The sequence below is a fragment of the Schistocerca americana genome, chromosome X (genome assembly GCF_021461395.2).
Source record: "Schistocerca americana isolate TAMUIC-IGC-003095 chromosome X, iqSchAmer2.1, whole genome shotgun sequence".
Lineage (NCBI taxonomy): Eukaryota > Metazoa > Arthropoda > Insecta > Orthoptera > Acrididae > Schistocerca > Schistocerca americana.
The window spans coordinates 439,691,140-439,835,318 of NC_060130.1; the positions used below are offsets into that span (position 1 = coordinate 439,691,140).

A 144,179-nucleotide genomic window follows, 5' to 3' on the forward strand; every position below is an offset into this window, starting at 1 on the left:
ACAGCTAATGGCTTGCAGATATAAATCACTTTGTGTAGGTTTGAGATACAAACTGTAGCAAACAACCCATCTGCTTTCGTTTTAACAAGTACATTTAGAAATGACAGCTGGCCATCCAGTTCCACAATGAACTTAATATTTGGGCGGCACTAGTTCAGTTGTTCGAGAAACTCACTGAGCCTATCCCTACCATGAGGCCAGATCACAAAGGTATCCTCCTAATAGATGAGGAACCATGTAGGTTTGTATGTAGCTGTTTCTAATGCCTCCTCTTCAAATCTCTCTATGAACATTTTGGCAACCACTGGAGAGAGAGGGCTACCCATGGCTACATCTTCTGTCTGTCCATAGTTTTGGCCTTCACACAATCTAGCAAAAAGCCAAAATGAGGCAAGACTGTTGCATACCTGCCCAATGGAGGCTCTGTTTCTGCCGAAATCAGCAGGATTCTCAGGAAGCACAACATCAAGTGTGTGTTATGTCCACTTACGAAAATAAGAGGACTGCTGGGAAATGTGAAATGCGGCCTGGTACTACGAAAACCAGAAATTTATTATATACATTGCCAATATTGTATGTTGTACATTGGCTGAACAACTAGGACAGTGGACATTAGATGCAGAGAACAAAAGAAGGACTGAAGGTGTGGACATGTGAAACGACCCCCAGATAGAACATCAGGTGCACGAGACCGAAGATAGGAAGTCACAGGGGCGTCTAATGGGAGTAGATCGCAAAGGGAACACTTGGCACTGCACTGAACTGAAAACCAAAAGCCAGCGCACAGGCAGGTGCATGGGACCGAAGACGAAATATCAACATTCGTCCTGGGGCACCAGATTGAAGAGGGAAAGCCTAAGACTACAGATAGAGCATTTGAAAATGCTGCAGACCGTAAACGGAATGGCAGGCAACAGACATGTGCTCTGGACCGAAGAGGGATTGCCTACAGACGCTGCTAGCAGAAGTGGACCACAGATGGAACACCTGGAACCAGTGATGGAGGGGGAACAGCGTAGGTATAAACACTGGACCTGTTCCACTCAACGAGCAGTCTCAGATAGCACCTGACGAAGATAACAAATCACGTTGTCGAAATATCATGCAAGAATGGCGCTGATGTCTGGCAGAATACCCAACACCTCAAGATGTCATTGACTAGATTATTGAAAAAGGGGGTTATGTTTCAGTGGGCACCTGAATGACAAGTAGCGTTTCAAAATTTGAAAGAGACGCTGACGTCAGTTCCTGTGTTAAGTTTTCCTGATTTCACGAAAAAAAAATATATTACCTTGTGATGCAAGCAGTACAGCTTTGCTTATCATTTTAAGTCAAACTGTAGATGGACAATAACATTCTGTAGCTTATGCATCTCGCAAGCTGAGTAAGGCTGAGCGCAGTTATTCTAATACAGAAAAGGGGATGTTAGCTTTGATACACAGTATTTCGTATTTATGTTGCTAGCTATATGACCACAAATTTAAAGTCTACTGAAGGGGTTATTAGGACTAAAAGACCCCTGAAGTCGATTAACAAGGTGGGCATTGAAATTGAGTAAGTTTCAGTATGAAGTAGTTCACGAGCCTGGTGACAAGAAACTGAATGCAGATGTACTGTGTAGGAAAACTGCAGTGTTGCAAGTATTGAGACTTAATCTACACTCCTGGAAATGGAAAAAAGAACACATTGACACCGGTGTGTCAGACCCACCATACTTGCTCCGGACACTGCGAGAGGGCTGTACAAGCAATGATCACACGCACGGCACAGCGGATACACCAGGAACCGCGGTGTTGGCCGTCGAATGGCGCTAGCTGCGCAGCATTTGTGCACCGCCGCCGTCAGTGTCAGCCAGTTTGCCGTGGCATACGGAGCTCCATCGCAGTCTTTAACACTGGTAGCATGCCGCGACAGTGTGGACGTGAACCGTATGTGCAGTTGACGGACTTTGAGCGAGGGCGTATAGTGGGCATGCGGGAGGCCGGGTGGACGTACCGCCGAATTGCTCAACACGTGGGGCGTGAGGTCTCCACAGTACATCGATGTTGTCGCCAGTGGTCCGCGGAAGGTGCACGTGCCCGTCGACCTGGGACCGGACCGCAGCGACGCACGGATGCACGCCAAGACCGTAGGATCCTACGCAGTGCCGTAGGGGACCGCACCGCCACTTCCCAGCAAATTAGGGACACTGTTGCTCCTGGGGTATCGGCGAGGACCATTCGCAACCGTCTCCATGAAGCTGGGCTACGGTCCCGCACACCGTTAGGCCGTCTTCCGCTCACGCCCCAACATCGTGCAGCCCGCCTCCAGTGGTGTCGCGACAGGCGTGAATGGAGGGACGAATGGAGACGTGTCGTCTTCAGCGATGAGAGTCGCTTCTGCCTTGGTGCCAATGATGGTCGTATGCGTGTTTGGCGCCATGCAGGTGAGCGCCACAATCAGGACTGCATACGACCGAGGCACACAGGGCCAACACCCGGCATCATGGTGTGGGGAGCGATCTCCTACACTGGCCGTACACCACTGGTGATCGTCGAGGGGACACTGAATAGTGCACGGTACATCCAAACCGTCATCGAACCCATCGTTCTACCATTCCTAGACCGGCAAGGGAACTTGCTGTTCCAACAGGACAATGCACATCCGCATGTATTCCGTGCCACCCAACGTGCTCTAGAAGGTGTAAGTCAACTACCCTGGCCAGCAAGATCTCCGGATCTGTCCCCCATTGAGCATGTTTGGGACTGGATGAAGCGTCGTCTCACGCGGTCTGCACGTCCAGCACGAACTCTGGTCCAACTGAGGCGCCAGGTGGAAATGGCATGGCAAGCCGTTCCACAGGACTACATCCAGCATCTCTACGATCGTCTCCATGGGAGAATAGCAGCCTGCATTGCTGCGAAAGGTGGATATACACTGTACTAGTGCCGACATTGTGCATGCTCTGTTGCCTGTGTCTATGTGCCTGTGGTTCTGTCAGTGTGATCATGTGATGTATCTGACCCCAGGAATGTGTCAATAAAGTTTCCCCTTCCTGGGACAATGAATTCACGGTGTTCTTATTTCAATTTCCAGGAGTGTATTAGATTTGAAAAAGGCACAAGCAGTGGATACAGAATGCTAAGTGTACAGTAAACAACCAGTTTCTTAAGCAAGATGGTGTAAATCAACTAAATTCGAACAATGCATTGTCATTCCTTCAGCACCACAAACTGAAGTGTTATTTAGAGGACCATGATCATGCACTACCAGGACGTGGAGGTAGGAGAGATACTGGCAGACGAGATGCAGAAAGATTGCTTTCCATTGCTCAACAAACAGATTTGAGTAACCAGAGTATACAACTTCATAAATTACCAGAATCGAAAAATCCTTTTCAAATGACAGGAAGTGATGTACCTTTTAAAATCAAACTAACAAAAACAAAACAAAAAAACTGGTAGTGCATGATCATGGTCCTGTAGTAACACTCCAGTTTGTAGTGCTGAAGGAATGAAAATGCATCGTTCGAATTTAGTTGATTTACCTTTTAATAGAAGTTTAAGGAGTGATAAATACATGCTGATGATAAGCGACCATTTTTAAAGAAAACTTGTAATGACAGCAATACAAGATTCAAAAGCAAACGCTGTACGTCAAGCTATGGCTAAGAATTGGTTACTTACGTTTGATGCACCAAAAACTATATTCACAGATCAAGGAACTAATTTTACGTCTGGTCTGATGAAACAGTTATGTTGTCTACTGAAAGTAAATAAATTGCATACTAGTCCATTCCATGTACAAGGTAATGGCCATATGACATGAGTCCACTGTATCGCAATGAAGAAGTTAAGTCACTATATGAACAGTTAACATTTAGACTGGGATACCTGTTTAGGCTATGTGGTGGGTGTACACAACTCAAAAATCCACGCAGGGTTAGGTCTTTCACTGTATGAAGTAGTGTATTGGCGAAAGATGGCATTACCTTTTGATTTACCCCACCAAAGATGGGAATGCAGGGCCAACATGTGAAGCAAATCTGTGTACCATGAAGGGTAAAACCAAGAAACTTTTAACAAAGTTTCAAGGACCATAGCAGGTAGTGAAGATGATTTCACTGGTCAGAGTCAAGTTGCAATTACCAACGAAAATATTGGTTGTACATATTAGTAGAGTTAAATCTTTTAAGGGTACTGCAAATATCTGCATGTTACCACAGAAAAAGAAATTACAGCATCGAATGAGAGTAGCACAGAGCATACTTTACGACCTTAGATCTAGGAATAAGTGATAAAACAGCAGTGTATTGTGTTTAACTTTGTGTTGGATTAACTAGATTAATATTTTTTTAGTTTGCTATAGTAGTTTTCTGTGAGATACACTTTTTACAGAGGAGGGAGGGGATTTATGGTAATCCTCTCTCTTAGTTGATGTCGAAGACAATGTAGAAATGTATTACCGATGAGTGAGCAAAAGTGTCAATTAATAAAGTGTTATTTGGGTCAAAACAAACAGAGACACACGTTGTTATGTCAATAGGAGACCACAGCAATTGTGTCAAGGAGTTGGTCACCATTTTTTGAGCGCAGAACGTTCGAACTAACGAGCAGTTATGAGAAATTGTTGTTACTAGGAAATATGGAAGCAAAAGAAAGTAAAATAGTAGTATCAGTGCCACAACCACATTTTCAGTGGATTATCAGCCACTGGTTATATTTTATGTTTTCGTCAGAGATAGTAATAGTGAACTGCTACAATAATAGTACTTTTATAGGTATGACAAAGTTAGAGTTAAAACAAAGTGGATTATTAGTAAATAGAACCACGTATGATATAATGGAAACAAAGTTTCACCTTCTTGCTTTAAGTAGAGGAGCTCGGATCAATGTTATATTTGCTTGGATCAATGTTATATTTGCTGGAAAAACCTTTAAGTATATTACCCACGCAAAGCAGCACCTTCCTGAATAATACTTTAGATCCCACTTTATTACAGGCAATAGATGGGTTAATCATTGCAAAGAAGGACTAATTTCAGGAGATCAAATGTTACAGCATGTGTGAAAATATCAAAAGAAGCGTTAACAAAACATTGTAACAATCAAACAATCAACCACTAGTGGTATGATGATATTAGCTTTTATTTGTACAGTCTACTTTTGCCTCAGAAAGAGAATAAATTGTGCAAAGGGAACAATCATCCGTGGTATTCCTTTGGAATGGATTGGCACTAATATGTAAGATGTTTTAGAGGAAAGTGTAAAACAAAAGGAAGCTAGAAAAATAATTCGAGCCAGGATAAGATTTTCTTTGTACTTAAATGAAGAAAAGGCTCAAAGTAGATGTAAGTATGCAAGACAGTTAACCAAACAGACAGAAAAGGGTAAAATTAAGGACACATTATGTTAAAGTGGAGGGTTATGTTATGTGACAAATTAGTAAGGAAATAGGGGAGTAAATTTTCTAAGGTCGAATGGCTGTCGTTACTCCATCATGAGGAAGTATCAAAAGTCATTAGCCAGGAAACATAAACATTTCATCATCGTTACACAGTCAGGAAGACAACAACATTGGCACTCTTGAGCAAGACTGCGAGCGAGCTCAGCAGAAAATCGTTAGAAGAATGGTCTGAACTGCCTTTGTAATGTTGTGTAAGAGACAGTGGGTAGGACGCAACATCGTATAGCAACGGTTTGACTAAGTAGCAACTACAAGGGAACAAATTCGTTAAGCATGTGTACTGGAACTGAAGACCGCTGACAACTCAAGAAGAGCAGAACTGATTCAGTCATTACAGTGATATTGTAGAGTGAATCCTGTCCTTGATGGCATAAACACCCCATCCCTACTAGCCTAGAACACTCGATCAGTAGGACCGATGGTGTCCATACCATTTACACTCGATTCTCCAGTTATGGTATAGCAACATCTTGTGTTTGAGATTGTTCTCATGTTGGTCTTACAACTGCTACCTTACGAGAAATTTGCAAGCTGTAGCCATGGATACTGAAGTCCAGCATCAAGTACTGAAGTCGGCACAGCAGCCAGCACTGATGGGTAATCCAGAGGTCTACCAATATGGCTCCAGTCCAGGGCAGAACCATTGTAACACTCCAGTGTCACATGAGTCTGATGGCGTACCATATTGGTGGGCCAGGTCTGGCATTCAGCATGACACTGCAGCATCTGACATCGTGGTCCATCAGATGGGACAATATGGGAAGTGATCTTAGAGCGAATGTGTACTATGGCCGAGCGGTTCTAGGCGCTTCAGTCTGGAACCGCGCGACCGCTACAGTCGCAGGTTCGAATCCTGCCTCAGGCATGGATGTGTGTGATGTCATTAGGTTAGTTAGCTTTAAGTAGTTCTAAGTTCTAGGGGACTGATGACCTCAGATGTTAAGTCCCATAGTGCTCAGAGCCATTTGAACCATTTTTGATGGCTTGAACCAAGTTTCACAGATACAAGCTACTGATACGTCGTTGCTGCCAAGTTCCCTACAAAGTTTTTCTCCATTCAAGATAGATAATTTTGCATTACACTGCAGGACTTTAAAAGCCATTGTCAGACTTGTAGAAGTCTTCAACAGCATTCCATATACGAGCAGGGAGTAGAAGATCTGCAGTAGTAAAGCACAAAAGCTGTTAATAGCAGCTACTCGATCTGGCTGAGATATGCCCAGAGGAGTGGGAGGATATGGATTGTCTCATATGGAACTTTGTGGACCCTGAAATTCATGTAACATGTCAGGATAGCCATGCTGGTACGACTGTGAGTGAATGTTTTAGTTTTGTAAGTCCAGGCAGAAAAAACCGATATAACTGCGTGCTTAGCCCCCTCATGTAGCCTGTTTTCTACCATTTACAAACCCTCTGGTTTCCTGCATGCTTTAGCCTAGTCACTATTGAAGAGCACTCAAGTTGTAGGAACACCGGCAGTAATCTGTGCAAATGATGGACGCTAGGGTGGAGCATCAAAAGAGTAAGAAGTGCTGTAAGCTGCACTGTGCTTGGTTTCTGTGTGCTGCTGATAAAATGGGCAACAGCAGTTTGTGGCGGCGTGGTTCCCATTACAGTGCAATCACCCGAGCACTCCACTATGTGAGCTCTTCAAAGTCACTCTGTATTTGAATGGAAATATCTAAGGAAATCATGGCATTGCAAAACTGATTGAACATACAGTGCAACTGGGCAGCACATACTGCACAAATATACATATTAAGGAAATTGTGATATTTAAACGCTACAACCTACTTAGGTGTGGGAGGATTTTCACATCTACACTTTATTTGGGATTTTTCTCACTTCTGTGACTAAAAATTCAGTCTTTATTTCGGCAAGGATGTTATCTTTAGGTAAAGCATGATCAGCATCTTGAATAATGCCCCATCTCTTTGTGAGAAAATTACAGATGTAAGCGTCCATATTTTTCTGCTGAAAGACATCAGACAATGGTAACTTATTTGCTGACTACCCAGATCTGGTTTAAGTTTTGTATCTGTGTCTGCCAATAGCAGAGATATTAAGAATTTCATGTCTTAAATTGTTAGTAGTTTCTTTAAACAAAGCTCTTCCCAGGTCATCGAATATAATTTTCCCATATTACCATTTCACATTCTACAAACACAACATATGAATCCATGCCTGTTAGCTGATATGTACTCCCCCTGTTGCTATGGTTGCTACGGTGTGTGTTGTGTCCTGCAGGAGAGTTTTTTTTTTTTCTTTATTGTACTTCAGTTCCCTGTCGGGGTGGGCTGGCAGCAGCATATGCGCTGCTCTTCAGCCGAAAGACATAGAACAAACAAATAGAAGACATTTAAAAACAACAAAGGAGAGAATATGGTGAACATAGATATAAAAAAGGGGGAACATCATGGAAGGCAATAGACTAAAAAAGGGGTGACTGCAAAATGGAGATAAAAAACTGTTTAAAAGTAACACACACAAAAAGCCACACACAGCGACAATTAAAAGAACACAAGGCACAGTATGACTGGAGCATAAAAAGTATTGACGGATGGCGTAGCACGTAACAAACACTGACGGCGAACCTCAAGGCAGTAAACCATTAAATTCACACCTCTTGACGCACAGTAGAAACAGCACTAAACACAACACTGACGTGGCACACTGACGATGATCAAAATGGAGGATCTGCCGGGTGCAAGGAGATGAGGGAGACTGGAAGAAGGGAGGGAGGGAGGGAGGGAGGGAAAGAGAGGGGGGAGGTGGGAGGGGGGGCGCGCTGGAGAGGGCCAGGTAGGGAGGGATGTGCGAAGGAAAGAGGCAAGTATGGGGTGCAGGGTCTCAGGGGGGAGGGGGGGGGTAAGGAGGAAAATCCGCTCTGGGAGAAGGAGGGGAGAGGAAAAAGGGGGCCCTGGGGAGGGGGTAGGAACAAGGCCAGGTTATAGTTGGAAGGAAGGGGGAGATGTCACGGGGAAGTTTGTCATCTGGGAGGGGGAGGCGCTGGAAATTGCCCTGATGAAGGAGATGGAAGGTGTGGAGGTGGAGAGAGGGAGGGATACAGCGATAGAGGCGCGGCAATGGGCGGGGGGTGGAGAGGAAGGAGGAAACCAGATGGTAGGGGGGATGCAGGAGAGATCCCTGTGGGCACTGAAATAGCCACGTCCATACTACACGATTGGTGGGAAGTATACTGCCCTCTGCAATGGCAGTTTACTGAACTAGCACACAAGTTACAGTTTATGGCTATGGCTTTCACAGTGTAGGCAACATCTACGGTGTCAACTACATCAATTCCACCACAACATTACTACTATGCAGGCCACTTGGGTTTGCATCAGGAGCTGGTACTTGTTGTGATGATGGTGATTGGCGTCTTGGTTTTTGTCGCTGGGTGCTGTGTGTCAACTGTCGGAGACTGCGACGAGACAGCTGTATACGAGGAATGACGTTCCACTTCCATCCGATGATTCTGAGGACAGCGATGTTGAAGGCAGATTTCAGCAGTAACCGAGTGACGCTGGTCTGTAAATTGCACTGTTGACAGAGACTGTGTCATGACTGGCTCGATGGTATGACCTGCATGCAGTGCCACAGACGACCCTGGCCGGTAACGCGTCATTTGTTTCTGTTTTAACTGTAGTCATTGACAGCAATCTTTCAGTGACTTAAGTAAACACTTCTTCTAAACTATTTGTCGCCCCTCCCCCCCCCCCCCCCCTTCGTTTTCCTCTCCTTCCCCGCCCCACCCCCATTTTCATTTTTTATTTTCCCATCATCAGTCCATTTTCCCCCCACCTGCTCTCGGCTGTGGTTGTCACATTTGCCACCCTTTTAGTGCAGTGTTCCAGTGAATGTTCAGTGTTTTTCGTCTTTCTAGTGTTGCGAACAGAAACCATGCTGTCGCTGGGTGTGAATTTTATGTCTTTTGCGAACAGAAACCAGACTGTCGCCGTGTTTTTTAATTGTCTGTCTATTATTTTACCTGTCTGCTTCGTATGTATTTTATTTGCATCATCATCCCTTTGTTGTATGTTTTATATTCTACGATTTTTTTCGCCATGTTACTATTTAAGTCTCCGAATTTATCGCCTGTTTTTATTATTTATTCTCTTCATCTTTTTAAAACAAAGTTTGTAGGTTGAAGAGCGGCATACTAAGCCGCTGCCAGTCCGCCGCCTTGGCGGGGGAATCGAAATTCAATAAAAAAACTATTTGTTAGCTGCCAGGACGAACGCGTGAACCTAAACACACTACTGCTACACCAGAAAAAGTGTACTGCCGCGCACTAATCTCAATGCGCTCTTGAGTATTCCACTTGTGTCAGCAACGAATGGTTAGCTTTCTAACTTCCTTGCATTCATCAGCCGTCCGGTAACTGGTTTATCTTTGAGCACAGACAATAGTAGTGTAATGCCGTTGTGATGGGGGAAGTGTCAGTTCTTAGAATATTTATGATGTCTGTTTAAAAATACAAATTTAATGTAACTTGAACTCCCACGATTTTACATAATCATGGACATTGATATCGTTTTCATCTCTGCAACAATTAAAGCCGAACATCGTAACTTATCGTTAACCCCACCAACATAACACTTGCTTCTATAGCATTGTTTTTCTCCCGTGGCTTGAAAGTGCGCACAGAGTGAATCGCAGTAAGTAACTTCGTAAAGACATGTTGCGCTTGTGTTGTACTATTGTCTCTAATCAACTGTTTATAAACTCATTGCCACTCCAAGTTATTATAGAATTTTGTTCCTGTTATTGTATACGGAAGCTCGCCTAGAGATAAGATTAGGGCGTTACTGTCAGTGCTACGTGTGGCAGCTATTATGGGGATTTAACTCCTGTGCTACATTAATAAAAATGTGGTTATATTTTTAAGTGCGATTGTTGCCCTATTTTTCTGTGTGTGGACAATGTATTGCGTTTTCTTTACGCCGTTATGGATTAAGTTATCCGTGTGGAAATGTTTTCACATTCCCTGAAACGAAAGAAAAAGAAAGATCTTGCTGTTCTGATTTCCATTTTAAGTTCCTTTGGGTGAAATGTCTCCTCACAGTTAATGCTTTGAATGTAACCATGCTTGTTTCTACGTGACATTATTTACTTATAGATTGTATCAAATGATTCCAAATATGCAAAGTCTATGTTGTGTTGTACAACATACGGGAAAGTTATGTTAATGATGTAATACTTCCCACCGAACATTTACCCTCCATCTGAATGAGTTTTCTTCTCTGGGAATTGGTCGTTTCAGTGTCTCCTATTGGTTTTATTAAAAATGGCCAGAATGCAGCAGAGTAAACAACTGCTACTCTTGACAACAAAGATTGACAGTAGCAACACTTAACATACCTATCCTGAAGTCTTCTGTGGACTTTTATTGATTGAGAAATAGGGATCCGAGTGGTGAAGAAAATTGAAAAAGACTGTGCAGTGTTCTATTTGTTATGATAGTCTATTTGTTCTTCATAGCAAGCTCATTTTTGGAAAAAATTTTAAATGTTTTACCGAAATTACACATTAAAATTTTAAATTTCTGTGTACGGTTTAATGATAAATCTCCTTTCAATGTAAAGAAATTTGTTCCTTGAATCCAACTGATAAAGTTCTTAGATATGTTGCAAGAATGGGAGACAATTTATGTTAGTCTTGTAGAACCCAATGTGTAATTTTTCTTCACACTTCATGATAGTGGCCATTTCTGGGACAACTGTTTACAATGGTACAGCTAGTGTGTGGTTGGGGCCTGTCTGAGATCTTGATTGTGGTGACAAAACTTGTGTGGTCTGTAGTGTTCTATTTCAATTGCAAGAGAAATCAGAAAAAAAACTATTTGGTAATAAATTTACAAGTTTTTTGTGCATATAAAATAATATACACATATCATAGATAAACTACAAAAAATGCAAGGGGAGACTGCATTACTCGTAGAGGGAAGTCTTTTCTATTTATTATGCTGATTACCTACATTGTAGCTCTCTCAACCACTCACATGCACTTGGGTCAAGACTCCAGTACATTTCCTTTTTGTAGCTTAATTTTTTGGGCTCACATTTTTTTAATTGATGTAGTAAGTTCTGAATGTTTTGAACATGTGATAGTGATCGCAAATGTGAAAAAGGCAAAGTTGCACTGTGGTTAGGAGTCAGTATTAAACTATAGGTCTCCGATAACTCATTGAGTAAGGCATTTCATAGGTTTGAGAAGTGTAGTTGCCTGCCACCTCTAGTAGAACCATGCCTAGTATTGCAGTGTGGTGTTGAAACCAAACTTTATGTTGAAGACAGCATTGGCCCTTACCATTCAACAACTATGTAAGATAAATCTTTTCGAAAACAGAGCCTATGCATGTCAAAATTATCATTTAATTGCCTGTGTGGTTAACTAATTTCTGTGTATTCATTTTTCAAGACACAAGGTAACTTTATACTTTTTCCACGGCTATCTCATATAAGTTAGTAGTCAAATCCTTTTCCTTTCCTTTTATTACATGCATTGAGTAGTAAACATTTACTGGTTCTCCATAGCCTAATCCTCCACGGAATACAAAAAAGGACAACCTGTGTCAGCATGTTAGATTTTGAAGACTTAAAAAAATAGTCATTGTACTGTCTTTCATTAGTCAGCTTAAGTGATACGTCATTGAGGCATTTGGCAAAAAGTATGTGCTGTGGTGTCATTTAATGTTATCGAAGTACGTTAATAACTTATTGTGCTGCATGCACAGTACTTACAATGAAGTACATCAGATAAAATTTCCTGCCAGGGAGGTCATGGTCAATGTATAAAACTGTCTGGGGTCGACAGAAGCGTCCGATCCAACGCGTCGGCTTTGACCCGTGACGTAAGGGTGTTGTCGTGTGTGACGTCATGACGGCGCGGAGTTTGGTTTGAGTGTGGCTGTCTCCAGTTCTGTTTTATCTTATTTTATTTACTTTTCTGATCTGTTCGTTCTATCTCGTGAGATTTTTTAAAATTTAAAAACACTTATTACTTATTTTAATTATCTGTTTCCTCGAATTTCTGTTTTAGTTTATTATATTTATCTTTCTGATCTGTTCGTTCTATCCCGTGAGGTTTTTTTTTTTTTTTAAAAGACAAAAAACACTAATCAGCTACTGAAGCATCTTTATCTTCTATGGGTTGCAGGGGTTACGACCCCTGGGGAGGTGGGTGGGTATTCATGCATGGCTGTCTTCACTTACACGTTGTAGCTACGCAAGGCGTCTAAATTTGTTTATATTTAGTTTGCCCCCCACCCAAAACACCCCATTTCACGCGCTTTTCCCGTTAGTGTCGTTAGGCTTCTTGTGGAAAGTGCGTGTGTTTGTTTTTGTTTCCGCCATATTTGTGACGTCACGGGTCAAAGTAGACGGGTGGGATCGGACGCTTCCGTATTTCCAACTGTGTGTGAAAGATATCGTCTGAGATAAGTCAGCATTTTTGTATTTGGAAAATTTTCATGAAATGTGTCAATGCCTTATTATGCTACCAGACAGAAACAAAGGGTTGTCGATTTTTTGAGGTTTTAATTTAGCCTAAATATATTAAAGGGAGATGATCAAATGTTGAGAAATAGTATTAGCTACTTGTATTTTAACATTTCGTAAATTTCATGACTAGAGTGTGATATTGGACCCCTGTGTTGGTAGTGGTGGCATATCCTGACGTGTAGGTTAGGTTGAAAGGTGCTAATTTGGCTGTGAGTTGGTGAAGCCAGCTAATGTGAATGCCAGATAAAGGTTCTGGAAACACATTGACCTGTAGTGTAGCCTAATGATCATGTTCTTACCTTATTTAACCATGATTTTCTATATTTAGTGCATTAGAAAGTTTCCCTATTTGAGAAGGAAAGGTACTGTGTGTTCAGGAAGTATCACAATCTTGTGGCAAAAGGGCTGTCATAGAAATTGTTGAAAGTGGCCTTGGCTCATTGTTCAGCTTTCCTACAAATTGGGAATAGTTTAAGAGTGAGCTTTGTAAGTAGTGTCATTGAGGTATCTGCACAAGAAAATTTAGATGGGAATATATTAGGAGACCTTAGGAGTCACAACCACCTCAAAAACTCTTGTCTATGAAAACTTTGATCCAAAGACATCGTGGAGATATGCTGTACCAAGCGGAATATTTTCTTGCTGAAATCATGTGTAGTCTAGCTGGTCTTCTGCTGTAGGATTGACAAATTGTTGCACCATCTATATGTAGTCCTCACTGTTCACCATACCGTGAAAGAATGTGGAGAAGATTTACCTATGAAATTGCACAGCAACACAGAGAGAACTTGGTGCAGCTGACTTGATTTTCCATATCCCAAATGTGTGATTTCTATGCATTTACATTTCCATCAAGGTGAAACTATACCTTCTCAGACTGTTTGTATCAAATTATTCCCCGTCATGTGAACCACTGTCAGAAAGCTACACTTTACCACTCTCTTCAGGTAAGAGGTCATGACAGTACCAATGGAGAGATCACACAAGCTATATGACATTGGAGACTTTATGGGACTCGAATATTATGAAACTTGGCTGTCAGAGTTCCTTGCTTTAAAACTTACTGTCAACTGCTTTTCGCTGCATCTGTCTGGAGCTAAAAAGAGATTTGTTGCATAAGGTTGCTTCACTTTTTGAGAACTCTGTAATTATAGCATCCTCATATGTTTTTTTCCTACATATGCCCGCCCTGTGTTAAATACACAGTTAGTCATTCCTCAAAAATTTTTATGTGAAAACTCTTTTAAGACAAAACAAACTTTATTAACATGGTAAAGCTTTATTCTTCATGTCCCTCATTTATATATCAATATAGTTGCCCTGATGGCAAACGTGTTTGTGCCATATGGAGACTGGTTCGTTGTTACAGTCACTGTAGAATGTTTGACTCTGTTGAGTGAGGCACAACCTCACCTCTGCTTGCATCACTGGCAAAGTGAAGTTCTCAAAGGTGTTCTTTAAGTTTTGGAAACAGATAAAATTTGGAGGGGCCAAGTCGCGACTGTATGGAGGATGACCAATGACACTGAAACCAAGACATCAGATTGTCGCAAATGTCACAGCACTCGTGTGTAGTCTGGCATTGTCATGCTGAATGTGTGGCTGAACTTGTTGAATTCGTGCTTTCAGTGTCCTGGGGACTTCTCATGCATGTTACACGCTGCCACATGACACACTACAACTTGGAGGCCCCTCGTGGCAAAGGGTTGCACCTTGTGTGAGTGAAGCGTGCAGAATAAAAAAATTGTAGGCATTACTTTTCAGCTTTCCCTTGGACTTCTTAGTAGGTTTGTATCCATATTAGTGTGTGGCTAATTGGGTGTGTGTCAGGCTGCAAATCTAAATGTCAGTTCTTCAAGCCTCGGTTGGTCCAAGGAATTTTTTTTTTTTGTCAGTCACATTTTTATTTTTTATTTATTTATCCATTCATAGACAATACATATTGTATGTTGTCCCAATGTACATGAAAATTTTACTTAAATTCATTATAAGGAAATGGAACACACACAAGCACATGTTTCTGTCTTTGTTCTTCATAGTTTGCTGGTCTTAAGCATGTGCTCCATATTTCCTAAGCAACAAATGATTTTTGTGTATACCAGCAATTCTGTGACATTTTTTCTGTTTGGTAAAATATAAACAAACATAATAAATATTATACACTAGTTTAGTCATCTAGAGTCAAAACGCTGCTCAGGTAGATTTCTTAAGTTTATTTTTTCTTCTAATTGTCTGATCTTAACTGGCATTGTGTTGTAATAAAGTATGGCTTACATACCTTTGTGTACAAGTTATTTTGCTAGCTGTATATGGAGGGTTGTGCTGTATTTGATGTTGTAGACATGATAGCATTTTTCAGATAATCCTCAAGGTTAGCTATGATAATTAAAACACGTCTTTGTGTAGTGAGAGTACAGTTAGTGTTTTTAGTTTTCAGAGTAAGGGCTTATAGTGTGTCTGCAGAGGACTGTGCATTGTTTTTCAGACAGACTTCTTCTGTAATAATGAAAAATAAGATTGTTTCAAAATGTTAAGTGAGTGTACCCTAAATTGTGAAATTGATATGCTGCAAGAGACTTGAAATAGCCAAAATATTCCATCCTTGGCAATACTGTGCTGCAAGCATTTGAAATAATCCTTTGAGCCTCACAGGTTGAGTCTGCAAATTTCATTACACAGTGTTGTAGAATCTACTTTTGAGACTTTATTATCCAATATCAGAATTAGATTATTACCTGACAACGATATTGTTGCATTTGGCCACCCGTGGTCCTTATCGGAAACACACAGTTATGCTACAGTAAACAGTACATGCACAACTGTCTTGAAATCATTCACAATCTGCTACATTTTCCTTAGTGACCACTGTACTTGTTTACTGTAACGTAACTGCATGTTTCCGATAAGGACCACAGGTGACCAAGTGCAATAATATTGTGGTCAGGTAATAATCTAATTCTGATATTGGATAATAAAGTCTCAAAAGTAGATTCTACTACACTGTGTAATGAAATTTGCAGACTCAACTGGTTATTCTGTGATTCACAGACTAGGCTAAAATCAATCTTCCGCAATATGTTAGTCGACCACAATATTATTGCACCTGGGAGTGAAGGTGCTTCGGTCAGGTTATTGTGAGTTTTTCTCATGATATCTAACTAGGACACACTGTTACGAAATCAGGCTGTGCTGCTAGAATGATATGATGTCTTGTCCTCACTCAGGTCATGTTGCCGAGTTTGTGATTCTGACCTCTCACTCGTGTGAGGTGAGGCAATATCTTCCAGGTTTGTTCTGCTTTCTGCAGTGTCATTTTTCTGCCTGTTTGTTGCTTTGTTTGCAATGTGGGGTGTTGGCCTGGCTTGGCTTGGTGCTGCCTGGAGAGGTCTTGAAGAATATTTTACATTTTCCCATAATACATTTGTGCTTTGTAACAGCACAGTACCAACTGAGTATCTCACTCTTGCAAAAATTCATAGAGTTAAAAAGTGTTGTTGCTTGTGTAGGTCGTACATGACGATGTATTCAGTTTGAGATGGTGACCAATAATGTAGCAATTGAAATTTTATATGGGGATTCAGAACAAAGTAGAAAATTCTTACAGAACATGTATGCACTACTGCGATGAATGGACCAGTGTTGATTTAGTTAAAAGTCATTCTAAAAGATGCAATTTTTCTTTGTTTCATAATGAAACTTTGTTCTTGACTTATTTCAGTGTAAACCTTTTTGTTTCTTGCATACACTGATGCAAACTTTTTTCATTTAGATGGTAGTACACTTCTCAAATCAGAAAGATGTGCAGGTTTCTTAAGGTACTGACAATTATTGCTTGGAAATGGCAGCTGCTATTTTCCAAGAATATTCAGGCATGTTTGCACTATTTTCTTTTTTCAGTTAGGAGATTGTCACAGAAACATGTTAAAAGCATCATAGGTATTTTGCAATGAAACTGCACATAATTAATCTTTTTGCTAACTTCCTGGCAGATTAAAACTGTGTGCCCAACCAAGACTCGAACTCGGGACCTTTGCCTTTCGCGGGCAAGTGCTCTACCAACTGAGCTACCGAAGCACGACTCACGCCCGGTACTCACAGCTTTACTTCTGCCAGTACCTCGTCTTCTACCTTCCAAACTTTACAGAAGCTCTCCTGCGAACCTTGCAGAACTAGCACTCCTTTCTTTCAGGAGTGCTAGTTCTGCAAGGTTCGCAGGAGAGCTTCTGTAAAGTTTGGAAGGTAGAAGACGAGGTACTGGCAGAAGTAAAGCTGGGAGTACCGGGCGTGAGTCGTGCTTCGGTGGCTCAGTTGGTAGAGCACTTGCCCGCGAAAGGCAAAGGTCCCGAGTTCGAGTCTCGGTCGGGCACACAGTTTTAATCTGCCAGGAAGTTTCATATCAGCGCACACTCCGCTGCAGAGTGAAAATCTCATTCTGAATCTTTTTGCTATTATTCTGTGCAAGTGTGTCCTGGAACTACTGAAACGTGTAATTATTGCTCAATTAACCATTTTTATATAAATACTATAGTGACGGTAGATTTTGTAGGGCACTCTGAACGTTGTATTTCAATGACAATTCTACACAAATATCAGCCAGTCTGACTGCTTATGTGTTTGAAGGTACAGAAAAAAAAATATGTACACAAGAACAATAACACAACAATATCAATATAAAATATTATTCAGTTTCACTTTGGATTTCAAAAGGATCTCTTCACAGGACATGACTTTTTCGATTCAGGAATCAGATTATGCAAAATGTAAATAACAAAATATTGGCAACTGGTGTTTTCTATGATTTGTCAAAAGCATTTAATTGTACAATTCACAGTATTCTCTTAGGAAAACAAATAGTATTGTAGTGGAAATAATTCTGGAACTGGTTTTCAGGATATCTAATTAATAGAATGCAGAGTATCCGATTAAGAAACACTATGTTTTTACTCAATGAAACATTTTGAGACTAGGGAATAATCACTATAGATGTAAATGTCGATTAGAGTGATGTCAGCCACAATTCCAACAACAATATAATTCTGATTTATTTATCTCAATAAAAATAAACCCAAGTGGTCGGTCAGTCAGTCTCGTGGCGTCAGGAGGAGGTCACTCCAATGTTACATAATGCGACTCTGCCAAAGGGAACCAAATGTCATCCTCCTGTTCTGCCACCTTTCTGTCTCTTATAGGCTGCACAGCAGTGGATACATTTTGCTGTAATTATCCTAGTACGTATATAATTTATGTGAACTGGACAGAAATTCGTGAATGGAATCAGAGAATGGAAGGATGTGTCTAGTAGTCCACAGGCACTAAAAAAGATTGAAATCATTGCTAAGTTTTAAGATGATGATGTAATGGTTGCCCAGCCAATTGTAGTCTACTTTCAAAAGTTATTGTTAAACATTTTATAGTTAATTGTGACCTATGTACCGAGGTAGGAATGTTGCCTCAGAAGAGGTTATAAGTTTATCTGAAATTCTGACAAAGAATGTGCTCTGTACATACTAGGTGTGTGTAGCCAATCAGTACTGCTAACTGGGAAGCCACCTAGGATTCTTGGCCCAAGTTGCTAACACTCTCTTGTACAGGCACTCAGGTAGGTAGGATGTGTTTTCTTCCTTGTTCCTACATGCAGCATGATCACATATGGTATGTTCAAAGGCACCCTGCTAATATACCATCCTCTGGACCCACCAAGACTGGTTGGCTGCCTGTCTCACTGACTGCTTGGACAAACTGTATCCTAACTTGGGTGGGAATAAACTGGAATTCTGAGAAGGAAACAAATTGGTCAATCTCTCAGAACATAATTCCATTGAAATTTTTCTTCCATAATGCCTTGAAGAAAAGTGTGGTTTGATGTTGTTGCAGTTGATTAGGGAAGTCTATCTTCAGATTTTTGTGAGAAGTGAGTTGGACGTCTCAATATCAGTGCTAATAATAAGAATGCGGAAGTGATGTAAAATCATTCTTTTGCTTCACAATCAGTGGTATTCTCATGTAATCTTGACTAAGTCTCTCTCTCTCTCTCTCTCTCTCTCTCTCTCTCTCTCTCTCTCTCTCTGTGTGTGTGTGTGTGTGTGTGTGTGTGTGTGTGTGTGTGTGTGTGTGTGTGTCACAATTTCTGCGTTGTTACTGAAAGTTCTATATAAATTGCATAATCTGACTCGTGGCCAGATGTCTGTCACTGACACACATCAGCCATGCTTAGATACTTTTTCTTCAGTCTTCATAGCTAACTTTGAAATTTACTTTCCATTACAGTCAGCTTGAACTGTGTCATTTGGAGCCATTGACTCCAGTGTTTGATCCCTGAAGCATTAAAAAAATCATGTAGGGTTTTAGAAAACTTTGTTCTCAAATAAAATCCTACACATAACCATCATTTACAAAATACAAGCTGAGTACCCAGCTTTGCCTGGGTATGTATTCGTTCCAGTCTTCTATTACTCCATCTCCTCCTCTGCCCTCCTCTCTGACCGTCTCCTCCTCCCCTTTCTTTGTTTGTCTCCTCCTCCCCTTTCTTTGTTTGTCTCCTCCTCCCCCTCTCTCTTTCCATTTCCTCCTCCTCCTCCTCCTCCTCCTCCTCCCTCTCTCTCTCTGCCTATCTCTTTCTCCCCTCAGTGTGTCTGTCTGTCTCCTCTTTTCTTTCTCTGCCCATTCCCCTCCCCCTCTTTCTGTTCATCTCCTCCGACCCCCTCTCTTTCTGTCAGTCTTCCTCCCCCCCCCCCTTTCTCTCTCCATATTATCACTCACATACCAGTAGGAGGCTGGTGGTTCTTACCTCCACAGTATTTCTGTCCATATTGTAAGTAATATGTGTACCAAATGTGGTGGAAATGATTCCAGGGTTTAGGATGAGCTTTTTACCCATGACTTTGCCCACAAATGCCTGTCAAGTATATTTCACACGTACTTGTACACACAATTCACCTGTATCTGTGTTGTATTTTGTCCTGCAGTTTCATTTTCATGCAACTATTTGAAAACTACCCATACATTTATTAGTAGTTGCTTATTGGCCAGATCTCAACTACAGTTTAGTGGCTTCTCTTCACTTAGTTGATTCACATATTCTGTAGATCCTGTTTTTTCTTTCTTTTTTAAAATTGGAAAAACTTTCAGTCAGTCTGATACGAGACCATTTATCACTTCTTGTAATCATTTTTCAACTCGCAGAAAAAAGTTTTGTAAGGAGGGCATTTCAGGCAAAATAAATGTCGTCAAAAGTACGTCCAAATTTCAAACTGGCTGATCACGAATAATTATGTTCCATTATAGTGATCATTATAATTCTTGTTCTCCTCCCCCCACTCCTCCCCCCACTCATGGTAGGTTTACAGGAGAAAATAATTTCCATTCACTTTGGAAGTGTTTTCTATTGTTCACAGAATTGTGTTACAAAGGAGACATGATCAATTAGTTTTTATGGCATAGATTGCACCTTCCTTTTTTTTTTTTTTTTTTTTTTTAAAAAAAAAAAAAGAAAAATCTTGGTCCACTGAAGGCTGTGGAAACAGTATCTCTTCTGACTTCGTTCTATCTATTACTTTAACATTTCTTTAATCATAAGATAAAGTGTTAATGGCAAATTAATGTCTCATACAGCTTTCAGATTCCGTACAAGGTGTGCATATGTTGGCTTACATAATGTTGTGTAGTGAATACTTTAAGTGCAACTTGTTTCCTTTTGTTTAGCTCTGGCAGGCATTTGTATTGGAGTAGTTGCTAACACTAATAACATGTTGGAGTCCAATGTAGTTTTTGAAGTTCTCATCCTGTTTTACATAATTTGAACTTCGCACGAAACAGAAAAACACTACCTTGTGTGTGTGTGTGTGTGTGTGTGTGTGTGTGTGTGTGTGTGTGTGTGTGTCTATATATATATATATACAGGGTGATTCAAAAAGAATACCACAACTTTAAAAATGTGTATTTAATGAAAGAAACATAATATAACCTTCTGTTATACATCATTACAAAGAGTGTTTAAAAAGGTTTTTTTCACTCAAAAACAAGTTCAGAGATGTTCAATATGGCCCCCTCCAGACACACAAGCAATATCAACCCGATACTCCAACTCGTTCCACACTCTCTGTAGCATATCAGGCGTAACAGTTTGGATAGCTGCTGTTATTTCTCGTTTCAAATCATCAATGGTGGCTGGGAGAGGTGGCCGAAACACCATGTCCTTAACATACCCCCATAAGAAAAAATCGCAGGGGGTAAGATTAGGGCTTCTTGGAGGCCAGTGATGTCACGGGCTGCCTGGCGGCCGATCCATCGCCTCGGGTAGTTGACGTTCAGGTAGTTGCGGAAAGATAAGTGCCAATGTGGTGGCGCTCCATCCTTTTTCGTAGGACTCTCCATACAGTTGATTGTGGAATTTGCAGCTCTCTGCTAGCTCTGCGAGTCGATTTTCCTGGGCTGCGAACAAATGCTTGCTGGATGTGTGCTATGTTTTCATCACTTGTTCTCGGCCGTCCAGAACTTTTCCCTTTGCACAAACACCCATTCTCTGTAAACTGTTTATACCAACGTTTAATACACCACCTATCAGGAGGTTTAACACCATACTTCGTTCGAAATGCACGCTGAACAACTGTCGTCGATTCACTTCTGCCATACTCAATAACACAAAAAGCTTTCTGCTGAGCGGTTGCCATCTTAGCATCAACTGACGCTGACGCCTAGTCAACAGCGCCTCAAGCGAACAAATGTACAACTAAATGAAACTTTATAGCTCCCTTAATTCGCCGACAGATAGTGCTTAGCTCTGCCTTTTGTCGTTGCAGAGTTTTAAATTCCTAAAGTTGTGGTATTCTTTTTGAATCACCCTGTATATCTGTGTGTGTGTGTGTGTGTGTGTGTGTGTGTGTGTGACAAATTTATAGACCTTGACCTAGGTGCTGCCCATTCAACTTGAGAAGAAAGTTAATTTGCTATGAATCACATTTTCTGGGAAAGTAGCATTCATAGTTTGTAGTCAGTACTTCTTTCTTAGGAATATTTATTTTACTGAAACCAAATGGAAAAAAAAGAAACTTTTTGCGTTTCTGTTAAGGAAGATATTCACAAGAGTGGATGCTGAATACATTAAATGAATAAAAACGTAAAAAAGAAGAAATTCGATATAAATAATTGTGGCTATTTGAGTGGGAAATGGGCAGGGTGAGAGAGTTTATAAATAGTGTTTGCAAATAAAAATAGCTGTAGAACATTAAGTGTTGTTGCTCCTTTCGTAACAATTAATAATGTTCTACGCAACAGTGAGAGAGAATTCAATTAATGTTTGTTCGTTTTTTTCTTTTCTTTTATAGGGTCTGCAAACTGAAGAAGGGTAATGAAATCTGGATCAATGTCGCTTGAACAACGATGTTCACTCCTGCTTACACGGGAAGAAAATGCTCAGGTACACAGGATGCTGGGAAACAGGTGTATGGTATGTAGCACTTTTATCATGCGTTGAGCACTAACCGCACTTGTAAAATGTGATATTTGGTAGACTTGAGCTGTCCATTGTGGGAGTATAATCTATAGTTTGTTACTGTAGCTTTGTGTAGCCATGTCTTTTGACTCATGTGCACTCGTGGTGGTTCCTCTTCATGGAATGTATGGAACGCTGCTTGAGAACGAATGAATTAATGAAAGAGTAAATGAATGGTTAGTCACATTGATGGAAAAACTAAAATACAGGAGGAAATAGATGTTACCATTACCTCTCTTTGTAATGTTGGGTGCTGTAGCCATTGTATAAACAAATAGTGAATTTGGTGATTGATGAAAACAGCCAGGTAGCACCTAAGTATATGGCATTTCCAATACAACAACAGAAACACAGTGTGAAGTGTGTGTTTCGACGATTGTGTAAGGTTAGGGCTTTTTTAGGATCTGTGAAGGATGATTTAGTTTGTGTAAGGCAGGTGTCCACCGTACCCCTTTCAGTTGTGTGTGACATACATTGATCGGACAATCAGGACTTTGGAGGACAAATACCGGGTGATCAAAAAGTCAGTATAAATTTGAAAACTGAATAAAACATGGAATAATGTAGATAGAGAGGTACAAATTGACACACATGCTTGGAATGACATGGGGTTTTATTAGAACCAAAAAATACAAAAGTTTCTAAAAATGTCCAACAGATGGTGCTTCATCTGATCAGAATAGCAATAATTAGCATAACAAAGTAAGACAAAACAAAGATGATGATCTTTACAGGAAATGCACAATATGTCCACCATCATTCCTCAACAATAGCTGTAGTCGAGGAATAATGTTGTGAACAGCAATGTAAAGCATGTCGGGAGTTACGGTGAGGTATTGGCATCGGTTGTTGTCATTCAGCATCCCTAGAGATGTTGGTCGATCACAATACACTTGCGACTTTAGGTAACCCCAAAGCCAATAATCGCACGGACTGAGGTCTGGGGACCTGGGAGGCCAAGCATGACGAAAGTGGCAGCTGAGCACACGATCATCACCAAACGACGCGTGCAAGAAATCTTTCACGCGTCTAGCAATTTGGGGTGGGGCGCCATCCTGCATAAACATTGTACGTTCCAGCAAGTGTTTATCAGCCAGGCTGGGGATGATGCGGTTCTGTAACATATCGGCGTACCTCTCACCCGTCACGGTAGCAGTTACAAAACCAGAATCACGCATTTCCTCGAAGAAAAAAGGCCCGATAACGGTAGATGTGGTAAATCCAACCCATACCGTGACTTTCTCGTCATGCAATGGAGTTTCCACGACAGTTCTAGGATTTTCGGTAGCCAAAATTATGCAGTTGTGGGCGTTGACAGACCCTCGGAGCGTGAAATGAGCTTTATGGAGTTTCCACGACAGTTCTAGGATTTTCGGTAGCCAAAATTGTGCAGTTGTGGACGTTGACAGACCCTCGGAGCATGAAATGAGCTTTGTCGGTCCACAACACGTTACTCTACCAATCGTCATCTTCCACCATCTTTTGAAACGCCCACACCGCAAATGCCCTCCGCTTTACTAAATCACCAGGTAACAGTTCATGATGCCGATGGATTTTGTATGGATAGCATAGGAGGGTACGCCTTAGTGCCAACCAAACAGTAGTGTATGGAATGCCGGTGCGCCTGCACAAACGCTGACTTCCCTGTGCATAGATGAACCCGCTACAGTCTACATTTCTTCCTGAACTGTCTCAGCAGCATTACGCCTTGTGCTCGGTTGGCCACTACAGGGTCTATCGTGGCTTCAAACTTCGAAATCATTCTCACCACAGCTGCATTTGTCAACGGACCTTTGCCCATTCGAATACCCTCCTATAGCGATAGTATCGTAACGCTGAACTCACACATTCCCCATTCTGATACAGAGCTTCACTAAAAGCACCTTTTCAGGTAATGTCAACATGCTGCGACTGCTGGCGCATATGATTCTCTCTCTCATTACAGCTCCTTTTATACAAAATTGTCATGCGCAGTCACTGACATTTTGCTGTCCAGCACCATCTGTCGGACATTTTGTGAACTTTTTTTTCTCCTAATAAAACCCCATGTCACTCCAAGCATGTGTGTCAATTTTTACCTCTCTTTTTACCTCTCTATCTACATTATTCCGTGGTTTATTCAGTTTTTAAATTTATACTGGCTTTTTGATCACCCGTTATATAGAATGTAAGCATCTCACATACTGACAGTAGCAAAGCAAATATACTATGCAGAATATTGGCTTGGTACTGGTAGAGATGGGAGTTTTTGCTTAAATTATGCTTGAAATCCTGCAGTCGCCTTGGTCCCACAGCAGAGCTCACCCGTGGGTCAATTAATATTCATGTCAGTAATGTCTGATGTTGATTGTCATTAGTTTTGTGGTGGCACTAGTTTGGGTGGGTGGGTGGTTTTATTTTAGTGTAGCTTTGTCTAACCAGGGTTTAAATTTCCTTGCATGGTTCTCACTCACTGCATTTGTGCCTTTAAAATGAAAGGATGTTCGCCTGTCGAAATGTTGGCAGTTGCTGAGGACATCACCTGGCTGTTGTTTGAACATTTTATATGCTGGGAGAAACTCAACTTTCACAACTATAATGGAAATAAGATAAATTACCTGTGGAAAGGAATCAGTAATATTCAGTAGAGTGATATTTCAAGAAAAGAAATTGACAAAAAGTAAGTAAGTAATTAATTGTTTTAAAGTGGTGGTTTCACATTGGAAAATAATTTTAAAATTTTCACAATATTAACCTTTAGGCTATTATCATAGTGAGCAAAGAATACAAGGAGAAATTGGTGAAAAGTAAAGAGTCAGTTCTGATGAGGTGGTTTCACTTTAGGACCAATGGGGTACAGTTTTCAACCATCCATAATTTCATTTGCTATATTTGAAAGCAATTTCATATTTTCTGTAGACACAATCCCATGAACTCAGAGTGCTGAAAAGAAACTGTAGTCCAAAATATCAAGCAAAAATGGACCTAAAATTTTATAAATTAATATCAAAAGTACATACTGCCTTGGTGGTTTCATTTCAAAACTACTCATAAAAGCCGTAGTTCAGCCTCAAATTTACGTTATGTTAATGTAAGGTATACTTACTTTTACTGTCAATGGCCTACTCAGCACGATCACAAAAAGAAAGGGGGGGGGGGGGGTACTATCTCCTACAATCATGTAGCCCAATCTCCGTGCTGACTGTTGCTTTGAATGCTATAAATGTCTGCTACAATTCACTGCATTCTCAGAAATACCTCAATGTACAACTAGAGGTATTTGAGTTGCAATAACATCAGTGGTTTCATGTGAAAGGCACTGGGACTTCAAATAAAAATAAATGGTTTGAGCAGAAACCACCCATACTCAAAGGATTAATGAAGCACTTGGACTCTCTCTGTTGTGGGAGTGAAAAAAATGGAAAAAAGTGATGTTGTGTAATATGAAATTTTGTGTGTGTGTGTGTGTGTGTGTGTGTGTACTGCTGTGTGCATCATCTCTTAAAGTATTGTCTCTTGGTGTTTGTAGGTATATGAAGTGGGTGCAGAAGTTAAATTCTTTCAACAGGCCATTATGAGTACAATGTAATGAAAGTGGGGAGTTTCTATCAACAGGCCATTATGAATACAATGTAATGAAATTGGGGTGTTGTCACTGAATAACTGTCAGATGACAGAAAATGAATGTGTAGAGCAGTATGAGACTGCACTGTAGGTGAAGTGGTGTAAATATGATAGCTATTATAAGGGTGTGATCCTAACAGTTCAAAGTAAACTGGAAAGGTGTCAAGTCAGGAGAAGGGAAAGAACTTGTGTATCATATTTTGGAAAATGGTGCTTCAACATTTGGGCAAAATTGTATGTGTATAAATGCAGTGTTCAGAAACGGATATAACTTGAGCAACTCTGACTGGACCACTAAAATAAAAGAGGCAATAACTTTAAATGTAGCAGAGCTAACATATCCTTGATAATGAGTTAAACATTGAACTAGGAGAAGCAAAAATACTTAGAGAAATGATTAAAAAGGCAGAGAGAAACTAATTGCAAATCCATGTGGACAGCATTGATCAAATATAGCTTGAAAGTCCACTTTCATTAGTCTCACACACTCGTGCAGCAAGCAGATAGAGCAGTGAAGCTGGCATACACATCTCTACAGTAATGCTCAGATAATGTTAGAGTACAAGGTATGAGCACCACTGATTTGTCGCACTTTGTCCCCACTGTGACCTTAATATGGTGGTACCAATACAGTTGATGAATGTAAGATATGGGACATGTGGTAAACTGCTTTCTTACACATACGACTCACCATTTTATTATTTACTTTTTGACAATCGTTGCTAAAAATTTGTTGTCCAGTGGGCTGATGGGGTGTGTGTGTGTGTGTGTGTGTGTGTGTGTGTGTGTGTGTGGGAGGGGGGGGGGGGGAGTGGAGTGCAAGTGCATGTGTTAGGCCAGTTTGAGGGTTGTCACAATTTGTGGTGGATTTGCACTCTTGGATTATAAATGGTAAATGAATGTCAGACTAGTCTTGCAACTATGAGAAGAATTTGTGACGTTAGTGTAGTCTCCATTGAAAGTATGAATGTAAGTGATTGATGGAGGCCCATCTAAAGTGCCTTTGTGTTCAAAGTGGAAGTTGAGCTAGCTCTCTCTCTCTCTCTCTCTCTCTCTCTCTCTCTCTCTCTCTCTCTCTCTCTCACACACACACACACACACACACACACACACACACAAAGGGATGACCCTAAAGTACGAAATGTGTTCTCCTTCTTTGTCATAACAGTAAGATATTTGGTTATGAAAAATCAAAAACTTTTATTTGAGTCACGGCGTGACATGCATAACATAATCAAAATATTACAGTTTGGTAGCATTTACAAGGAGACTCGCTGGAACTAGTGCAAGACAATATGAAGGGTACTCACCCACCAGGGGCAGCTGGCTTCATGCTGCAGGCAACTGCTGCACTGTCTCCACTTGGCGGTCTCAGGTGGAAGTGCCTGAAGCAGTTGAACGGTGCACTACTTGAACGTGCCATGCAGTGCGGCTGTAGTGGTGGTGTAGTAATGTGTGTGTTACTATACTACTGATGCATTTTATGGATTATGGCCATTTTTTAAGTTACAAATTTTGTATGTAATCTTTAGTGTTTGAACTATCGATTCATTGTGATACTGATGTCAGGAAATTTGACAAAAATAATACTCATTTTTCTAGGACCCAAATCAAAGATGTCCCAATTTGCCCTCCCCCCGCCCAAACTACCACAATTTGAAATATATGCTTTGCATGTCAGAATTCTGAAATACCCACAGTTTGCAGCAGATTATGGCAATTGGCTGCCTGTAGATAGAAATCTGTGTGCATTAAACATACTCTTGAAGCTCGATTACCTATCCCAAGAAATTGGTTTTAGCATGATATTGTAAAATAATTACTGTGTAATATTAAATCATCATTTATTATTAAACATTACTGAATTATTAAACTTCTTGTCAGTGATATAATACTACTTCCTTATGGTTTGAAGTTTTAATTAGTTCACAGATAATTAGTTCACAGATAACAGTTCATATTTGGTGTGAACTGCCTTCAGTGAACATGGTGAGACATTTACATCAGGATTTTCACTTTCAGGCATTGGCATCTGCCGTCATCCAGTTGTTTGTGTCAGATCCACCAGATCACTCGTCTTGGAGAAAATATGATGCTGGTGTCTTGTGCCTTGTGAAAGACAATTCACGGAAGTCTTACTTCTTTAGATTATATTGCTTAACAAGAAAGCAGATGGTGTGGGAGCATGAAGTTTATAAGGGGTTTGACTACAAGACACTGAGACCATTTTTGCATTCTTTTGAAGGCGAGGTAAGCTAATTTCCAATGCTTTGATGACTACACAAATAATTTCCTTCCTGCATGACATTAATTACAGTATAATTAATTTTTAATATCACTATGATAACTCAAGTCATTCATCAGTTTAAATGTGTGAGTCTCTTGTTTACAATTGTTGTGACATTGTTTCATGTACTTGTGCAATTTTTTATCATCAGTAAGGTATGCGGGAGATAAATGCTACTTCGCTTTGTGGCTCTCATCTCTTCAATGCAAAGATTTGTTGTTTTTACAAGTAATGTACTAAATTGTGTTGAGAGTTGTATACAAGAGGTGACATGTTAATGCAGGTGAGCAAGATAAAAACAGTGATTACATGTGAGATTTGCCAGTGATTAAATTCTTAAATACACAAAACCCATGTGTAGCAGACATTCACTGTCAAATGACTGAAATAATTCTGGCTCGAGGCAGTGAGTGAACTAGTGGTTTGTAGATGGATGTGAATCTTCTGAGGAGTGTGTGCACAACTTTTGGAGACAACTGAAAAATGTGTGGGAAGGGCTTAGTCAGCAGTTGAAGAGTACAGACATTTCATACTGATAATTCTGTTCTGCCCAGAACCATTTCTCCTTTGTGGTGAACATGAAAGGATGTTGCCTAGATAGGTGCTAAGCAAGGCAAAATGGACATTACACAGCCAACTGTTAGTGTGTGAATGTAGATACATAGTCCACGGTTATGTGGATCATATCCCCAAAACAATCCACCACACCGTCAATGCATCCATGCTTAAGTTTTTGGGTCAGCCATGATGACCACCCATCATTCAATAAAATGAAGATTACCACTCTGCAGTAAGGAACAGATGTGCAACTCTGTGGAAATTCAAATGCCATCTGATTACAACCTCTCAGATGGTGGAAACAAAAGGCTGTTGTATAATTATGGAGAGCAAAAAGAGATTCTGGCAACAGTCAATGAACTCCATCAACAGTTCTGCTAAACCGAACAACCAACCAATATAAGCCATTTGGGGGATTTCAGAAAGAGATGGGTGGCACCCTATTAATGTTGTAATGAAGAGTACAAGTCTTTTCATCAGCATGACAGGCATTGAATGGCCTGTGGCAGAGCACTCAGATCACCCAATTTGTATTGCAAGTAGCATACACATTTCAGTACTTCATATTTTAACAATGTGTAGCTATTCTGACAGCAGGGTACCAGTAAATTTTCGTGGGGAGCTGCCATCTATTTTAGCAGACAGAGAAGAATGTGGTACTCACCTTAAAATTTCGTGATTTGTCTAGACTCCAGCCCAAACCCTTAGGTTTGTGGTTTTATTGCGTTATAGAGTGGCTTGCTCTCATTTTTTTTATCGAATGAGCAGACAACTGTAATTCCTTGCTCTATTTTTCATCTAACATTGTTATTTTGCCATTGGTTTCATGTTCGATTTCATGGAAAAGTGTTAGGTTGGTGCATAAGTTCGTAGCATTTTTCTATTGCGTGTTGGTAGTCTGGTTGCTATGGGTTTATTTATCGACTGTCATTTTTTATTTGTTGTTCACTATTGCTGTTTGAGTTTACATATTGTCATTTTGAGGTAGTGAGTGGAGCTGTATACACTAGAAAATGGAATGCCGAGTGGAGAAATCGGAACAGTTCTGGCATACACTGATGAACCAGAACATTATGACCAGTGACCTACTATTGATATAAACCTGTCCAGGCGATAGTGGCATCACCTGGCAAGGAATGACCGCTAGTTACACAAACGTACGATGAATTTATATCAGTGAACATACTGTCTGTGTGTAGGATGGGGAAAGCGTGCAATCTATTTTAGTTTGACCAAGGGCAGATTGTAATTGTCCAGAGGCTTGGCATGAGCATCTGAGAAACTGCATGTGACTTGTTGGGTGTTCGAGGAGTGCTTTGGTGAGTGTCTTTAACATGTGGCAAAACCGAGGTGTGTCGTGTAGACTTCAGTTGTGGTGGTCAGTGACTTGCCGAATAATCTTTTACAGAAGCTCCATTTGTTGCTATTTTTGTTATAACTTTTTTGCAACACTCCAAAAATTCCATTATCAAAATTTGCCAATTCCTGTGGATAATTTACTGACCTGTTTGTGACCTTTAGTTGTAAGTTGTTGTGTTTTTTGCCATTCCTGTTCACATGTTTGCCTTGAGCTTTGTGTTATCTTTATTTTTCAAACCAGCTTTTGCTCTGATTGAGCAAAATAGTAAGAGAATCCAAGGTCTTTCACAAAAATGTCACAGTGCTCCTTGTTTGTATATTAGAGTTGGCCATAAAATCAGGTTAACTGGAGAGTTAGAGTTTCTGACTTGTGCATTCCCTCCAGTTGTCTATGATACTATCATAGTAGGCATCTTGTAACATGGACGACAGCCAGAGAAAATAGAGAAGGTGGTCATTTTACTGATGTAGAACTGGCCAGTGAATGCAGAGTTACCCGTTAGTGAACTGTGAATAAGTAATTCTGGTAATATCATAAAAGGCCATGACGAAAAAGAGTGAGCAGACTTTCACACTGTATGTCGTGATGTACTTTACATGCCACATAGGGAAGTATTTTCTGTGAAAACACTATTGCATTTATAATTGGGAAGTAAATTGTGTGTGAACAGTGTGGCTTGGTGGCTGAGTATATAAGTGTCAGACTAAGTCTGTAGTTCAGTCCCCATTTAGTTTTAAGATTTTTTCTGTTATTTAACAGTTTTAACCTGTGGCAGGGGTACGATATTTTGGAATGCAAAAAGGACACTTTCAAATTTTAGGATGAAAAAAGAGCACTCTTTCCATATTTTAAATTTAGTGCATAAGAAACAGAAAAATAAAAATATTACACATACCCTAACTTACTTTAGAGCCCATTTCCTATCCACATTTTTTGTTGGGACGAATCTTTTCCAAAAGTTCCTTTTGTTCACACAGATATTTAAAAAGTCTTTGCAATTAAATTTCAGCATTGCAATCAGTTTTACAGATTCAGTTGTCGATCTATTTCTTTCCTTTGTACACTTCGCCTGTATCAAGGAGAACAACATCTCAACACAAGTGTTATGGGCTGGCACTGCAGAGAAGAAAGAAAGAAGTTTTAATTAATTCACTAAACTGTTCCTCACTACCACATGACTCAATGTACTTGTATCATTTCTTCTGGCTTGGTTCAGATTTTCCATCATATGGGCTCTGAATTTTTTTAACGTAAGAAATTGATTGTAAGCAAATAACAAATGGTGTAATTCAGTTACAACGTAAAAAGTACCGGGTGATCAAAAAGTCAGTATAAATTTGAAAACTGAATAAATCACGGAATAATGTAGATAGAGAGGTACAAATTGACACACATGCTTGGAATGACATGGGGTTTTATTAGAACAAAAAAAATACAAACGTTCTAAAACTGTCGGACAGATGGCACTTCATCTGATCAAAATAGCAATAATTAGCATAACAAACTAAGACAAACCAAAGATGATGATCTTTACAGGAAATGCTCAATATGTCCACCATCATTCCTCAACAATAGCTGTAGTCGAGGAATAATGTTCTGAACAGCACTGTAAAGCATGTCCAGAGTTATGGTGAGGCATTGGCATTGGATGTTGTCTTTCAGCATCCCTAGAGATGTGCGGTCGATCGCGATACACTTGAGACTTCAGGTAGCCCCAAAGCCAATAATCGCACGGACTGAGGTCTGGGGACCTGGGAGGCCAAGCATGACGAAAGTGGCGGCTGAGCACACGATCATCACCAATCGCGTGCAAGATATCTTTCACGCGTCTAGCAATACTTTGTTCTTTTTTTTTGTTCTAATAAAACCCCATGTCATTCCAAGCATGTGTGTCAATTTTTACCTCTCTATCTACATTATTCCGTGGTTTATTAAGTTTTCAAATTTATACTGACTTTTTGATCACCCAGTATATAAATTGTGTATGATACGAGATGGAATCAAAAATCAAATCATCTTAATTCCCAAAACTAAGAAATGCAGACAGTAGTAGAAATCGTAAAAATATATGTGGATGCTACATTAAATGTCGAAAATGAGAACGTGTCCACACAAATGCGGACGTGTGGTAACCCTAACCTACGGCACTGATTTTGGTATGAAACAGATTTACCTTTTGTGGCAAAGAAATCAGATTTGCAGTAGTTATTCTTAAAAGTGTAGAGCCGGAATCTGGTATTTGAACAAAATGATCAGTGTGTTCAAAATTGTTTACAGATTCTTCACAGTTCTCCGTGTCTATATTTTAGAATTAGTCTGGAGACCCAGTTAATTGGCGAGTAAAATTTCCAATTTTGGATTATTTTTTGCCAGTTTTTGTATTAGCTTCTGACAGCTTATTGTTTGTTTTACAGTGCTATGTTGAAAATGAAGATAAACCTACTAATTAGATTACATTTATCTACTTCAACATCACGCTTAATTACATTATTTAAAGAAAGAAACATGTACGTCAGACATAAAAATTTGAATTGATTTAAATAGCTCTACAGCCTTCAGAAGAATATATTGTCATAACTTTAATGTTCTCTTCTGAGACAATCTGCTGCCATTTCACCTCTTCACTATAGTGTGAAAACGGCTGTGTGGAGTCTACATTCGAACACACAAGAAAATCTGCCTTGATCAGAACATCACATATTTAACAATATCCACATTTCCTGCTGATATGGAAAGTTGGTTCTCCACCAAATTAGGAAGGGATTTGTATCCCTCCAAAATATCTACACAGCTGAGATGTGGCCATTCCAGGTGTACACAGACTGTTTGCCATGTCAGTATTAACAGAGTTCATCATTAGCCTGTGAAGGTTGAAAGGAGAATATAGGGATGTGACAGCTGACTTGCAATGATTTTGTGGTCATAAGACTTGTTAGATTAGTTTGAAGGTGCAACACATTGAGTTTCAGTATTTCCTTTACCTCTGCCTGAAGTATTTGTCCCTTCGTATTTCTCAAAAGCTTGCTGGTTTCATCTCTAAAACAGTTTTTTCGCTACAATAATGAAGCAGTCTTTGTACTCTTGTTACTTGTTTCCCAGCAATATCACGTTTCGTGGTATTTTTGCACAACAAATCTTACCAAAAAAAGGATGCTTTTTGGAGAGATCTTTAATGTGGTGCATCAGTTACAACTGTGTATAAATACAAAAGCAATAAAATGTGTCCCTATACCTTCACAAACATGTAAATCAACATGGTGCGTGCTTGGTTTGATTCTATAAGACAATTCCAGTTCAGGACTCGTGACATTACACAAACCTATTTCTGGCGGTACAGCAAAACACTTACTTACTTTCTTTCTTTTACTTTATGTGATCAGGCCCAACGCACCGCGCGCTGCTTTGAGAGATTGACTGCATTTCAGCCTGTCTTCAGCTCCTTTCTGCCTTCCTTCCAGTAGTCCCACTCTCTTCAAGGTCTTTAGATATGCAGTCACTCCATTGAGTTCTAGGTCTTCCTATGGGCCTTCTGCCGGTTGGCTTGATGTTGAGTACAATTTTCGGTCATCAGTTGTCCTGCATTCGAGCAACATGCCCTGCCCACTGGAGTAGTCGTGTCTTCATTGTAGCCACGATGCTTGGCTCGTCGTAAATATCATACAACTCTGTATTGTGATGACTCCTCCATTTTTCATTCTCATTGTTGTAAACTGGGCCAAAAATCTTCTGAAGGACTTTCTTTTAAAATATCATCAGTCTGTTCAGATCTTGCTTGGTTGTACTCCAGGTGGCACATCCGTATAGTACTACTAGCTATAGGAGCATTTTGTAGATATTTATTTTGAAATGTCTTGACAAACTTCTGCTTTTGAGGTGAGCATTAAGGCTGTAGTAAAAGCGATTACCTGCCTGTAGTCATGCTTGTATTTCCATTTTACTGGATGTTTCATCTCTGAATACTGTGCACAGGTATTTGAATTCCCTGACTTGACGATAAGAACCTTCAGTTGTCTGTAAGGGTGGAAGTGGTTCTTGAGTTTCATTATGTCTACAGTATAGAACCATGTATTCCATCTTGTCGCGATTGATTTGAAGTCCAATTTTCCTTGCTTTTGTTTCCAGAATGTCAGCCATTTCCCCTAATTCTTCTTGTGATCCAGATAGTAGCACTGTATTGTTGACATATCCCTGGTCTGGACTTCTCTGAGAGTTCATTAGATTACATCTCTCGCATTACCTTCCCTAACGCGAGTTTGAAAAACAGCAAAACATTGCAAATCTGTGAAGGCAAGCTTGGAGAGATTTGAGCTCACACAGAGACTTATCAGTGAGTGTGCTACCTAAGAACCATTCACAGCTGGAACAGGAAAAGGGAGAAGTGGCCATGGTACACAAAGTACCCTCCACCCCACACAGTAAAGTGACTTCCAGAGTTTAGAAGTAGATGTAGATGTGTAATATTTTCACATTTTATTGTGACCAGATAGTTATGTCTGATTTGTTGGACATCTAACCTCAGGTCTTAGTAAACATTGGTATGATGACATTCCAGTGGGCCAAGATGAGGTGAATATCTCAGTTTGGAGGAAACCCTTGCTGCCAGAGATAGTTGCCATAGTTAGTTATAAAGGGCTACAAAATGTGGACAACTGGGATTGCTCTAGATAATCATGATAACAGCAACTAGTTGATTCACAGTGCAGCACACCACTCACTAACTATGTTGACCACCACCACCAACAACAACAACAACAACAACAATAATAATAATAATAATAATAATAATAATAATAATCTGTTTACAAGGCATACATGTACCTCTGCTTACCTTATTACATCACAGGACAAAAAGATGAGCATGGGCACTGTGTGTGTGAACATGATGAAAAGTTGCTAGGATTGATGAGTCACAGGACACATTAGTGTGACTCCATACATCTTAGTTTCCAACAAGGCAATATTGTCATGTCAAAAACACAATCAAGTCCAAATCTGAAGGGGGCGTTGTCAGTTAAGTACAAGAAGGAGAACTGAAAGCACATTTATTACTGACACCATTGTGTGGTCAGAACAGGACTGAACTAGTGGATGGAGAGTGCAGCAGTTTATACAAATATCAAGTACTCCAGAATGTTGGTATTTACACAAACATTGAATATTCTAGAGTATATGACCATTAAAAACATAAGGTATTTCAAGAACCTTCCAGAACTGATCTGTACTAAATAACAAGTAATTGCTGGTAGTTGAGTTTGAACTGGTGACCCACAGCATGCCAGCCAGCCATGCTAAGCACTGTACCATGTTGCAAGCATTGCAGCTTGTGGCATTATCCAGGTAGACATTTTTGCATGGGTGATATTAACACATAATGAGATGGAGCCCCTGATAAATCTTCTATCATCCCTCACTCTGGTATGATAGAGGAACCAACTTTTCAAGCATGTGTGTCTGTTTGTTCACTTACTGCACTCTGCAAGTGACCTCTACTTTCAACATAACAGTCCACAACTCCATCACTTCCTGATTGTTTCAGACTGTTTTGATTAAGTGTTCAGTGATCTGAGGGAGGGTGGTTGTGTGATCTGTTCAGTTTTCTGAACTCCATCTGGGAAGCCATCAAGCAAGATTACGAGTGCTTTGAGCCCAACTTCAACAATCTATCTGAATTGTCGATGTTGTTTAGTGGTTATGCATTAGAATGACTTCCCAATGCTTTGAGTGTCTCAGAGTGTCCAGTCATGGCATGTGCCATCATCAGGGTGAAAGTAAGGTGCAACAAGTTGTTTGGTAAATATCTCTAGTTCAGATGTTCATGAGTGTATAACGGTGGTGTCTTTTAGGTAACTGATGTGAAAGTCTTTAATTTTCTTTTGCAGGACCATCAGCAGAAAGAAAAATGTTAAGGAATCTAACGATGTTGTCAAGAAATTTGTTTTTTGAGACTCGTCAAGTAATGTTGGTTATTTTGATTTCAGGATTGTATGGTTGGGTTCAACTTTGCTAATGAGGAAGAGGCTTCTTTGGTAAAGACTGTATTATTTGAAAAACTTGAAGCAAGGAAGCAACATAAAGGTGAATTTTTACTATCTTTTTGTGTGTTATAGCTAGTAAATTTGGTAATTGTGTTTGTATGCTCAATTTTTTTGTCAGTTGATTCAATCATATTGCTATTTTCCTTGCAATGGTTGCCAGAGAAACTACTTTTGCAAAGCCAAAAGGAAATCAAATTTACATTGAAGCAGGACAGATATAAGTTACGGAATATTACAAGGAAACTAAAATGAATTTATAACTCCATTCATGAAAAATGCTAAATACTTCTGTGAAGTTGTGAGTGAACTGCTGGATGTTAGAAACTTTCTGCTGTAATATTTTGTCACATTCTTCTGGCCATCTTCAGTTGTACGCTAGTGAAGGTATACCAAGCTCATCTGTTTAAGACCCAGGTGGCACATGCATGGTGCATTTGTAAGTGGGTATGCACATGTTACTTGAGTGCATGTGCCTCTGTTGCAAGTATGTACGTTGCTACGTGGTGAAGTTTCCTTTATTAATATCAGATCAGTCACCCTTTCTGTTTTAGCTTTGAGCAGGACGTCAGCTACATACAGCATGCACTGTCCAGCTGGATGCCACCCTGATTAATAAGATCCAAAAACAGTTGTATTTCCACTGATTACTAAGTGATGGTGTCCCAAAAGTTTGATGTGTGGCTATTTCTCTCATGAGATTCAGAGGGTGCTACAGACAAAACAACAATGAGGATGATGCCTTCAAGATGACAGCTTACATGCAGCCTCAGTCCTTGTGGTACCATCAAAGATGACTTGATACTGCTGCATAAGGTAGACATTTACAGGATTCTGTGATTGTGGAAGATCTTATATAGGGCAAATGACACTTACAATTTAGGAGTGCACCGTGGAACAGGAATGCAGACGCATACTTATTTCTTTCGAGCCATCAGGTGTGCTGTTACTGAACATCTCTTAATTGTCTTGGGGCTGGGCCAAGGCAAACTGGACCTACACCGAACAGGTAGTAAATTTTTTAGTGACTTGGAATGTAAGTGCCACAGAGAGTTTGTGCTTGATGATCTATTATCAATTTTTAAAGGGGAAATCTATGATGACAAAACTGTATCTGTGTTGGTATGATGTGTTAATTTGTCTCGTACACCTCTTTCACCATGACTGGTGGACTTCGTTAGCTTCATCAAGGAGGCTGTTCGCTTTCTTACACAAGTTGCAACAGAGTAAATTAGTGAGGAGTCTTGCAGAGTGTTGACGAGAGGCACTCCACAAAGAGTAACGTTTCATCTGTGTAGAGGGTAGCCCTCTGTAATGTAGGAGCAGACATGGATAGCATAGTACTTAAAGTGGATAAAGGTAACGCTACAGTGATCATGCCATGGGAGAACCAGTTGTAAGATCAGTGTTTTAGCTAGATTACATTAGATTCAGTTTTCGTTACATAGACCCAAAAGGAGATGATTCTCTTGGGTGTGGAATGTGTCAGAAAGTATAACATAAAAAACATAAGCATGTTCACCATAAGCTTCTCAAAGTAATTGGTATGATTCAGCAGCAGTTTTTTCAAATGAAAACAAAAAATTAATGCTGTCCTTGAATGCTCTTTGTCCAGTATAAATTTCGACATATTGAACACAACAGCACATCACTGTGCACACACTTTTCCAATTTATCATTTGTGCACATGTGACACTTGTTGATGACACAACAAAATGGTGCAGTGTCAAATCTTTATAACACAAACTGCAGCAGTTCAACATATGTTGTCTGAAATGTTCATTTCAAACTTGTAAACCTGGTAATATTCTGCACTTAAAAGTATTTGATATAATGCATTTGGAAATGTATTTTATTTCAGAAAGAAACTTAATTTATGTTCACCTTCTGTCCTTGTTTTTCTGTAGCAAGGCGTTCTCATACCTCTCCGCAGTCTCGACAGGTTAATGTGCACCAGACAGGGCCACTATTGCCTGGAGATAATCTTCATATGGCCAATGGAGTCATCCCATCTCGTCAGATCCACATTCCCACTGGTAATAAGTAACATCATTGTTACAAAATTAATAAAAAAGCATGTTGTAAAAGTGTCATAATTCATGTATAACCCTATATATTTATTATGGTTTCCTACATGTGTTAATGTGAGTCCAAAGAATTTAAACATTTGTCCATACTATGTGGAGCAGGAAAGAACATTTTTTAAGGCAGAATAAAGTAAAACACTTTTGAGGGTCATAATGAGGGGAGGACAACTATTGGGGATTGAATAAGTCACATGGTGCTTCTGGCAGCCTTGTGCAGAGTGCTTTGATCTTTATTTCTTGGTGATAAAAGCTGTTTGGCATGATGTTAAAATTAGTGGGTGCTAAATAGATTTACTACTGAGGCAATATTTATTTCTAGTAATGTAAGAGTGGGAAATTAGGAGCAGCTTTTAACATGTCATATAATCTGTGTTCTAGCTGTCCTTATCACACCTAACCATATACTTACTGGTCAGTGCTACAGTCCTTGTAGAACCTTGGTTTCCTTTGTCATCTCCCTCCATTCTTCTCTGTCCATTGCTTTTCTTCTCTAATTTCTGCCTCCCATTGCTTTGAGATCCTCCTCCATATCTTCAGGCCACCTTTTCCTGGGTCTTCCTCTTCTCCTTGGGAGCTTTCCTATATATGCTTTCATAATACTCAGAGTATCTGGCATTCCCAGTGCATGACCAGCCCATCTTATTCTTCCTTGCTTGATTTCCACTACAATATTCACCTGTCCAAAAAGTGTCTGTAGTTCTGCATTTGGACTTATTTTCCAGATTTCTTCCTCCTTCTCTCCCCCAAATATCTTTCTCAAAATCTTCCTTCCCATCTCAGTAACCAGCCTTCTTCATTTGTACTCATCTCCCAGCCTTTCAATCCATACATCACTATAGGTTATAATATAGGAAAATATATTTTGATTTTTGCATTCCTACTAACATATTTGGACTTGAATATATTCTGCAAGGAATAATGACATTGGTTTCCACTTGCTACTCTTTCTCGAATTTCTACTGCTATTCTGTTATCTTCTGTTATTGTCGAATCTAAACTTTTAAACTCTTCTATTGTTTGATAATCATTCCCATTTATTTTTATTGCAGTCTCTCCTCTATCCCTACCAGGATCTCCCATCATCATATACTTTGTTTTGCCTATATTCACTACCCGTCCTAACTTTCGCACTGCTCCTTCTAAAGCAATATAATTACTTTTCAAAGCTCTGATATTCCTTGCAATTAATGCTACATTATCAGCATATATACCAGCTGCATCTGCCGATTAAACATTGTTCTCCCTTGGTTTGTTGGCATCTGCCGAATTACCTTCTCTAGTGCTAAGTTAAAGAAAAGTGCAGAGACCACAACTGCCTGCTGCAGGCGCCTCCCTACAGGAACCTCTCATGACAGTTCTTGTTCTATTCTGACCTTGCAAACTGTTGCTTTTCATTATCATTTTGAATGATATCCCAAATTTTAGCAGGGTTCTAAAATCTGTCATGTCTTGGAAAATTGTATTCATGTCTAAGCTGTGCTTGTTTAAAATCGGTGTACACCTGGTGAAGTTCCAGAATTAATTTTTCACTCTGCAGTAAATGTGCGCTGATATGAAACTTCCTGGCAGATTGAACTGTGTGCTGGACGGAGAGTCATACTTGGGGCATTTGCTTTCGTGGGCAAGTGCTCTACCGATTGAGCTACCCAAGCATGACTCACGACTCTGGCAGGTAGGAGATGAGGTACTGGCAGAAGTAAAGCTGTGAAAATGGGTTGTGAGTCATGCTTAGGTATATCAGTAGAGCACTTGCCCATGAAAGGCAAAAGTCCTGTGTTTGATTTTTGGTCTGGCACACAGTTTTAATTTGCCAGAAAGTTTCAAATGATGAAGTTGTGTGTCATATTCATAAAATTTCTCTAACATTTCTCTCAGTAAAAATATGTGGTTAATTGTGGATTTATTTCTTCCTAATCTAACCTGTTAATCTCCTAGTATCCTTTCCAGCCAGCATTCTGTGAGGCTAAAATCTTACTAAACATCTTATACATTGTATCCAAGAGAGTAATCCTGTGGTAATTGCTACATTCTGCCTTATAACCTTTCTTATGTATTCAGCAGATTATCTCATATACCAATACTTTCCCATTTCTTTCTTTATCACTATTTCATATCTCAATTCATTAACACCCTACTCCATAGTCTTTCCCCCAAATTTTGGTAATTCAGCATCTGTGCCATCTTCTCCTGCTGCTTTATTATTCTTTAAGTTTTTGATTGCATTCTTCACTTCCTGTAAGTCTGGTGGTTTGAGTTCCTGTTTCCCCGCTTAAAATTCTAATTCCATTTCTGGTTCCTCCTTTTCCTCATTCAAGCTTTCCTCCCATTTACTTCCCCCATTTTCCATCAAGTAGCTCAGTAAAATACTGTTGCCATCTTCCCAAAAGTTTACTTTTGTCTCGAGTTATCCTTACAGAAAACTACTCTATGTTGAAATCCTTTTGTCATTTCTGTAGGTTTTTCATAGAACTTCCGTGTCTCATTATTGTCCCTCATTTCATCCAACTGTTATATGTTCCTCCATTTATTCTGCCTTTTCTTCATCCTACATAACTTATCTGCTCTTTGCCTCTTCTCTCTATTGTTTTCCACTGCTAGTCTTATTTTCTTTGGCAGCATTCTTTGCCTTGCTTCATTTCTCCCTTTGAGTATTGATGAGCACTCCTTGTTGAACCATTTCCCTGTTCTTTTGTATTCTGCCCTCCCCTGTATTCCTTCCGTGACTATGCTGATGGCCATTTTCAGTACCTCCCATTTAGTTTTCCCATCCAATTCCTTTCCCGTGTTCTTTCTTGTCTTGAGAATCTCATCCAGTGTCTTTCTGTGTTCTTCCTGCTTTTATTTAATTTGGAGAGTTTCGTTATTGTGTTTCTCTTTTCCCCTACTTTTTTGTTTCTTGCCATATCTATCTTCTGTTTATATCTGACACAATCGAAGTAGTGATCTGTGTCTCCATTTGTCGCCTTTACTGCTACTGATTTCAATAGTGTCTGATATGTGGCACACATTTTTAATCACATTGTCTATTTGATTTCTTGTAACTCTGTCTGGCAATGCCAAAGTACACTTTTTAATGTCTTTCCTTGGACACCATGTGCTTTTTATCATCATCATCATCATCATCATCATCATCATCATCCCCTTCACATTAGTGAAGTCTAACAGCCTTAGCCCATTATCATTACTGACGTCATGCAGGCTTTCTTTTGCTATTATGCTTCTATACACCTAATTACATTTGCCTTCATTGAGATACATATAAGAAGACCCGTATCATGATGGCCTGTATCCCCTCCTTCATACGTCAGTATATATTTCCCCCATGCAATCATTCCCTGTCCTTTCTATTGCATTTTGTGCTGTGTAGAAATTTTCAGTCTAGACTTATCCATTTCTCCTCTATTTCTTGCAATTTGTCGGGTCCCTCAATTTTGCGAAGATACTTCACTCTGCTCACTACAATAATGTACCTGTTTTGAGCCGAGGTCTGACCCTTTAAGATAGCATGATTCGTTTTGTGTGGAAATCTTGACAGTCAGTAAGGCTGATTGCTCACCTTTCCTCTTCACGTATCTTCATTTTATGTTTATTCTTAAATTTTAAATGTAATTAAGAAGAATGAAATAATTTTATGTGCTAGGGTTTCATTTTTTTTGGAAAAGAACGATAAGCAGAAACCCGTACAGTTTTAGAAGTAGTTTTATAACTGATCAACATAACTATTGTACACTATAGCACCTTGAAATGTGGTTTCTTGCAGTATAATTCTCACTCATCTTAGGAGTCCCCTTATAAAACCTAGTCAAGTTTGAAAATTGGTTTGCCTACTTACTGTTCATTTGTCTGTGCATAGATGAACTGGACTTACATTCCATGTACTGTGTGTTTGTCTTGCTAAACTTAGTAACTGTCGAGGAATTCTAATTTGCTTGTATAACAGAAGCTTTGTGCCTGGGGTATCCTATATTTTTTCTATTTATTCAAATAAACTTAGTTTTGAAACTAATATTTAATTTCTTGTAGAAACTGTTACTTTCTCAGCTCCATTGCTCTGGAAGCACGTATTTTTTCATGTGTGTAGTAATTCTGATGTGGTACCAAATTTTGCAGGCTCTGGCAAAAGGAAGGAAAAGGATCCAAAAAGACGTATAACAAAGGCTGATATAAGTGGTCCAAAGGATTTCCGTCATGTGACTCATGTGGGATGGGATCCAAATAAAGGATTTGACTTGGATAATGTTGATGATCCTCAGCTGAAACAATTTTTTGTTAAGGTTTGTTGACACCAAGCTTTTCAGTACGTACTCCTTTGCAAAAGAGCACTTAATTTGATCTCTGACTTTTTCATAGAAATTTTGCTGGACTTTTTACATCTCATCCAAATCAATTCTGAAACATCTAATAATTACTGTGGTGAAAAGGTGAACAAACAGATCAGAAAAAGCACAATAGGTTTGTAAAACAAAATTACAGAAGTTTGCACTTTCAGAAGTGTGTGCCAGTTTCTTTGTAACTGAGGATGCTAGGAAGAGAGTTCAGAGAAATCATTAAAGGATTCACCATCTGTGGTTGTGGAGAATAATTTATGATTTTTATGTGTAGTGGTGGTAGTTTGGGTTGTTTGTGGTAGGTCATAACTGTGTTTCATTTTACTTTCGGTGAAGTTCTTGTGAAGTTAGATTCACAACATCTTTCCAATAATAAATGACTTTTCATCACTTGCTTGTGATTCAAACAGGAGGAACATTTGGAAAAGTCAAACATGTTGTAACAGGTCAAGCTTAAGGGTAATTAGTCCAAATGAATCTTCTGATACTACTTTCACTTGTTATGAACTTGATCCATTCTCTGTTGTAATATATGTGATCGTGATTTTATACGAGTTTGTGAGACATGGATTCTTTTCGAGTTACACTTGTTTCGTATTTATGTATAAATTATGAAAAACATTGTTTTGAGTTACAGTGTATATACATATAATCACAAAAAGTTGGTCATTCTATAAATTTCACTTATCAGTAACCATAAATGTAATTTATTGGAGAATTTGTGTCTGTAAAGGATATAATTTGCATTCATTTCAACCACACAATTAATAATGAATGTGCCTTGTACCTACCAAATCTCCAAATTTTATATAAGCTTTACCAAACTGTAATTTATTATTCGTTAAATAAATGGTCATCATTCTATTCCGAAAATGTAGTTAACTTGACTTGATACAAAAATACAAAATTTTTAAATGTACATAAACTTTTTCACATGAAGTATTTTGGAATTTCCAATATTTAATTCTGAACTTTTTAAAATATCTTATAAGACTATTTTGATTCTCAGATTTTTCTATTCGTAAAAATAGGCAACTTATCCATATTCTCACTGTAGTTAAAAGTGGATGTTATTACCAATATTAATTTCATGAAGAAATATCTGGATACAAACGTAAGTTAGCAGTATCACCTAATACATTCCGAACCATTTAGTGCAGTTATAATTTTGTATTGTACTGAGACACATCGTAGTTGCCACGCCTCTGCGAGTAATTTGCAGGTCTTTTGTTCACAAAAAATGCGCAGGAATTAAGCTTCTTTGTTATAAGTGCGCATGATGGTCTCGTAAGAGTTTTACGGTGTTAACTTTTTATTCTGTTGGAAGCAAAAATGTGAATTCTTTCTTAATGCAACAATTTATTGTGAAAATTCTTTAATTGCTCAAGCAAATGTGCAATAGTGCACTTAAAGATTGGCATATGAGACAGACAAGTCAAATATTGGCTATACAACAAAACAGTGTTCTTTCTCACAATCAAGACTTGAGTGACCTATTATACCTCCTAGTCAACAAAAGCCACAGTTCAATGAAGATCAGCAACATATGGGTACATTGAATAGTTTCTCTTTCGTAGGATTATTAAATGTACCATGCCAGCATTAAAAGGCTTCAACATCAACTTTTTTATTTTGCTGACAGCTCTGCTTTGTGTGCTGTTTTTCATACAAATATGTAATTTTTTAACAGTGTTTGGACTATAGTTTTTGCAGAGCATTAAATAGTAATTGTATTATTCACTCATTGCTTGTCCTGGTATGCAGTTAACACAAAGTTGATGAACTGTTAGTGTTCACTGATACTATGTAAATCATTTGTGATAGGTAATGTAGTTTTTGATAATGAAAAAGCACCATGAATCATTGGGAGGGTAAGAAATGGATGCTATGTAAGGCAACTGATGATGAAACTGATAATTACAAGGTGTACAACTTTGCTTCCCCCCTTTTTTCTCCAACATTTGAGGCTTTAATTAAACAAATTGATTACACATGTATCATTCATTGTATTTTCTATCACTGGCCACTACTTTCTCCGATCTATTGGGCAGTGTACGAATCCTGTGTCGAAAAAATCGTTCATCTTCTGAAGCGATCCATAAATCGATCCAATTTGTGACTTCTTCATGAGATTGGAAGTGTTGATCAGTCAGGCCATGCGCCATTGATCTAAACAGGTGATAGTCAGACGGAGCAGTGACTGGAGAACATGGCGGGTGGGCTAGGTCTTCCCATTTTAACGTTTACATGTACGTTTTAACCTCTTTTGCAATGTGGGGTCAAGCGTTGTGCTGCAAAATCACTTTATCATGCCTCTCACTGTAATGCTCTGCTCAAATGCATCAATTGCGTTCAATAATGAGCACCTGTAATTGTTTCACTTGGTTTTAATGCCTCATAGTACACGATGCCGAGCTGGTCCCACCAGATCCAGAGCATGATCTTTGAGCGGTGAATATTTGGTTTGGCTGTCGATGTGGAAGCATGGCTGGGATATTGACAAGATTTTTTGCGTTTAGGGTTATCGTAATGAACCTATTTTTCGTCCCCGGTCACAATGCGATGCAGAAATCCCTTCCGTTTCTGCCTCTGAAGCAACTGTTCACAAACACACAAACTCCATTCAACGTCTCTTGGTTTCAGCTCACACGGGACCCAAGTTCCTTCTTTCTGAATCATGCCCATAGCCTTGAGACATTTTGAAATGGCTTACTGTGCCACTCCCACTAATCATGCCAATTCTTCTTTAGTTTGACACATGTCTTCACTCAGCAATGTCTCCATTTCTGCTTCTTCGAAAACATTCTCTCTTCCACCACTATGCCAGTCTGCAACGTTAAAATCATCGTTCTTGAATTGTTGAAATCACTCATGACACGTTATTTCACTAATAGCGTCCTTACCATACGTGCTTGAGAGCGTTCAATGAGACTCAGCTGCTGTTTGCTTCATACTGAAACAAAACAGTAACACCTCTCGCAAATGATGAGAATTAGGCTCGTAAACTCACATTTTCAATCAAGAACAACTTTATGATGCAAACACAAATAGACTAATGTTTGAACGAGGTTATGTTGACCAAGGTCAAAGCTTACTGCCTGACATCTGCAATCTGTTTCTTTTGACCACTACTTACCGTTGTCACCACCTATCAGCAAACGGTGGAAGCAAAGTTGTACATCTTGTAATAAGAACAAATCCTTTCTATGAAGTCAATTAATAAGAACAAAACCCTTCTGTGAAGTCAGTGCTACATATGAAAATTGTAGAGATGAAATACATGAGCTTTCAGAACACTCATAGGCTGTGTTCCAGTTTGTATTTCTTGGAAGGATGAAGCCTCCTTCAGAGCATAGCATATACCACCACTTTCTTGATCTGGTTGTTGGCTTTGTCACTTGTTGAAAGTGTACACAATAAGGCGAGACAGCAGATGGGACGTAGGCTTTCTTCAAAACATAGTATGAATAGTTATTGGATGTGTTTTGAAACAGGTTAGCAGAGGATGCCTAAGAAATGCATCAAATGGTTATGATTAGATATTTTAGTGATGAAGGCTTTATACCAGCTCACTGTGGTGCTACAAAATATGTTTCCTTCTCATTATATAAACAAATCTTAAATTTCATTGATTTGTATTATAACTAACATTGCATGACATAAATAATGTGATGTAAATCCTATGGTTTTTCTGTTGTTGTTGTTGTTGTTGTTGTTGTTGTTGTTGTCGTCGTCGTCGTCGTCGTCGTCGTCGTCCTTGTGGTCATCATATTTTGTCCAAAGACTGTTCTGATGCAGCTGTCCTCATTAGTCTATCATAAGTTTTCTAATGATTCCTTAATGGTAATTATATAAATAATATGTGAAGTTGACCACCAGTTTTTTTTAAAATAATTATTGATGTGCCTGTTTTGATAACAATGTGCCAATTAGGCTTTTAGTGCTGAAGCCTGTAGAGATCTAACTATGGTTTATTTTAAATGGCATTAATTCGAGCCCCCACTAATAATGTAGAGTCCCAAATAGATGACTCCTGTAGATGTACTTATCTTGTAGCCATTTGTTGTCCAGGGTTGCAGGTCCACTGCTTCTTATGTTGACTGAGGTGTTTTTTAGCTTTCTAAGGAATCCACAAACCCTTCAAACATAAGTTTAATTTTTTGTAGATAAACAATTATGCGAAATCAGTCTGCTGAAGTATCTCGCTGCATCAGTGAATCATTGTTGCCATCTAACAGTGACATCTTGGAAATGTGTGCACATTTGACATTTGTAGCTCTCAAAATGTCCTCTTCCTACACTGTCTGTATTGTGTCAAGACTGTTGCCACAACTGCCCAAGCGCCATTACACTTTGGTTGGGGCTTATTACCTCATTCTAGTGACTGATGACATCATTGCCTTGCCATTAGACAGGCTCCACATCTGAATTAAATCATGTCCTATGACTCAAATTAAATTTAAGGAATTCTGATGGCATTAAAATGATTTTGGGAGTCTTACACAAATTGCTAAAGCTGATCGCATGCAAATTGTGTTAATAATATTTTGATTGAACCAGGTTGAAAGGTGGTGAAAGGGCTGAAAACATAAAAAAATCATTGGAAAAATGTAAAAATTAAAAAATAAAACACCATATTATTGTGATGTATATCAGTAATTCCTTTTGATCAGAGGATTGTGAAACTGAAACTGGATTTTGTCTGGGCAAAGTATTACAAAAGTTATCAACATTTTAATTAAATAATAGCAACTAAAAACACCTTTTAACTAAAACTAATTACTAGAATTGAGGTATTTTGACCTCTTGCTTTGACTGAAATACATCAATTGCCTCAAAAGGCTTTTCTAAAAAAAAAAAAAAAAAAAATTATCAAAATTAATGTGAACTGTGTTCTCGCATCAGCCAGGCTTTGTTGTTTTGATTGTTCCTCATTTTTTAATTGAATCCATGATGCTAGCTATTTACACAAAACCTATTGTGTCCTTGTGAATAAGAGGTTGTTCTGTCTTTCAGTACATATTTGTAAAGCTGCTGATAATTTCTAGAAGATAAATCAAATTCAAAACCTTTAAGCACACTAAGAAAGCTGGGAAAGCAGATACAAGTAAAAATATTGATGTAGAAGGGACAGATAATTTCAAGCAATTTTGTGTAGTGCCCGAAACTGTCTGTTACATTACATCAAACCTGACTTTTATTTAGTAGAATGGCAGATTATTATTTAAAAGGCAGTTTTTATTTGGATCGGTCAATTCAGAATAGAGCAGTTGCTCGTAGTCGATGGCTGATTTCTGAAGAGCAGTGAGTTGAATAGAGTTGTATCACAGTTTGACACACTGCATTGAGACACATAATTGATTTTCTCATAAAAGGTTCAGAATGTGACCTGAGATCGAATTTACTGCTGTGGATGACTAGAGCTAGTGTGCTAACCATTCTTACCAGAAAAAAATGACAGATTTTTAACTCCAGTTGTGTATGAAGTATGAAATGTTGACTGTGGTGTAAAAGAGGTATCCCAGAACATTCACTGATGTTAATTGTCTGTGATTTGTGCCAGACTTCAGTAAAGCCATATTATTGTTTATGCCCAGCACCAGTTATCCAGATTCCAGAAAGCTATAAAATAACACTAGACAGTGACAGTAGTGCTGTCATTGGACTTAAGAATAAAGTTGTGTATTTTACGTTGATATGTCATGTATTTGGTTCAGAACAAATGAGAAAGTTTGGCAAGATTTAGATCAGTAGTACTGTTATCAAATTAACTTGAACATCAAGTACTGTTATCAAATTGACTTGAACATCAGCCACAGCAAAGCAGTAAACGAGCAGGAATCTCAAGAGCTTGTACTACAGTTTAATGCAACATTTGCATGTTGGACATACTGCTATAGCGGTCTGTGACACCTGATGTGTGGTGCACTTATGATGCAATGAATGGCCTCCGCCATCAAAGTGCTAATTAAATGGGGAAAGCTTCAATTAGGTATCTGCAAACTGATATGTATGGATTCGAATTTAACTTATTTAGGCCACACTATATTTATGTATTGCAGAATGGAGTCATGAACAATTACATTTTGTAGTTATGGTTTCTTACGGTACGGCTAATACAACACAACATTAATTTTCAGGCTGGTGTGTCAAATAGGCAGCTGCAGGACCGTGAAACAAGAGAGTTCATCTATGACTTCATCAGTCGCCATGGTGGCATGGATGCAGTTAAAGAGGAGTTAGTGACACCACCTGCAGCAATTCCAACACCACCACCAGCAGCTGTGCCACCACCTGTTCCTGCACGAACACCAGTAGCTCCAGTACAACCTCAAGTACGATCTGCGCCACCACCACCCCCATCACGATCGACACCATTGCCACCTCCACCTCCACCACAACAGTTGAGAGGAGTTACACCAGCACCTGTACGGACAACAGGTACTATATTTATACTGGCTTAGCCTCGTAATTTGTTGTGAAAATTCTATTTATAGCATGTAAAGATAAAGTTGTCACTAACCTGGAGGAGGATTCTTTGAATGCCACAGTGTTTTATTATGCACAGTCCTTTTGGAAGTCACATGCCCCTGCATTCTTTTGAATTTTGAAGTGGCCGGCCCAGCCAATTATAGGGGGGACATCCAGCTTAACATGGCCTCCAAACCACAGTGCATCATTGCATTTTCCACATTGTCAAACCATTGCTGGATGTGAAAGAAGTTGTGAAAGGAAAAAACCCTAGGACTGACTGGGGATCAAACTGTGGACCTTCGCCTTTGTAGTCTGGTTCTTGCTTACTGAGCCACCAAGCCTCACTTCCAGGACAGGACATGGCATTTGGGGCAAATATATAAGAATTAACTTTTTTTGCCCTGTTGGATCAGTGTGTTTAAACAACAGTGCATATTTGACTTTGATGCATACTGTAGGTCAAGAGAAAAGATCTTGAGGTTTAAATCATTGTGTTATGTTGCAGACCCTGGGTACAGTTTCTGAGCTGCTTTATGACAATGTTAGTGCTGCTAGATAGATACAAATCATAGCTTTAATTAGTATGTTCTTGATACGTCAGTTAGCCAAACTCCTATTTTTTTTGGTTACGTTTGAGGAACTTTTATGTCGATGGTAGGCAGTGAAAACTGCATAACTCCATTTTGCTAAATTTTACAGGTGAAGCAAAAACAGATTCTTAAAAATATATAAAGTGATACAGGTAAAGTTGTTACACTTGTAGCAATATAATAGATGCCTAGTTATTGACAGATTAGAGGAATCCATGTACTTTCAAATCTCTCTTTGATAACTACAGGAAATGAGGGTTTTCACAGACAGATGGAGGTAAGAGAATTTCATTGCCACCATCGATATGTGCTGATGTATGCTCTATAAAGTACTATGTCCCATAAATCATGTTGTTCTTGCTATAACATATATATTTTCATTGTGAAGCAGCTTTTATCAGTGACATTTAGAGACCATAATACTTTATTTCACAAAATGTTGGTTGGTTGGTTGGTTAGTTAGTTAGTTCCATGTTACATGTTTGTACAATAGATCACAATGGTGTGCAGTGTATCATTTTACATTCACAAGGCAAATTAATGTATATACATTCTGAAAAGGTTGTGGTTAGTGAAAGGGGATGTTAGTAAGACAGATATATTTGTTTGAAACTGTCTCTGTACAAGATAAATATGGCAATAACACTTTGGAGGACACCCCATGTTGTCTACTTGAAATGGCTAAGAAAAAATAACTGATTTTGATATACTTAAGTTATTGATGTGAACAACTTATTATTCTTAAGGTCAAAATCAGCAAGTGTGAAAAGACTTCTCATTTTTCTAAACAATTCCTTGATTGAGCAAACTCTAAAGTTTTCGTGCAACCAGTCATACCTAATTAACTGCCATACTGCAACTCTGTCTTCAGTTTAATTTCAAGTCTCTCTGTAGTGCCAGCATTTGGTTTCCTGTTAGCTGTTCCTTTCATCTGTAACTCCACAAGCACTCAAAATACTCGTTTACAAGACAGTACTAGATACGTGGCATACCTGACGGGTTGGAGCAAAGTAATCCACTTCCATTATAAAAGAATTTCAGACATGATTCTGTGTCATATGTATGTGGGGGGGAAAAAAATATTGTCAATACATGAGAGGACAGCATGTCTCAAATGAGCCAAAGATTGTGTTATAAGGGGTGAAAATACTGACAACTTTAAACAAAAACACAAGGCTCTTGTTCTGTAGTCTCTCATTTTCTCATAAATTGTAGTCACCTGCCTGTTATGAGACTTTTTGAGCTACCCTATTTTACCATCTTCTGTTTCTGATTATGTAAAAAAAAAAAAAAAACACCTATTGTATTGTTTCTAGAAGCTTGAGGCATTTTTACAGATATTTGACATTTGTGCTGTATAATGTAGTCTTTGGCTGGGTATGATAACATCTCCATTGCTGATAAAACAAAGAGTAAGTCTGTTGGCACTAAAGTTAAACCACAATTAAAGAATAATTGCAGTTAATGCTAGTAATCTTCAGCTCTGGAGTTTCCAGAGAGCTGCAAGTGACTGCTTCGCACATGGATCTCACATTGAGATTACCAGCTCAGCCATTTAACAGCCACTACTATGGCCAACTCTATAGACTTTTCCATTCACGTCTTTAGTTGTGTGCATTGATGCTGTTCCTTGTAGCATGAAGTTCAGCGAAGAACATCTTTAATCAAGCTACTCATCCATTTACCTGGATACATTTTCTTGCAGTTCTTTTCATTTTAATTTCAGTCATAATTATGCCTTCCACTCTAGTCTGTTCCTTGATTCATGTTTGTTTCCCTGTTCCTACTTCTAATTTTAATCCATTTTCACTTGTGAAGCAAATACTTCTGTACAAGAGAAGAAAAGAATTGGTTTGTCTGAACTTTTTCAGAAACTCCAGGGACCTGATGCAATAACATTTCTGACAGAATTGCAGGTTTTGCCATTTTTAGGTTTTTTCACAAAGGCAAGTTGTATGCCCACGTTATACAACTTGCCTTTTATTTTATTAGATAAGTTTTGATGATTACTCAAAGTAACAGGGAGAAAAATACAAAGCCAATTACTGAAAAGTCTAGCAGTATAATTTGTCTTAAGCACGTAGTTCAAATTTTTTATGGTTAAAAAAAAGTTTCACATGTAGTTCCTGAAGTCTGTTCAGCAGTATCTGAAGCACTCAGGGCTTTTGCTAAAGTGTAAGCAAATAATAGATGGTACATGACAACAGTGTGCCATCAGGGTGGCATCAAACTTACATGCTCACTGTGATTTCCTGTCAGAAAAGTCACAGTTCATAGTAATTGATGGAAAGTCATTGAGTAAAAAAGAATGATATCTGGTGTTCCCAAGAAAGTGTTGTATAGGTCCTCTGCTGTTTCTGATGTTCATAAATATTTAATCTGAGCAGCCCTCTTAGATCATGAGAAGAACCAATTGCAAAATTAGACACAATCTGTATCATGCAAAAATTGACAGTTGACCATAAATAATGAAGTGTGAGGTCATCCACATGAGTACTAAAAGAAATCCATTACATTTTGCTTACACAATAAATTGCATTAATCTAAAGGCTGTCAATTCAACTAAATACCTATGGCTTATGAACAACTTAAATTGGAACAATTACATATATAACATTGTGGGTAAGGGAACCAAAGACTGTACTTCATTGGCAGAACACTTAGAAGATCCTACAAGTCCACTAAAGATACTGCCTACACTATACTTGCCTGTACTCTGCTAGAGTATTGCTGTGTGGTACGGGATCCTTACCAGCTGGATTGATGGAGAGTATTGAAAAAGTTCAAAGGTGGACAGCTTGTTTTGAACTGTCGCAAATAGCTGAGTGAGTGTCTCACATATGATACTTGAGTTGGGGTGGCAGTCATTAGAACAAAGGCTTTTTTGGTTGCAGATAGATCTTTTCATGAAATTTCAATTGCCATTTTCTCCTCTGAATGCATAAATATTCTGTTGATGCTTACATGCATAGGGAGAAATGATCATTGTAATAAGAGAAATCGAAGCTCGCACAAAAAGGTATAAAAGAAAGACTGCTCTGAGCAATATGCGACAGTGGAACTGCACAGTGTAGCACTGCGAAGCAGAGTTGATGAACAGGACAACTGCGATGCATTGTGTGGCATTGTCTAATTTTATTGTCACTGGGGCAGAACAGTAAGTGTCACAACACTGCACATCATTCAAATCATAACTCTTTTGAGATGCAAAATGAAAGTTTGTTTACCAAAATGGTGGTAGGCAGTTAAAAGTTCATTGTATGTATAAGTGAATATCCAGATTTGTATGACCTTTAAAATGAACATTATAGTAGTTGTTGCAAAAAAAGCAACATCTCAAAAGAAATTACCAAGGCAATGACAGTAAACATAATTTATGAATACCTACAATTTACAATTTTTTAAAGTTGTGAAATAGATGATTAGTTCTTTATTTTTTTGTAGCTACATGCTTGTTATTAAATTTTTTTTCTACTTATTTTCTCTTCAATGATATCCCCTGTTTACTTTGTCTTTTGCTAGACCAAACTGCCTTGGGGGGAATTGAAATAATCTTTGAATCCATTCTGTATCTGGATAGCACTATTTATGAAATTGCTTCCTATATGAGGAAGGTTCATAATTATATCTCTTTAGTTTCTTCATCGTCAAGCAACACAGTATCATATCTGTGTGAGACACAAGTGGCAAGGATCATTTTCTCTGTGTGTTCCAGACTGAAACAGATCTTGTGATAGTAAATCGTAAAGTAATGACTGCAACTGTGTACTTCTTTCTGTTGGTCATGTAATGGTGTACGAGGATAAGGTCTCATCAAGTAAGTTATTAATGGAAGAACTTTGTTTCCAACAATCATATGAGGCAGCTGAACTCTCGTGCCTGGTAATTCTTTTGGGCTTGGTGTATTCAAGGTATTTGTCTTCAGTTTTGTTCCTAAATCTGACCATGAAAAGATCCCCATATCGCTATTCTTTCCAAGGTCGCCAGTCTTCACATATATAAATTTATAGCCTTCTTCCTCACATAACAAAGAAATTATCATCACATCAATATCACTTTTGTCCATTTTGCTTGGAGGTTGCCAAATGACTTACATACAAAATTTGCTGCGTAATACATACAAAATTTGCAATTCAAATGCAGTATACCAAATAGTGCCATGTCATGCCATGCCATTCTGCTACAGCGCAGTTCCTGCTCAGTGTGTTCTTACCTTAGGTGTTTGTTTTTCCTTCACACTGTTTGATAGGGGAGCCATAGAGAAATAGTGTGAAAGTGGTTCGATGAACCCTCTGCCAGGCACTTATGCGTGAATGGAGAATAGTCAGGTGGATGTAGATAAAATGCTAAGCACAATAAGTGCAACCCCATGCAGTTCCATACATTGTTGGACACCCACCAAGTCTTATAATGGGCTGTATTGTTAAAAACCCCGATTGGCCCATACGAAAAGTTGGGTTATTACATGGAGAATAAGATTACAAAACATTTCAGGTATGTGATTGTCAGATACATATTGAATTCTGCAGAAAATAATAGTGGTGAATACTGGTTAAGTCTATCAATTCATGGACAACTAGAAATGTTCTTTAACTTCTGATGCATTAGGAAACAAGTGAAATAAATGCTTCTTACTTCGTGTTTCAGAGGCAGCGTCACCATGTCCCCCACAGGCACCTCCAGCCCCGCCTCCACCTCCACCACCCCCAATGTTTGAGTCAGCACCATTGCCACCACCAGTACCAACTGTGCCAGCACCCCCTGTTTCAACTGGATCAGATCAACGAGCAGCTCTTATGGATGCAATCCGCTCAGGAAAGACACTTAAGGCAAGTTTGATAGCTTTTTTATCTGCTTATTAGTGGGAACAAGTTATTTCAGTGTTACATTAGGAATATCGACACATAATTGTACTCACTTTGTTTAGTGGGATATTTGTGTGAAATTTATCTTAATTTTTTTCTGTACAGTAATTACCTGTTTTCAAAGTACCAAAATTTTTCATATATAATTTCAAAATAGTTCAAGTAATCAGTTTAAAATGGTGAATAACAGCCCTTATTTTATAAGCAAGATGTGTAGCAATTGTAGGACATTTGACCAGCATTTGAGAGGATTTCAGTGCAAATCCCCATCCAGTCATCCACATTGAGGTTTTTTATGGTTTTCCTCAAACCTCCTAAGATGTGTGTGTCAAGAGAGGCAAAGTGGCTGAGGCCACAGAGTTGCTCTGGGCACCAACTGTGCAAATGGAAAACCTGCAACAAGATCATGCACCCCACACAAACGAAGCTGATTCTGATGTCATTTCTGCAGCCCAACAGGACCCTGTACACATTTAATGAGCAGACTAAGACTTTGGTGATAGTGCCCCATTCCCAGCACCTTTGATCGCCAAAAACACTAAAAAAAAAAAAAAAGAGCAAATTATGCACATTAAACTAAGAGCGCTGTGGGGATGGGCCACTGGCTGCAGAGAATGCAGCAGCTAAAGCATTGTCCTATTCGGCCTTCCTGTAACAGTTCCACCAGAGGTTTTCTGATGCATGATTGAGAAAGGTAGGACGAGAGAAAGAACACTAAAGCTTGATCTTGTCTGTGGAAAGACTGTAACTTGTTCATCTGTTGCTTGAAAGTTCTGATGAAGCGTTCTGCTTCACCATTGGATGGAGGTAGAACAGTGCTGTCGTAATGTGCTTGAGCAGATTGACGTCAATCTTGATAGTCCTAACTGTTGTGGTGAAGTGCACAGGCACCATGAATGGAAATGTGCTGAAGGTGTGTACCACGATGAGCCAACAGGATTGCCAGTAGGGATATTCAAAGTCAATATGCAAATGTTTCCAAGGGGCACTGGGCTTGGGCGAATTGAAAAATTTTTGTGTAGGAGCAGTGTAGTGCTTCACACACGCTAGACATTGTGAAGTTAATTGTTCTCTTTGCGTGTCCATACTGGCTCAAATGCAGTGGCGCCCGAAGAGCTGCTTAGTGTGTACAATGCCCCAGTAACTGGCCACACACGAGTGGATTTTAGTGACAGGCCATGGATATTTCTGGAGGATTCTTGAAAACCTGCAACCCCCCACACCCCCATATTCAGACCATTACCTACAGTTCTGGGAACTGGTTATCCAGCCTGACAGTGGATACACACGTGCAGATTTCTGCACACGCCTGATTCAGGAAGTCCAAGAGCTTCCGGCAAGCTGGTGGCTGATGTGCTACTGTGGCAGAACAGTGCACTAATGTCAGCTATACTACAATCACTCTCCCACCATTTCAAAGAAACTATTCAGCTAAAAAAAATTGTTTTTAATTTAGTTATAGCTTTATATGTCAACTTCATGATGAAGTGCATATCATTTTGATAATGGTCATAGTTCCATTGAGATTTCCCATGTAAGTAACACGTTGTCTGAAATTTGAATGCATTGTAATAAAAATAGGGGTTGCTATGAATTTGTGTTTGGTGCATATTAGACCATATATTGTTGTGTGTGAAATTTAGCTGACATACCTAATTCCAATCTCAAGAAAATGGGTTGTATATAGCACATTCACTTTCCCGCTCACGCATGCACGAGAATGGAATATTCACTATGTTTCTCAAATATCATAAATGATTCAGGATATCGAAATAAGAGCAGGTAGATTTTCCATATCATAAACGCGTGGACCTTTTTATCTACCGTGATAGATATGTGAGTAACTGTAGACTTTGGCAATGGAATGGTGTAACTTTTTAATAGTCGTCTATAGCTGGTGAAATGTGAATTACTGTGGATTTGCAGCAAGACAAATGAAGGAGTTACGTGCTAATTTTTATACCGAGAATGTGGTTCTTCATAAGTTTTTGACCTGATTTGTCCTCAATTCCTCATTTAACAAACCATTGTTTCAGGATTCTTTTGCATTTGCAACTGCATTAGTATGTTAGCAAGGTGACATGTAAACTCTGCTTCGTTTTGACAAAAGAAGCAACTTTTAACATGGCAACAAGAGAAATACAGGTGATACTCAAAATTCGTCACTGAGGAATGAGTGATTGTTAGGTGACAGCAAGTTTTAATTGCTATAAGTATAGTGGAGGCGATGGACCAATGACCACATCAAGAAACTTATACAGTTTTACCACGATGTACCTTGTCTGTGAAACAAAACACATTTGGTGACAAAAATTCGCATTTTGTTGTAGTTTCAAAGACAGATTTAAAATACCTTCAATAATGTCAGAAATAATCTCAGAAAGGTGTAGGTCTCTTGGAAGAAACATTAAAGTGGGGATGAGTTGTATAAACCAACACTGTAGTGAGCACCAATAAAATGTTTCTTGTACTACACTCAGGTGGCAAAAGTCATGGGATACCTCCTAATACTGTGTTGGACCTTCTTTTGCCTGATGTAGTGCAGCAACTCAATGTGGAACGAACTCAACATATCGTTGGAAGTACTCTGCAGAAATATTGAGCCATATTGCCTCTATAGCTGTCTATAACTGTGAAAGTGTTGCAGTTGCAAGATTTTGTGCATGAAGTGATGTCTCAATTATGTCCCATAAATGTTCTATGGAATTCGTGCTTGGCGATCTGGGCGACGAAATCATTCAGTTGAATTTCTCAGTATGTTCTTCAAACCAATCACGAATTATTGTGACCCGGTGACATAGCACATTGTCATCCGTAGAAATTCCATCATTGTTTGAGAACATGAAGGCCATGAATGACTGCAAATGGTCTCCAAGTAGCCAAACATAACCATTTCCATTGGTTTAGTTGGACCAGAGGACCCAGTCCATTCCATGTAAACGCAGCCCACACTATTATGGAGCCACCACCAGCTTGCACAGTGCCTTGGAGACAACTTGGATTAATGGTTTTGTGGGGTCTGCACCACACTCGAACTCTACCAACTAAAATTGGGATTTATCTGACCAGGCTATGGTTTCCTAGTCATCTAGGGTCCAACCGATATGGTCATCAGCTCAGGAGAGGAGCTGCAGGTGATGTGCTGTTAGCAAAGGCACTTGCATCTGTTGTCTGCTGCCCTAGCCCATTAATGCTGGATTTTACTGCATTGTCATAACAAATATGTTCATTGTATGTCCCATATCAGTTTCTGTGGTTATTTCAGGCAGTGTTAGAACTGACAACTCTGTGAAATACTGCTGCTCTTGGTCATTAAGTGAAGGCTGTCAGCCACTGTGTTGTCTGTGGTGAGAGGTAATACCTGAACGTTGGTATTCTCAGCACACTCTTGTCACTGTGAGTCTTGGAATATTGAATTCCCTAACAATTTCCGAAGTGGAACATCCCATGCGTCTAGCTCCAACTAACATTCCACATTCAAGGCCAATTAATTCGCATTGTGTGGCCATAATAATGTCAGAAACCTTTTCACATGAATTGCCTGAGTACAGATGACATTCTGCCAGTGCACTGCCCTTTTATACCTTGGGTGTGATACTAGTGCTATCTGTATAATTGTGTTATGTCCATTATTTTACAGTTATTATGCATTACAGTACTTGACAAATGCTCAAGAATGCCCTCTTCCTAGCATAGTGAATCTCCATGATTCTCAGAGAAATGCCCATGATTCTGAATCAGATCTGGAATGTTGCCGTTTGGCAATTTTTTTTTTTTTTTACCCATTTTCTTTAATTTTTCTTTCAAGTTATACATGAACACACAGCATACAAATAGCCACTGCTGCCACAGTTTGCTTCATAGCATATTCCATATTTTCTCTTTAAGATAAAAAGTGCGAAAATGTACTGCAGTAAATAAAATGCCTATAAAACACTGCTCTGTACAACATAGTTGTGCAGTTGCAACTCCTGAAATTAATCACAAGTAGCCTGTGACCTGTTGAGCATGCACCACAGTCCTAGGTCCACACATGAATCATGAAAATCCACCAATTTGCCCCCACAAGCAGCACAGGTGGTGCCTGCACGTTAGTGGGAAACAACAGGCCTCAGATCAGCATACCAGAAGCTTGCCTGTGGGTCTGGCCTGTCACCCACCTAATGGACTTGATGAAGGAGGTGAAGAACTTCCTTCTGAAGAAAACGTGGCACAGTGAGATGGAACTGGTCATTGGCTGCGTGTAAGAGGATGACACCCTGTTGGACCGATGAGCTGTGCTGAAGTGCGGAATAACATTGTATGACTGGATCACTAATCTGCTTAATGGTATGTAGCCAACCGATTTGGAGGTACTGCAACAGAATCTTGAGACTGGGGCCCACAGCCATTGCCTGAGTTATCCATTGGTATTTGATAGGCAAACCATCAAGTGTTCCATTGTTCTGGACATCAATGTGAAAGCAAGAATCAGCTGTGGTGTAAATGCTGAATCAGTGCTGACTGGTAGGTGAGAAAGGGTGCACGCATTCAAGTGCCTAATCGTTGGCCTGTACACAGTTTCACAGTGGGAAATGGAGAGTCACAGAAACCGATCCTGCGCTGTGGGACTAGCTTTGAAGGGCTGAACAATGAGGTGAGAGGCTTGGGGTCCGTCACCAAGTAGAATTTCCTGCCATATAAGTATTAGTGGAATTTGGTCACCCCATATACTATAGCAAGAGTTTCCGTACACTGCGCTTTGTTTGAGAGTTTAGATGCAAAGGCAGTTGGCCTGTGTGAGAGAAAAACTCCAATCCCATAAGAGGGACTGTGTCAGATGCCAGCATGACCTGCTTGGTGGGATCAAAATGAACCAAATAGTGATCGCTCAATAAAGCATCTTTCAGTTTCTGAAATGTGATTTGACATTCCATAATCCACTCAAACAGGACATTCTTTTGTCGAAGTTGATGCAGTGGAGCTGCAATCTGCATAGTGTTTGGAATGAATGAAATGTAATAAGTTAGTTCACCCAAGACAGCCTGGAGTTCAGTGATGTTCCAAGCAGCTGATAGATCCCTGGTGGCAGTTAAGTGGGACTGCAAAGGGTGGAAATCCTGACTGTTGATGACATATCCTAAATGTGGTGTCACTGCCAGACACCACACTTGCTAGGTGGTAGCTTTAAATCGGCCGCGGTCCATTAGTACATGTCGGACCCACGTGTCGCCACTGTGTGATCGCAGACCGAGCGCCACCACAAGGCAGGTCTAGAGATACGGAATAGCACTCGCCCCAGTTGTACGGACGACGTAGCTAGCGACTACACTGACGAAGCCTCGCCCCTTTGCCGAGCAGATAGTTAGAATAGCCTTCAGCTGAGTCAATGGCTACGACCTAGCAAGGCGCCATTAGTAACATTGCATGTATCTAAAGAGTCTCACTTGTATCGCCACAATCTCCAGCTGTACCAAAAGGATGGATTAAAGTTAAGTATTCCAGAAGCTACGTACTTTTCTTTATAGCTTTCATTACGTATCCTGTTTCAGACCTCACGCACCCTGCTTTGGCTTAGCGCGTGCCTTTCGGCTTCCTCTCATTGTGTCTAGGCTGTCTTGTCTAGACATAACACAAAATATTCAATCTCAGTCTGAAAGGAGGTGCAGTTGTCTTGGACACTTTAATCCAGCACTTGAGAGCGCTTGAAACAATTTCTTGAGATTGAGCCACAGATAGGCACAAAAAAAGACGTCACAAATAAAGCTTGCAGCCAGTAAACCCTTCATCAAAAATAGATGACAGACATGCACACACACACGCGCGCGCGCGCACACACACACACACACACACACACACACACACACACACACACACACACACACACACGACTGCAGTCTCAGGCAACTAAGACCACAGGCGGCTTGATTTCAGTTGCCTGAAATTGCAGTCGTGTGTGTGTGTGTGTGGGGGGGGGGGGGTCTATTTTTGATGAAGGTCTTACTGGCCGAAAGGTTTATTGGTGACAGTTTTTTTTGTTGTGCTTATCTGCGACTCGGTCTCTTCACTCTTTGGTGAGTAGCAACTTTCCTTTTCATAATATTGTTAGATCGATTCTGGATTTTCCATTGTGTGATTTCCTGAGACTGTAAAGATGTTCATTTGGAGTACGATCCAAAACTACAGTGTCACACAAATAGCTCAAACGAGAAGGAACTGTAGCAGTCGACTGTGACAAGTAACATTAAAAAATTGCAGGTGCAGATACACTGCGGAAGGGCAACCAGAGAAATGAAAAACTCCTTGTTGTGACTGTTCATCTAAGGGAAGCTGCAAATAAGCACTGCAAAGATCAGTCTTGGAAGAGAATTAGCCTGCACCAAGTTTGTCCATGAGTTCCTCAGACTGTGGCAAAGAAAAAGTGTCACAGTCTGTGGATTTACCGTTGCAGTGAAATCTGCACATAGGTGTAATTATTGTGAAGGTTTCTTTATCATCAATGGGGATGTCCACTGATGGGCCGCTACAGGAGAAATCATATCATTGTCCTGCCAAGATAATAGTTTCTGTGACACTTGCTTTCTGATAGTGTGAGGGATGGGCCATGGTTGGCAAATCTATGGTTGTGCGTTGTCTTTCATAGTAACATCAGCCTCAAAATTATTAGCTTTCCCTAGGCTACCTTGGAAAAGTCACTAAATTCAGCTCGAAGTTCAGCTACCCTGTATAAATGCACAGAGGAGTTCACAGAACATATTCTTGAATGTGCAGACCAAACAGATCTAAAGAGGCCCTACCAAAAATATTTTCACTTTCTCGTGATCACAAAACTGTGAATTAAACTGTCTTAGTATTGTAACAAAACGTGGCAGGTAGACTGTACAAATACCTAGTACAGGAATGTCATGTCCACCATAACTAGAAAGCTCAAACAACTTATGTAGTTTGGGCTTGCCTAATAGTTCATATGAGGCACTGAGAGAACAAGTGGACTAACCCTGGGGAAGTCAATATGGAGGAAACAGGCCTAATAATAAGGGCTCACAAAGAATGTTTTTCCGTGATGTATTGCAGCCTTTTAACATGTATACTATGTAACTGTGGTTTTATTGAACAATATTCTGACATAGATACATTACAAACATTAATTATATAGTAGAATATTAGTAGTTTTGTTGTGGCTTAGTCCGTTTTCACTCTGAGTAGTTGAACATTCTCAATGACAGGTCCGTTAGTATGCTGATTATTCATGCTGTTCATTGCACAAAGTCCATCATAGATTGCATGTGACAATATTATACATTATTATTATACATTGTACAGATTACATGTAACATTATACATTGGGTTCTATAATTTTAACAACTATGTTGCATTTCAAAATCATCCACATGCAATGTTTCTACAGCATTTGAAGACACTTTTAAATTTTTGTAGAAATCATGATGAAGTGGTGGTACATATGGAAGCAAACTGAGCAGATCCTTCTTTTTTGCTTCTGTTATTGCATGTCCATTAGGATAAAGCAATTCGAGATTGCTGATGCATGTGGATGTTTGTTTGGCCACATCAATGTCCTGAAATGGCTCTTGGCTTTGGTTCGAGTATTTATACCATATTTTGAATCCGCTGGTTGCTTCAAACTGCAGCCACTGTATGTTCGACCATTGTACTTTACAATTGTCAGAAGACATTTTTCGATTTAGGATGTTTCTTATGATGTTTCTTTAGAGTAAATATTCCTCATTCATATTGATTACCTTGAACCAATTCCTTTTTTGGCACTACCACATCATTCCAGTGTTCAGGAAGGTAAATGTTAGGAAAATACTTTTTATGTTTCTGAACCAAGCCAAAATCCTGGGCTGGTATGAGTGTCCACTAACTAAAAATTTATGAAATTTTTTGTTTTTAAAATTCAGTCTTAATCACACCACGTATGTTACAAGAACATAGGTGACTGGTTTCTGTCATATCACATGACCATCATCAGACCTATGGCATCCTTCGAAGATGGCAGGTGGAGCACTCTTCTCAGTTGCTGTGATGTCAACTGACATCAGTTTAATCACTGTTCCAAAAATGTTTGTTAAAATTGTTAAAAATTTATGGTATGTTTCCTTCACAGAGAACTCTGAGCTGCTTAAATGTATTGGCACAGTACATTAACTTTTATGTTTCTATTCTGGCCTCTACACTGATCAGAGTACATAATTAGTTTTTCAGCCCTGACAAAATTGCATATGAAATACAGCGAACAAGAATCAATTTCTTGTGGCCCCCTCGACTCAATGTATTCATTACACAGAAACATGTATGCATCATCATTGTGCATACTGTGGATGCCAAAGCAATATGTCCACAACTGATGTTTGTAATAGCAAACTCCAGTTGAGATGACTGGTGTAGGCAAAGTTTTCATCAAATCAAATGTTATCACTGTAACATTACCATCTGATTTGCTAAGCAAAGTATCACTCTGTAAACCTGCCTGTGCATACTCAGCTTTTTGCTGATGGAATTCACGTTCTGCAATTAACTCCCATCTCTCCTTATCATTATTGGCAGCTGTTATTTTTACCTGCAAAACATTGCATGTTTGACAAGTCAGGCACGGGTGGATGAAATGACAAATTGCAGTACTCGTAAAAAATTTTGTGGAAAATAAAATGAGATAAACTCATTGAACACTCGTTCCTGCCGTTCTTCATTGACGTTTTTGTGGCTCTCATACCACACGAACACTCGCTGATTGTCCGCAGTTGCTTTCGAGGTACAACGTTACCCTTACGGTTGGCATGCTCTTGACCTGGAGCTCTCAGTTCTTTCCTAGCATTACAAAGCCATTAATCTTTGTTTCTAAGGCACTTCTTTCCTCAGCTCTGTTTCACGGCTTCATCGTTTGTCTTTGGTACATCCTCTGGGGAAGTTGTTGCTGCAGCCGTGCTCACTCTCGCTTCTCCCGGCGCTTCCCCATCTGACGCAAACATCTCTGTAATAAAAATATCCGTCCCTCAACGTAATATTAACTACATGACAGTAATGGTCAACATGGGCATTGGTATCCACAGGTGAAGCAATTGCACAACACAACTCGGCGGACGCTAGAACGTCGTACACATAACATTAAAAGTGATCATTACTCTCTTACACAATATAGCAATAAATAAAGTATTGTTTGTATTTCATTGTGTTTTCGTATGGAAAACAACTTGCATTTTGTGAACAGTCACTGTTCGTGATACCTCTGGAGTCTTTGAATATGAGCAAGTTAGTGTACATTCGACAGTGTTATCCACAAACAAAAGAAAGGAACACGACAACTAAACTTGCAATTGCTCCTCCACACTTTTCGCAGGGGCCTCCATGCTGAACAACTGACATACACTTCCACTTGCTCACTGGCCCAATACGTTGCTCCACGCTTGAATACACAAATTCTTCGTTCGCTCGCATCACACGCAGCGACAGTGGATGGAGAGCACAGAGTGCAAATTGACTATGATGCATAGCCCACTCCTGCTCTCAATGGTATTTATCGACAGTTGAGTGCAACAGCAATGTGTATGTTGCTAAATGAGACAAACCTTCAGATAAATGAACAGATCAACAGGCAATGCGTAATAATCGTATACTGTTATCACATCATGTCAGTACCTCAAATGCACAAAAAGTGTGGCTTGGTCCGCTTGTGCTCACAGTGCCTCATATATGCTTCTATCCAACAACAAAGTCACAGACACACCAGTGCCTAATTGAATGCTTATTTTGTGTTTGGCAATGTGCAAAGTGACAAACGATTCCTTAGTCTGACACTGGATGGAAGAAGTGTGTGGCTTCTTCACTGATGCACTTGACGTGTACTGATCAACACTAGAATCACTATTTGGCCTTAAAAATATTGCATTGATATCCATTGACTGAGATATGGGAGAATGTACAGAGTGCTTGTTGGACTTGCATTTCTGCAGGCAAGCAGATTAAACCTCAGTGTGCTCGCAACAGTGGTAAAACTTAGCATACGACAAGGGCATTCCTGATGATAATGTGCTGTGAAACATTGAGGACAGAATTTAACTCCACTATGCTGCTGCACAGTACAATGGTTTTGTTTATATCCTGCTGTGGCTGAGACTTTGATTGCCACAGTGCACGAACTACAGGCACAACTGGCGTACCATTTCTCTGTACTGCACAAGTAGGAGCAGAGTCAAAGTCTACCGCTGCATTATCATAAGAGCCCTGATGCTCCACTAGTTCCAAAACTTCTTTCGAGCTAGGCTCAGGATACTTCAGAATCTGTGTATGTGAGAATCTGACACATTTTGAGTAATGGTGTCCCTAATAATGGCATCTCTACAGTAGTGTACACACTCACACTTGATTTGACAATGATGTGTAAGTCCTTGAAATCTGCTACCCACTGCTTATGTGTCTGATTGGGTTGCATAAAGCAGCTGTCGCGTTAATCTGCTCATCGTAATACTTATCGAGTGGAGCAATGAGACCATCATAAGGAACACTTTCAGGGCGGGTACTGGGGACCAGTTTGCTAGCGAATCGGTGAACGAAGACTCCAAATTTTGCAAGAAAATAAGGTTGTCTTTTACTATCTTCAATGTAGCGCGCCGTGAAGCATGAGTTGGATTGAGCTGAGTTGTGAATGGTACTCCAACCATTCTTCATGTAGAATCAGATGCATGGAATGGCAGTATGGAAGCAGTTGCTGCTTGCTGTGACAGTGCTGCTGTGTTTGCTTGCGCTGCAAGCATTCTGGTCGTAGTTTCCATGAGCTGCTACGCCTGAAACAGAACAATCTTGAGTTATTGACAGTTCTTGTGGTGGACTGGCTGTGTTGAAACGCACAAAAATAACACCTGAACAAGAAGTATAGCACAACCGCTAAACAGTGCTGCAAGAAAGTGTGAATTAGTCACTAGAAGGAACAGCCTCTGTGAAGCACGAGACATTGGGTCAGTTGCAGAGCTAATGTTTTGAAACACACACGTACTACAATACTTAAGAAATGTAGCAGGCAGGCATAGCAGGTGAACACAGTCCTGCAAGAAATATACAATAAATATCGTCACCAGTTGCTTGTTTGGTGAGAAGTAGAACCAGGTAGCAACCGAAGATAGTGTTTCCCATGTCGCCAGATGTGTGGTCATCCAGCTGGTGGATGCTAAGGAGTCGGTGGATTCTGTGACAGAAAATCAAAAGAATGAAACCCACATGTAGTGTTAAAAAAAAAATACTTAACTTAACTTGAATAACGGCAAGTCCAGAACAATGTCCAATGTGAGTTCTTGAGACAATACAAGTCGGATATCCACGATAGTTACAGAGGCTGAATGACAATGCTTAGACTGGACAGGCACACTAGATTAGGCTAAAATAGAATGAGTGACTGATTGGTGCAAATGTCCTTTAAGTCGGCTCCGTGGCAATGCTGACTGCATGGACTGAGAAGTACGTGTATCATAGCCAGCTGCAGATTGGCGGCGTAGTCGCATAGCTTTTGCCAAGTTCTAGTCATGGATTGGTGAGGCACGACATTGATAGGATGTGATTCTGCAGGTGATGAATATGGTTTTATGGGAGGTCCCACTGAAGCAGATTGCAACTTGTTGCTATAATGTGAGCAGCTTTGTAGCTTGCTTGAACTGCCGCCTCCTTTGTTTTTCTTCAGTGTCATTCACCTAAAAATTTATAAACATGTTACAGTAAATGAACTCGTGATGCATGTTTATGTAACTTATATACTGAGAATTCTGTTCTAAACTTATGTCTCCTAGTGTGTTGTTCTTAAGCTTGGCTACTAGCTCTCTTAGTACTTTGCCTTATACCTTGGCCCAGAATGCATTGTGTGAAGAATTGCATGATGATACTGTATGTTGTACTTCTTAGCAGAATTAACTACATTGTGACATACAAGGCACTATGCCCCCTTCCCTTCCCCCATCAATAAATAGAAATGTATCTTCAAGTTGAGGTATAGCCTTTCTGCGATGGACCATAGCTGTTGTTGAACACAGATTGTTGCATTTCTTAAGATTTTATGGAACCCGGGGGCAGTGAATTCAATTTCCCCCACCTCTCAGGCTTCAGAGTCACTGCACTGAGTGCTCTGGAGCACTCCTGGTTCTTGGGGCACCTTTGGAACAGCCTCCTGTAGGTGAAATGAGACTAAATCTGTGAAGAGGACCATACCTCACTGTTCCTGGGATCTATTATGGCATGAAAGGCACATCCATGGCATTTGATAAGCCACATTTGTCTCCTAAGTCATGCTTAAATAGTGAGTGCATTAGGGAGCTGAGTCTTTGTTGGCTGGATAGAGGTTTGATGAATGTGGGGGCTCTGAACTGGGGCTGTTCTTGTGGTGGTGGTACATTGTCACATGAATCTTGGGTTAAATCCTGGATTATATGGACAGTACAAACCTTAAAAAATAAGTTCAACCCCAAGAAGTGCTCTGTGCCAATGAGAGAGATGGGTGTTGAGGCAAAACACAAACTATAATGTATGGGGCATACGCCACACTCCAGTTATATAAGGCTTACCTAGATAAGCAGAGCTTTTTGTGGCTGGACACTTCATTCCGTAGCTGCTGTGGTACACTAAAGGGTCCTACATAAATTACGAACACTCCCAGCAGTTCAAGTGGTCCGTTGGGTAGTAGTAATGCGCATACAACAAAGAGGCCTTGTGTGGCTGGTCCACACGAGACCTCTGTCAATACTAGAGAAACTGCTACCTCTACATGTCCTGTCATGAATAACACATTCATTGTAATTAAATGTGTAGGAAATACATTTGATGAACAATCACCTTTATGCATTAATAAAGCATTGGAGGGACTCGCAGAGACACTAAAATCCATTAATAAACTGTGAAGTGGTTCATTACTGCTCAAGACAAAAAGTGCTGCCCAACTTAGCAATCAGCTAAACACTAAGTTGTTAGGAGAATGCATTATAAATACATAACCGAACACCACTCTGAAGTTTAGTAAAGGGATAGTGAGCTGCAGGGAATAACACGTCTCTTCGCCTAGGAACTACAATGCAAATGGGAATTAAGGTGTTAGAGTAAATGATGAGTTTGAAAAGACGATACCTTTATTCTCACATATATTGGATTGGTGCATAATTTCATAGTGTTTTTCCACAAGTTTAATAAACACAACAGATACACATAACATAGACTTTGGTCATCAATAATATATTGTCCTTCACTATTTGCATCAGTCTGCCAATGCTGGGGTAACTTTTATATTCTGTGATTGTAGAAATCGTGTGACTTTGAGGCAAAAAATTGTCAAATCATCTTCAGAGCATGTTTTCACCCAGCAAGGAAGTTCCTTGAAGGTTGTTTGATAGAGAGCAGAAAAGGTGAAAATGTGAGGGCAAAAGATCGGGTGAATAAGGTGGTTGCAGGAAGACTTTCCAATCCAGTTCGTGTGTAGTGTTTTTTGTCAGTCTAACAAAATGCGGGCAGGCATTATCTGGAGTAGCATCACTTCATGTTGTCTTCCTGGTCATTGTTCTTGGACTGCATCTGCAAGACATCTCATTTGTTGACAATAAATGTCAGCAGTTATGGTTACGCCTCAGGGAAGCAATTTGTGGTACAATATACTGTCGCTGTTACACCAGGTGCATAATGTTATCTTTTGCGAATGCTGCAGATCTTTGTATGGGGAGTTGTTGCTTTTTCTTGGCTCAACCATTCCTTTCTTTTCTTTATGTTAGCATAAAGACACATTTTTTGTCACCAATAATACAGGGTAGGAATGGTCAGTGTTGTTCACAAGCCAATTGATGGTGAGCAAGCAGAGATGCACATATGGTCATACACTGAGTTTTGTGATTTTGGTGTAGGGCATGCAGTATATATACACCCGATTTTTGAACTTTCGCCATTGCATGCAGATGTTGCACGATGGTGGAATGATCACATTTCATCACATTTGCCAGTTCTCAAGTACACTGACCTAGATCATTGTGGATTAATGTGTTTAAATGATCTTCACCAAATTGCAAAGGTAATCCTAAACTTGAAGAGTCATTAATGTCAAAACAAGAAAAATGTTTTTTTGCTGTGCTCTGTCGACTGACCTTATCCCCTTATACAGCAGAAATGTTTCTATCTGCCTCTACTGCTGTCACTCCTCTGTTGAACTCAAATGCAGGAATATGTTGGAAATGTTCTGATTTCTCCACTAGACACACCATTTTCTAACATCCACAGCTCCACTTACTATCTCCAAATGATAAAATGACAATATGTAAACTCAGATAACAACAATGAACTACAAGTAAAAAATGACTGTTGATAAATACACCTGTAGTGATTGGAATACCAACATGTGAAACAAAAATGCTATGAACCTATGCACCAACTTAGTAATATGCTTAAATTACCTGAGTGCACTGCTGGAGCTTTCATCCGTGATTAGGTTAGGCCTTATATACCTAATCCCATGTGCTACATTTTGAGAACACAATTGTAAGATGCAAAGGACAGGCAACGAGTGGCAGATGTGGCAGTTGGCTGCCAACAAAAAGTACTCCCCAACTGTGAATTACTCCCAACATCACCCAGTATGAAGCAGACAGTGCTGAGCCTTCACAGAAGAGAGAAGGATGTGGAAAATCGAGCTCATCCAGGGGATCCCATACTATGAGGTGAAAAAGGCACTTATGGCCATCCAGCCACCACTTCCATAAAGTCATCCCCTTCATAATAAAGACCATTTTTGGCACCTAGTCAGTGACATCTGAGTCAAGCACAACAACCTGCATGTGTAGATGTATACTGTGTGATTGACATTTCTGTGGGGTCAAATGGTGTGGACCAGGCACCAGCCCATAGCTAGTATTGCTTGGGCTCCACTTCCTTAAAATATCTTTGTGGTTGATGTTTCTGTGGGCTGAGTAGTAGGAACTGGGCACCAGCCTATTGCTGCTACTGTTTTGGCTCCACATACTGTTCTACAGACACCAACAGCAGTGCCTTGCAGTGCAAGCTCCAAAGGGAGGTAGGTGCGCCAGGTGGGCCGGCCACACGAAATACTTTTCTTTTTTAGACTCGCAACTGTCAGTTGCATGAGCATATGCTATTGTGTGTATGAGCTGGCTACTCTGCTCCCCACCACTGACATTTATTAATCACAAAGTTATTTTAATCAAAGTATAGCTGCAAACTTGCACCTCTGATTAGACCAGCATGTATGTGTACAACAGAAACATAATGTAGCTGAACCTGTCGTTGAGAAGAACAATGAACAATTGTGGCAGGCTGAGGGAAAAAAAAATTCAATGAAACGGCTTCCCCAAAATCCAAGCAAGGGAATAAGAAAAACAGGCCAAAATGATCTGTTACAAAACTGACAGTGATACTGTGTGATTGGTCTGATGACAACCAATTATTCAATGTTACGGTCAGATGCCAGCTTTTGAACACCACAGCATTGTTGCCAAGATGGGTCGTTGGGAATTCAGTTTTGCCAGTGATGAAGCATATAACTTCTCCAGATAGTTCCTAAGTGATTTTTAATGTGGTTTTAGGTAATATCAACCCATCTTTGATAACTTGGAAGCAGCCACATAATATGATATCATGCACTGCTGTTGTGAAATAGTATATTTTTTGACATTGAGAAGGCTCATGATGCATTTTGGAGGCAATAGATTCTCGGGCAGCTCTACGAATCGGCCTTCTGATGTCCTCCCATCTTTATGTTGTCCTTCTCTCCCCCTGGTATTTTAAATGCGAATGTGGTGATGTCTCTCTGACCTCCTTGAACAAGAGAAAGGTGTCTGCCAAGGAAGTGTTTTCAGTGTGACTGCCCTTGCTGTAACTATTAACAGTAAAACAGTGACAGTAAGAAATCCTGTTCAGTGTTCATTGTTTGTGGATGACATCTCTTTCTTTTGTTCTTCCTCTTGCTGTGTATGAAAAGTCCATCAGTTGCAGCTGACAGAATACTGGAGGAATAGCTGGAGAGCAAAGATTTTCATTTTTCAACTGAATTCAGTTTGTGCTCCTTTTAACCATTAATGTTTTGTTTTTAACTTTCCTGAACTAACGATAAGGGATACTGTTCTTAATTTTAAAGAAATTATGAGATGTTTTTATGTTGATTTAGAAGATCCTTCAGTTTGTGGATTTGAGTTTTCTTTTTGTATTCGTGCATCCACAGCTGCATTAAATTTCTTTAAAAAAAAGTCAGTTTCATGTGTGAAGTTATCTTTTAGGGTTCCTTCCGTACCTTAGTTGATAAAAACGGAACCCTTATAGGGTCACTTTGTTGTCCATCTGTTAAGATCCTGTTTTCTCAAAACCAGATAGAGGCATCAAGCTGAAATTTGTCAACTATTAAGTTCTAACATCCACTGGGGAAAAAAATTTAAGCTATTAGTCAGTGCAATCAAAAGATATCACCTAATTTGATACTTGGAAACTTGATCATCAAAACTTAAGATGAACTATCTGTGTACATAATTAACACCCACCCTATTCACAACATTTAGCAGAATGTGACCTCCACCTGTTCCCACTTTTAAAGGCATTCGTTGGAAAACATTCTGAATCCAGTGGAAAAGACTTGTATGTATTTGTATTGAACACTGAATCACCATAGTATTCATCTTGGTGATTGTGGATGTTGCTTACATAGCAACATAGTGATTGATCATTGTACCATCCTCTTGTGTGTGACATATTAATGGATTTGAAGTTCACCCCCTCATGCTTTATATGAATATGAATATGTGCCTGTAGCGGGTGTAATTTTGAGATGATAGGTTTGTATTTTTTATGATGATTGACTTAAAAAAAAATCTCCACTGGTTTTTGTGAGTGTAATATTTTTCTGCAATAATATTGTTATACTGTGGCATGACATGTTTTGAGAAAACACCACCACTGTATTTCGCTCTGAACTTCCATTTGTACAGCATTTGAATTGAGTGAGGAACTACAGAGCATAAAAAACTGATCTGTGTGGAACAGGATTACAATCCCTATTTGGCCAATGGAAAATCGGTCTCCCACATCTGCACATCTGGTGACTGTCAGGATGGAGTCTTTATTAAGGAATGGCCTAATACTTCTCCACTCCTTGTAGAACTGGATTGGTGCCCCATCTATAATGAATTTTTTGCTGTTTGAACATTAAACCCCAGTTATACTCTTCTGATGCAAGCCATCCTAATATAGTGTATATAACAGTTTCTCATGCTTCAACAGTCATTGACATTTATTTGTCTGCTGTGTTCATTGGATACCATGATATAACTGGTAAAGAAATTGACTACGCAAACCATTTTGTGGCTTCAAACTGGATGTATTTCATTTTGTTGTAAATTGGATTCATTCTCTCTCCATCATGTTGATAATAATTATTTTTGTTAATTTTTTCATATTTTTTAAAATAATGCAAACAGTTTAGAAGCATACAAATATTTGTACAATTGCGTTTACACAGCAGACTGTAAACAATAAAACAAAAAATCTCCTATTGCAGCATGTGGAAGTTGAGCAGAAGAAATCGTCAGGAGGTAGAGGAGATTCACGTGGTGATCTGCTTGACCAAATAAGACAAGGCGTTGAGCTAAAATCTGTGAGTAAATGAGTATTTTCCAGTAAGATATAGCAAAAGACAATTTCTATTACAATTACAAAGTTAATCTTAAGTTTTGTTCTTTCATTTTATATTTCTGTGAACATTAAGCAAATAAGCAAAAGGAGTCTATGCATTTGAAGAAAGGCCAATAAGATTATTTGTTAGAAGTTGTGAAGTGTTATCGTTGGAGAAGTGTTAGGTGATTATTGGTGGAAAAGAGTGTAGGTTGTTTCAAAGGAGGCATCAGTATCAGTCAACTACACCAGTTAAAATTCTTTCTTTCCTTTTTTTTGTTGTAAATCAGAGATGTTTATTAGAATAATAATCCACTGATAACTGTGGGTTTTGAGGGGTGCTAATTGTAGTCTCTCTGGATAAAGAATGCCAGAGAGGCTCAGTTGAGGTGGTGCAATACGCAATATACAGTGAAAACTATTTGGCCATCCAGATTTTGTATTTCCATGGTTTCCTGAAATATCATAAGACAGTTATAGATACGTTTATATTTAAAAGGACATAATCTATTTTCTTCAGTATCTTCCCCAAATTCGAGCTTGTACCCCTGCTCTAATGACCTCATTCGTAATTGGAGGTTACACCTTAATATTCCTCTTTTCCATCCAGGGATGAAGATATTGAGGACAGACTGTTGTTAAAAAAGTTTTATAAAAATTTAATGAATTAGACTGAGGAAAGTCAACTACTTTTCACTAGCATACTGATGATTTGACACATACGTACACCTGACAACTCAGAATTAACTTTTAGCTCGCACTGGGCTACTGCTATTTTTCCAGTTTAAGCATGCACTCTCACAAAGATACAACCGTAGTGACTGCCAAACACATCACACTGTGGGCAATGTGACACTGATAGATTATGAGTGATGGCTCAGGTTAACAAGTCTGGGATGTTTTATTTATTTATTTATTTATTTATTTATTGTTCCGTGGGACCAAATTAAGGAGAAGTCTCCATGGTCATGGAACGAGTCAATACATGAAATTATAACATGATATTAGAAACAGATAAAATGAAATATAAAAAAAACATATTCAGGTGACAAGTCGTAAGTTTAAATGAAGAAAATCAACAATGTAACACTGGAATTTGCTTAATTCTTTAGCTCTTCCAGGAGCTCCTCGACAGAATAGAAGGACTGAGCCATGAGGAAACTCTTCAGTTTAGACTTAAAAGAGTTTGGGCTACTGCTAAGATTTTTGAGTTCTTGTGGTAGCTTATTGAAAATGGATGCAGCAGAATACTGCACTCCTTTCTGCACAAGAGCCAAGGAAGTGCATTCTACATGCAGATTTGATTTCTGCCTAGTATTAACTGAGTGAAAGCTGCTAACTCTTGGGAATAGGCTAATATAGCTAACAACAAACGACATTAAAGAAAATACATATTGTGAGGGCAATGTCAGAATTCCCAGATTTTTGAATAGGGGTCGACAAGACGTTCTCGAACTTACACCACATATAGCTCGAACAGCCCGTTTTTGAGCCAAAAATACCCTTTTTGAATCAGAACAATTACCCCAAAAAATAATACCGTACGACATAAGCATATGAAAATATGCGAAGTAGACTACTTTTCGTGTTGAAGTGTCACTTATTTCAGATACTGTTCTAATGGCAAATAAAGCAGCATTTAGCTTCTGAACAAGATCCTGGACATGGGCTTTCCACAGCAGCTTACTATCTATCCGAACGCCTAGGAACTTGAACTGTTCCGTCTCGCTTATAATACACTCCTGGAAATTGAAATAAGAACACCGTGAATTCATTGTCCCAGGAAGGGGAAACTTTATTGACACATTCCTGGGGTCAGATACATCACATGATCACACTGACAGAACCACAGGCACATAGACACAGGCAACAGAGCATGCACAATGTTGGCACTAGTACAGTGTATATCCACCTTTCGCAACAATGCAGGCTGCTATTCTCCCATGGAGACGATCGTAGAGATGCTGGATGTAGTCCTGTGGAACGGCTTGCCATGCCATTTCCACCTGGCGCCTCAGTTGGACCAGCGTTCGTGCTGGACGTGCAGACCGCGTGAGACGACGCTTCATCCAGTCCCAAACATGCTCAATGGGGGACAGATCCGGAGATCTTGCTGGCCAGGGTAGTTGACTTACACCTTCTAGAGCACGTTGGGTGGCACGGGATACATGCGGACGTGCATTGTCCTGTTGGAACAGGAAGTTCCCTTGCCGGTCTAGGAATGGTAGAACGATGGGTTCGATGACGGTTTGGATGTACCGTGCACTATTCAGTGTCCCCTCGACGATCACCAGTGGTGTACGGCCAGTGTAGGAGATCGCTCCCCACACCATGACGACGGGTGTTGGCCCTGTGTGCCTCGGTCGTATGCAGTCCTGATTGTGGCGCTCACCTGCACGGCGCCAAACACGCATACGACCATCATTGGCACCAAGGCAGAAGCGACTCTCATCGCTGAAGACGACACGTCTCCATTTGTCCCTCCATTCATGCCTGTCGCGACACCACTGGAGGCGGGCTGCACGATGTTGGGGCGTGAGCGGAAGACGGCCTAACGGTGTGCGGGACCGTAGCCCAGCTTCATGGAGACGGTTGCGAATGGTCCTCGCCGATACCCCAGGAGCAACAGTGTCCCTAATTTGCTGGGAAGTGGCGGTGCGGTCCCCTACGGCACTGCGTAGGATCCTACGGTCTTGGCGTGCATCCGTGCGCCGCTGCGGTCCGGTCCCTGGTCGACGGGCACGTGCACCTTCCGCTGACCACTGGCGACAACATTGATGTACTGTGGAGACCTTATGCCCCACGTGTTGAGCAATTCGGCGGTACGTCCACCCGGCCTCCCGCATGCCCACTATACGCCCTCGCTCAAAGTCCGTCAACTGCACATACGGTTCACGTCCACGCTGTCGCGGCATGCTACCAGTGTTAAAGACTGCGATGGAGCTCCGTATGCCACGGCAAACTGGCTGACACTGACGGCGGCGGTGCACAAATGCTGCGCAGCTAGCGCCATTCGACGGCCAACACCGCGGCTCCTGGTGTGTCCACTGTGCCGTGCGTGTGATCATTGCTTGTACAGCCCTCTCGCAGTGTCCGGAGCAAGTATGGTGGGTCTGACACACCGGTGTCAATGTGTTCTTTTTTCCATTTCCAGGAGTGTATGACTATTCTGTCTGATCAAAATATTGGTTCTTGTTGAATTGTGATTTAGAAACTGTAAAAACTGAGTCTTACTGTGATTTAAAAACTGAGTCTTACTGTGATTTAGCATCAAATAATTTTCCACAAGCCACGAACTTATTTCATGAACTACATTAACCGAGCCCTTTTACAGGTGAACTATTTTGGTTCAAAAGTTGATACAACCAGTCCTCCTTTGTTCACAAATGGCACTGCAAAGTCAATAATGATTTAAACAAAATGTTTCTAGTTACCCTCAGGTTTTTATACAAAATCTATGAATTTACAGTCACTACTATGAAAATGTGAAAAAATTTTCTTCCACCACTTTGCTTCCACTCGGAAGAGGTATAGCCCAATAGGTTATTGCTGTGGCCTGTGACAGTCTCCTTTTTGTTATAATAAAAAATATAATAAGGTCTCATCTATATCACTCCTAATTTTGTTCTGACAGTTACACTGGATGCAGTCATTTTTTGATTTGTCATCAGCTTTCTGGTGTATGATAGACAATATGTACATTTACAGAAAAAAAATGTGATGGAACAATAAGCTTTTCATCACTGCTTTAAAAATTAAAAATTTGTTGATCAAGCACTGAACCACTATTGTTCAATAAAAGCTCTCACTCTTCATCATGTAAGGCCATTGTGAAAATATATATGAAGCATGTAGCAGACAACAGTTGAGGCTGTTTGCACTGCGTGTGACCTTGTGAGGTGTAGCGCACGGCAGCAAAGTGAACGTGGACATCACAGAGCAAGTAACACACCTTATTGTCTGTGTTTCTTTCCTGCCAATATGAGAGACATTATAGTATAAGCATCATAGATTACCATTATACAGATGACAGATACAAGAAAAACATTGGAATACATTTTAAAGCTGAGAAATGTGTCGTATGTCTTACATCACTTTTTGGAGTATAGTCTGTGCGACATAGGAGCAATGTTGTTCATCTCAAAGGTGTTCAGTGTCGATTACGATACATTTAGGTAGCCTGGTGTCATTGCTTTGGGATCAGCTACATGGCATATGTGACTACACCACTAGCCACAGTCCAAACTAGCACTTTCAAGAATTCCTGTGCGCGCGCGCGCGCGCGCGCACACACACACACACACACACACACACACACACACACACACACACACACAGTTTTGTCTATTTGTAAGCCTTTAATTGCTTGTAATCCCCATACAGTAGAGTCTCGATTATCTGACCTAAACCGACCGCGGCAAGATCAGATAAACGGGAAGATCGTATAACACGGGAAATAATACAAAAAAACACAAAAATTAAATTTAAGTAGTCCAATTCAGGAGTGAGGAGTAGCAGACGGCGACAATGAACTGAGTATCAACAAACAACACGTTAGCCACTGACTTGTCGTTGGCTGGCACACATCCGGTGTGGTGAAAGGGTCAGATAACATAGGAGGTCAGATAAGCGAAGATTGGATAATCGAGACTCTACTGTACTTGTACAATCTTGGATGTCCAGACATAAAATAGAAAGTTTTCACATATTCTTTGACTGTAGTTTGTGAATGTTAAGCATGTGCCAAGTCTTTTGCAAGTGTTTATAGGAATTTAAAAGGGTAAAGCCACATATTGACGCAATAGATACCTCAAACTAGAAAGTATGATGTATTATCTCAATATCAGTTACCAATTTAGAAGTAAAATTTTAATAAAGCACACATCTTGCAGTCTCTACTTCTTGATTCACACACACATGCACACTATGACGTGAAAGGTATTCATTTACCCACCACTTGTCCTTATGTCTTTGTTGCAAAATAATACCAATGTGGTGCAATTGTTTTTAACAATGCAGTCATTTTGAACTCTGTAATTAACTGTGCATGCTTTTGTCAACATGTGAATGAAGTGTTGCATGCACATGACATGTTCTCAATATGTGCCTCTTTTTGTGTGTGAGGCAAGGACAAACACGTGACAACTGGGAGCAAGCTGCACAGATGCAAATCCACCTATAGGAAAGTGCAGAATGTTAAGAACTTTTGGCAGATATTTTTTGTACTGTCAGGGATGCAAATTATAACACACAGACTATCCTGAAGAGAAAGTAACTTCTTGAACTACTTTGGAACAAGCATGTGATTTACTTGGAAAAGGTTACTGTATATATGTTAACAACCACAGTATTTGCCCGAGTATAAGACGACCCTGATTATAAGACGGTCCCCTTTTCTTCAAGAGGCTTCTTGAGAAAAATTTATTTTCAACATATTCTGACTAATCAAAACTACAAACTGCTTTATTGACATGAAGTATCTGTCTAAAAAGCTAACATTATACGTGTTATAAATTTATGTTGTTTATTGATTGTCTACACTTTGATAATACAAGCAGAAATAAAATAAATGAAAATGAATGGCTTACATTAAATTGTGACCCATTTTCTTTTCTATGTTTTTCGCTTGCTAGCCCTGTTGTCTGTGGTGTCATTATTTTTGATCAAAATTCATTGTCACAAATATTTGATTGTTTCAATTTTTGAGGCTGTGGTTACCGTGGGACCTGAGGAAAAACAGTGAAACCCCACTTTTACACTTATCAAGGGCCTTTAAAATGGTGTAAAATGTGGGAAATAATGTTTTTAAGCTGTAAAAGTTATGTATAGGATACACCCTTGCATTTTCACACGTTGTGTGATATATGTACGTAACAGCCTTCAAAAGACTTGTCAGGAACTTATTATCTAATAAAGGTTTATTATCTAATAAAAACCGCTGGTGTAACTGGAACTGATAACTTTCTGGGAAGTATGAACATTTGACTCAATTTCATATGTCATAATAGATGTTTTGAAAGCCTGCTGCTGTCATTCAATATTTAAATAATGAAATACTGCACTAGTTATGTATTTTTTCATGCTTTGCAGCGTGTTTCAAGAATTTTTTCTCATTGTCAAGTGAAAATATTGTGGAGGGTGCAAATTAACATTGTGGACATAGGAAATTTGACGGGAACAATAAAAAATGTCATAAACAGCGGGAAAATGTTAATTCCGGGAATGTAAAAGTGGGGTTATACTGTAGCTGTTATAATCCAAATGCATATCGACTTTAGCTTTTATTCTGAATTGAGAATGTTATAATGTCTCTTGCTTACAAATGTATAATTTGCCCACCACTATCTCATTGGTTGTGTAGAACCAGAAGCTTTCACATCCCTTTTCATTCCTGTCATACGTCTTGGTGAGTGTCAACAACAATGCACCATGAAACACGTAAGTTACTCCACTGGCTCCTATCTAGACTATTATCATCTCCACAGAAATGAATACTGTTGTTGAGTAATTGTCCAGTTTTAAAGTAATTCAATTCCGAATACAAATGGATTCAGGTAAATTGCAGTCAAATGTGGTAGAAGTTCCTAAGAAGCCACAGTGTGCAGTATAGATTTCCATGGTTGGCAACAGGATGTAATTTTCTGCCTGCTCACTACCAAAAAAAAAAAAAAAGGTTCAAATGGCTCTGAGCACTATGGGACTTAACTTCTGAGGTCATCAGTCCTCTAGAACTTAGAACTACTTAAACCTAACTAACCTAAGGGCATCACACACACCCATGCCCGAGGCAGGATTCGAACCTGCGACCGTAGCGGTCGTGCGGTTCCTGACTGTAGCACCTAGAACCGCTCGACCACCCCTGCTGGCTTGCTCACTACACCCCTCCTTGCAATCGTCAAGTTCTCAGCCAAGCAAATATCACTGTTTCCCCTCCAACTCTTCCATAATACTGTGCTTAAGCAACTGTGAAACATGGATTGCAATATCTTCTCAGGTACAAGTCATATATTACAACAGTAACTAATAAATAACTAAAAGATCGCAATCACGATTCAGTCCTTCTTGAGCTTCCGCTCATCCCTTGATCTACTGACATCTGTTGGTACTATCCCCACGATGGTCTTGCTGCTGTAATTTTTTCACAACAATTATTATAGTTAGATTAATATGATTAATTTCATGTGTTAGGCATTTAATTCTGGATTGACTTTCCTCCTTGTTTCATCTGAATGTCACTATCATGTTCTAAAGCTGATTAAAAGCTGATAAAATTTTTACCTCGTATTCTATTATGTGAACAGCAACTGAATTTCTCATTTGCAACACACTTAGTAAATCATTACAGTTTCTCATAGCCAAGTAAAATATTGATCTCCGTTCAGAATCAAGTAATGTTCTTTGAAGGACAACATTTCTGCTTTTTAATATTACCTTTACTTAAAAAGCAGGATTAATGTTTGTACCCAGTATTCATACCTGTTTGAGAACTTTTATTGCAAACCTGTTTGAGTACAACAAGAGTTTGTAAGGTGATAGAATTTAGTGCTATTTTCTTCTGCGTTTCACAAAATTGTCAGTTTTTAAGCAGAGCAATAGGTTGTTGTAGTGGCTAGTTCGTAATTTCTTGCATATCCTTCCTCTAGTGCCATGTGAGTCAAATGTCATGTGAGTGAGCAACTTCAGTACTGTATCGAGCACTGAGACATACTGAGCGTCTTTGAACGTGAATATCATTTACCCAGCCTGCCCTTCTGAATTCTTTAGAATAAATCTGCACATGACCTCAATTGCCAGAACTTCATTTGTAAATGTAAGATGACCCCTATATAGTCTACTAAAACAATGTAAAAATATTAACCTCAGCAGCAATAGTTTAATCTGCAAATATAAGATGGCCCTGTATTTTTTGAATGACAAATTAGGGAAAAAGCCTCATCGTGTAATCAGATAAATACAGCAATACAGAGTATAAATTTGATCAACAAACAACCTAGGAAAAATACAGGTACTTATGTTGTTGTAAGAATGTGGAAGGAAGGAACGAAGAAAGAAGGAAAGATAGAAAGAAAGTAGGAAGTGCATTAGTTTCATAAGATATTGAAAGCAGAATATGAGACTGTATACTGTAGTAAACAACTAAACTAAACTAAACTCCACCTAAACAGACCACGAAGGCCTAACGGTACCAACCAGCCACCATGTCATCCTCAGCCCACAGGTGTCAGTCGATGGGTTTACGGAGGGACATGTGATCAGCACACCACTCTAACTGTGTGTCAATTTATGAGACCGATATACAATAGTGTACAGAAACAGATAGATACTGATGGCATGAAAGGGCAAAAGCTGTGTCATAGTCGTCTGCAGATAACATAATAATTCATTTGTAAAAGTAAGATGGGAGAATTGGGTCATGTAAAAGTAATGTGTTGTCATAAATTACATCAAGAATCCAGATGGTCTGTGTAGAAGTGATTCTCACTGAGTTATCAAATGTTCAGAACAGACTGAACAAACAGTCTCACAAGTTTGTTCACATTTTATTAGATATTTCAATTAATATTTTCTGTATTTAAAAAAAAGTGACGAAAGTTGACATGAATGCATCATTAATTTCTGTAAACTGCTGGCTTTATCATATCATTTCGATGCCAAGTTCCATCACCAAACACCACTCATTTAAAGTTTAGGTGTAATTTGGTGGCTAACTGCTGGCACAAGGTGGCTCAGTGGTGCATTAATTGCATAATCATTTCCATCCATGTGAATGTAGTAATGTATTAACTTGGATTTATTTATTCTAAAAGGTTCAAAATAACTTTTGTTATTCCGAATTGGCAATGCACCTGAACTAGAAAGTATGGTAGGATTTTCCAGTTTTTTTGTAAGAAATCCATCCAACCTTTTCAAATGTATACAGTACGTCATTGATGCAGGAAGTGACAGAGGATACTGCGCATTGTTAGTTCCAGTATTTGATTTCCAGATGAAGTAAAGTTTTAAGTTAAAATATTTTCTAATATTACATCAGTGTAAATCCATTCTACCCATGGGCAATGGGTTTAATGCTATTTATCATACTACACATGAACACAGTAGATTTACTTTCAGTGAAATAATTTTTCACTTTAAAAAAAAAATTACATCAGTTGAATTTCCTGAGACTTGTGAATTATAAAATGGAAGTTGCAGTATATTGGTTGATTCTTGCAAAGAAAAAACCAGTAACTAGTCAGTGTAAATACACAAATAGTGCCATTACCGGTTTTGAACCAAAAGTTCATCTTCACATGGCTGTTCACATGTAGATTACATTAAAAGCACGAACATTTCTCAGCACCTGGTTTGGTAAGCTTAAGACTATTTTGTCGAAAATTTGCATTTCGAGTCCTTGAGTATTTACAAAGCACATGTTGATTCTTGCAAAGAAGAAAACAATATCTGCACTATTTGCATAGTAACATTGGCTGGTTGCTGTTTACTTCTTTGTAAGAATTAATTTATATTTTGTACACAGCAATGATTGCAAAATGTCAGTTTTTGGCAAATTGCCTGGAAGTTGCAATTATTTGGAAGTATTATTTTGTCATTTTTCTACCACTGCTTGGTATTGTGATGGCTCCAACCATGTGTCCTTTCAGTCTGTTTAGCAGTTTCATTTCTGCTTTTCCTCTCTTCACTAATATTTATTCATCTACTTGTGCTTTTTTATATAAGCATAACTCAATCTTATTTTTCTAAACAGTAGTTTCTCTACTGTTATATTAAGTGATATAGGTCTGGAAACATGTCAACTGAAAGATCTCAGCCAAAATAGTTACATGCAGCCAATAGATAACACTCCTCAAGATATCAGTCGGGACAACAACCCTACTAACAGAATGAAGAACAAGTGAAAATGTGCAGCACCAAATGCATTGTCAGCCCTCCATACGTTTCGTTAACAGGGGCAGGGTGGGAGGCAAGAGCTTGGAATATCGGAATATATGTTTTCATGTGCTTTATGTTTGCATATTGAAGATCCAACATTTTCTCTAAAAAAGCTCCTATGAACGTGTCCAGAAATGGATGGTCTGCGTGCAATGACAACAAATCATTCCAGAACACAGTCCAGAACTGCAATGCATCCACATCACTACAGGCATTCAGAGTGGCCTACGTGGGATTGCAGATGATAAGGACAGTAGCAGTTGTGATGCAGGATACATGTAATTGTACTTAGGTTTATACCATGTTGTTGGTGGGGCACGTGCCTGGAGCTTGTACTAGGGTTCATCTAAATATCCTGTAGAACCTGATCCTCCAAATCTCGTGTAAACACAGTCCGCCACCTCCGTGGATCTGTCCAAAAGTACCCATGATCTCTCAAACTCACAAAAAGAGCTTGAAATGTTGTGTGATGTGGTGTGTGTGTGTGTGTGTGTGTGTGTGTGTGTGTGTGTGTGTGTGTACATACTTGCTGTGCTACCTCTTGACCATTTACATTTGCTTGGCCATACACAAACACAACCTCGGCTTGTTCCTAACATCAATACCAGACCATTCTGCTACGTAGAGTATGCTGCATCAATCACAGAGCTACAACATGGAAGAAACACATGGCATGTGGACAGAGGAACTGTCATTAATCGGTGCCATCTACCATGGCAACAATGCATTTCTGTACACATGATCATATTTTCTTCCACTTCCAGTCATGAATCCATCCCTGAAATTTCTCGGTTTTATTATATATATTCATCTCCCTCCCCCCCTCCCTCCCTCCATTTTTTAAAGACAAGCTAACTGATGCCACAAGGAAGTGGAAGAGTTACACAGTTTTTCACAGATTTTGTCAAAATTTGAGAGAAACTGGGCAACTGCAATAGCACTTTGAAGAAGGAGAGTGGACAAGAACAGCAGCAAGATCTTGTAACTTTGAAGAAAAATTACTTCATTGGGTGACTGACCAATCATCAGTTGCCCAAGAATTGAATGTTGGCAGCAGTAATGTTAGGAATGGTTACTATGACAACAATCAAATAAAGTCAGTCAAGTCTACATACTTTTCAACAAGGTAAATGATCCAATAGGAGCACCGTCTGAATTGTATTTGAATTAATTCGGGATTAAAAACCCCATCTAGAAATCTTGTTTTAAGTTTTCATAAATCATTCAACGTGAATTCCAGGGTGGTTCCTTTAATGAGGACGCAGGTGATCTCCTTTGCCCATCCTTTTCAAGCCATTATTATAGCCAAGTTTATGGTGACATTGATGTTGACAGGATTTTAAACTCTTGCTTTCTTTCCATCTCTACAGGTCGCCAACAGATTAAGCATATTTCTTTGCAGATTTGATATGTAATAGCTACAGTAGTCATTATGTAGATCCCATTGCTAGTGCTGTGGTGCACCAACAACAAGGAGTTGCAGTGAACATGTGGCTATGCATGGTGAACACTTACATAATAGACACCTATTCCTCAGTGTATTTTTATTTATACACAGTGAAGAGCAACTCTGGCAAAAGCTATTCTTGCTAGTAGTCTTGTTCAAATGATGACATGGTGGTTAGAATAGATATATTAAAACTATAATATCTGTGTAGAACTTGTTGAGGATTAAAACCCTGGTTCCACAGTGGCTATAATTTTTTAACAAAATTTAACAATTTTCTAATGCACTACAATCTTGTTTCAGCTTTTAACATTATCAAGTACTGCTTGTAAAGTGAGAAATATATGTGTAATTACACAGATATAAAAAAATCATTAATTGTAATTTCACAACCATAAAAATATTTAGAGCACAAAATAAGTTTCATGCAGCAAAATTAAAGTTTACTGGCATATAGATATGTGTAAAAAACATTTCTTCACTGACCCAGTTTTCAAGAGAGTTCTGCATTCCTACGCATTAACCGACACCTTAAGATGAGAATATATTTAACGATACTTTGTTTCGCTAGTTGAAAATTAAAAATGTTGACAAAAAATTACAACCTTGGTAGAACCACAGTTTTAATTAATCTTAGTGTTTGTGGAACCCAACACAAAGAAAATGTTTCCCTATATAGAAACTTTGAATGAGCATGAGGGGGGGAAACCAAATGATATGTATGTAATTGCAGTCAAGGTAGGGTTGTTTCTGTTAGAGGCTGTCTTGTTAACAACTGTTTTGCTGTGTAGCTTTTGTACTAAATATTCCCATACAGGTTCCTTATCTTAATTTGCTTCTTGTATTTCTACACTGTCTCTAGAAGTTCATTCCATTATCAGGGAAACATGTGGTATATTACAGAACACTGGCTAATACCAAGCACATACCACTTTTATATGCTTCTGAACTGTGTCTGTCATAGACACTCAGTTTGCAGTGCAATGGTACAAAAGGTGATGCCTTTGACAGAGTCCACTAAGATGAATTAGGTAAGGAGATCCACAAGCATTGTTTTGGGACCCATTAGGCAACAAGTGAAAGATGTTATCAGATGCCTGAGAACTCAAACCAAACTCAACATTCTGTATGATATCATGCATGAGCTTCTGAAAGTACAGGGCTATTACAAATGATTGAAGCGATTTCATTAATTCACTGTAGCTCCATTCATTGACATATGGTCACGACACACTACAGATACGTAGAAAAACTCATAAAGTTTTGTTCGGCTGAAGCCGCACTGCAAGTTTCTGCCGCCAGAGCGCTCGAGAGCGCAGTGAGACAAAATGGCGACAGGAGCCGAGAAAGTGTATGTCGTGCTTGAAATGCACTCGCATCAGTCAATCATAACAGTGCAACGACACTTCAGGACGAAGTTCAACAAAGATCCACCAACTGCTAACTCCATTTGGCGATGGTATGCGCAGTTTAAAGCTTCTGGATGCCTCTGTAAGAGGAAATCAACGGGTCGGACTGCAGTGAGCGAAGAAACGGTTGAACGCTTGCGGGCAAGTTTCACGCATAGCCCGCGGAAGTCGACGAATAAAGCAAGCAGGGAGCTTAACGTACCACAGCCGACAGTTTGGAAAATCTTACGGAAAAGGCTAAAGCAGAAGCCTTACCGTTTACAATTGCTACAAGCCCTGACACCTGATGACAAAGTCAAACGCTTTGAATTTTCGGCGTGGTTGCAACAGCTCATGGAAGAGGATGCGTTCAGTGCGAAACTTGTTTTCAGTGATGAAGCAACATTGTTTATTAATGGTGAAGTGAACAGACACAATGTGCCAGAACTGCGAGCTCGCATCAACGATGCTTTCGAACTCATTGATGGGGACATGCTGCGCCGAGTGTGGGAGGAACTTGATTATCAGCTTGATATCTGCCGAATCACTAAAGGGGCACATATCGAACGTTTGTGAATGCCTAAAAAAACTTTTTGAGTTTTTGTATGTGTGTGCAAAGCATTGTGAAAATATCTCAAATAATAAAGTTATTGTAGAGCTGTGAAATCGCTTCAATCATTTGTAATAACCCTGTATGTCCACTCAAAAATTTCAAGCATCATAAATTACTGATATCTCTGGAGCTGAGCCCCCCCCCCCTTCCCCCCCCCCCCCCACCCCCCCACCCCACCTACACATACATACATACACACACACACACACACACACACACACACACACACACACACACACACACACACACATGCACACCAGTACAATTTTAGTGAATCCTAGCCCAAGAAGAGAAGCACCATTCCTTGAACACCTGTCTTACAAATTCTTCTTGTTCTTTCAGTTTGTGGGTTAACAAAATTTCCAGTGTAAATCCAGTAAAAATTAGCAAATTTTAGGTGTAAGACATTAGATGAGTTCAGAAGTTTACATGCATTTTGTGATTGATGTGTGTGATACTTTTTCTGTGTATAGAATGATTTTGTTAGACATGTTGTAAACATTGTTATTAAACTTCCTAATCTCAAGGTCATGATTGAAAAAAAAAGCTATAGCTTTCACAACATTTGACAAGTATAGTTGCATTCAGGCTTAATTTTATGAGTGCTCTGTTAGTCAGTTCTAGCAGTCTAACTTGATTATACTGGTGCTACAAATTGGTCATTGTGTTATACTTTCTCCACATTCTATCTGTACTGATTAACATGATGTACCATGTACCACAAGGACCACTTTTACAAGTTAGTGTACAGATCTGGTTTATTTGGGAGCTATCCAATGTGATAAAGCTCCTCCAGTATGTTGTAAGACGTGTAATGACTGTGTAGTCAACTTGTAATATTCTGAGACTAGAGGAGAAAGAAAAAAAGATGTAATGTTGGTTGATTGCAGCCAGTCTGCAAGTACATAGTCATACCGGAAACAGGTCATATGTTTCTTCAAAAGTTCATACACACATGCCGTAATATCCATTATTTGCCAGGCTATCACAGCTCTTTCTGGTTGTTTATTGGTATGGTTGGAATATGCAAGTAGCAGACCAGTTGGCAGTCTCACATAACAATGGACTACAAATCAGATGAGTGCTGGAATTGTTCCTATGTGTCTGTTTGTGACAAACACATTATTTTCATTAAGATAGTCTGCTATGCTGATGTATTAACACTTTCAGGTCGCTGAACCCAGTATTTTCTGTCAACCTTCTGCTGAACCTTGCAGCTGTACTGACAGTTCATTTATTCTCTGTATCTACACCACTATTGATGTATTGTTTTGTTTTGTATTGTATAGTATTGTATATTTCTTGGTCCTGTGAATCTCACATTGTACAGGGATACATAGTGATGTTGGACAAGTCAAATAATTGCAATAAATTCTGAACAGAAGCTGTCGTATAGCACAGTATATAGCGATATAAGCCTAAGATAAGGAGGAAAACAGTCCACAAATACACAAATAATGTTACACATACACAGTTCTTACTTTTGGCCTTGATTATACACACACACATTTGTATATAACAGTCCACACATACATAGAATACACAAATAAATTTATACATACACATTTCTTATTTTGGCCTTAAACTATTTAATTTTTTTCACATATTTACATAGTAGATAAAAATTCATCAGCACTGTAGCAGCAATTCTGTAGCAAGTAGTCACTCCCTGTTATTTTGGTTTTATGCAAACCAGTTATTATCTTAATTCTTTTAGGTAGTGTGTTGTAGAGTTTTTTGCTGCTTGCAGAGGTCCTTTCTGTTTCAGTGTGGTATATGCAAACTGCACATGTAAATCTTGGTTATTCCTGTTGTTGTATGAATTGGTTTTGATTTTTTGGAGCAATTTTGCTTTTGTCCTCTATGATTTTCCTTATAAACATTATTGTTTCTAAGATATATAGGTATGATAATGGAAGAATATGAAGCTTTTCAAATGAAAGTTTGCATGAAGGTTGAGGTGCTGTGCCTGCCATGGCACATTTAATTCTTTTTGTGCAATGAAACAGCCTTTGCCGGGTGTCGGATTTCCCCCAGCAAATTAAACCCTATCTTAATTGTGACTCTTCTAGGGCATAGTACACATTTTTATGACTTGTATTGATGTGCATCCAACAAGAAATTTAATACTATAACAAATGGTATTTAGTTTACTACTTAGGTGTTCTGTATGGTTCTGCCATCTTAGGTCATCTTGGATCCAAACTTCTAGAAATTTGGTGCTGTTTACAGTTTCAAGCCTTTTGCCTAACAGTTCTATGTTTGCAGTTGGGGCTGTTTATTCTGGTCTGTGTGTTCGTTTTCTGTGTGTTTATTAAGTTGTTCATTATGAACCATTCTGATATACGTGAAGTGATCTTTTTCATTTCGTTTTGGAGCTCTTCTGGGATCTTGCATTTGATAAGAATATTTGTATCATCAGAATATTTACTGTACTTATAGTTAGGGCTGGGTGGTTCCAAGTCATTTACAAACAGCGAGAACAAGGTTGCTCCCAGTATGGAACCCTGTGGCACACAGTATTTTTCTGAAAGATAGGAAATTCAATTTTTGCCTTCTTTGTGCAAGACTTCAACCATTTTTTGTCTATTTTGTAGGTATGACTTTACCCACTCATAGGCTGGGCCTCTGACACCAACATTTTCTAGCTTTCTAAGCAATAGACTGTGGTTAATGTTGTCAAATGCTTTTGAAAGTTCTAGGAATATTGCTGCTATGTGTTCGTTTTTGTATAATGTGTTCAAAGCTTCATTTAGGAAATCAGTAATACCTTTCTCGGTTGAGTTACATTTTCAGAAACCATGCTGTGTGGTTGAGAAAAGTATATTTTTTTTCAATGAAAACTATGAGTCTTTTGTAAAAGATTTTTTCAATTACTTTAGAAAAGAGTGATAGTAGAGAGACTGGCCTATAATTTGTTTCTTCTGCTTTTTCACCTTTTTCGTACAGTGGCATCACTTGAGCTATTTTTACCTTTTCTGGGAAGATTTCCTCAGAAAGTGACCTGTTGCATATGCCAACCATGGGCCTAACTACTAAGTCTGGTATGTTGTAAGCACCAAAGGAAGATTTTGATTTTAGCTCTGCTATTGTTTTTAGCATTTCCCATTCATCTGTTGGGTGTAGGAAGAGAGACTTATTACTAGGGATAGTTCTAATCTGACTTGCAGTAAGCATATTGAAAGTTTTGCTTCACCAGAATCTCAGCTGCCTTTGCAAAATATGGGTTGAAATTATTTGCTATCTGATGGGGATCAAATATTACTAATGAGTTTTCTTTCAATTGTATGTTATGGTATTTTCTCTGTTGTACGCCTGTTTCTTATCTTACAATGTCCCATGTGGCCTTCATTTTATTTGGTGCATTTGTTATGTAGGAACTATCTGCCATTCTTTTTGCTTCATTTACAACTTTCGTTAAAACTCTTTGTAATTATTAAAATAGGAGGCAAATTCTGGAGATGTGGTGTGCTGTCTAGATATGTCATGAAGTAATCTGTTTTTCTTTTCTGATATTTGTATCCCTGTTGTAACCCATTTTATTTTCAAATCCCTTTTTTGTGATTGCAGAAAGCAAAGTTCAAAATAATAGCTAAAACTACTTAAGAATTTGTGGAACTTACCATTAGTATTTTTACATTCATAGAGCTCTTCCCAAGTTTCTTTACTCAGGCAGTGAAGGAAATTTTGTATGTTCTCGTCATTATACTTCGTAGATGTAGTTGTTAGCTATTTGGTCAAACAAAGCTATTTTCCTAATCATATATTAATTTCTTGGGATGTGTGGTCCCCAAAACCTGTATTGAAGGTCTGTGTTGAATATTTCAAGGGCAGATTTGTAAATATTTGATCAAGGATTGTGGATGAGGTTTTTGTGATGTGTGTTAGTGTTTCTACAGTAACCTTTAAATTGAAAGTTGCTAAGAGATTCAGTAAAACAGTTTTTTGCTGGGACTCACTTGCAAAGTCAGTATTGAAATCCCCTCATATAATTACTTGTTTGTGCAGTCTGGTGTAAGATATTTTCAAGGTTCTTTAAAATGATGTATATTCCAGTTGGTGCTCTTTATAGACAAATTATAGCTATTTTTAATTAGTGATTTCAATTTCACTTACTACCTCAGTATCTTTTTCTTTGGATAATTTTTCTAAGTGAGGTATACATTTAAAATTTATGCCATTTTTGACATAAATCCAACTACCGCCATATTTTTTCAGTTTCCTACAAAAATAGTTACTCAGTGCAAAATTTGGAATGGATACCATATTAAGCCAATGTTCAGTAAAACATAATACGAAGGTGTTTTACATGTTATTTTCTAACAAAATATGAGGGTTGGAATTTAAATAGTGCCAACTATTTATTCACAACCTGTACAAAAGAGTTACATGTTTGCACCTGTTACTGTCCTTCAAAGTAGTCACCAGCATTGTGCAGAACCCATTGACAGCAATGTGGAAGGCGTAGTATACCATTAGCAGAGCCTGTTCTGTTGATTGTGCGAATGGAGCGGTCTACTGCCTGTTGAATCTCTGGAACAGTTCTGAAGCAAATGCCACGAAGTAGTTCTTTCATCTTCAGAATCAAATCAAAGTCACAAGAACTTAAGTCCGGGGAGTATGGTGGATGGTACAGTACTTCCCAGTCCCATTGCCTCAGCAGAGCAGCCACAGCTGTAAGCACCCGCTCATTGTTGTGCAAAATGATGGGTGAGTTGCTCAAAATGTGTCGCCGCTTCTTTCCCAGAGCTGGTCGCAGGTGATACTCCAAATACGAACAATACGATCTGCCATGGAGGAACGTAATGCGTTAGGATAACGCCATCGAAGTCATACACGAGAATCGCCATAAGTCTCACCATACTGGGGCTCTGACACACTTTTGACTTTCGCGGCTACCCATAATGAAGCCATTCATTGGATTGGCGTTTCAATTTTGGCTCGTATGATGTGGCCCATCCAGTGTTACGATGTGGCATAAAAAAGCCTCTCCTTTACACTCATAGCACTCAGTGCGTCTGAGCAACGTCGTAATGCATCCATTTCTGTCAGTTAATGTGGAACCCATCATGATGCAATTTTTCACATGCTCAGTCATTCCATTAGAATCCAAAGCACAGTCGTATGCGCTAATCCAGTTTTTTGGTTGAGCTCACAAATCGTATGGTGTCGATCACTGTCCACTAACCCGGCAACAGCATGCACTTCTTTTTCAGATACGCTAGGACGACCTGCCCGATGTATGTCTGCCACAGTTTGACGACCTACGTTGAAGGCTTTTACCCAATGTACCACTGTTCTGTGTGGCAATGCCAATTCCTGCATCCCTCTTGAAGACCTTGATTACACTGTCGTTTCGTACAACCTTTGGCAGAGTCAATCTTGATTCAACTCCATTGTTCCTGTTTCAAAAACATAGTGACTTTGTTACATTAGACCCCTCGCTCACAAGTGACTGTGTTTCACTCGATTGTGCGCATGCCGGTGATGTGGGACGGGTGAGTCCATTTGCTCAGAGGTAAGGTAGGTATGTCAACAACATGTGCTATCAGCGACAATAGTAGATTCCATTGCATAGTGTCTCCACAGCAGTGTTGCCACTATTTAAGTTCTAACCTACTTATGAAATTTATTTGTTTGTTTGTTGGATAGCGATTATACATTGTGATGAAATACCATCAGGTTTGGAGTTAAATCTAAGGTCTGAAACTTACTGCCCTTAGTACTTATATTTATATTGGAATTTCTGTCTGGGAGTTATTTTTTATTTTCAATTGTGACTTTTGAAATTTTACCGCCCTTCACGTGGTATCAGTTTCCTTTGTTCTTATTGATTTTACAGATGTCTGTAATCATTTTACTATAATTCATTGAGCCTTGTCTGTTTAAATGCATACCATCCTTTCCCAGGCATTTGTCACTTAAAAATTAGTTAGGATCAACAAATATTGTGCTGGATTTGGTGCACTGTTCCCTGATACCGCTGTTTATTTTGTTTATGTAAGAACTACTTACTGACCTTCTGTGCAGAATTCCAGAGTCTTAAGTTTTGTGTACAATGCTTTGGCTGAGCGAATAATGTTTCTGATCTCACTTTAAATATTTTCCTCATTACTGCTTCGTACTTAGTTCATCCCAGAATGAATAAAAACACCTATGAAATTGGTCTTTATAGTGTTTCCTTTTTTAGTTGTGGACTGTTATGCATGAGATTTTTAAAATGTTTGTTGAGCTGATGAGGTCGGGTACCAGGGCAGACAGCGATTTCATAGTTTCGTGAAACTACATATTTTAGTATAAAATTGCCAATAAGAGGGAATTCATTTTTGTTTATCTGATTTTGTGAATCAATTTCATGTTTCTTCCTTTTATTATATGTGGCTGTTTTCCAACTATAGTTACTTATAGGTTTTTACACTCTGCATCTTTTTCAGTCCTATTTTGCCCATGAGAATTTTTTGTGTTTGTTTTCGCACTGGCTGCAGTATTCATAGTTTGCACATGAGAATTTTCAGTTTTTTTTTTTGTGCGTGGCACTGGATTCCCACAAACACAGTGTGCTGATTCACTTAGTAACTTGGCGTTTGTTTCCTTAAGAGATTTAATTTCACTTCCGAATGATTCAGTATAATTTTGCAGCAATTTGAACATTTTGTCCTTTGATTTGATTGTGCTATAGCAGCTTCCAAACATGAAAAAAAGCACATAATTGTGATAGTGCTTTTCAGCCCTCCAACTCCTTATGAGTGTTCTTTATTTGCATGTACATGCAGACAAATCAGCTGATAATGCCAAAACATTATTTCAGTTGACAGCAGGACTATGATGACAGGATGTAGTCAGAAATAAGTAATACTGTGTACACTGACCAGCACAAAAGAATGCAACACTTCAGTTTTGTAAAAACTTCTATTTAAATTTTTTGTTTTAAATTCCAGTCACTTTTATATCACTAATCTACTATTTTATCATAAAATATTGTCATGTGGTCCAATCTATGTGACTAACAATGAAAAAAAGATAATTATGAATGAATTAAATTGGAGATGTGTAAGTAACACAAATGGATTCACATTTAAAACAAAGTTTAAGCAAGCTCATAACAGTAGTGTATCTCTCATTTGGTTTTCTACATTTCATTCCACAGATCTCTCTTCAAATCTTCAAAAATATGTATTATTGCCTCTTGCACCTATCACGGCATCCAACATTTTCAGTCGTACTCCTCATTACTGCTGCAGTGTCCTCTTGAGAAATCATATACCATTCTTTCAAGAGGGCCTACCATAGGCCCTCTCAATAGTGCTAACTGGACCTTCTCCCTAGCTGCTTTGATACATGCTCACTAGAATTCAGATAAGGGCTTTGGGCAGGCCAAGTCATAGCATAAATCTCTTTTTCATCCAAGAACTGTTGTACTATTCTTGTAACATGTGGGTATGCACTGTCATGTATTTGTGTAAAACCATCACCATTAAATGGAATGAAAGGCACCATGTGCTTCAAAAGGGTCTCTTCCCCATGCCTATGTGCTTTAAGGTCCCCATGCTCCACAAAGATGAGATCCGTACAAGCAGTCATAATGATTCCTCCCTACACCACCAGAGAACCACCCTGAAAAGGTGTCCTGGGTGAGAATGAGAATGTTCAAAAGAGAACCCCATACTCTCTCTTTACTGCCAGGTAATTGCAGGTTAAATTGCGACCCATCAGTGACCAATACTTGCTCCAGTTGTCCCTTGCAAAACATAGTCGAGTTGTGTGATGAGTCTGGTGAGTTCTGGGTCTGTAGCAGGTCTTCTGGATTGAAGATTGGCTTCTTCCTGTCTTGTTTAGACAGTTCTCTTACTAAAATTGACCTCTTTACCTTGGTGGAGTCAATTTCATGCTTCAATAGCAGTGGTGTGACAGTGGCAGAGAAATTGAAATTCCAAGAAGTGGTCACCTCTTGCTATTACTATTACAACATTGTTCACCGGCCATGGCCGCCTGGATTGCATCCCATCTTAGCAATTACATATTAAAACCACTACTAAAACTAAGAAAACAGACAAGAAGCATTACACAACAGTTGGTGTTATAAGCATTAGTTATAAACAACACTTTACAGCTCTTAAATGTTTCCAGTTTGTGGCTTCACATGTGATGGTAACATGCTGACCAGTCTACAATTCCACTTGGAGAGGAAAATTTATTTACAGAATATAGTGGTTGTTGCTTGGGCACATGCGTCAGTCTAGCTCTGAACATCCTCTGTGGCAATGTTCGAACATCCAGTGGTAGGCAGTTGAATGTCATCATGGCTGCTGTGGAAAAACCGTCCCGTGTCTTACTTAGGCGACAGCTTGGAAAATCAATGTCGGCTTTGTAATACACGAAACCGATCCAAGTATTACAACTGTGACTTTATTCATAAGCCTCTGAACAGTAACAGAAATAACCCTGTTGGGAATCCATGCAATATGATATACAGAACAAATGGTGTGAATGGTAAAACTGGATGAACACAGAGAGCATCAGTCGGTGCTAACAGACAGTGTGGCGGAGACTACGACTCTTTCACGCCTGTAGTAGGCGGCCTCCAATGGCCAGCCCATCCTGATACAGTTGGTGGCATACACACACACACACACACACACACACACACACACACACACACACGTATGTGGCAACACCACACTCAGCACACTCATATGCAGTTGTAGCAAGATACAGCATACCTCTCCCTCATGCGAAATGGGCACCCAGGCAACAGAGGAGACAGCAGCAGCCCGACGAGAGAGGCATCCAACAGCTCCAGATCGGCGGCAGCCATTGCGGACAGAGGGGGCGGAACAATGTGCCAGACAGTCACTGGAGCATTGGGTCGGAATGTGCAGGGATGTGGGCACGCCCGACGGTGGTGGTCCTGCGTGACACCTTATGACAGCACCGGAGAGTAGGATGCCATTGATATTTCGGTGTTGTCATAAGCAGACAGGTCCCAGTGCAGTAAAGGTGGGGCTGGACCCACTGATGACAGTGGCTGAGGCGATGATAGCAAGGGGGTCAGTGGAGATGGCCTGACTGGAACAGCAGGCCATGGCATCGGACCCAAGTCCGGAGATGGACTGGAACCCAGTGACGGGAAGCTGGAACTCCGTGACAGGAAGATGGAACCCCAGGGTGCCACACACAGAGAAGGCAGCCAATGGGATGGGTTCACCTCCACAGCAATGATTACAGTCTCAAGGCAGAGGGCAATGGGGCAGGTTGTGGTGATGGGGCCACACCTGCAAACCATTAGCTTCCAGTGACGAAGAGGGTACAACTGATCAAAGTGATGTGCCACCAGCCCATCGGCTGTACAGATGTCACAAAGATGGCACCCCCAGCAGTGGACAACAGTGGCCAGTATCCACTTGGGCTGGTAACCAAACCTTCACGCCCACACCAGTGATCCCAATGTGAAATGGCCAGACGAACCCAACTGCGGCAGGTGTGGTGCAGGCTGAAGGAGATGGAGGAGCATGCACGATAGCCAATCGAAAAGCAACTCGCCAGCCTCCACTCTCCCATAGGTATGAAGCGATAGGTGCTCAGAAAATGGAGTTGGGTATCATCCTGTAAAGAATCCATAACAAACTTTTTCATTTGGGACTTGAATGTATGCATTAGTTGTTCTGCCTCGCCATTTGATTGAGAGTGGAATGATGGAGCCATAACATGGCTAATGGCGTGATAGGAGCAAAACAATTGAAAGATGTGAGGAATGAACTGGAGCACATTATCAGGAGCTAAGGTACAAGGCAACCAAAAAGTAGAAAAAAACCTTTAAAAGTGTGCGAATTGTGACCTCAGCTGATGTCTAAACACACTGGAGAATGTAAGGAAACAGGAAAAATGCATCCAGAACCAAGAGCCAATAGGAATTAAAGAAGGGACCAGCAAAGTCCACATGAATACATTCCCATGGCTGGCAGAGAGCAGGTCAGGGGGACAGGGATGCCCTGGAAGCTGTCTGTTGACGGGCACGCTGCTCGCAAGCCACAACAAAACAGACAATTTCGCCATCAATCCATGGCCAAAAAACATGTCTCCTAGGTAACAGTTTAGTGTTCAAAGCTTCGCCATTGGCCCTGGTGGAGGATGCGTAGAACCGTGTGCCATAAGGCAGCGGGAATGACTACTCTTGGAGGGAAGTCTTCCATGGAAAAAAATGTCTAAAACAGAGAGGTGATATCATAAGAAAAAGCAGTTGCTCAGGGAGTCCGAAGCATGACCCGGCAATTTATCTGGCCAGCCCTGTTGACGAACAGAACCGCATGGTGGAGAACCGTGTAGGCAGCATTGGCAGCTGCTATGCACGTGCTCATAATTGGGAAACCTTCAACCTTGGCCTGTGTTTAAATATCAAGCTGGAAGCAAAGCATTTCTTCACAATCAAATCCAGAAATGTGGGACAAGGTGTCTGCATTGACACGTTTTGACATAGGTCGAAAATGGATTTCATAATTGTAATGAGACAAGAACAGTGCTCAGCATTGTTGGCGATGTGCTGCCGTGTCAGCAAGGTAGTGTGAGGATTAAATGAGGAAACCAAGGGTTTATGGTCAGTAATAAGGTGAAACTTGGAGCCACATAAAAAAATACGAAACTTCCAGAGAGTGTAGACTACAGCAAGAGCCTCTTTTTGCACCTGAAAGCAAGGCTGCTGCTGTGGAGTGAGAGGTTTAGAGCCAAAAGCAGCAGGCCATTCATAGCTGTTGGCATATCGGTGCGCTAGGACCATGCCGTGGCTTTGCTGTGAGGCATCAGTCACCAAAACTGTGTGCTGGTCCAGAGAGAACATAGCTGAACAAGGGGCCAAGAGAAGTTTGGATTTCATTTGAAAATCACATTAGCAATTTTGCTCCAGTGAAAAGGTCCATTCTTACGTAACAAGGTATGTGACGCGTAGGCCAATGTGGCTGCCCCTGGCAGGAATTTATGGTAGTAGGGTATCTGCCCTAGGAAAGCCTGAAGCTCCTTTATGAACGAGTGGTGAGGCATAGACGTAACAGTGGAGATGTGGTCTGGCGCGGAAAACCCAATCCCACGAGACCTCAAACCCCAAATAAACAACAGAAGGTTGAAAAAAACTGAGATTTCGTAAGGTTACACTGTAAGCCTGCAGACTGTAAGACAGAAAACGAAATGTGCAAATTTTTTAAGTGATCAGCTGTGGAGGAGCCCATGACAACAATATCATAGTCAGTTGCTCTAAAAATCCTTGAAAAATAGCGGTGGTGCTAGCCACTCCGAAAGGAGACCAAAGGAGTACTCAAATCCAGAATCGCTGATACTGTTTGCCCACAGTAACCTACAGATACACTTCAGACAGATCAATTTTACAAAAGTACTCACCACCCAATATTTTTGCCAACAGTTCCTCCTCGTGTGGTAGAGGATACATATCCATGATTGACTGTGTGTTGACAGTCGTACTGAAGTTGCCACAGAGGTGAAGTTTCCCCAGTGGTTTCTGAACTAAAACCAGTGACGACGACCATTCACTAAGCATAACAGGTTACGCCACCCCTAGAGATTGAAGTCTGTCTAATTCTGCTTTCACTTGATCTTTCAGGGCAACAGGAATAGAATAGGTGTGACAGAAACGGGGCTGAACTGTGGATGTAAGCAGAAAATTTGTAGCAAATACTATACCTTTCAAAAACAAAAAGTCCAAAAACTCCTTGCATAGTGTTTCTAATTGAGAATTCAATAACATCACTGCAGCGCCTGTGTCGACCTGTAGCCAGAGTACTTGTCAAGAAACACTTAACTCGGTAAATAACTGGGACAGTCACAAGTATTGGAGTCACACTGTTTATGCCCATGTCCATATCCTGAGCAGTCTTCGCCAAATGACACACAGAGGCGACGGGGCTTTTCTTCTGGCAAGCATTACAGTTAGCCCAGTGCTTACGGCATGCTGACTTTCCTGTTGACAAAACAAAAAGGACAAGATGGAAACAGAATGCTGATGGTGGTGCTATGGTGGTCGCGGCTGCTTGGACCGGCCTTGATCCACTCGGCTCTGGGTCCATATGTTAACCATTGCTGCTGCTGTTTCTTTTGCAAGCTATCTGTCATCATAGTGGGCACATCTTGTAACACTACTGCCCCATCATCCCATGCTTCAGTTTGGTCACCTGCTGCCTCAGAAACGTCAAGAGATTGTGCTATTTGCGAAACAACTGCCAATGGGGGGGTTTTCACAGAGTAAAGTCTTGTGGTGTACTTCGTTGTCCGTAGCTAAACAGGTAATTGCAGCACGCACAGGAGAGTCTGCATATGAGTGATTATGGGCATCAGTAATGATTTGGCACTTTCTGCTAAGCTCATGAAGTTTAGCTGCCCAGGTCCTGTATGACTAGTATGATTTCTTGTGGCATCGGTAGAATTCAACTCGCACCGTTATGACAGGCTTTCATTTGTGATTGATCGTAGTTGGACTATAAAGTGTACATGTGATCAGAAGTAAGAGCTTCTGGCTCTTGTAAAGGGGCAAGCCGACACAGTAATGGATACTTTTTATCTAGAAGAGGAAGAAGGCTCTGCACAAATTTGAGTCTGTCACATCGAAAGTGAAAATATGCTGTGTGAGTCTTTTGTTGTAAGCTTCCCAATCATTGGCCAAATCATCATACAGAGGAAAAGTGGCTGGATGGACCATTGGAATGGTACCCTGTGTGTTAATGGAAGCTGACAAAACGGTCACTGCCGAAGTAAGCTGTTCAATCAGGGTCGGTAACATGGTGTCCATAACGACTAATTTGATGAAACTGCACTTAAAGATTGCACACGTGGAAACCGTTCCAAACTCGTCACCAGTTGTGTAACAACCAAGTAATACACAAAACTGATCCAAGTAACATAAATATGGCTTTATTCGTAAGCCACTGAGTGATAGCAGAAATGAGCTAGTCAGGAATTCACACATTGAGACATCTGGTGTGAACGGCACAACTGGGTGAACACAGAAAGTGCCAGTCAGCACTGCCCCGTGCATATATATGCTCAAGCTGGCAGCAGATAGTTGATGAAGATTGGGCCATGTGCACACTTCCCACAGGTGCCTCCCAGCAATCTGATACAATTTGCAGCTGATTCAACTACACGTGCACGACAACACCACGCTCGGTTCACTGAAACTCACACGCACTAGTAGCAAGATACAGCAAAGAGAGTTGAAAACATACTGGCTAAATATTGTCATTATTCCCAACTGCTTGGAAATGGGTCTACAGTTGTCAAACTTCTTGCTGGAAGACATTATTCTTTCAGCCTTCTTTTGTAGGCTCAATATGTTTACTTCCAGTAGAGTGTCCCCACAGCAACAGTTCATATGTGAAGTGGCTGTGGAGCAGTGCCTAATATATTATGATTGAGTACTGACCTATTATCACACATTTGAGCTTCCTGAGGAGGTAAATTACTCTTTATAGCTTAGAATACACATGTGTAATGTGTTTGGTTCACATCAGCTTATTGTCAGTTGTCATTCCCAGGAGTCTGACACTATAAATATTTGCTGTGGGTCCACAGTCACCAAGGCTGCATAATATTTTCTGGCTTTTATCTTAATTTAATCCCATTTTGTTTGCTTTGAACCACGTTTTGGCCACTTCAAACAAAATATTAGCATCCATTAGTGCCTCACCTGAATTTCTACTCTGTCATTAATGTTGTATCATCTGCAAAGAACAGAATATGACCATCACATCTTAAGTCATTGAAAAAATATTAAAAAGAGCAGAGGGCCAAGTACAGAGCCCTGCAGTATGCAGTGTTGAAACACCATTTCACGAAACATTGCTCTCTAGATGCAAACAATCTGCCGTCTGTCTCTTAGGTAAGATAGTAGTGTCCCAAAAATGACACCCTTTATACCATAAAATTTTAATTTTTCCAACAGTATCATATTAGAGATGCAATCAGATGCCTTGTGTAGAGCACAAAGAATTAAAACCGTGCAGTTCTTGTTATTACATCAAGCATTGCAGTAAATATAGAGTTCGTTCTTCTAAATCCATGATTGTTATCCAGGAAGAGATTGTCATCTTTGAAATAACATAACAGTTGGTTCTTCACTATAGTTTCAATCATGTTTGCTACTATAGGTATTATAGAAATTGTTCTATAGCTGGATGAACTGTTAGGATCACCTTTTATATACACTGGTATTGTCTTTGCCAATTTATGAAGTCTGGAAAAATACCAACATCAAGCCTTTGGTTAATGACAGCAGTCAAAGGTTCAGCAATATCAGATACAGTATCCTTCAGAATAGCACATGACGTACCATGTATATGTATGTCAACAGGGTATTTAAAACCTTTCACAATTTTCACTGTGTCCTCTGGAAGCACTTTATTCCGCCTGGTCAAGGTGCAACAATCACTAATGCTTATATTGCTTGTAATATCAATATCTGAATCTGGTACTTCGACTACATTATTCCCAATATTTGCAGATGCTATTTTTCTTGGACCTGATCCTGATTTCGTTGCATAGCCTTCAGATTCCCTGTACCTTCTTACACTTATGGACATATAGGAAGGTGTAGATCTGAACACTTTTGCAGCATGTTGTGATCATCTCCCACCAAAGCAACAGTTTTTGCAGTATCTTCAGGTTTAATGGCACATTTACCCTAGAAAGTTGATTACCATAACCACGAAAAGATCCTACAGACATGTGTATTTGAAGGGGGACCAATACATGTTACAATAATAAGTGCTACAAGAGCAGGGAACCATTATTGTACGCAGAAAAAAAATTGTTTAAACCACTATTGGTCAATACAGTTATGTAGCCATTTTCATGTGGATAAATCCATGTACATATATGTTATATGTTACCCAAACAACTACCCACAGTATCTAATTGTATACAGTATATTACAATCAGTAAACATGTAAGCCTGAGTCATAAAAGACTGGACTCGGTACATATCTTCACTCATGCTGATGGAAAAAAACAGTTATTGCCAGAGCTGAAGTATAAAGACTTACGTGGATATGACGAAATATCAGTTACGCTCAAGATCATCTGTTCATTTTCATTTTACACTACTGATGTTCCTTGTGTCATGTTTTTCTGGAGTGGTTAGTTTTCAGACTGCTGTATGTGTGGCTAAGACCTTCCATCGGATAGACTGGTCACCTAGTGCAAGTCTTTTTAGTTGATGCCAGTTCGGCGACTTGACCAGACTGATAAAAGTAGTCATTAGTACACCCACTGTTTAAAATTGTAGAAACAAATAAGGCAGACAATTACAGCCAATTTCATTGGTACTAGTGTTTTTGGAGGTTTTTGAGATGTCTTCGTAAGAGACTAGTAGCACGACTCAGTACATGTAATTTGCCATCATATTGGGAATTTGTCTTCAGAAGAGGCACATTAACAGAGATGGCAATTCATTCTTTTGCGGGTGAAGTAGTTTTGGGGCAAAATGATAACTTGAGTTCGTTAGATATCATAACAACATTTGAGTGTGTGAACCAAGCAAGTTATACTTTATCACGAAGTGAAACATTGCAGAATTAGTGGGAATGCTCATCAGTGATACCTTTTGTATCTAGCGATTTGCAGTAGGTTTTTGGAACATATACTGTATTCGAAAATTATGAAGAACCTCGAAGAAAACGATTTATTGGCACATATTCAGCACGGATTCAGAAAATATAGTTCTTGCAAAACACAAGTAGCTCTTTATACTCATGAAGTAATGAGTGCTATCGACAGGGGATGTCAAATTGATTCCATATTTTTAGATTTCCAGAAGGCTTTTGACATCATTCCTCACAAGTGTCTTCTAACCAAACTGCATGCCTATGGAATATTGCCTCAGTTGTGCAACTGGATTTGTGATTTCCTGTCAGAAAGGTCACAGTTTGTAGTAATAAATGGAAAGTCATCAAGTAAAACAGAAGTAATATCTGGCATTCCCCAAGGAAGTGTTATAGGCCCTCTATTGTTCCTTATCTATATTAACAACATAGGAGACAATCTGAGTAGCCCTCTTAGATTGTTTGCAGATGATGCTGTCATTTACCATCTTGTAAAGTCATCAGATGATCAAAGCGAATTGCAAAATGATTTGGATAAGATATCTATATGATGCAAAAAGTGGCAGTTGACCCTGAATAAAGAAAAGTGTGGAGTTATTCACATGAGTACTAATTTAAAAAAAAATCTGCTAAATTTCGATTATGCGATAAGTCACACAAATCTGAAGGCTGTGAATTCAACTAAATACTTAGGGATTCCAATTACCAATAACCTAAATTGGAATGATTTCATAGATAATGTTGTCGGTAGAGCAAACCAAAGACTGCAGTTCATTGGCAGAGCACTTAGAAGGTGCAATAAGTCTACTAAAGAGACTGCTTGCACCATGCTTGTCCGCACTATTCTGGAATATTGCTGTGCGGTTTGGGATCCGCATCAGGTGGGAATGACAGAGGACATCGAAAAGGTACAAAGAAGGACAGCTCATTTTGTATTATCATGAAATAGCGGAGATAGTGCCGCAGACATGATACGTGAATTGGAGTGGCAGTCATTAAAACAAAGGCATTTTTTGTTGCGATGGGACCTTCTCGTGAAATTTCAATTACCAGTTTTCTCCTCCGATTGTAAAAACATTCTGTTGGCACCCACCTACATAGGGAGAAATGATCATCATAATAAAATAAAAGAAATCAGGGCTCGGTTTTCCCACGTGCCGTTAGAGAGTGGAACAGTAGAGAGACAGCTTGAAGGTGGTTCATTGAACCCTCTGCCAAAAACTTTATTGTGAATTGCTGAGTAATTGTGTAGATGTAGATGTATAGATGTGGCAAATTGGGATCAGAAAGTTATCAACTGTCACCAACAGAGAATAAATTTTTGTATCTGAATGGCTACTGTGAGATTTTAAGGGGGGGGGGGGGGGGGATGCCATAGAGCTATGCTTTAAGCCCAATGTTATTATACCCTAACTTATGTAGAAGATGCAAAGTTTTTTCCTCTTTGAAGATTACACAAATTATCATTGTCAAAGGCACAGAATATACTGTAACTGATTTAGCAAATAATAGTGAGTAACATTGGTTCACTGGCTGACAGAAAACATATTGTCACTTAAATTGGGAAAATGCACACCACATGTAAAACTTTTGCCACTGAACTCTCATGAAAATTTTATTATCGTAAGACGTAGTCACTATAACAAAATATTTTAAGTTACAAGGGCTGAATATAAATAAAATATTTATTTGGAAGTTTCATATTCAGAATTCTGTGTAAAAGCTGATTGATGCTATCTATTATTAGAATAATCCCCACTGTCATTTACACTGCAAAAAGAAAAAAAAAGAAAAAACAGCCTTGTATACTTTTTATGTTGTCACTCTCTTATGTTCTACAGTATTTTAACCTGTAACAACTCGGTGTATTCAAAAAAATATTCATAGCCCAGGAATGGGCCAATATAACAAACTGCAATGTTAGTTAAATCAACTTGATTGGAACCAAATGATGTCATCTTTTGCCTTGGTATTTTGGCTGACCACCAGCAGCCATCTTCAGCTGAAATTGGCAGCTGAACAGTACTAGTACTCTTTGCTGTTTGAAGGATTTGGGAACATCTGCAGTCTATGTTCCAAGAAAATGGGCATTCCTCTCATTAGATTTGCACAACTTTAGTGAGCAATAAATGTGACCATTAACAACACTAATAGGATAAGGAGCTGTTTAAATCCTGCATATTCCTCCCACTTAGTGGCAATATTTTATCTTCATTATGCAGAATTTTAAAAACTGTTCTCCAGAAACACTATTAAATTTGTACTAAGACAAACTGCTGTGGTCTTACCAGTTTTGAGTGTAGAATTAACTATGTTCTTTAGGAGTGTTTTGCACATGCATTATACATCAGTCACTTGCTCAAGAGTTGCTTGAACTAAAGAGAGAAGTATAACAGTAGTTCTGTTATGAGTTCTAATAAATTGCTGCACTTCTAAAGTACCTCTCCACTGTCATTAGTGGAAGTAAATTCTCAAATTTGGCATGTTTTCATGTTTGCTGTCTGTCATTAGTGGAAGTAAATTCTCAAATTTGGCATGTTTTCATGTTTGCTGTGTCATTGCAACTGACTGCATTGTTTATCATAAAATTGGTTTGTCTATATTAAAGCAGCACGTGGCACAGTGTTTTACGTAATATTCTTTTTTACAGGTACAGCCAAACCAACGTCCACAAGTTGAGGAGACACAGAATAGCTTAGCTGGTGCATTGGCTCGAGCTTTAGCAGAAAGGGCTCGTGTAATTCATTCAGAAAGTAGTGGATCAAGCGGAGATGATGATGACGATGATGATGATGGGGATGATGAATGGGAAGACTGAAAAACCTGATAACGCCTGTTTCTTTATTCAAAAGTTGTTTTCTATTTATGAGCTTACGAGTGCTAAATTACAAACATGAATGTCGTTGCTTAAAGCCCACCCTCCCACCACTTACACCAACTAATTGTTAATCTTCGCAGTGAACTGTTAAATATATTATGAAGAGGAATTATGCTCAGAAATTGCTGATTCATGTAGTGGATCGTAAATTTGGAATGGTTGAGTACATAAGTTTTCTGCAGTCAGGTTCCTTGGGTTGTGCCTTAAGTTCGCTCTGAACTGGAAATTCATTGGTTAATGCCTGTTTTTTTTCATGAAATGAGAAAAATTCCATTGCCCTTGTGTGTAAGTACTGAAACTGCTAGTTAGCTGTTACAAAGTAAAGTGGGAGAGTAACAGAACTTCAGTAGAAAAAGTACTAATGTTAGGCATCAAATTATTTTCCCTTTATGTTGTTGAGGAAAAGATTAGAGAAGCACATCCCTTTTTGTGTGTGGAAATTTTTGTTTGTCAGGCATTGATGATATTTTAATGACCATTGCAATGTTCAATGTGGAATGGGATGTGCTGTGCATTGCTGTGATTAAAAGACATGTCAAAAATGTTAGTTACTGTTGCTGTTTGTTTTCAGGGTTTACATGTATCTTCGCATTCTAAAAGTTTTAGTTTTAGTCTCACTAGTAACTTTAAATTTAATCATTCTAATTAAAAAAAATTGAACAGGTAAAATGTATAGATATGGTGTCTAAAAGAAATTGTTTCCTACACGACAGAAATTTATTGAAATTAAGAAATTTCTTTACATTGGTTATGAGAGATATTACCACTAATGTTTATTTAAGTGCTTTTTTTGTGAAGTGTGAATGTATAATTCCTGAATTGCGGGTTTTGTCACATGGCAGTCATAAACACCAAATAAAATATAGTTATAGTGCAGAGCAACAGTATATCTCCTGTGTGTTAAATGCTATTTTTTAATGTGTTATATATCTCATTGATTCATAAGCGTGTGTGTGTGTGTGTGTGTGTGTGTGTGTGTGTGTGTGTGTGTGTGTGTGTGTGTGTGTGAGAGAGAGAGAGAGAGAGAGAGAGAGAGAGAGAGAGAGGAGAAGAAGAAGAAGAAGGAAAAAGAGTGAGTGAGTTTCTGAGTGGGAGGAAGGAGGAGCTGGAGATATACGATTGTCACTAATGGGCATTGATAATTATAAAAATTTGAGAATCCAATGAGTTAGAATTTTATTCACATTCAAAAAACTTGAGGGTGGTAGTTAACATTCATGAAACCCATAGAATACATTTTAATCTCTCTCTCTCTCTCTCTCTCTCTCTCTCTCTCTCTTTCTTTCTCTCTCATCCATCCATCCATCTTATTCTTCTTGTACCTGTTGTGACAGTAGTATGTACATTGGTATTATCTTTTTTGTTTTCAATGTAAATATGGAGCTGAATTCGTCAATGTATGTAAGTAATAAATGTTTCCCATCTACCACATGTTTAAGTTCTTAAAACCAAGAAATCTAAGTAACAACATAATTTTTGTTCTGCTGATTAGATTAGAAATACTCTTTGTTTTTTACATTGATGGTGAGGAGAGTCTCCAGGATGTGGAACATGTGAGAAAAACAAGAATACAAAGTTCAAGTTTCTCTATCACTTAAAGCTTGTGTACAATCTATCACACATTTATCATGTGGGAAAAAGTGATTTAACTGTTGTTTCCCTTGATTTTGTCTGCAAACATAAAAAATTGTTTGTACTGTAAACTGTTAAATGTGATTAAGAAAATTGTTACCGTTATGACAATTTAGACACAGCACACCGAGAAATACACTTCAGAATTTTTATTGTAATGTGGCAGTATGTTCAAAAGGTTTAAGTGAAAAATTTGCATAAATACAAAACCAAGACTAGGAAAACTATGGTAACATTTTCAAGCTAAAGGCCTTGAGTGACGTTAGTTGACATTGAAATAAAATCCACTTACTTTCTTTCCAAGACATCACGTTATATTTTAATGAGCTTCAAGATTTTTGTATTGCTTTCTATCAGCATATCTAGTTTACAGTGTGTGAATGTATTTATTTTTTTGCTTCATATATCAAATTGTTAGATTTCCTCCATCAGAACAGAATGTTAATGTGTTGGTAACACTAATTGTACATATTATTGTGAAACAGATGTCTGTGATAATATGTGTATTAAATGTGCATATATGTTGTTATATACTCTGTTTGGCACATGACCACTAATCATTTAATTTCTTTATTCCTTGCTGTTTTGGTACATTTGTGCCCTTATATAAAGTTTATGTTAATACCCATATTGAAGGACTAAGGAAACTTCATCTGTTGATGCAGGTTGGGCTGAGGTATATATATGGAGATAATTTTGATTCTTGGCAGTTTCCAGCTTAATGACTATTCTATGAGGTTTCAGGCTTGCAGCCAAATGACATTGACATTTTGCCACGATGTACATGATGTAAAAACTCACCTGAACATGGCTGAATGGTTGTCAGCCAAAATATTGTGGCAAGATGTTGATGTCATCAAGTGTGAAAACTCATTTAATATGCAATTAATTATTTACAAAGGACTGAATATTTTTGTAAGTTAAATTTCATTATTTAACTTTGGTGTCTCATATTGCTGTTTTATAAGTGATGTCAGATGTTCATAAAACTCTGTTTCTTCCCTTGCATTTCACAGATTAATATTTCAGTTATAAAAATACTTTTAATCAGTCATAAGGCTGCTTCAAATCATGAAATCTGTTATTGAAGCAGGAAGTCATATGTTGTGATTCAAAAAGTAAGCTTTTAGTAAAACAAAACACTTTAATTGGCAAATTACATAATGTAGCAATTAGTGGATTTTTTAAAACTCTGTGTTATTGAAATCTGAAATGTTTATTATTATTTGTGAATGGAATTTTATTTCCTGTCCTGTACAGATGAAGCAGCAGTTCAGCTGTGAAAGTCATCATGTGTAAAGTAGAAATGATTAGTCAGAGTTGCAACAAGAGAAGACAAAGCCTGCTGTCATAGACTTTTTAATACTTTTCTAAGATCCTTTTGTTGATTGTTGTTAAAAGCAGTTAATTTGCTAATAAACACAGATCTCTTCAAACAAGACACATTCTCTTATGCAAAGTAACCATGAAAGTTTTAACTACTGCCATGTTACAAAATAGTTAATTTTTAATAACTATTTTAAATCTTTGGTAAGTTTACAGAGAAGTATCATAAAAGACTGATTCCATTATTTATTACACTGTTTAAGACTTGTAGAACACTTAGAGCAACTAATGCCTAAATTACTTCATAGCTATATTGCATATCTCTCCTCAGCAACGAATGGGATCTACACCTCATATTTGATACTTAATCCAAGAATCTTCTACAATATGCACACGAGCTGGTTGTCTTTGTAAATTCGTTCGACCACCTCATGAGATGGTGGTGATGGAAAAATGCTTGCACCTAGCAATAAGTAAACTTGTTGTTAATATTAAACAGTGATTACAGAATTGATTTATTTTCTAGTAAGTAGTTTTATGTGGAATTTAAGTGGTCTTTTTCTGTATTTTATTTATTATTATTATTATTATTATTATTATATTTTTCTCTGAAAACATGCAGTGCAGTTCGTATTTCATGTCAGATATGATCGCAGTACCTACTTACATGTTTACACAAAACAGAAAATTTTATAATAAAATCATGACTACCTTGCTGAAGGAAATGATTACATGGTTCTTGCTACATATTGTCTGTAATCATGTAAGGAATTTTCAGTGGAATAAGAAAGATAACTAAATTAACCAGTGACAATTTTGTTGATACTTTTGTGGCAGCGTATTGATAATCAACAAAGTGTGAAGTTGATGGGTTTATAGAAAAGAAGACATTTTCTGAAAGTGAAGGATGATGTCAGTGACTTCCATTTCTCATTGTTTCAGTGATGATTCTAAAGAATTGTTCATGGCAAAAACAAAATTTCTTGTTGAAGCAGAACAGTGTGTAATATCTACTGCTCCTACATTTGTTTAAAAATGTTTATCATGTCTTACATAAAATTAGTTTGCATCATTGTGTGTGTGTGTGTGTGTGTGTGTGTGTGTGTGTGTGTGTGTGTGTGTGTATGAAAAGGAGGGAGGGGGTGTTAAAAGTTGTCAGTTAGAAGAGAAATTGGTGATCATAAATGAGATACAAGAAATTAAATTTAAGTTTTGCAAACTGGTGTTGCTAATGTGTTTCTGTTTAATTTCCTGTCCTATGTTTTGTTTAATAATTGTATTCTATGTACTACATGTGACATGAGTTAGTGCAATAATCTGGAACATAAAAAGACAGTAAGCACAGTGGGACCTACCTAACCTTTATAAGCATCGACACTATTTTAAAATGGTGATCTATTCAGGTCTTTAAAAAGTTATAATTTTAATTTTTAGAGCATATAAAGAATTGTGCACACAAGCTTATATTTTACAGAAAACACGCAAGCCATTATATTATTGTACTATTCTTGTGTTGATTTTTCTGTACAATGATAGGTCTTAAAATGAGCAATATTTGGTTGCGAGTTTGTAAGTTTCTCTGTGACTGATTGACAATTGAAGCAGGTGCCCCTAATAAATTTCATGGAAGTCCACATTTATGTAAAAAAGTTAAACAAACAACATGTGATAATTTGTACAAATGAAGTAGTGTTACACTTACAAGTACATCTAGACATGACTAAATTACTTCAAATACTTTTGAGTGTATAAGAATTGGAAGTTAATATGCATTGATTTTGTATTATTATAAGTACTTTAATGATAATTTTTTTCTTATTTAGAAGTTTTTCCAAATTACTTTTCGAAGTTTCATTTTATTTTTTGTGTGATTGCGTGATAATCTAAAATAATGATGTTAAATTTTTACTTGTTCAATTTTATTGTGTGAAATGTTTACAGCTCTGTATACTCAATGTGAAGTAATTGTGTTTGAATTATTGGTTTGCTATACTTTGTTCATGATAAATTTCTTACTAATTTATTAATTATTTCTGTACTCTAAAATTTAATTATGAGAGCTAATTAAATTTTTGTTGTTAATTGTTTAAAACTGAAGTTGGTTACTGTTATTATAACATTATGGTCATTTACCATATCTAGCTGAGCAAGCCTTATAGTTAAGGGAAATGATGCTCTCTAAGCCGTATAGTTAAGGAAAGTGATGCAGCACTACCAATATATGCTGAGCAAGGCAGCACAGTGGTAAGAGACTGGTTTGACATTCATGAGAAGCAGAGTTCATAAACCCCTCCAACTATCCTGATATAGGTTTTCTGTGGTGTCCCTAAAGACTTACGCGGATAATGGAATTGTTCCTTTGCAAAGGGCATGGATGATGTCCTCCTCTGTGGCCCAAGCCAAGCTCGGGACATGTCTCTGAAGGTCCAACCATCAACAAGTCAATACGCTGATCGTCCTTTCCTCATAATTCTCTTTTTGACATATCGGGTAGTATTTCATAGATGCACATAGTATTTTGTTCTCAGAAATAAGTGATGTATCTCAATATACTTATGAGAATAGTTATCAACTCGTGTTGTTCTCAGTGGAAGTGAGTAACATTACTGTTTTTCTGCAGTAGTCCTATTTGTAAGAACTTCTGTGGAACTCCAGAAATGTAAATTGGGCAATGAGAAAAAAATGGCTGCAAACACATGTAGCTGGACAGTTGCCGATGCATCGATAAACATAAGAGTTAATAAAAATGTTCTGATTTTAGAAAGTTTTATGGTTTATTTTTGTTACTCAGAATGCAAGCTGTAGAGATTTCTCAAGATGTTGAAATTTAAGTAATAGTCTTCACTTTCTGAATTCAGAACTACTACAGTCTGTAATCCTCTGTATGAGCTGAAATTTATCTGATTTTTTCTGACATGTTCATTTTATGAGGTGTATTTGGCAATAAGTAATACATTTCTTGACTCATCCTCTCCCCCTCTCTTTTTTTAAATGCTCATTCACAGAATTATAATTGCGAACTTCTTGTAAGAGAGAGCAAATTTCTTGTAGCATTTGCCACTGAAGTTAAATATACATCCATCTGACGATTTCACACTTACTAAGTGAATCTGAAATGAAGTGCACTGTTTTTCCTTAGACCTTCTCCATCCAAATTGGTGATGGTCTCAGACAGATAATCAGTACTCAGGAATTGGCTGACTGAGACTTTTGTAAGCTACCTATTTCATGGTTGAATTATATTTCCTTAGAATTCTTCCAGTGAACCACAATGTGGCATCTGCTGTTCCTACAACTAGCTTCAAGTGGTTGTTTTCTCTTTAGGTCAGTTACAATGCACAATCCTAGATGTTTTCAGTTGTGACTGTTTCCAGTGATGGATTTCCAGTTGTGTGATGATTGAACACAGGTGGACCTTTCTGCCTATTTATGCACAATACATACATTTGTTCAAACTCGTGGTTAACATCCAGTTGCTACAGTGAGTGTAGACTTCTGCAAGTCTTGCCTGCATTCTGCTACAATCTTCTGTCATTTTAACCCACTACATATAGCAGCGTTATCTCTGAATACCTGTTCAGGTTATACGAATAGTAACTACCAACTAACCCTACAGCATGTCTTTGGTTTGGGCCTGAAACTGCTTTCACAACTGACAATTTCTCCACTCACTGTATGGGTGAAATATGGGTGAAAAACTGAGTGCCATCTGTTGAGGAGGATGCTGGTGTGACCTGTTCTTGAGTACTGCTCAAGTGTTTGGGATCCGTATCAGGTTGGATTGAATGAAACAACTCAGAGGTGGGCTGCTAGATTTGTTACGAGTAGGTTCAAACAACATGTAAGTGTTACGAAGATGCTTCGGCAAGTGGAACGGTAAAGGAAATGCCTAGTAGTGGTACAGGGTACCCTCCAGTATGCACTATACGATGGCTTGCAGCATATCTGTGTAGAAGTTGGTGTAGAAGTCCAACTACAAAAGTGGCCTGATATTCTGCAAGATTGTATTTTGTTTACTAGTCAACAGTGCAGTAGCCAAAGAACATGGCATCAAACTATGGCCACTATCTGCTGCTTTTGGGATGACATGGGAAAAAAGAATAAGCTGAATTTCACGAGGTCACTGTTTGTGGAACCAATGTTGATTCCTGCAGTGAAGATTTCTAATTTCCAAAAGGGTCTCACTTCTTGAGCATTAAAAATTTTACTTTTCAAGGGGTGTTTGTTCAGATATGTGTAAAGGTGTATAATGTCTATTACATTGAATGTGCTGGCAATTGATAATGTCAATTGTATAACCTAAATATGCATAAACAGTAAAAATATGCAATGCAATGTTAATGCATATACATGGAATCACCTGATTAAGAACGTTTAAGCAAATTTTCTAATGTGTGGTTGGAAGTAGTAGGTATTTAAAGCTGTCTGAGGTGATGGAGAATCCTAAATGTTTTGGTGACTCCTATCTCATTAACTTCAAATGTGTTTCAGGTTAAGCATTACCAGGATTTATTGATGTTGAATGGAACAACAAGTTTACTGTTACCAGACACTAGTGTTTTTCCACAACATGCTTCAAAAGTTGAAACTTCCATCAGGTGGATTTGAGTGTATTAATATGGCATGTGTGTGTTTTATTAAGACTTTGGGGTAACATTTGGCACTTTCTCCAGTGGTCACAGGCTCCTTTCTCTATCACATATACACTTTCACATTTTGTAAACAAAGATGGCACCTGATACAATTAGTGTCGATTGTTCTCATAGTGTAGATGATAATACACAAGACTGCTCAGCCTTTGGCTCGGGTTTGATCCTTACTACCACCCTATGTCCAATACGAACGAAGAACCTGTTTGGCAACACTGTCGCTGGCAGGCTGTTTGAATTTTCGCGCACAATGGACTGATTGACTAACTTCAACTACAATTAACCAGGAAATGGTGCAACCTACCGTATTTCCTTAAAAATTGTTTCTCAGCACAACATACTGTGCAATGCCCTTACAAGCTTTTTAAACTGTTTCTGACAAAACTATATATTCCTTGCCCCTTTCATCCTTCCTTCCTTTGTTTTTGTTCTGGTTTGTCACCTGAGCTTTTAATATTCAGACAGGTGCTTCATTTTTTTCCACAGGTTTCTTTAATTTTCCTGTAGGCATCATCTGTTCTTCCTATAATGATGGATGGTTTTACAGCTTTGTATTTCTTATCTAACCATTCCATATTTGTGGTTTTGCACTTTTTGTAAAGTCTTGTTTTTCGTTATGTCTATTCCCTTTTGCCTGCTTTATTTACCAAATTTTTGTTTTTTCTTTTCATTGGTTATTTTCCATATCTCATATTTTACTGAAGCATTTGTACTGGATGTTGGCTTTTTGCTTATTTTATGTTATTTATCTAAACTGGTTTGTCTCTCAAACATCATACCTATTCTTCTATTTTATTTCATTCCCCTGTTTCTGTCACTCATTGGTATAATGTTCCCTTTGAAACTAACAACCACTGGCACCTTTCAATTTATCCACTTCTTCATAATTTCAGTACTTTTCTGCAACTTCTTCAGTTTTAATCTGCAGTTCGTAACCAATAAATTTGGCCAGAGTAACAAATTTCATTAATCTTCATAAACTATATTCATTATAAAAAAATAATCAAGAAATGTAATCTAGCTGGTTTTACAGACAAATGCCTACAGCTATTGCTGGATAGCAACTGGCTGCTGACTGATGACTGGCATTTGACCCCAACCTACTCAGTCGCGATGGCATCTTCATAAATATTTCACCTCACACAAAATACGAAAGGAGCAATATCGTAAACAAATCTCTGTTTGCCATCTTATTAGTTTGGATGCTATAGTATTTCCACTTGCCCTCCTTTCACCTCTGGCAGTGATTTGTGAAAAATGCTTAAGATTCCATTTTAAAATGTAGGTCCTCTTAAACTGGCTAGGCATATTGGTTCAAATGTAGAAGGAAGACAAGGGCACTAGTAATGCATTGCAGTGTTCAAACGAACTGTCAGTTTAAGAACACCATTCTTCACAACAGAAAATTATTTCAGTGGCCGTTACTGTCAGCATGAAATAGTCTGGTATTTTACTTTTATTTGACTGTTGCTGCACAGCTGCTGAAAGCCAAACACTGAACAGTAAATTACTAGAGGAAATTTTTGCTGTGTTCTTTTGGGGAATAGGAACTCTTTTGAGTTCTTGTGTGTTGTTTATAGACAGCTGCATTGAGAGCTAAATTCTACAGCGTCATGCCAGTGTAACGCCATAATACGTCAGTGAATGGAAAATCATGCAGGCATCATAATAAAGCTGATCGGAGACACATCACACACAAAGTTTTCACTGTTATTAGTTTTCTACAGATTCGTTATTTATAAATGAGGCTGTGAGATAATGCTACTTGTTACTGTAATGTAATGTAATGAAATTAAAGTGCTCTTTAAATGAATGTACATGCAGGCAGAAAACATTTGAAGAAGACTATAGTCACTACATCCACCATTTTGTGTCCGTATTTAGTGATATAAAAAAGTAATATAATTTTCTTAAGCTACAGAGTGTTGGTTTAACTTGTGACTGTTGGCTAAATGTTTCAGCAATGTGCTGAAAATACTTCTCATTGCTCTCACTATGTGACCCACCCTTCCTTTATGACCTTCCCCATCCAACCCCTCTTTCCTCACTGGGAAATATATATTTATAATATGAAGGCACAATTATTTCTCAACCAGAGAAAGACTTGCAGATCTTTTTATACTATAGCTAAATTAAGACCATTATATTACCATACTATATCTATTTATTTACATGTCAAGTTCCATAGGACCAAATTGAGGAGCAAATCTCAAAGGTCCTGGAACGTATCAGTACATGAAAGTACAACATAAAGGTAATAACAGATAAAAATAAAAATTTATAAATCCGAGAAAAGTCAGTCCACAAGTTTAAGTAAACACAATCAACAATACAACAAGAATCAGCTTAATTGTTAAAGAACTCCTCGACAAAATAAGAGGAGTGACCTATGAGGAGCCGGCTGGTGTGGCTGTGCGGTTCTAGGTACTTCAGTCTGGAACCGTGTGACCGCTACGGTCGTAGGTTCGAACCCTGCCTCGGGCATGGATGTGTGTGATGTCCTTAGGTTAGTCCGGTCTAAGTAGTTCTAAGTTCTTGGGGACTGATGACCACAGATGTTAAGACCCATAGTGCTCAAAGCCATTTGAACCTATGAGGAAAGTCTTCAGTTTCAATTTGAAAGCATGTGGATTACTGCTAAGATTTTTGAATTCGAGTGGTAGCTTATTGAAAATGGGTGCAGCAGTATACTGCACAACTTTCTGCACAAGAGTTAAGGAAGTCCGACATAAATGCAGGTTAGATTTCTGCTGAGTATTAACTGAGTGAAAGCTGCTTATTCTTGGGAATAGGCTAATATTGTTAACAAGAAATGACAGTAAGGAATAAATATATTGAGAGGCCTGTGTCAGAATACCCAAACTAGTGAAGAGGGGTGGACAAGAGGTTAACAAACTTGACACCACTTATTGCCTTATTTCTGAGCCAAAAATATCGTTATAGAACAGGAAGAGTTAACCCAAAATATAATACCATATGAAATAAGCAAAGTAAACTAATTTTTGTGTCGAACAATCACTCACTTCAGATACCGTTCGAATAGTAAAAATGGCAGTATTAAGTCTTTGAACGAGATCCTGAACTTGGGCTTTCCACTACAGCTTACTATAAATCTGAACACCAAGAAACTTGAACTATTCAGTTTCACTAACCATATGCTCATTCTTTGAAATTAAAATGTCAGGTTTTGTTGAATGTTTCTCAAAATGCTCAGAATAATAAAACTGTTCTCCAGTGTGTATAAAAAGTTCTCTGAACAATTCTCTTCCCCTGAATTGCAGTATACATTACAGGCTTCATGTCTCAGTTTCAGTTAGCTGTGAGTGCTGTGCACCAGATTTCTGGAGTCATGTCACATCACTGCCAGCACTCCACTGAGGAAGATTTGTAAGCAGCTGGTAGAAAACTACGTTTATTAATTGCAAACTAATTTTTAATTTTAAGTGAAAATTAAAACAACATTGTAAGCTCATTAATCAATCTCGTGGTTACTTGGCAATAGTGTATAAATATTTTTTCTGTGATAGTATGTTTGTAGGATGCCTATATATACTGGATTTGGTTTTATACCAGCCACTGAGGACAAATGGCAGCAGTCTTACTCTGATGGTGAGGCTTCGGTCACATGCAGTCTACAAAGATTACTGGTGATTGCATCTGAGTAGACTTTGAATTTCATGTTGTGTATGTGGCATCTGGAGACAGATTAACTGGGCCAACAGCTTTTGCTAACAAATATGAAGGAACATCTAACAGCATTCAGACAAGTATGGATCGATTGGCCCATAGCCGGCCGCAGTGGGCGAGTGGTTCTAGGTGCTCAGTCCGGAACCGTGCGACTGCTACGGTCGCAGGTTTGAATCCTGCCTCGGGCATGGATGTGTGTGATGTCCTTAGATTAGTTAGGTTTAAGTAGTTCTAAGTTCTAAGGGACTGATGACCACAGCTGTTAAGTCCCATAGTGCTCAGAGCCATTTTTGATTGGCCCATAGCAGTGTGCTGTAGGAACTGACGCTGGGATGCTTAAGTGTTGGCAGACCATGGCATCTTTGTGTGTTGTGTAACTGATTAAAGGTGATCCAGGCAACAAGTTCTACCAGAATAGACTCGATCATTGAAGAAAGTTCAATAAACACAATGCAAATATGACCAATCAGAAGATCAGAGGAATAAACAGATCAAGACCTATCACCTCTCTGTCTTTTTACAATCTTTCTGATGACAGAATTCACATTTCATACATTAATGGTTGTGAGTGTTCTAAATTTTTGCCAATTGCACTGAACAACAACATTGTTATTATTAAGAGTTGAAATAGTGTTCTTCATAGAGTTATAGGTGATGAATTAGAAAATACTATCAGTTTTTGGCTATTGGACTCAGTTTTCTTGTGACACGCTACCATTTATCAATCAAAATATTTGAAAAAGCTGCGTAGTGATTGTTCTCCTCTGGCTTTAATATTTTGCAGGCAATTGTTAAAAAATAATTGAAATTTGCACAAGGAATTACCACACAACATTCCTCCAGGAAATGAAGGTCGTTCGACAGAACTGCTAATCAGTCATGCTTGAAAATGTAGAATCTTGTTGCACGTGTTGCCACTTTCATTTCAGATTGGAGAGTTCTGATATCGTTGAATATGATTACTTATTGTTCTAAGTTTGTGAAGGTTTGTGTTAATTCAGAAGAAGAAATGCCTTGTACCTGTGTAAATAGTGTCAACTCTTTTTGTTATATCAGTGGGGAGTTAACACTGAAAATGCAAATACAGAAAATAAATTCTATTTTAAGGAAGTGCTATAACCTTTATTTTGTGTTTTAGGTTGCCAGGGGAAGAATTGGGCCTCCCACATAAGCTATTCTTCATGTACTAAACTCTTGACAATCTACATCTACGTGATTACTCTGCAATTCACATTTAAGTGCTTTGCAGAGGGTTCATCGAACCACAATCATACTATCTCTCTACCATTCCACTCCCAAACAGCATGCGGGAAAAACGAACACCTAAACCTTTCTGTTCGAGCTCTGATTTCTCTTATTTTATTTTGAGGATCATTCCTACCTATGTAGGTTGGGCTCAACAAAATATTTTTGCATTTGGAAGAGAAAGTTGGTGACCGAAATTTCGTAAATAGATCTCGCCGCGACGAAAAACGTCTTTGCTTTAATGACTTCGATCCCAACTCGCGTATCATATCTGACACACTCTCTCCCCTATTACGTGATAATACAAAACGAGCTGCCCTCTTTTGCAGCCTTTCGATGTCCTCCGTCAATCCCACCTGGTAAGGATCCCACACCGTGTAGCAATATTCTAACAGAGGACGAACAAGTGTAGTGTAAGCTGTCTCTTTAGTGGACTTGTTGCATCTTCTAAGTGTCCTGCCAATGAAAAGCAAACCTTTGGCTCGCCTTCCCCACAATATTATCTATGTGGTCTTTCCAACTGAAGTTGTTCGTAATTTTAACACCCAGGTACTTGGTTGAATTGTCAGCCTTGAGAATTGTACTATTTATCAAGTAATCGAATTCCAATGGATTTCTTTTGGAACTCATGTGGATCATCTCACACTTTTCGTTACTTAGTGTCAACTGCCACCTGCCACACCATACAGCAGTCTTTTCTAAATCGCTTTGCAACTGATACTGGTATTCGGATGACCTTACTAGACGGTAAATTACAGCATCATCTGCGAACAACCTAAGAGAACTGCTCAGATTGTCACCCAGGTCATTTATATACAGGGCTATTACAAATGATTGAAGCGATTTCATAAATTCACTGTAGCTCCATTCATTGACATATGGTCACGACACACTACAGATACATAGAAAAACTCATAATGTTTTGTTCGGCTGAAGCCGCTTTCAGGTTTCTGCCGCCAGAGCGCTCGAGAGCGCAGTGAGACAAAATGGCGACAGGAGCCAAGAAAGCGTATGTCATGCTTGAAATGCACTCACATCAGTCAGTCATAACAGTGCAACGACACTTCAGGACAAAGTTCAACAAAGATCCACCAACTGCTAACTCCATTCGGTGATGGTATGCGCAGTTTAAAGCTTCTGGATGCCTCTGTAAGGGGAAATCAACGGGTCGGCCTGCAGTGAGCGAAGAAACGGTTGAACGCGTGCGGGCAAGTTTCACGCGTAGCCCGCGGAAGTCGACGAATAAAGCAAGCAGGGAGCTAAACGTACCACAGCCGACGGTTTGGAAAATCTTACGGAAAAGGCTAAAGCAGAAGCCTTACCGTTTACAATTGCTACAAGCCCTGACACCCGATGACAAAGTCAAACGCTTTGAATTTTCGGCGTGGTTGCAACAGCTCATGGAAGAGGATGTGTTCATTGCGAAACTTGTTTTCAGTGATGAAGCAACATTTTTTCTTAATGGTGAAGTGAACAGACACAATGTGTGAATCTGGGCGGTAGAGAATCCTCAAGAATTCGTGCAGCAAATTCGCAATTCACCAAAAGTTAACGTGTTTTGTGCAATCTCACGGTTTAAAGTTTACGGCCCCTTTTTCGTCTGCGAAAAAAACGTTACAGGACACGTGTATCTGGACATGCTGGAAAATTGGCTCATGCCACAACTGGAGACCGACAGCGCCGACTTCATCTTTCAACAGGATGGTGCTCCACCGCACTTCCATCATGATGTTCGGCATTTCTTAAACAGGAGATTGGAAAACCGATGGATCGGTCATGGTGGAGATCAATATCAGCAATTCATGTCATGGCCTCCACGCTCTCCCGACTTAACCCCATGCGATTTCTTTCTGTGGGGTTATGTGAAAGATTCAGTGTTTAAACCTCCTCTACCAAGAAACGTGCCAGAACTGCGAGCTCGCATCTACGATGCTTTCGAACTCATTGATGGGGACATGCTGCGCCGAGTGTGGGAGTAACTTGATTATCGGCTTGATGTCTGCCGAATCACTAAAGGGGCACATACCGAACATTTGTGAATGCCTAAAAAAACTTTTTGAGTTTTTGTATGTGTGTGCAAAGCATTGTGAAAATACCTCAAATAATAAAGATATTGTAGAGCTGTGAAATCGCTTCAATCATTTGTAATAACCCTGCAGACCAAGAACAGCAGAGGTCCCAGGACACTTCCCTGGGGAACATCTGATATCACTCCAGTTTTACTCGATGATTTGCCATCTATTACTACGAACTGCGACCTTCCTGACAGGAAATCACGAATCCTGTTGCACAACTGAGACGATACCCCATAGGCCCGCAGCTTGATTAGAAGTCGCTTGTGAGGATCGGTGTCAAAAGCTTTCCGGAAATCTAGAAATACGGAATCAACTTGAGATCCCCTGTCAATAGCGGCCATTACTTCGTGCGTTGCACAAGAACGATGTTTTCTGAAACCATGCTGATTACGTATCAATCGATCGTTCCCTTCGAGGTGATTCATAATGTTTGAATACAGTATATGCTCTAAAACCCTACTGCAAACCGACGTCAATGATATAGGTCTGTAGCTCGATGGGTTACTCCTACTACCCTTCTTAAACACTGGTGCGACCTGCCCAATTTTCCAATCTGTAGGTACAGATCTACCGGTGAGCGAGCGGTTGTATATGATTGCTAAGTAGGGTGCTATTGTATCAGCGTAATCTGAAAGGAACCCAATCGGTGTACAATCTGGACCTGAAAACTTGCCCGTATCAAGCGATTTGAGTTGCTTCGCAACCCCTAAGGTATCTACTTCTAAGAAACTCATGCTAGCAGCTGTTCGTGTTTCAAATTCTGGAATATTCCATTCGTCTTCCCTGGTGAAGGAATTTCGGAAAACTGCATTCAATAACTCTGCTTTAGTGGCAGAGTCGTCGGTAACAGTACCATCGGCACTGCGCAGTGAAGGTATTGACTGCATTTTGCCGCTTGTGTACTTTACATACGACCAGAATTTCTTCGGATTTTCTACCAAATTTCGAGATAACGTTTCATTGTGGAACCTATTAAAGGCATCTCACATTGAGGTCCATGCCAAATTTCGCACGTCTGTAAATTTTAGCCAATCTTTGGAATTTTGCGTTCTTTTGAACTTTGCATGCTTTTTCCGTTGCCTCTGCAACAGCGTTCAGACCTGTTTTGTGTACCATGGGGGATCAGTTCCATCTCTTACCAATTTATGAGGTATGAACCTCTCAATTGCTGTTGCTACTATATCTTTGAATTTGAGCCACATCTCGTCTACATTTGCATAGTCAGTTCGGAAGGAATGGAGATTGTCTCTTAGGAAGGCTTCTAGTGACACTTTATCCACTTTTTTAAATAAAATTATTTTTTGTTTGTTTCTGGTGGATTTGGAAGAAGCGGTATTGAGCCTAGCTACAACGACCTTGTGATCACTAATCCCTGTATCAGTCATGATGCTCTCTATGAGCTCTGGATTGTTTGTGGCTAAGAGGTCAAGTGTGTTTTCGCAACCATTTACAATTTGCGTGGGTTCGTGGACTAACTGCTCGAAAATTTTTTCAGAGAAAGCATTTAGGAAAATCTTGGAAGATGTTTTCTGCCTACCACCGGTTTTGAACAAGTATTTTTGTCAACATATCGAGGGAAGGTTGAAGTCCCCACAAACTATAACCGTATGAGTGGGGTATTTATTTGTTACGAGACTCAAATTTTCTCTGAACTGTTCAGCAACTATATCATCGGAGTCTGGGGGTCGGTAGAAGGAGCCAATTATTAACTTAGTTCGGCTGTTAAGTATAACCTCCACCCATACCAATTCGCATGGAGTATCTACTTCGACTTCACTACAAGATAAACCACTACTGACAGACACAAACACTCCACCACCAATTCTGCCTGATCTGTCTTTCCTGAACTCCGACTGAGACTTCGTAAAAATTTCTGCAGAACTTATTTCAGGCTTTAGCCAGCTTTCTGTACCTATAATGATTTCAGCTTCTGTGCTTTCTATTAGCGCTTGAAGCTCAGGGACTTTCCCAACACAACTACAACAATTTACAACTACAATTCCGACTGTTCCTCGATACAAGCACGTCCTGTATTTGCCATGCACCCTTTGAGATTGCAGCCCACCCCGTACTTTCCCGAGGCCTTCTAACCTAAAAAAACCGCCCAGTCCACGCCACACAGCCTCCGCTACCCATGTAGCCGCCAGCTGAGTGTAGTGAACTCCTGACCTATTCAGCAGAACCCGAAAGCCCACCACCCTATGGCGCAAGTCAAGGAATCTGCAGCCAACACGGTCGCAAAACAGTCTGAGCCTCTGATTCAGACCCTCCATCCGGCTCTGCACCAAAGGTCTGCAGTCAGTTCTGTCAACGATGCTGCAGAAGGTGAGCTCTGTCTTCATCTCATATCTCATGAGCTCTGCCTTCATCTCGTGAGCAAGACCGGCAGCCTTCACCAAATCCGACAGCCACTGGAATCCAGAGAGAATTTCCTCAGATCCAAAGCGACACATGTCATTAGTGCCGACATGTGCCACGACCTGCAGCTGGCTGCACCCTGTGCTCTTCATGGCATACGGAAGGACCCTTTCCACATCAGGAATGACTCCACCCGGAATGCACACTGGATTTCTTCCCCTGCTTAGCCGACATATCCCTAAGGGCCCCCATTACGCGCCTAACATTGGTGCTCCCAACTACCAATAAGCCCACCCTCTGTGATTTCCCGGACCTTGAAGGCTGAGAATCATCATCTGAAACAGGGCAGGCAGTTACATCTGGCTCAGCCAGAGACAGTACTAGTTAAAATGATCATATCTGCATACGTACATACTCAACAAACCACTGTGAGGTACATAGCAGAGAGTAATTAACACGGTGCCAAAAATTAGATTTTCTTTCGATTCCAGTTATGTACAGAGTGCGGGAAAAATGACTGTTTGTATGTTTCTGTGCATGCTGTAATTAGTCTAATTTGGTCTTTATGCACTATGAGAGCAGTACATAAGGGGTTGAAGAAGATCTGTAGATTCTTCACGTAATATTGGTTTTTGAAACTTTGTAAATTTTTGCTGAATAATTTACTTCTATTTTCAAGACTTTGCCATCAGATTTTTCAACATTTCTGTGATGAGTCAAACAAATCTCTGACAATTAGTGCCACCCTTCTTTGTATATGTCCAATGCTCTTGTTAGTCCTGTTTGGTGTGGGTCCCACACACTTTAGCAATATTCTGTGATTGGATGCACATGTAAGCAGTGAACAATCCCTTTTGAAGATTGACTGCATTTTGTTTCACTGTAGGATTACAGTGAATCAAAGTCTGCTGCCTCCTTTACCTTCAATTGAGCGTATGTGAACATCCACTTCATATCCATACAAATTGTTACACACGGGTATTTGTTCAAGCTGACTTATTCTAATTGTCAGTAATCGATATTGTAGTAGTTTTGTTTTAGGATGTGCATAATTTGTTCAAGTTGACTTATTCTAATTGTCACTAATTGATATTGTAGTATTTTTGTTTTGTGATGTGCATAATTTCACATTTCTATACATTTAAACCAAGTTGCCAATCTTTGCACCACTTTGAAATCTTATCAAGATCCGGTTGAATATTGCAGCAGGTTTTTCAGACAGTACGGTACTTCATTATAAACAACTGCGTTATCTGTGAAAAGCCTGAGGTTGCAATTAATATTTTCTACCAGCTCATTAATGTACAAAATGAACAACAAGGCTCCCATCGCATTTCCCTAGGGGATGCATGACTCTTCACACAACATAACATCCTGCGTGCTATTGACAAAGAAATCGTCATAGGCCATTAAAGCTTCGAAAAGGGGTTGCTTCCCAAAAATCAGTGTATTTCTGGAAACTGTTGTAATCACTCCAGTAGGCCTTTGATATGAATAATCTGATTTTGCTCCACTTTCTGAGTGTAGCGTCATATGTGATGAAAATAAAACCACAAAAAGCAAAAAAAAAACAAAAAAATTACACTGGAACTAAGCATTTAAGTGAAAAAACCAAGGTTTCCAAAAATGTAGAAAATTAAATTTTGTGTCTATTGAGTGTCAAAACTTTGCTGTTTGGTTAAATTTTCCTATCGAAAATCTACATGAAAAGGTGTTAATTTTTCACACTTCTGAAAATGCACTTGTTTCATTGCTATAAAATGTGCAGCATCTGAAAACTGACCAACTTGTTGCAAAATTTTATAGGAGAAAATTACAGCATCAAATTGTGTTTTCAACAAGTCAAAGAAGTGACAAAAAAAAACTTAACTGGTAAGTAAATATCACCATGATTCAAGCATATTTAAATCAAGTGGTTAATGACCATCATCATCTTTCCACATTCCAGTCAGTTAATTTTTCCAATATTCACTTTTTTATTTTTGCTACTATACATAATCCCTAACCTATACATTATCAATTTAGCTCAGCATTCCATCTCATGGGGGAGTCATGCTGCTCATAAGTGATGACATTCATAGTCAACCCATCTCCCTGACTACCTGACTTCAAGCTGTTGCAGTTTGCCTTTTCCTTCCTCACCTGACATTTTCCCTTTGTACCATTTATATCCCTCCGTCATTCCTCCAGCTTATTGGCAGCTACCTCACCCATTTCTGCTACTTGATGACTTTAATGTGCACCATCCCTTTTGGGTTTCTCCCAGAATGTATCAGAGAGGTGCCCTCTTGGCTGACCTCCTTAATCAACTTAACTTCTGTTGCCTTCACTCAGGAGCACCCACATTCCTTTCTGACTCCTTGGACACCTATTCCCATTTGGACCTATCCTTCTGCACTGCCCAGCTTGCCCATCGTCTTGAGTGGTGTGTCCTCTCTGACACCTAGTCAAGCAACCATTTCCTGTGTGCTATCCATTTGCTGACTCCCACCCCCTTGTGTGCACACCCAAGGGCAGCTTACTAAGGGCGACTGGTGGCTTAATCCGCCCCTGGCGACCTTCGACAAACACTATTTCCCCAGTTGCGATGAGCAGGCAAATTATCTTACAAACATTATTGTTTCCACTGCAGAATGTTTCATTCCCCACATTTCCTCTGCACCATGCCATGTTCCAGTCCCTTGGTGGACTGAGGCATGCCGTGACATAATTCACACGCGGAGACATGCTCGCTGTGTTTTCAACAGTCATTCTACAATGATAAACTGCATTCTTATAAACAGATGCGTTCACAGTGTTGTCATGTTATTCTGGATAACAAAAAAGCTAGCTGGATTTCATTCACTAGTTCTTTTAACAGTTACACTCCCTCCTATGTCATGTGGGCCAATCTTGAACAACTCTCTGGGACCAAGATCCATTCCCCAATTTCCGTCCTGACCGTAGCAGATGATGTCATTGTGGACCCTATTGCTATCTCCAACCCCTTGGGCCACTATTTTGTGGAAACTTTGAGCTCTTCCCACTACCACCCTGTCTTCCTCCATCGGAAATGAGCGGAGGAGGCTCAGACAATATCCTTCTCTTCTCAGAATCATGAGTGCTACAATGCCACTTTTACTATGAGGGAGCTAGATTGTGCTCTCACTTCATCCCAATCCTGTGACCCAGGGCCAGATGATGTTCACATTCAGATGTTGCAGCACCTTTCTGTTGCAGGCAAGCACTTTCTGCTTAATACGTACAAACGCACATTTCCCAGATGCTGGTGTGAAGCCACTGTCATACCCATACCAAAGCCTGGTAAGGACAAACACCTTCCTTCTAGCTACTGTCCCATCTCTCTCACCAGCTGTGTTTGCAAGGTGATGGAATGTATGCCCGGCTGGTATGGTGGCTAAAGTCTGGCAATTTACCAACTACTGCACAGTGTGGATTTCGAGTGCACCATTCTGCAGTTGACCATCTTATCACTTTGTCCACACATGTCGTGAATGGTTTTCTGCAGAAATCACAGACTGTGGCCATGTTTATCAATTTGGAGAAAACTTACGACACCTGCTGCAGGACTGGTATCCTCCATACACTCTACACATGGGGCTTACGTGTCTGCCTGCTCAGTTTACTTGAGGAGTTTATAACAGACTGACTTTCCAAGGTCTGTGTGGGTTCTGCCTTGTTGGACACCTTTATCCAGGAAAACAGTGTGCCTCAGGGTTCCGTCCTGAGCATCGTCCTCTTTGCTATCACCATTAACCCCATTATGGCCTGTCTGCCACCTGGCATTTCCAGCTCCCCTTTCGTTGATGATTTTGCCATCTATTGCAGTTCTCTGTCTCATTGAGCGGCATCTTCATTGATGTCTCGATCGTCTTTACTCGTTGAGCATCGACAATGGCTTTCATTTTTCCACCAACAAAACCGTTTGTATGAATTCTGACAGTGCAGTTGGTTTCTTCCACCATCTTTACATCATGGGCCTGTTGCTCTTCCATTCGTTGAAACTACGAAACTCCTGGGGCTCATGCTCGATAGAAAACTCTTGGTCCTCCCACATGTCTTACCTGGCAGCCCAACGTACGTGGTCACGCAGTGTCTTACATGTCCTCAAGGGTACTTCCTGGGGAGCAGATCAGACCACCTTCCTCTGTTTTTACTGGTCCCTTGTCCATTCGTAACTAGTCTATGGGTGCTTTGTTTATGCATCTGAATGTCCATCCTCTTATGCTGTCTCAATTCTATCCACCATTGTGGCATCCATTTGGCCACTGGTGCCTTTTACGATAGCCCACTTGAGAGTCTGCGTGCAGAAGCTGCTGAACTACTACTGTCCTACTGCCGTGACTTTCTCCTCAGCAGGTATGCGTGCCATTTGTCTGCCTTGCATGGCCACCCATCCTATGCCTCCCTCTTCGATTACACCTTTGATTGCCAGCATGGGGCGCGTTTCTCTTCTCTGTTACCTTCCTCAGTTTGCTTTTGCTTTTGGCTCTTGCTCTGGCAGCTTAACTTCTCACTCCCTGAAACTTTCCCAGTGGGCTTGAACCCTTCACCACCTTGGCTTCATGTGGCAGCCTCTGTTCACCTCAGCCTTAATTCGCCGCCTAAGGACACTACTTAAACCTCGTTCTATCCCTCAGTTTCATGACCTTCGCACGGAGCTTCGCGACTGTACCTTTGTGTACACTGATGGCTCTTGGACTGACCACGGTGTCAGGTGTGCCTTCGTCATTGGCACTTATGTTTTTTGGTATCGGCTTCCAGCACACTGCTCAGTATTTACAGCAGAGCTCTCCGCCCTTCATCAGGTCATGGAGTACATCTGGTGACAAAGGATTTTCAATTTTGTCATCTGCTCAGACTCTCTCAGTGCCCTTCAAAGCCTCTGTGCACTATACGCTACCCACCCCTTAGTGCAATGGGTCCTGGAAAACTGTCACTTGCTCACTCTTGATGGAGCCAATGTGTTGTTTATGTGGGTTCGTGGTCATCTAGGTCTGACAGGAAACAAGGCTGCTGATGCTGCTGCAGTCCTTGTACCTTCCCACTAGTTCTTATATTCCCTCGGATGATCTCTGTGTTGCCGTCTGTCAGGGGGTGGTGTCACTTTGGCATTGCCACTGGCCCTCCTTTTGTAGGAATAAGCTCCAGGTTATTAAGCCTCTCCCAGCATTTTGAACAACCACCTCTCGGCCCTCCTGCCATGAGGTCATTTTAACTAGGTTGTGTATTGGGCACTGCCTTTTTAGCCATCATCATTTGTTCAGCGGTGCTACTTTGTACACATTGCACCCAGGCTTTAACTATCTGCCATTTCCTGACAGAAGCTCATTTTTTAACCGTTTACGTTCCCGCTTGGGTTTGCCGTCTATCGGCCGTTTTAGCAAACGACGCGCAGGCTGCAGACTAGGTTTTACTTTTTATCTGTCGTAGCAATATGGCAAAGGCCATTTAAATTTTAGTTCTGGACCTCTGTTTCTTTATGGTGTATTTTATAGACCTTTCTCCACGTCTGTGTTTTTAGCTGTCTTCTCTTATGTTGATTTTTATTGATGTGTAGTCATTTTTCAACTCCTCTCTGTTTTCGTTTCTATATTTTTGACATGGGTGTGTATGACCGTAGTTGTTTTTGCACCCTAAAACTATAACTAAAACAAATCAAAACAAATATACATTATCAAGATAGTTTTGGAAACTATGGAATTATCAGAATAATGTTACATAGAAGACAAAAGATTGGTTAATGGTCGGTATGAATGAAAAGAAATACCTTAGGTATATTACTGTTTTATTAGGTGTAAAGAAACTTAATTCGATTAACAATAAACAGAGCTACATATGATTATACAAGATTGTGTTAAAGTAATGCAATTAAAAGAAGTATCTTCAGCTAGAGTAAAAGATTAATGTTTAGCTGCGCACAATCTGTTTTTCTTAATTTTACGGTATCACTTCTTTACTTGCTTGGAGTATGAAGGTAAAAACAACATTATCTCTAATTCTTTTACTTCTTCTATATTCATATCCCTAGATGGATCTCTTTTTACTTCTCCCAAAACATTATTATCTATGTCATAGTCATCAATGCCAATGGTGCAGGAATGGCCTTTGCATAGTTTGCAGATGTTGATACACTGAATGCCATTTTTCTGCTGAAACAACCCTTGTGGTACCATTTGCTGCGTGTGGAGTAAATGGCTTTCAACATTTCTGCAGGTACTGCTTCTTCAGTAGTGGGAGCTAGCAATAGACCAAATTTTGAAGCCTTCCAGGCCCATTGCTATGGATCTAGTGCTTTTTTCTGACCTTGCACCTGCAAATATATTGTCAGATAAGTTTAAGGACATAAATGCTTATCCTGTTGAGAATGGTCTTTCAGATCATGGTGCACAGCTAGTTACAGTACACGACATAGCTCCATGCAGTATATCAAATCAGACTTTCAAAGCAGTGCGTTCAACAATATAAATATTGCAAACTTTAGGGAAAGCCTACAGCAGCTAGACTGGGATGAAGTGTATAAGGAACCTGATGCAAACTTGAAATATAACTTATTTCATGATACATTTTTAAGGGTATTTGATAATTGTTTTCCCAAGAAAATAGTTAAACATAATTCCAAGAAAACACATAAAAAACCTTGGCTAACTAAAGGAATAAGAATATCTTGGAAGCAAGGTACTTAAAGCTTGTTCCCCACAGTTAAGTAGGATTCTCAACCACGTATGTAATAGCTCTTTGGAGCAGGCTGTTTTCCCCGATGGACTGAAATATGCCATTGTAAAACCATTGTATAAAAAGGGGGATACGTCGGATGTCAAAAACTACCGCCCAGTCTCTCTTCTGACAGCTCTATCAAAATTTTTTGAGAAAGTAACGTATTCAAGAGTAGCCTCCCATATTTGTAAAAATAAAGTACTAACAAAATGTCAGTTTGGTTTTCAGAAAGGCTTTTCAACAGAAAATGCTATATACGCTTTCACTGATCAAATATTAAATGCTCTGAATAACCGGACATCACCCATTGGTATTTTTTGTGATTTCTCGAAGGCCTTTGATTGTGTAAATCATGGAATTCTTTTAGATAAGCTAAATCATTATGGTTTGAGGGGGACAGTGCACAAATGGTTTAATTCGTACTTAACTGGAAGAATGCAGAAAGTTGAAATAAGTGGTTCATGTAATGTTAAAACAACAGCTGATTCCTCAAACTGGGGGGCTATCAAGTACGGGGGCCCACAGGGTTCGGTCTTAGGTTGTTTACTGTTCTTGATATACATTAATGACTTATCATTCCACATTGATGAAGATGCAAAGTTAGTTCTTTTTTGCTGATGATACAAGTATAGTAATAACATCCAAAAATCAAGAACTAAGTGATGTAATTGTAAATGATGTTTTTCACAAAATTATTAAGTAGTTCTCCGCAAACGGACTCTCTTTAAATTTTGATAAAACACAGTATATACAGTTCCATACAGTAAATGGCACAACTCCAGTAATAAATATAGACTTTGAACAGAAGTCTGTAGCTAAGGTAGAATTTTCAAAATTTTTACGTGTGTCCATTGATGAGAGGTTAAACTGGAAGCAACACATTGATGGTCTGCTGAAACGTCTGAGTTCAGCTACGTATGCTGTTAGGGTTATTGCAAATTTTGGTGATAAGAATCTCAGTAAATTAGCTTACTATGCCTACTTTCATTCACTGCTTTCGTATGGCATCATATTCTGGGGTAATTCATCATTGAGTAGAAAAGTATTCATTGCTCAAAAACGTGTAATCAGAATAATTGCTAGAGCCCACCGACGGTCATCCTGCAGACATCTATTTAAGGATCTAAGGATCCTCACAGTATATATATTCACTTATGAAATTTGTTGTTAATAATCCAACCAAGTTCAAAAGTAATAGCAGTGTGCATAGCTATAACACCAGGAGAAAGATGATCTTCACTATACAGGGTTAAATCTGACTTTGGCACAGAAAGGGGTAAATTATGCTCCCACAAAAGTCTTTGGTCACCTAACAAACATCATCAAAAGCCTGACAGATAGCCAACTAACATTTAAAAATAAATTAAAAGAATTTCTAGATGACAACTCCTTCTACTCATTAGCTGAATTTTTAGATGTAAATTAAGGGGAAAAAAAACAACAACTTAAACATTAGTGTCATGCAATATTTTGTGTAATGTAATATCTTGTACAGACATCTTTTATTAACCTGACACATTCCACATCATTACAAAGTGTCATATTCATGATCTATGGAACAAGTATTAATCTAATCTAATCTAATCAGGGAACGCTGTTGAGCTGCAGCTTCTGCAGGATGCAAGAGGTGACGTTGAATGATATTTTTGACATATATTTTTGAAAGGTTTGATGACAAAGCTCATTTAATGGTTTGGTTTCATTTTTGTAGTACATAGCTGTTATGAATTTGTGACCAGTCTCATCAGGACTAGCACTGGAATTGCAGAATATCTCTGCTACTTTCTGTAGGTAGTTTATTTTTCTCCCATGCCTTGAGGAGTTTCAGTTTTCCTTTGCTGAAAAACGCTCCTGAACAGAACATTGTATTTGGATACTTGAGACAACTTGAAATTTAGGAGGCTGTACTTTGCCTTCTCTCTTCTTGCCTGCCTTCAGTAGGAAAATTTTGGGGGACAGTGGGACTGAAGTGGTCAGAATCACAAGAAGGTCAGTGTCCTCCCGAGCAACAACAATAACAACAACAACACAGAGTCCTTAGCAATGGCAACAGCAGTAGCTACAATTAAGACCATAGGTTTCCTCAAACAGCTTACTTAGTAATAAAATGAGCCCCTTCAAGTTGTAATGTCAGTAAAGAAATTAGGCAATGTTTATTTTGTTCATTTGAGAGCAACAAATCTTTTGCTACTGTGTAGTTACTGACATTGTTCACTAAACATGACAGATAACAGTTGGTGAAATTCTTTTGGATTTTTCATTTGAGGGCACTGCTGCAGCACATATGTGAGGTAGAATGAAGGATTAGTGTGACATTTGTGTCTTTCCAATATGCTTGCAGTAAATATGGAAGTGTGAACAATGGTAATGTTATTACCAAATGCATCCAAACAGTACTAATGTTCTCTTAATTCTTTTCTTGGCTGCTTAATGACAAAACACTGGTAGAGATTCATATGAGAATGAAAAATGTGCATGGGGCAGCACGTCTGTTGAAAACCATCTTTGTGAATGGTGTGATGAGAGTGCTGGTGCTTCACGATAACATGCACATCCCTATATCGCATATGATGTAACATGAAAGTTACACCAACTCAACTGGGAGGCACTTGAACACCTACCCTATCCCCATGCAATTATAATGCCTTCAGTCCATTACAAAATGCCTGAAAAGGTCAACAATTCCTGTTGGATGAGGATGTGCAGCAGGCAGTTACAGAATTCTTCATGCAGCAGGACATGGTGTTTTACCAAACGGGTATCATTGATGTGCTGCATAAGTGGGATGATTGCCTCAATGCTCATGGTTATTTTGTGTGATTGGCATATCAGTTCTGGACTGTACAGTCTTGAAAAGGAAACTTTTTGATCATCCCTTATACTTATGAAGAAAATAGTTGTTTTGCCTCCTATGCTACTCTACACAACAGAAATCCTCCTTGTACAACAAACTCTGCCTTTCTGAAGTCAGTTGGGTCTTTAAAGGCATCACACAACTTGTAAAACATGGTTTTTTGGGTTTTTCACAGAGCTACATCGTCAGACATAGATAGAGGAGGTGTGGCCAGCTTGTATTCAAAATAGTGCTGATGCTCTTCAATGGACTTTCTGTAGAACATGATTTTACAAAAAATTGTTTCACCACTGGTAGGAGTGACCTTGTCATGTGTTGTGATTTTAGATGTCATATGCTATAGAGGTATGACTAGATTTCTTCTTTGAAATTTCAACATTTGATGCTCTAAAACGTGTTTCCTATAAGATTTTGCATCAAATTGGATAATTTTCAGGTACTAGAAAAAGTCTGAATTTTAGGTAGTTTTCTTTTCATGATGACTTAATCTCCACTCAGAAATTGGGGAAAACTCAAATTGTTCATATCAGAGGTCTACTTAAGTGATTAAAACAGTTTTGAGAATTCCACTTGGAAGGCAGAACTGTGATTTTCTTGGCAACCTAGTAACAATTTTTTTGTACCATATATAATTGTACTGTTGTTAATAAACACAGATTTAGTACCAAGCCAAATTCTGTTTGTAAGTCAAAACATACTACATCCCCCTGAATTCCTCAATCTGTGGTTTTTAGAATGTCATTTGAGAAAAATTCAAGTTGGGCTTCATGTGATTGATGTTTCAATAAATAATGCTGGTTGGCATAGAGGAGGTCATTGTGTTCCAGGAACATCATTATATTTTAGTTCAAAATATGTTACAAGATTCCACAGTAGATAGATATCAAAGAGATAGGACAATAGTTGTTTGGATCACTTATATATTTATCTTTATTCTGTTCTGATCTGATCTGATGTGATTTGATTTAATTTGATTAATGCAGGGAGAAAAAACCAACACGATATTAGCCTACTGGTGTCCACACCGAAATTGAGTTTATTATGCAGTTTTCCTCCCTGTGATTGTAGAAAAGCCAACTGATACCTTTTAATAGTAGTAGAAGACCCTTTTCTAGTTCCTTATTGGACACAATTTCTTCATGACTTAATAATGTGAGTATTCTGTCTTTTTTCCCACCAATGTTTTGCATTGGAAGATCAGGTGTGGTGTGGTTTCATCCTCCTCACCACATTGTCTACACGTAGGGCTTCTTCCTATGTACGCATCATGTGTAGGCATTTCTTGAAGTTCCCATGGACAGTTATAAGTCCTATCATGAGTTTATCTGTCTCCTACTCACATCCAGGATTACACAACTTCTATTGAAAAATGTCTTCAGCATCATTAGCTTGCCATGTTTTTGTTTTTAGACCATGGTTCAATATTCTACATGCTGCTTCCTGATCCAGCTACATGCTTTTGAGTTTACTGTTGCCTTAGTGATAGTTGGAACACGTTACTGGCCAATAAATGGAGTTGTTGCACTTGCCTTGACCAGCCTCTCAGCTTGTTCATTGCCACTAATTCCTGAGTGACCAGGGACACACAGCATGTTTACCCTGCTACTTTCTTTTAGTCTCATAACGTCTTCACAGCATTCTGCAACTATCTTTGATCTCATTGTAGAGGCTGATACAGATTTCAGAGCTGCTTGTCAGTCTGAATAAATGTAGATGCTATGCTCCTTGTGGCATCCATGCAAAATCTACTCAGCCTACACTTTGATAGCAGGTATTTCCATTTTGAATACCGTTGACAGTTTCCCTGGAGAGATTGCTCTCTCTTGTCAAAGCTGTGCCCCTTATACCCCAGCCCCAGCATTTTTGTCTGTTTTCAACCACCAGTAGACCAGATTATGTCTCCTGAACCAAATTGTGATTCGTTCTTCTACTGCACCCTTCTCCCAATTGTTGCACTGAAAAAATTATTGAAACAGCTGCAAGTTATTGTACAGTCAGCAAGCATTTGCCCATCCACTTCTATACTCACCACACTCACCTGTATTGGTGTGTGATTCTGGATATCATAAAGGTATTCAGCTATTTACAGTTTTTAACCTGTTTTTCTGTGCCACTGCCTCCATTGTAACACAAAGGTGGAATGGGGGCATGTGTAGCATGGTACAATGTCATCATAGTGACTTTGATTACTAAAGTTAGCAAATCAGTCAAGAAGGCTAGGACAGTATTTCTACTAGAAAGAGCAGATAGTCAGTTGTTAGCATCCCACCCAGGAAATGAGCTGACATCACTTAGTTCCAGTACGATGGAGATAGAGAAATTATGGGCAAATTTTAAACGGATTGTAAATCACACTCTGGAGAAGTACATGCCAAGTATGTGGATTAAAGACAGAAAATGCTCACTGCGGTTTAACAACAAAATTCAGAAAATGCTGAGAAAGCAGAGGCTGTTGCACTCTTGGCTCAAAAGAGAATGTGCAAGTGTCAAAAGGCAAAATTTAATACAAATTCATGCACCTGTAAAAAGATTGATGCCCAAAGCTTACAGCAACTACCACTGTCTTACCTTAGTAGAAGATATTGCTGAGAACTGAAGAAAGTTCTGGCCACAATTAAAATCACTATGTGGGACTAAGGCCTCTATGCAGTTACTTGTTGTCCAGTCTGGTATGGCAGTAGAAGATAACAAAGGTAAAGCTGAAGTTTTAAATTTTGTATTTAAGAAATCTTTCATGCAGGGGACGTGTACGAACATACCGCTGTTTGACGATCGTGCAGATTCGCATATGGAGGCACAGTAATAAGCATCCATGGTGTAGAGAAACAAGTGAAAGAGTTGAAAACAAATAAGTCACCAGGTCTGTATGGAATCCCAATGCGGTTTTTCAAAGAATACTCTATGGCCCCTTTCTTAGTTTGCATGTTTTATGAGTCTCTCACCCAGCATAAAGCACAGGTGACTCCTGTGTATAAGATGGTTAAAAGTGCAGAACAACAAAATTGCAGACTGACATCCTTAACATCAGTTTGCTGCACAGTTCTTGAACAGATTTTCAGTTCAAATATAATAAATTTCTTTGAGAAGGAAAAGCTTCTATCCACAAATCAACATGGTTTTAGAAAGCATCTCTCATACGAAACTCAGCTTGCCCTTTTCTCACATTGTGTCCTGTGAACTATGGGTGAAGGGCAACAAGTGGATTCCATATTTTCAGAATTTCATAAAGCATTTGACATAGTGCCACATTGCTGATTCTTAACGAAGGTGCAAGCATACGGAATAGGTTTGCCATATATGTTGAGTGGCTCAAAGACATCTTAAGATCAAAGTTTGATAGGGCCACTGTTATTATCTGTATAGGTAAATTATCTGGTGGACAGTGTAAGCAGCAGTCTGCTGATGATGCTGTGGTGTACGCACAGGTGTCATCATTGACTGACTTAGGATGATACAAGATGGCTTAGACAAAATTTGTAGTTGGTGTGATGAATGGCAGCTAGCTCTGAATGTAGAAAAATGTAAGTTAATGCAAATGAGTTGGAAAATGTTTGACTGCAGTAATATTAGTGTTTACTCTGACACAGTCATGTCGATTAAATATCCAGGCATAATGCTGCAAAGTGATACAAAATGGAATGAGCATGTAAAAAGTATTGTAATAGGAAATGCAAATGGTTGACTTTGGTTTATTGGGAGAATGTGTGGTTCATCTGCAAAGGAGCCACATGTAGGGCACTAGTGTGACCTAGTCTTGAGTACTGCTTGAGTGTTTGGGATCTGCACCAGGTCAGATTAAAGGAAGACACTGAAGCACTTCAGAGATGGGGTGCTAGGCTTGTTACTGGGAAGTTCAAACAACACACAAGTACTACAGAGGCGCTTTGAGAACTGAACTGGCAATTGCTGCAGGGAAGGCAACATTCTTGTTGAGGAGCACTAATGAAAAAATTTAGAGAACCAGCATTTGAGGCTGATTGCAGAACAGTTTTACTGCCGCCACTGTACATTTCATGTAAGGACCACAAGGATGAGATTAGAGAGATTATGGCTTGTATGGAGGCATACAGATAGTCATTTTTCCCTTGCTCTATTTGCGAGTGAAACAGAAAAGAAAATTACTAGTAGTGGTACAGGGTACCCTCCACCACACACCATATGGTGGCTTGTGTAGTATGTATGTAGGTGTAGATGGTCTCCATCCCTGCAGTAGGTGTGCTGCTAAGTCTACTGTTATGTCTAAGCAGGCCAATATCTGCACTTTGCCAGGCTCCATAGCAGCCACCTTCTATTCCACTTTACTTCACCATACTGTAGCCCCATATATTTTCATAGGTCATTACAGTGGTTTGTATCCAGTACATACTCCTGGACTTAGGACCCCAACTTTTACCACTGGCCCTTCTGGTGCTCATAAGCATACATCTTGCTTCGGAATGTATGTTTTTTTATGTTAAAGATCCATCATAGTTTTGCATCCAAGGTTGTCATTAGATATATCACTACCTCCTCTATTGGTAGAGTTTAGTCAAGAAGCTTGAGTTTCTAGTGCGTGCACTGGATATGCTTCCTGATGAACAGTACTACAACAGTTTTCTTGAGATTAACTATCACATCCTGCTTCCTGCAGCAGTTTTGTGCAATGTTCAGTGCACATTGTACCATTGTTGTAACAGTACTAGCAAATTTGTCAAGTATTACTATGACCAAATCATATGTGCATTTTGCAAATTCCACTTTCTCACAGAATATCTTCCAGGATGATGTCTTCACTTGATCACAAGGTTGTATTTGACAAGGGCCTCCTAATATTTTGCCCATTGTTCTTTCTTTCTTGCAATGTTGAACAGTTTCTTATCTACTTTCCCTGCAATTCCAGATTATTGTTCCACCAAAGTACATTCCAATGTTTTTTTGTTTTTGTTTTTTTTTGTTTTTTTTATTCCAGTCTTTGATCACAATATCAATTTCTTATATGATGACCAGTTTCAGTCCATAATGACTATTCTCAGATCTACAATATACTATCATGCAACCAGGGAAATGTACAGATAAAATACAGTAAAACGTATCTTTTTTACACCATGTCCTAAAGTGATAAGGCCATAATGCCATCATCAAATCATATAAATATAATCAGCACAACATCATCACACAGATCTAAAATAAGGTGTAGAATAGGCCACATCATACACACAGGCATTATTGCAACTGGCTACTGAAGTACAGTAGCTATCAGAAATATGTTTGCCTGCATCCTCCCTAGATGTCGCTACTGTGGGCTTAGATGTAGTTATCATTTATGCAAAAAACATAATCTGATAAAAATACATTAGGTAAAATACATGTAGCAGACTTTTAAAATTGATAACTATCATTGAAACCAATTGTGATACATTAAAAGATAAATACAGTTACCCATATAAAATTATTAAATGGAAATATATGAAGAGAACAGGTCCAACCCTTTTATATGGTGAAGTTATGGTCAACAATTAATATACATAATACATTGTCTGTAGCAACCTATAAATTTCCTATGAAAGATAAAATGTCTGTATGACAGTTTGTAGTAGATGTGACAAATTTTACGTCGGTCCAACTGGCCGTTCTTTTAAAATTATATTCAGGGAGCATTTGCAGGCACATAACAAAACTGCATTGGGAATGCATTTGGCAGAAACTGACCACACTGTAAGCAGTATCGAGAGTCTTATGTGTATTCTACACAGGGCAGAGAAGGGTCACGCTCTTGACTTGTTGGAGGAGTTGGAGATTTACAAAACCAAAAAGTATGAGCCCACTTGGGTACTCAATGGACAAAGTGATTTTGGGCCCAAAGCCTACTTTACTTTGTTTGCTAACATAATACGATAACCAAATAATGCCTCACGTATTTATACCTAGCCTTACTTGATGATTTATCTCAAGAACAGTAGACATTTGCCTTACTTCCATACATTAGTCGCTCTGATCCTGTAACCGATTATGTCCTACCTATTCATGCAATGTATAGCCAGACTATATAATTTTATTTATTGACTGTTAATATGTTGTTTAAATGCTTTCCGTTGGAGACACATCACGTATATGAATTGTTGACCATAAATTCACCATAAAAAAAGGGTTGGACCTATTCTCTTCATACCTTTCCATTTAATAATTTTATATGGGTAACTGTATTCATCTTTTAATGTATCACAATTGGTTTCTATGATAGTTATCAATTCTAAAAGTCTGCTACATGTATTTTACCTAATGTATTTTTATCAGATTATGTTTTTTGCATAAATTATAACTACTTATAAGCCCACAGTAGGCAAACAGATTTCTGATAGCTACTGTACTTCAGTAGCCAGTTGCAATAATGACTGTGTGGATGATGTGGCCTATTCTACACCTTATTTTAGATCTGTGTGATGATGCTGTGCTGATTATGTTTATATGTTTTGACGATGCCATTATGGCCTTATCACTTTAGGTCATGGTGTAAAAAAGGTGCGTTTTACTGTAGTTTATCTGTACTTTTCCCTGGTTGCATGATAGTATATTGTGATGTGTATTGCTGTATTATGTTGAAAGACACACTGCTCACTAGGTGTATAGATTTGTATGTTGTAGATCTGAGGATGGTCATGACAGACTGAAACCGGTCACTGTCTAAAGAATTGATATTGTGATCAAATACTGGAATAAAAACATTTGACAGTATTGGATCACTGTTTGTATATGTGACTATGTCGCAGTTGGTGAAAGTACATTCCTCTTTGTGCACTTCTTGGTGATTGGGCAGTTTTCTAAATATCAGGTCATAATGGCAGATGTCATTGTGCCTGCGATTACCTTAAAATCTGCTGAGTTCCTTATCAAAATTCTGACCTAAGATAAGTGTAGGTTTAGGTCTTTCCTATATGAGTCCGCCGACCGCTGTGGCCGAGCAGTTCTAGGCACTTCAGTCTGGAACCGCGCTGCTGCTATGGTCGCAGGTTTTAATCCTGCCTCGGGCACAGATGTGTGTGATGTCCTTAGGTTAGTTAGGTTTAAGTAGTTCTAAGTCTAGGGGACTGATGACCTCAGATGTTGAGTCCCATAGTGCTTGGAGTCATTTGAACCTATATGAGTCCCAATCTGCTTCCGTAGGATTCCTATAGGCCATTGTCTGTTTAGCACCTATTTTAACCTCAAACATAGTATACACATGGTCAGATAAGAATGACTCCAACATCACATACCATTGTCTGACATAACTACCCATTAGAATGGACTCAAAAGTTATGTCAGTTAGTTCTTCCTTTCTTCTATTCTGGAAGGTAGGTTCCCTAACCCTAGATTCTTGAGTAGATATTCAGGTAAGTGCTCACCTCTGTTGCTGTTGCTGTTTCCCAATACCAGGTTGTGGGCACTGGCATCATAGTGAACCAACAGTTTCCCATTCTGATGTGAGCAGCTGTCTAGGATTCTCCTCACTTCCTGCACACATGCATGTTCTGGAGTTCTTTACATTTCTGGCATAAAGCAACGTCCCTACATTTCCTCTGAGGCCTGGATCACCCCCTTGATATTGACAAGGTTCCTGGATCAAGGACTTGTCCATATCCTGTCTTCCCAGAAAATGACTTAAGGCAATAGATGCCCCTTTACGGTGTCACAGGTTTATCTGAAATAGTTGTGGTTTCTAAATTGCCACTATCATCATTTCTGTCATTCATTATTCTGTTGGTAACCTGTGAGAACCCTAAGTACAATTTCAGGTTCCGTTGTCCCTCCTCTCCTAACATCGACTGCAGGCTGCCCGTGACAAGTTAGTTGATGGCTAAGGTCTTTTATTCCTCATGTAGTTGCTGGTGTGACTGTGTGTCACCATGCTGCAAGTGCAAATTTCAGTATAACCAGGACTTTGATGAACCCACAGGTGTACTCATATAAGTCAGATCTTCTTATATTTAAATACGATTCTTCTGTAACAGATCCTTTCGATAACCAGGAATAGACTCATGGACAATTTAGATGAATAATGTTGAATTAAGTTTGCAGGAAAAGTTTGCGATATTGTGAAACAAAGGAAGACTCCATACATATTGATGTTTCAGCAACACAATAATCTCTTGTATCAGTGTCCTCTTTCACACACTTCTGTAATGAAAGTATTTAATGATACACCTTTTCTTGAGAATGTAAGTATTTAAATAACTCACTTCAAATGATAACATTAACTGCACACATCATCATTACAGCTTAAATATCAATTTTCACATCAGTTATGAAACACAGTCAAAGGTAGCACTATTGTTGATAAGTGGAATAATGCATGTTCAAATATCATTCCATTATTGGTTATACCTGGCTTGCAAGGCACCAGCAATCAACCAAACGTCACATTTAAGTTGTGCAAGGTCTTCAACAATGCCTGAGTGCCATTAATAATTCTATTCAGTTCACTCACTGTAACTCACATGCACTGAATTCACAATCATATTAATATCATTCACTGATTTTCCTCTAACCATCAAATCACTATTAAGCTTGTTAAAAAAGCTCCTATAAAGCTGATAAAAGTTGATAAAACTTCATTAGAGCTCAGTATGTGTCGAATACTGAAATGCAAAATAATCAGTCTAAGTCTTCACAATATTAACTGTCAGAGATGGTTCTACACTTCTGATCTTATTCTGTGTGTAAGAACCCTTTTTGTCATTTAATTCTCAATTTAAGGTTATGATAACTTTCACTGAGTGGTAAGAATAGACATTTAAAGTTGCCTGGCTAATCTTCACAGGTAACTAGAGAGACCCAAAATTGAAGACTGCTTGGCTAATCTTCATGCAAGATTCAAAACTGAAGATTGCCATATTAACCAATTCTCACAACTGAACTATCTTAATGTGTCTTCTCACAACTTCTTATGTGCAATCAATCGCCAACATGTGCAGAAGTGATATATCACAACTTTTTAATGTTAACAGTCGTACATCAGACAGAGAAGTGAATACAACTTTACATTCATTGATTAGCAAGGTATTTTTAATAATTTAATTCACTCCCAACAATGTCTTTCAGGTCTTCTGCCACCTGCTGGCCAATGGTTGGACCTCAGTAGTGCCTGGTACACTGGCTGTCATTCATCAGAACAGCACTGGAACACCTAGCCGAACTTGACAGTGAGTCACAACACAAACACAAAACACACATTTTCAGTACATTAACTCATATAAAATCCATAATATAGAATTATAACATATGAGGATTGGAACTTAAATAGAGGCAACTATTTATTTACAACAGATACAAAAGAATTTCATGTTTGCATCTCTTACTGCCCTGCAAAGTAGTCACCAGCATTGTGTAGAACCCATTGTCAGCAATGTGGAAGGGGTAGTATACCGTTAGCAGGGCCTGTTCTGCTGATGGTGCGAATGGAGCGGTCTACTGCCTGTTGAATCTCTGGAACAGTTCTGAAGCGAATGCCATGAAGTTGTTCCTTCATCTTGGAAATCAAATCAAAGTCACAAGGGCTAAAGTCTGGGGAGTATGGTGGATGGTACAGTACTTCCCAGTCCCATTGACTGAACAGAACAGCCACAGCTTGCGCTGTATGCACCCACACATTGTTGCGAAAAATGATGGGTGGGTTGTGCAGAAAGTGTCACTGCTTCTTTTGCAAAGCTGGTCACAGATGATGCTCAAAAATGAACAGCAATACTATGCATTGACAGCTTGCCGTGGAGGAATGTAATGCATAAGGATAACATCATCACAGTCGTACATGAGAAACACCATAACTTTCACCATACTGGGGCTCTGAAAGACTTTCAACTTTTGTGGCTACCCATAATCATGCCATTCGTTGGATTGGTGTTTCAGTTTTGGCTCATATGATGTGGCCCATGTCTCATCCAGTGTTACAATACGGCATACAAAAGCCTCTCCTTCGGTCTCATAGTGCTCCAGGTGCTTCTGAACAGTGTCGTAACGCATCCATTTCTGCATTTCCATCAATTCATATGGAACCCATTGTGATGCAATTTTTCGTACACCCAGTCATTCCTTCAGGATGCGAAGCACAGTCGTATGCACTAATCCAGTTTCATGGACGAGCTCACAAATCTTATGGCATTGATCACTGTCCACTAATGCGGCAACAGCATGCACTTCTTTTTCAGAGGCGCTAGGACGACCTGCCCAATGCATTTCTGCGACAGTTTTCTAACCTTTGTTGAAGGCTTTTACCTAATGTGCCACTGTTCTGTACGGCAATGCCAATTCCCTGCATGCCTCTTGAAGGCTTTGATGATACTGTTGTTCCGTACAACCTTTGGCAGAGTCAATCTTGATTCAACTCCATTGTTCCTATTTCAAAAACATAGTGACATTGTTACATTAGACCCCTTGCTCACAAGTGACTGTGTTTCCCTCGATTGTGTGCATGCCAGTGATGTAGAACGGGCGAGTCCATTTGCTCGGAGGTAAGGTAGGTATGTCAACAACGTGTGCTATCAGCGACAATAGTAGATTCCATTGCACAGTGTCTTCACAGCAGTGTTTCCGCTGTTTAAGTTCCAACCTACATATATTCCTACTTGCCTGGCATCGCTCAGTGGAATGTATTAGCATTTGTCATGATATGTGGTAAATACTGCAAGTCCTGTTCTAATACTGTCACCAGAGATTTTTCACTGAATTATAACACAAGCGTTTGGATGTGCAATATAACATTTTGGTTGATTATCCTCCAGTCAAAACCTTTGGGTTTTGCACCTGTACTTTCTCAAACAGTCATAGGAGGAGTATCCTTGAAAAGTTTCAGTACCCAAATTGATGTCTTTCCGGTCTTGACCAGCAGCTTCACCTCCTCCCATAGAGGAATCTTGTCCACACAGACCCTCCTGAATTTAGGGCCTGGACATGTGTCCACCCCAATCTTTTTAAAGAGAGCCATCTGAACAAGCTCCACCTGCTGTGAGGTGATGATCAGCAGATATCCATGTTGGATAACTGCCGTCCTAAAAACTGAGAATGCAGTACTGTAGGTCTGTTTCCCTGTTTTATGCCTCAGCTTTTTCTGGAACTGTTTATCCTCAGACGTTGGATTACTAGGTCTTGAGTACAATTTTTTTTTTTTTACTAAAAATTAAAAATCACGTCAGTGGTAACCGGTTTTTGATGATATCTAGATCATTATCAAACCATGTCTCTGGAATGCCTAAAATAACAGGTGCTAGTATTATAGAATTTATCTACATGATAAAATTTGGATACATAATAATAATAATAATAAAACAGAAAGGATTTTATACCATTAGGAGGTGAGCGTATATTGTGACCGGGGCAATGACATGTGTTGGAACCCATCAGGCAACTGTTAAATAGCAAAAAAAATGCTACATGTTACAAAGTGGAATCTCCACCCTTTTCATGCTGCATGACCTCATAAGGAGCCAGTAGGGCTTAACATGATGATAATGTATGTAAAAACTTAAAATATCAATCTAAATACAAATAAAATATGATATGAAAGATTACATAAATGTAAGTTGCGAAAGATAATTACAAACTTGCATGAACAATCTGTTAACAGTGTTAGTTGTAGGAATGTTAAACTGTCATCTACACACATTGTGTGAAAGTTCAAACGGAGATGTGGAAGCAAAGATAAGTTTAGACACACCAGCTGTTGCCTTGGAGGTGGTAGGGTGGAACTTCTCAATGAGTAGTGTAAGTGGCAAAGAATATGGTGCATCAGAGATATAACACAAGAAGCATGCCATCAGTCACCGTGGAGATAGGGATCAATGAATGGTGATCAGAACCATAGCTTTGGAAGTATAAAACCTAAAACTTCATGATAAATTGTATAAGTGGTGAAGAAATATCTGACTGCATGTCATATTGGTCACACTCAAAACAACACAAAGATAGTACTCTGGCAATTAGAAAAGCACTATATGTACTGTACAAATGTATGACTTAATGTCATGACAGTACAATGACATTATTACCATCTTTACAGCCTGATATCTCTCACACAAAAGTTTGAGCTACAAAGAATTGTATGTTATATAGTCAGAGGGGTGGGATGGAAAAACAAAGATAATTTAAAAATATTTTTCAGAACAAAAGAAAAGCAAAAGAGCAGATATGCATTACAGCAAATTGTTGAAAAGACCAAAGAAAGTTTCTCCCTAAAATCCAGTTGCTCATCGGTGTGGTAGGTGGCTGCTTTTAATGATGGATATACAGGGTGGGGCAAATAAAAGTGGCTCAGAGAACAGAGTTCCAGGGCACAAAGAAACATAGCAGAGGAAAGGTAATACAGTGCTAACCTGACTATAATGTTGAAAGTGACCACACTGATCTCTTGGCACTTTTGGGCCCCGATCAGCAAGCTGCTGCAGGTGGATCGAACCTGGACTGCTAGAAATGCTGCAGTCTTATCTGCAATGTTTTTTGGAAATTATGAAGGTGGTTGTGATACATCTTAGACTTGAGTGCTCCCCACACTAAGTAATCACACACTGACAGATCAGGTGACCTGGGTCGCCAGCTAGGGCCCGACCAGACTGACCTCTGCTAACAACTCTGTCAAGTGTGAAGATTGTGTAAATGTGCTAAAAGATTCAGCTGGCTGTGTGGGCAGTTGCTCCTTCCTATTGGGGTGTGGTTGTATGCATACATTCATGTCCAATCATATCCAGTTGTCTGGGCCATTTTTATTTAGACCACTCTGTAGATTTCAGTATCTTCCAAAGCATTTAATAAGTGCCCTTTGGAGATACTGTGTAGAAATTTTAAATCCTCTTGAATAAGCCCTTCTGAATGTTTATTATCTATTAAATACTGACAGGCTACATCAGTCGTATGCTCTTTGAAGTGAGTAAGAAAATTATGACATGGGTTCAGACACTTCTTCAATGCTCATACAGTTTTATCATTGAGTTTTATGAAAAAACTACAAAGAACAGAACTCGTCTAGCTTGAAGGGGGAAACCAGATGGCACTATGGTTGGCCCACTAGATGGCACTGCCATAGGTCAAATGGATATCAACTGCATTTTTTAAAATAGGAACCCCCATTTTTATTACATATTCGTGTAGTTCGTAACGAAATATGAATGTTTTACTTGGACCACTTTTTTCGCTTTGTGATAGATGGAGCTGTAATAGTCACAAATGTATAAGTACATGGTATCTCATAACGTTCCACCAGTGTGGATGGTATTTGCTTCGTGATACATTACTTGTGTTAAAATGGACCATTTACCAACTGCGGAAAAGGTCAATATTGTGTTGATGTATGGCTATTGTGATCAAAATGCCCAATGGGGATGTGATATGTATGCTGCTCGGTATCCTGGATGACATCATCAAAGCGTCCAGACCATTTGCTGGATAGTTACGTTATTTAAGGAAACAGGAACTGTTCAGCCACATGTGAAACGTCAGCCACGACCTGCAACAAATGATGATGCCCAAGTAGGTGTTTTAGCTGCTGTTGTGGCTAATCCGCACATCAGTAGCAGACAAATTGTGTGAGAATC

The 144,179-nt window shown here is 39.3% G+C and overlaps 1 protein-coding gene across 1 annotated transcript; it reads left to right on the plus strand.

Annotated features, from left to right (window-relative positions):
• Positions 1-9,857: 9,857 nt before the first annotated feature.
• Positions 9,858-105,527, plus strand: LOC124555208 (neural Wiskott-Aldrich syndrome protein-like). The gene is made up of 10 exons (XM_047129058.1): positions 9,858-10,106; positions 22,274-22,395; positions 28,066-28,293; positions 36,227-36,323; positions 38,188-38,316; positions 42,478-42,641; positions 48,836-49,136; positions 54,407-54,588; positions 72,137-72,232; positions 103,874-105,527. The coding sequence occupies exons 2-10, from the start codon at positions 22,297-22,299 to the stop codon at positions 104,039-104,041; spliced, it is 1,464 nt and encodes a 487-aa protein (XP_046985014.1). The 5' UTR covers positions 9,858-10,106; positions 22,274-22,296; the 3' UTR covers positions 104,042-105,527.
• Positions 105,528-144,179: the final 38,652 nt, after the last annotated feature.

What these genes read in the sequence shown, in the direction of transcription:
- LOC124555208 (XM_047129058.1), top strand. Translation starts at nt 22,297, where the DNA reads ATGAAATCTGGATCAATGTCGCTTGAACAACGATGTTCACTCCTGCTT. An exon ending in TGCATTCTTTTGAAGGCGAG is followed by an intron (nt 28,294 to 36,226) that starts GTAAGCTAATTT and finishes TTTTGATTTCAG; the next exon opens with GATTGTATGGTTGGGTTCAA. An exon ending in GCTCAGGAAAGACACTTAAG is followed by an intron (nt 54,589 to 72,136) that starts GCAAGTTTGATA and finishes CTCCTATTGCAG; the next exon opens with CATGTGGAAGTTGAGCAGAA.